The sequence below is a fragment of the Vipera berus genome (genome assembly GCF_964194415.1).
Source record: "Vipera berus genome assembly, chromosome: 6".
Classification (NCBI taxonomy): domain Eukaryota; kingdom Metazoa; phylum Chordata; class Lepidosauria; order Squamata; family Viperidae; genus Vipera; species Vipera berus.
Window position 1 is genome coordinate 62,484,423 of NC_138208.1, and position 130,026 is coordinate 62,614,448.

The 130,026-nt window shown below is 40.3% G+C and overlaps 3 protein-coding genes and 1 long non-coding RNA gene across 7 annotated transcripts in view; all 4 read right to left on the reverse strand.

Moving 5' to 3' along the window:
* Positions 1-2,250, reverse strand: part of MIEF1 (mitochondrial elongation factor 1) — a gene marked incomplete at its 5' end in the record, with an annotated part of 3,146 nt that extends 896 nt beyond the window's left edge. For 2 of the 3 annotated variants that reach the window (XM_081330486.1, XM_081330485.1), the window contains 4 exons: positions 1-387; positions 974-1,236; positions 1,528-1,708; positions 2,107-2,250. The exon at positions 1-387 is cut by the window's left edge. In XM_081330486.1, the coding sequence (XP_081186612.1) occupies positions 1-387; positions 974-1,236; positions 1,528-1,708; positions 2,107-2,250 (975 nt within the window). The remainder of the gene's footprint in view (positions 388-973; positions 1,237-1,527; positions 1,709-2,106) is intronic. The other variant, XM_081330487.1, reaches the window with a different exon arrangement.
* On the reverse strand, positions 2,152-4,860 carry MIURF (mitochondrial elongation factor 1 upstream open reading frame). Of its 2 annotated transcripts, XR_014026820.1 has the most exons (4): positions 4,724-4,859; positions 3,679-3,913; positions 3,218-3,294; positions 2,152-2,255 (listed from the first exon to the last, which is right to left on the reverse strand). XR_014026820.1 is itself a non-coding variant. In XM_081330488.1 (3 exons), the coding sequence occupies exon 2, from the start codon at positions 3,889-3,891 to the stop codon at positions 3,679-3,681; it is 213 nt and encodes a 70-aa protein (XP_081186614.1). In that variant the 5' UTR covers positions 3,892-3,913; positions 4,724-4,860; the 3' UTR covers positions 2,345-3,294. The 2 variants fall into 2 exon arrangements, 1 of the variants encoding a protein (XP_081186614.1); XM_081330488.1 differs by lacking the exon at positions 2,152-2,255 and having other exon boundaries at positions 2,345-3,294; positions 4,724-4,860.
* A 10,512-nt stretch (positions 4,861-15,372) lies between these two features.
* On the reverse strand, positions 15,373-72,428 carry MGAT3 (beta-1,4-mannosyl-glycoprotein 4-beta-N-acetylglucosaminyltransferase). Its single transcript, XM_081331715.1, has 2 exons — positions 72,133-72,428; positions 15,373-22,197 (listed from the first exon to the last, which is right to left on the reverse strand). Exon 2 carries the CDS (start codon positions 22,194-22,196, stop codon positions 20,691-20,693), a length of 1,506 nt encoding a protein of 501 aa, XP_081187841.1. The 5' UTR covers position 22,197; positions 72,133-72,428; the 3' UTR covers positions 15,373-20,690.
* A 1,632-nt stretch (positions 72,429-74,060) lies between these two features.
* LOC308670378 lies at positions 74,061-75,420 on the reverse strand. The gene is made up of 2 exons (XR_014027009.1): positions 75,365-75,420; positions 74,061-74,214 (listed from the first exon to the last, which is right to left on the reverse strand). It is a non-coding gene; the product is annotated as an uncharacterized lncRNA (long non-coding RNA).
* Positions 75,421-130,026: the final 54,606 nt, after the last annotated feature.

Genomic DNA, 130,026 nt, shown 5'->3' on the forward strand with positions numbered 1-130,026 from the left:
TACCAATACAGAATCACCTAGTGTCACAGATGGTAAAAAGTCTATTAGAAGATGCCGATCCCGTTCATACTGGACCTCCAAAGTTAGAGATTCTAAGGGTGCGACTGGATGGATCACATAATCTAGGAGGGATCCAATTGCTGGCCAGTTGATGGAGCCAGCCACTACTTTCTCAAAGGTACAACATACAGTCTTGGGTGAGAGGTAACCCCCCACTACACAGCGGTCCCAATAACTGCTACCACGAGGAAAATATTCTGGGTTTTCCCGACGTACTAGGCAGAAGCCAGGGATGTTCATAATGGTTTCTTCACCTGGAATGCATGACCATAAATTCTGTTCTAGCACAAGAGGAACAATAAGTTGGATGTGATCAGCTGTCACAACCTAGCAACAAAGAGAAATAAAGAGAGCATTAAACATCTGAGGACTGGTCCTATCAATTATCAGCTAGCTTACTTGCCACCCTCCAAATGTTTGGATTTGAATTCTCATAATTAAAGGATATAATCCAACTAATGTGGCCACTAAATTGGGAAAAGCTAGGCCAGAAGGAAGGCTGGGAATACTAAGAACACTTCAGTTGCATTATCAGTGATGCTCAATACAGTATCCTCTTTAGTTATACTGAAGCCATAGAGGCAGCTACAACAAACTTACAAGATAAATAGGAATTATTTTGAAATACAATAGAAAACTAGCACGTATGGACACCAAATGCTAGGCTAAAAATGCTATGCTATACTGAGTAAACAATTTGGAAATATATTTATTTCACTGAACAGATGTAGAAAAGACACAGAATACAGAAATGTGGATATTGGCCCCAAAAGGGGATCTTTTTCTTGTACAAGATCAGATTAGACACAAAAAAATCTAAACATAACCCTAAGAATATGATAGTGGGATAAACCTCTCTACCAATATTATTCTTGCTAAACAACATTTAAAGCTTTTCACCCATTCAGTTTACCTGTAAATCATCACAGAGGCTACCACTCAGATACATCTCACGGAGAGGCATATCTGGCAATTTGGTACGGAGGAAAGTGCGTAATTCAGCACAGATATCCACAGCAGCTTGCTTGGCTTTGGTCTGTTCTTCTACAGAGATAGCCACCTTTCTCCGATAATAAGCAAACAGTTTTTCTTGCAAGGACATCCGAAGGCGGGATTTCTTCAATTCCACCTGGCTTCTCTTAGCAGGTGATTTATACTTCATAAGTTTGACTGAATCTGTTCAAGTAATACAGCAGAAAAACTCAAAAAGACCCAGATATTTCACTGCAAATTGCTTGTATAAATTGCCTAAACTGAAATCGTTCTGTTCTGAACATGTATTTTTTAACAAACAAAATAGCCTTTGGATAAGGTTTAAAGGGGAAAGAAAATTCATGGGACAATCAAGAAGCAGACATCCTTTGTTGTTAAAATCAAAGGAAACAAACTACAAAGCCATTCTGAATACATGAAATATAGCATATAGTCAATACAACGTATGTATACTTTCTTTAGACTAGTACTCACCTATTTCAAAATCTGAAGCTTCTGTGGGCAGAGTCTGCAAAGAACGGCTAAGATTTGTCTTCATGTCTTGGTTCAGTAATCGTGATGATGACCCAAGCCAGCTTGGTTCCTCCCAGCTTCTCTTTCCTGACTGGCTTAAATGGGTGGGGCTGGCTGGAGCACTAATTGCTCTGTCATACATCTGCAGAGAGTAAAAGCAGAACATTGATTATATAACCTAATAAGACTACCCTACTGCATTTTCCCCCAACCTCAATAAATCTTGATATTTCTTTACCAACTACATTATTTCTTTCTTTTAATCTTGTATTTTAAATGTTATGTCATATAGCAGGGGTTCCCAACCAGGGGTGCTCGCACCCCCTGGGGGTGCAAGATATTCCAAGGGGTGCGAAAACTTGAGTTTTCAAAATTATAGTGTATATGCATAATTCATTGCCATTATTTTGAACTTTTCTAAGGGGTGTGAGAATATATCAGAAGCATTTTAGGGGTGCGGGATATAAAAAAGGTTGGGAGCCGCTGTCATATAGTATGCCTTATTTTAATTGTAATGCTTCTGACACAAATATTTCTTACCCGTTTGACAGCCAAGGTAGCAATCCCCAGCATAGCAGCCCCTCCCACTCCCAGTACAAGTCGAGCATTGGACAATACAAAATCAATAGCCGTGCCAATTCCATTGTCATCTTTCTTTCCTTTGCGCTCTCCAGAGCCTGCCATTATTCCTACATGGGGAAAAAACAAACAGCGTAATTGCCATTCAGTGCTTATTTGGTTTTAATGCCATGAACTTTTACTAAGATTAATTATTTGAAGCTAAGTTTATTTTAAATATACAACCTTAAAACATGTTTTAATTGTAAAAACAATTCTAATTGTAAAAACCATAATCCCAATGCTAGTTAACACAGTATAAATCAATAACTAAAGCCAAACTGTAATCAATACTAAAAATTTCACTTTCCACAAAATTAAAATGCAGACTCTATGTAGAAAAATGTAGAAAAGGCCCAATTGGGAGTGTGGTACAAATCTATATACAAGGTTATAGCCTAAGAATGGTCTCTAATTATAACTGAATTCTATATCAGGTTTACTTTTTAAATATGAAATTATTCTAGACATTGAAGCACATTTCCTCAATTTAGTTAGCCGTTCCTCCAAAGAAGGAATCAATGAAGTACACATATCCCATCCTTGCAGTCATGAATATATTCCAAGCTCATTCAATATAAACAACCATATTTTTAATCTGGGACCTTCCCATAATGTTCAGTCAAAACAAACCACCTTTTGAAAACACCAGGCTGTGTAAGGTTAACATGAAGTGAGATTTATTCAAGACCAAGCAGCAAAATTGATATTAAGTGAATATCTGACATGCAAATAAGACCCTCTTTTACATTAATAAACTTAGAGCTATTAGAATTCCCCAGTAGCAGAAACTAATTTTAAAAAAGAATTTTATGTTGAAAAGGAGTTTCTGAAAAAAGACTAGCTAAAACATAATTGCAAACAACGTCAAGGATGGACAAATTATACTTGCACAAAAAGGTTTGTGAAGATCTGAGAAAAAATACATTTAGGAATTAAAGAGATGAAACACCGAAAAACATATGCAGGTAGCCTAGAACTGTAACTTTATGAACCAATATTTCAATGGATGCATCTTAGGCAAACTTATTACCAGAATTCAAGGAGAGTCAAAATAAGAGTTGCCAGTACAGGAACAAAACCTGGATATAAATTTCTCCATCCTCTGCACTGTAAACATTAATTTTGTAATATTATTAGCATACATAATCTTCATAATGCCAATTTCAAACATGGTAGAATTATTTTATTACTATAAAAATTAATTTATAATTAGTCAGATTAGTAATTAGTAACTCTAGTTACTAAGATCAGCTTTTTATCTGTACAAATAATAATTTAAATAGCAAAATATATCTCTATATATATTTTACCTGAGGCTTAATGCATCTGCAAAAAAGGAAGGAAAAATGCTCCCAGGGGTATATGTAGGATAGTTTGGGGAATTGATTTTTTACAGATTTGCAGCAGACTTCTGATAGTGACTATCCAGTTCAAATTACTAAATAAATTAAGGAAAATAAAAGAAAAAATAACAAGAAAAAAAACAAACACCTAAATAAGCCCTCCAAGTTTGTTGTGCAAAAAAGTCTGCCCCTTTTTAAGATGTCGCTCTTTATCTTCTGGGGACGTAAGGTGCTGGTTCTTGCGAAATTCTTTCCGGATAGAGCTGAGATAGAAATCACGATCAGTGTAGCGCAAGCCACGTCCCTGACGCAACAGTGCACGATAAAGGTTTAGCACAGCTTCACGGCTCCACGTTGCCATGGAGGACGAGTTGAACAGTGAACTAAAGACACACAAAACAGAGAAAATGAAGTAATTTGAGAATTTATATATACTTCAGTCATTTCATTTTTAAAAAAGAATGAGTAAAATAAATCTAATCATAAAAATAAATCCAGTAATTCATCATACTAGAATTACTAGCACAGTAATAACTAATAAGGAAAACGTGTGGTCATTACAAAATATTATCTTCCTGTAGCTAATAGGGCCATTAAGTTTCTACATGATTAACAGTACAATCTGCAATGCTTTTATTTCAAACCCACAAGGGTCTTTTGTTCACCAGTTTAGCTTTTATCTGTTTAATAGTATACCACTTCATCAAGTGAAATGTTTCAAGTCTTTATATGTGTCCCAATTCCTTCCTCATATATCACAACTTCTCAGCTTGTGGTATTTTATTTTATTGCTCAACATTCTGGAATCTGGGCAAAATCCTATTTTGTTTAACTGACCTGCTCCCCAGAGGTTTTCAGGATAGTAATTTAGCAATCATAGAAGAAAGGCTACCTAGGTGTATCTAGGGCTCGATTAAACTTCCCATAACGGTGAGGAAATAGATGCCTCTTTGTAAAATGGACAAAGCTGGTTATGAAGTCCTCAAGCGAGACCCAAACGTGAGTAATATGACTAAGCAGCCTGGGGTAGATGTCTCCTTCCGTAAGAAAAGGAGGGATAGGGGCTTAATAAAGAAGCTGAAAGGCCATCACAGCAATCTAGCAAGAGAGAAAACGGTCTCACGCATGGGGAAACCTACGGAGTACCGCCGCGGACGGGTAAGCGGAAGTCTTTTGTAGGCGCTGGGACTCACCCTTGAGAGGGCGGGAAATCCTGCGACAATAGAAGAAACGGACTCCGCTTTGGATGCCTTAGAGCAGAGCCGCCGCGCTCCAGAGCTCTCAATCCCGCCTCTTCCCGTAACCGGCAGAGTTCCCAGGGTCATGCAACAATATGGCCACTTTTTGCTTCCGGGTCATGGGTCTTTTACCATAGAAAGGGAACGGTTCCGCAAAAAAGTCTCCGTTCCTAGTAGTCCATCAATGTGCGAGAAGTGGGAGGCGGGGTGTGGGTGGTGCGGAATGGTGGGGTGGGGTGAGAGAACTGCTTCAGACTTCCGGAGAAATGTCAGCTCAGGAAGGCAAGAGTTGCGTTTTTCTGACTTTGCTGCCATCTAGCGGTCGTCCGGATAGTTGGAATTTCACTCAACTTCACCCACGCTGATGCCTTCGAAATGCGTAAAAAGGACAACCGCCTGCATTCCCAGCTGCCCGATCAGGGGTCGCCCTCACAACGTTGTCTTTCCATCGCCTTCTTAAAAGTATCATCTCTGAACGCTACAAAACAGGATATTCCTGTTTGCTGCCATGGCTTGGGTCGGCAAGAGTTTTCCAAGTCAAATGACTTTCTGTTGATCCATCCGGTTTAATGTTTGTTGTTACAGGACAAATATAGATCTGATGGGGATCTATATTTGGGAGATATAAACAAGTTGAACATTACGAGGAATTTCTTAGGAACAATTCTGTTGATTTATAATTGAAGCCAGTTATGTGCTTTACTAGGTTCAGGATATAAAAAATACTTAGGTCTGGATTTATTGTATCAAGTAAAGTGGATTCAATGACCTACATTAGCAGTTCTCTAATATTTTGGTCTTGGGTTAACTTTACATTCTTAACAACATATGAGGACCCCAGACAGTTTTGGCTTCTGTAGGATATATCTGTTGATATTTTATGTAATGATTTAAAACTGAGACATTTTGTCTTCGCTGACCCCCTTGAAAAGGTCTCAGGGACCCCCAAGGGTCCCCAGTCTACACTTTGAGAACCACTGGCCTATGGGATTTTTTTTTTCTAATTTTGAGGCTTGGTTTGGATGAAACTCTTGCCAATTGCATTTTAGCAGTGTAAGTTCAGCCTCTGCCATTTTTATGGATTAGAATGTCCTGTGGATCCAAATAGGATTTAAAATTCAACCAGGGCTGATGGGGTATCTTTTTCTATTTAGAACTTTTTGCTACTGTTTCAGAAATGTGATGTTGACTGTAAGTTAAACAGAGAAACATTAAAAGGTAAAGGTAAAGGTTCCCCCGCACACCAAAAGTTTCTTTTTCTTCACAATTTAAACAGTATTCAATATATTGTGACTCCAATTTGTCTGGGAGTAACTCCTCTGAATTCACTGCCTGTAGGACTGAATTGTCAGCCACTTACATAATACCTGCAATCTGACATAACTATAGCCACACTATGAAGTGTAAATACTAACAGGAAATTCGTTAGGGTGTTCAGTATTATTCAAGCTTTGAGAAAAGTAGTTAGCACAAAAAGCCAACAAGGAAGTCTTATTTCTTTTTATAATAATCAATAATAAGTTGCATGTTGAAAGAGTACATGCATAGGAACTAGAAGAAAGAATGTTTCTAGATCAAAAATTGTTGTGTTGGAATTGTTGGAAGAAAAGTCTTCATCATGGTTCATCCAAGCGGGGAATAAACATGGCAACTGCTTTGGGAAGAAGGTTGTAGTTTATTGCAGAGGAAAGCAAGACAGAAAGATGGATCCAACAGAAAACGGACTGACCACATTTGGGTGGTGGGTTTTTATAACCCCTGTGCTCTATTGTTCGGAGTTATTTCCAGTTCCTGTTTTGAGGCTATTTCCTGTGTCACAGTCTGTCCTGGGCCCCTCTAGGATTCTTGATGTATGTAACAGCCCCTGCTTCCCTGTGGCTGGAGTATGTAGATCTTAAGCTTTTGTCTTCCTAAGCCACTGGCTTCAACCTTTTTGATGGTTTATATTTGCATGTCTATAAACTGGTTTTCTGCTTGGGAAGAAGGTGACTTGAGACTATTAAGAAAACTGGGCATGCTTTCCTGGTTCTTCAATTTCTTTTTAGGAAATATATTTTTCTGCCCTTTTAATATTTCTTTTTCTGGGGAGCTGACTTCCCACAGAATGAAACTCAGGTTGCTTTGAGCAACCAATTTTGAGATCATAGAGACAAAACATTATAGAAAACCAGCAGGAGGGTTTCTGAAATATACATGAAGCACTTCTTTTTTTGCTGTTGGTTGATTAGGAAGCATGCTTGAATCAAATCAACAGCGCCCCCTTTTGGCTGATCTACGGACAATGAACATTCATTTTCAGAACAGAAATTAAGAGAACATAAACATGCAGTGGAAGGAGGCATGTATTCCACTTGCTTTTTGGTGCAGGAACAGACTAAACAAGGATATTTTACAACCTTTGGGAAGATAGGATTTTATAGAACTAGACCTTCCTCCAATGCCTGCTGTACAGCGTCTTGTCTTGGTTTATATTTTAACAAGAAAAAAGGACAATAATAATAATGATTAAGTGATAATTCCATAATTAATATATTAATTAATGATATATTTCTTTGATAAAGACTTTAATTGAGCATGATTTAATTCTATTTTCATTAGGACTAAAATGCAGCAAAAGTGGGATATATAATTTTTCCTAAGTTAAGAATGTGAACTTGCTTCTTAAACAGGTTCATCATGTGAATTTTATTTAAATAGGGCACAACACATTTCTTCCCATGATGTCTCTACATCAGGGGTACTGGACATTAACTTTAATATCACTTATCAAAGTAATATCAAACAGAGCCAGAAGGCACCAGAGTGAGAAATGATGCTAGGACCTAGAGATTTGCTTATTTTTTCTTGCTTACACCCTATGGAAAATTTTGAATAGCTTCCAAATCTATGAATATGAAAACCTCCCTTGGGGCAGAACTTTTGTAAAGACGAACCAAAATACCAGAAAAGAGAGTATAAGCCTCTTAGATCACCAGAACTCTTTTTGGGTAATCCTCAAAAGGGGAGGGAAAATAGGAAACAAAGTCCAACATTTAATCAGAGATTGCTGCCAGGAGATCTACAGTTCAAAGACGGTTTCAGAACTTTAAAATGAATTCATTAGTAAAAGAGACAAAGAATAGGACAGTGTCTTGGAAATGTCTGGTGGATGAAGAGTCCTCAAAAATATGGAAGATGAATAGTCTTGTGTTGTTTTAGCTGGTCTTACAGCAGGAATAGGCACTTTCCCATTGAGTTGTATGCCAGAAGTCTTACTGAAGGAAATAGGTGTGACTAGAACAAAATTGCATTTTATTTAATTTGTGTAAGTTTATCTAAAAGTATTAAAAACAATTAATATTAACCTTTTTGCATTTGATAATTTACAAGCATCACTTTGTAAATTATTTTGTTGCAATTTTTGGAGGGTCTGTAGCTTCTGTCAATATTTTTGGAGACTTCATAAAGTTATGGAGAGCCATGTAGTAAAAATATTGCATCACTATGGATACTGCTAAGTTTGTAAAGCCGCCATGAGTCTTTGGAGAAGGGCGGGATATAAATGGAATTAAAATAAATAAAAATAAAAATAAATAATAAATTGAATGCCAAATTCTTTCTCAACTGTTTCAACAAGATTTTTTTCAGCTTACCTAAATACTTTGTGCCTATTGGTATTTCAGACTCATAATTATCTTCTGCTTTGGTGAAAGCTTGACTTTTAGGAAAGTTACTGTAAGAGATTTCCATACTGTATGTGTAATGATATATGTAATGGCTAGGTTAGCACGAAGCCCTGAACTTCATAAATTAGGTTTATATAAGACACTGAAACACAAAGTAGCCAATCACATTGTAGCCTATTATGTTGGGTGAAGTCAAATTTTCTTGGAATTTTATAGGCTAACACAGTATTATGGCACAGATAAGTTAAATGTTTCAAAGCACTATAGTTAAACAAAGGTGATTCTGGCTTCCCCCCCCCCCCCTATGCATGCATAAAACCAGTTATTTCAGTTCTAAATTGTATATTTAGCCACAAAATGCTTTTGCCATGTCACAAGTTCCTATGAGTCATTTTACAATTTGATATGGTAGTTTTTATATCATTCATAGATTGGGATTGGTCTATCTGTTCTAGGGCCTGCAGTTAGGCTTTGAAAGTCTGGGCATAAAAAGATAACAGATGGATTATATTTGCATTTGGATTTACAAGATGATCCAATGGACTACAGCCAACAAAGTTTTGATTGAACCTGGTCTTTAATATTTCACGATAAAATAAACATACGTTACTTTGGTTTGGGTGTACCAAAATCTTTTCTGTACTGGTATGATGAAGGGACAAAATTGTTATTTTCTTTCCTCTTTCTTTTTCATGAAATATCCAAACTTATGGCTTCTGTGGGAGACTTTTTTCCCCTGCATACTTCATCTATTGTCTAAGAAATGAATCTGCAGTCGGTAAAATGTCATGCTTACTACCTCCTGCTGATTTCAATACATAAAACACAGATAGATTGCAAAGAGGAAGTGTTGTTGGCATTGGAGTTACATAGAGCAGAGTTCAGGCTTGTTCAGAAAAAAAGGAAAGGAAGCTTGCATAGCTGGTTGCTAAACCAATTTAGTTCCCTACATGTTATGTAATCTGGAAGTAGTGCAAAGAGGATGGCCAGTTATAGAGCATCTCCCACATGTCCCAAGGTTTCAGAAGGGCCTTTAAAAAGACAGTGATAATGATTCAGTATTGACGGGCAAACAAGGGTAATTTATTAGAATTGTGGAAAACTTCAGATTTTATTTCAAAATGGTCTTTTAGAAAAAATGGGAAAATAAATGTAGCATTTCTGTCAATGTTTAAAGCAGACGTGTCAAACGCAAGGCCCGGGGGCCGGATCCGGCCTGCGAAGTGGCTTCATGTGCCCCGCGAAGCCATCCTGAAAACAGTGAGGGAACGGCCCCCACTGTCTTGGCCCTGGCCCAGAGACCCTCCTTCTGCCAGAGACCCTCAGATCTGTCCCACTCCTGCCCAGGCCCCCATAGGCACCCTTGATGCGAACGATGTAGAGCTGGCCACGCCCACCCAGTAGGCCACACCCACCCAGGCCATACCCGGCCCCCTAAGGGCAACCGCAATGCTGATGCGGCCCTCAATGAAATTGAGTTTGACACCCCTGGTTTAAAGTAACTGGACCTTTTCCTGAAATTTTGCAGCTATTTAAAAAAATGCATATACAATGCTATATTTGTGCACTTTGAAGATTCTTTTTGGAATCACATTTGAACCACTGTCCAGTCTTACAGGGCACCATCTGATTGAATTGTTATTGAGTTGAAGCATCAAAGGATGTGTCCAGCATCAAGATATACTGGAATCTAGTTTTGCATGCATCAGTTTTCTGCAGTTATAAACTTAATGATTACTAGGAGTAAATGATAGTAGAAGATGGTTTTGCATTATTATATTATATATTTTTATTTGTTTGTTCAATTTACTCTCACCGCAACCAGAAGACTCTTAGTGGATTACAATCTCATCAATTTACTTCAAACCATTCATAGAACAATACATTAAATGTTTGTATGTTAAAAAGATTTTTGTGCAACTATATTTCAGACTTTCTTCCAGCAGAAGGTTCCTAGGGTCACTGGGATTGATGTCCATTCCACTTACTTATAAGAAATTCAGTCTAATAAAAGAACATGTTTAAATCTTGATTTACCTCTATAAACACACATTCTTTGTGCTAAAGTAGGATCTGCACCAGCTACTATGTTACTTACTGATCTGAATGCTGTTTTCCTCTAATGCTACTTTTGTTTAGAGAGGGCAAATCTTCAAGATCCAGGCAGCAGTCAAATGTTAAGAATCTTCTATAAACTTCTCAAACATAAGAAGCAATTTAGTCTCAGTTGTTTTTTCCATAGTAATGGGACAGCAGTCTTAAACCACCCCAATCTTTGGGCTATGATCAAGTGCACCTTTGTTGCTAGCTGTCATTCTGTTGTTCATTCTTTCCATCCTGTGACAACTTCCCTCAAGTCTAGTCCCTGACTAAGACATTCTGGACTAAAGCTCTTGAAGGAGCTAAAATGCAAAACCCTTGGTCAAACCCACACTATAGAAATTACATTCAGAAGTATTGTTGTTGTTGTTGTTGTTTTGTTGTTGTTATTTCCTTAGCTTGCTTAATTTATTCTGGCTCTGGCAGAGCTTGCTGCATGCTACCATATCAGGTCCTTCAGATCTACGTAAATTCATAAACTGTTGCTATGAGGGCAAGTCTGTTTCCATTCCATTCAGTTGAGATATTCAGAGAATATTTTGGCTCATCTGCATTGCAAGGGAAAAGTTATATTTTATATATTGGTTCTGCTTGATTCCTTCATTGTGTTGTGTTTGTGTTTTGATGAATGGACCAGGAATGCAATGTACCTTCAGCAAATATATGTTGAAGTTTTTCTGTAACTAGTGAGGTTTTCTATAACTAAGAGCAAGAATAAATAAACAGTAAGCCACCATTATCTAAATATTTTTCAATCTGACAGGTGCAAGGTCATCAGGAGAGCAAAATCAGATCAGGTAGGGATACAACCACAATTTGGCCCTGAATTAATGAATCATAATTTCAGATATTTTCTCCTTCTTCCCACTACAGTAGACTATGCTTCTGCCAGTAATAGTAGTTTCTTCATAAAGTCCTGCAAGCCTGATTTTTCTCTTCAGATTCTTGCATCACCTTCTGGTAAGTAAAAAACAATTCACTGGCTGGTCAAAAGTATCATCAATTTCCTCACACAGCTAGCATAGGATAGGACAGAGATGAGATATTTAAAGTTGTGATTATATACAGTATATGCCCGTTGAAATTGCAGCACACACATTCCAGTCTTATACCAGTTTATTCAGAAGGCCAGGTTGCATAGGATTGCAGCTGTGTTTGAATTTCTATTCACCTTCTTGAAGCCATCCTGGAATTGTGTAAGGATCAGTTGTGACTGACACATTCTGGTTTCATTTTCAAAAGCAACATGGGTAAGGAAAAATACTCTAATTAGTAAAAGTAGCAACCAGAAAATCAGTTCTGTCAAGAGATATACATAGCTGGAGCTATACAGTTGGATTCCAAACGTATAAATAGTTTTCAGTTCTTGAAAGAAAGTTGACAGGACAGGCAAAATTTCAAAATACAATTTCTCTACCCAGAATTGAACTGGATGGAGAGACATGGAAACTCCATAAACTCCACTGGCACAACCCTTTTTAGATTTCTATATTTAGTTCTACAAAGCATCGTATTCCGGACAGTATTTCACTTCTATTCCGCAAAGCATTTGGGTAAGAAAGAGCTTGAATAATCCTGTTGCTGGGTTTCAAATCCTTAAGCATTACCAATGTGCAAGACCATTTTCAATTTGACTACTCAGATAAGTCCTAAGACAGCTTTGAACATCCTGTAGAATTCTTGATTTATAACATTCACCTATTTATTTTAATTTGTCTGGATTGTTTTCAGTAAATCTTCATATATAAGCTAAATTTCCTTTTAATTATTTGGAACTAAAAATGAGGGAGTATGTTTCTGTCTCATCAGTTTTCTTTTTGTACATAATGTTGGAAACTTGTGACCGTAATAATGATATTTCCAAATCTAAGGCCTTATATGAAAAATTGAGGCATTTCTTGTAAATATGAGCTGATGTTCTTCCTGTACAATGCACAATATTCCTCACAGGAAGCTTATTTATTCATTTTAAGCCTAACTCTAACAATATGGCTAAATAAACATTAACAAAAAAGAAATAACCATACATCATTAAAAAATAAAGTTCAGGATCACCAGGGAGCGATCTGTCTACCACAAAATCACATCACCATTACCCCAAAATAAAAACTGAGTATAACCTATGACCTGCCCTGGGGACTGGCCCTGCAATAAGCTGAATCAAATCCCAGGTGGTCACGAACTCCTGCACTGCCTCTAAATCTGTCCCCAAGCATGGCAGATTAAAGTCCCCCCCCCAATTGATAGGTCTGGGGGACTTCATTACAAATCCACCGAGCAGAGCAGGCAGGGAGCCTGCCAAGTAGCAGGGAGGTGAGTAAAGTAGCAGAACTCTCTATTGATTCTTGACCCAATCTCACAATTATGACTCAGGCACAGTTATTTGCAGGTCAGCTCCTACAGATCATAAGAAAATGATAGGAATCTCCCACTCTGGCTTAGAGTTGCAGTTTGGTACCCCCTCTTCATGTTTCAGCCACTGCCACCCTTTGCCCAGCTAGGTCTTGACAATATATGCCAGGTCAGCCATCTTATCCAGGGTCAGATAAGCAATAGCACTCTCTCAGCAATTTATAAATGTCAGCATATTGCCCCAACAGTCTAGCTACTTATTTTACCAACCTCAGAAGGATGGAAGGCTGAGTCAACATTGAGCCAGTCAGGATTGAATTCCTGGCTATGGGCAGAGTTAGCTGTAATACTGTGTTCTAACCACTGTGCCACCGGGGCTCCTGATCCCCTGATCCCAGATCTCATGAGGAGCATTATTAGAGGCCAACCTGGCATTCAAAACACCTTGCTTGCGAAAGGTTCAGTAACCAGTAGCTGAAGATGGAGGCAGAAGGTTGAAATGTGAAATTGATACAAGACATTGCTCCCATGCTCCCTGTGTGTATCCCATCCCGGCTTCTGCCATATCTTCCATTGCCTGTCAGCATCACAGTATTCTCCCCTGAATATAACCCCTGACCAATATCTCACCATCACCTCCTACTCCCTTTCCCCAGCCATTAAAGGTCCCATTCACACTTCAGTCTTAAACCCCCTTCCTCTAAGTTGGTAGGATAGCATCAGATGAGACACGTAGCACCTGTGAACCAATCCCTCTCTAAAAAAATCCAACCCATTCTCACCAGAGGTGGAGGGCAAAAAAGCACACAATCTTACCAAACTAATGCAGGCCTCTATTCCCCACTCTGTCTCCTACCTGAGGTATGTTGAGGGAGGGGGGATAGAGGGCTCAAGCCCCAGTCATTCCTCAACCATGCTATCTCATAACTTGCCTCCAGCCACTCACCATCCTTCTTCCAGCTTCTAGGCAGCTGCACTGGATCAACCAGGCAAAAGATGAGCTTTCACAAAGACCACCAGCCAACTCCTTCTCCTGATGTTGCCTGCTACTGCCACCAGGCTTTATCCTCAGTCTTTCATAAAATCAGAGGCCAGCTGAGACCATATATCTTGCTCAACCACCAGACAAAATTGGGAGCAGATCACACTAAGCTGGGCACTGAGACAAGAATACAGCCTCAGGTAGGGGCTCTCATCTGTGTCCGGGTTTCACAGATATCATTTGGCTAGTTGTTTGTTTTAAGGGGAAAACTGAAATGAGAAAGCATTAAGCAGTTCAGATAATGAGTTGGAAGGATATGACATTCTTTTTTCCTGTGACAAGTCCTGAGCATATTATAATGTGGAATGTGGGCCAAAACGTTACTTACTTAATTTATTCTCCATTAATTCAAGACTGCTTAAACTGGTTAATTTTGAAGGTGTTTTTATACATTTTATTTAATTAGTGAGGTGCTAATTATTGTTATTAAATCAATTATTGCTATTTTAAATAATCGAATAATCTTTCCAAAATTTGGAAAACTTGGTACAGTGAGAGTCCAAATGAGTGAATGATAAAGTTGATCTTCATTGAAAAATTGAATTTTCTCTGTAGTCTGAGATCATTGTATGTATCAGAAGGACTCATTATGGTGTGTTTGTTCATCTTCACTTTATAAAATAGAAAACCAAACTCTATGTTAACTGCTGTAATGATTGAAGGGATGGAGATATGTTTTTAAATAATAATATCAACTGTCACTGGTTAATCTCTGTTCCAATCTCAAATTGCAAACAAAATATATGAAGTGGATCCGTGATTTATAATGCTTAAACTTCTAATGAATAACTGACCCCAGGTTAAATTATGTGGAATTCCCTTTTAATGCATTGGATATATATTACACAATGGATATATAAAAAGATCTCAGGCTTGAAACAGATATTATGAGCATGTTGAAGTTGCAAGGTAATCATATTCAAACAGCTTTTGTCCTTATCTTTAAATAAAATGCACTGGTTTGTTGTAAACTTGAATCAAACAGCCATTTTGAACAGTATTGTTTCAAGTATTCCAAGAGTCTCTTCGTTTTTACAAGGACACTGTCAAAATGATTCTATCTCTATTGCTTGGACAAAACTAGGTAAGGCAATGGAGCAAGGGAAAAATAGCATTTACATAAACACATGCTCAAAGTAGATGCTGCCGTTAGGACCCAGCCACCAATTTGTTTGTATGTTAGACAAATCTCAAGCCAATAAACATATATATATAACACCTCAACTTTTGATCTGTGTAGAACATGGAACACAGAGAGATGATCCAGGTTTTAGTCCAATGGAAAACAATTGACATTGAATGTTCCAGTGGAAAACTCTAGGTAAAGTAGCAGTGTTTCTTCCCACCTTTGAAACAGAAAATTTAGTGTAAAATGACCTCCCAATGACTTTTTCCACTCTGTCCATAACTTTATTTGTAATGGGGAAAAACACTTTATCTTTACATATGCCATCAATATCCAGCTCATATCCTTTCTAAATTATCTTGATAATTATTAATAGCAATATTAAGCAATTTGTTATAATATATAATATTTAATATAATATTTCTGCATTCTTCTGTGTCTGGATTATAAACTCTAATGCTAACGGGAGCCTTTTTCAGAATCTAGTGGGGACGAAGTTAATTCATATTCTTACATTGTCATGCAGTTTGTTTAAACAACTAGGATAGATGGCTGAATCAAGCTGTCAAAACTGTGAGAAAAAATGGTTACATAATCTACACGCCATTAAAAAGAACACAAACATTTTAATGCTGCATACTTTTCCATATATGTATGTGTGTTTATTCAGAGCTGAAAGAAACAGGTTCTCTTACCCTCTTCCTTGAGCGTCTTCCTGTTCTAGTTTGAAATAAAAACAAGCACACATCCCAGGTTCCCTTTCATTGTGTAATTTGTTTTATTTCTTCCTTTAAACATCCCTTTAAGGGTGAAATGAAATCCAACCATTTACAGAGAAAATGATTTCAGTATGTACACACTGATTTACCCTTAGAAAATTATTAATATAGGTATTATAAATTAGACTTTAGAGGACTTCTACTTATTTGGCGAGTCCCACATAAACCTTAGCCAACATGGGCCACAAAAGCTATTTCAGTTTGCTAGTATAAGATATCCCACATCCTTTCCTTGAGAAACAGAAGTCCTTTTTTCAGGACTTCTTTCTGTGGTAATTATACAGGACAGTGGTGCATCCTTGTTGCCAAAATTTTCTTTTTAAGCCAATGTACCAAGCCTAGTAACTTCAATGATGGTGTAACACAATTACCTCTATGTCCTAAAACTGTAGTGTTATTAAGGCCTCTGTCTCCACTGGATTTACAAGCAACATATTTTCCCTTTTAAAGTTTCTCCAAAGGTGGAATAGCACCTTGGAAGTAAACATAAATGAAGGCAACAGCAGCCCCTTCCTTTATTAAAGTATTTAGCTTTTTAATGGATTTACCAGACATAATATTTGTACCTTACAATCTATGCCAGAACGTGAGTGTAAGTCAGACATCCATCACTTGAAACCAGGAGTAAACAAGAGAAAAATATAAGTGATTGGCCAGAAACAAGCAACGAACCGATATAAATATCAGTTCAGGTTCAAAGTCTGTTTCAGCTGCAATTTTTTAAAAATAGAACACTTTTAAATGATTCAGAATCTCTTTGAACAGTATGCCTGCTAAAGAAAATAAAATGAACTTCCTGTTTTTGTAATACAGATATTGGGAAGATAATATGGAGCTATATAGTAGGAGAAATAGGGAAAGTAAGGAAAGAACCTCACAGAGAATCAAGTGATGAACATATGCAATCCTCTAGTTAATGCCAGATATCTTATTTAACTAGAAAAACTTTTCTTAACTTAGTATTTTCCTAGATATTGAGACAGCAATTGCATTAATATTCAGCCACCACAGATTTTGCTTAAGTGGGCTTGATTGCCATTCTAAAAGCAGGTTGTGGGAAGCTAAAATAAGATGTGTCAGAATTGTAGTGAACATAGATAATGAGAATTAGAAGAAATGGACAAAGGTAGTAGGTAAGTTGCGGTCTGTATTGTATAAGAGATTAAAAGATAAGAAGATAAGAATAAAATAAAGCCATGATTAGCCTAGTTCATATAAGAAGTAAATAATAGTACTGGTCCTGGCCTCTGCTATGGTAAGCTGCAGAAAATGGACTAGAGGACGGAGCACATCCCAATTGCAGTCACAAAATTAGCACATCATACAAGCTGGTAATATAAATATCTTCTCTCTCTTTGTGTACTTCTCTGTATTGAGAGAAATTTATGCTTTATAAAGAAGGTCACTGAATTCCTTCACTTGCAATTCAAGAGAGGCATAGCCTAGGACCAGCATCACAGCCTGGTTTGAAACAGGAGCAGAATGTTGTTTGTAGGAGGAGTAAGGCGTTCTCTGAACACTACACAAATGAGAAGCCAAAGTCCAAATGCAGTCTGCAAAATAGGCACCACTTGTCAACTACTCAGTATGGCTGCCATTGACTGTGGCAATTATGCTTAAACTTTTCGGAATATTTGTTTGGAAGTGTAGAGTAGAATGGGGTGAGGTAAAGGCTGTAAAGGAAATATATATATTTGATCAACAACCATTAAGAGGCATTGTCCTATTGGCATTATCCTATCAGCTCCAGCTGGGAAGGAAAAAAAGAAAGAAAAGAGCCGTTTCCCAAAACTAATAGTCTCCCATACCCAACCCCACAACAGATGCCCAAAGGATTATTAGTGCAAAGTTCCTTACAGTCTGCTCTATGAAACTGAATGCTAGTAGCTATATAATAAATAAATAGATGGTTCATATACTAGAAGTGTTTCAAGCTGCCCTGTGCAAAAGTTTGTTGTTACTATTATTAAAGCAAAGGTTTTACTGTAAATTCTCCCTTTCTCTCCCAATAGAGGTCAGTTTCAAGTTTCACTTTGGTGCAGTTAGAGGAGGAGACCAGAACAAAGAGTCCTTTCAGTGTCCCAGAGGAATTCAGTGCTAACTTATCCATTTAGAATGAGATCTGTTCCTTAAACACAATAGTGGAAGGGGGGAAAAAATAAAGGGAGAAAAAGAGATGCGGGAAAGAAAAGGGGGGGGGTGTGTAAAAAAAACTTGTAGAAAGATAAAAGAAGAGCTCAGAAACATTTTGTCTGCATTTTGATGACAGATGGAACAAAAAAAAACTGTGCTAATGAGTGAATTACGTATGTATGGGCATTCACTGTAAAAATCAGGCACAGTAATACATACAAAAGATGGTAGATTATGTGTGTGTCAAAATCAGCGTTGACTGAGCTGAAGGAAAGGGTGCATTCTTCTAGGAAACTCCATAATAATGATATAGAAAAACATTCCATTTGTCTTTATAAGTAAAGCTGATTGACTTGAACCCAATACCCAGATATGCTTCAACCTCCCAGTTTACGTCCGAGTATAAAAATGCAGGTTTTCCCCTGTTACAGTAGTTTGGAAGCACCTCCTCCATTTCCTTGGTCCCTATCAATACTGAAGAAACATCTCCTAATTACTGTTTTTTAATGGAAGTTTGGAAATGTAAGCACTGAAAACCATAGCCTCTTGAGTAACCTTCCTTAGCTTTCCAAATATGAAGTCCAACCTAACAAGAGAACACTGAGTTGGCCCTATGCCAAAGTGGACAACTTGCAATCCTTCTGATGTTGGATATCAACTCCTGTCACTTCTTACGGCTGAGTGTGTGGATAGACCTCCTGGTGGTTGAAGTTTAATTAAAACCAGAGAGCAATGGAGTTGTGGCCTAGATTCTCATTTCCTCACAAGGGTGAAGGCAAAAAACTTCCTGCATCTGCAATGAAGAAATGCTAAGGAAACTGGTGTTTCACTACCTTTAGTTCCTCACTAGTGGTTCTTTTGCTATTGCTACACATTTGCTTTAGCATAGCCACATGAACCCCTGAAATAGTCTTTTCTGTTGTGCCCAACAGTTCTCCTTTGACATGACAAATCTTTCTCACAATATAAAGCATATGTATCTTCTCTGGCTCAGTTTAATTTTATGATAGAGCAGGTAACTTCCATAGAGGGAAAGTTTAACATAATTTAACATTGGCTTCATACTTATGCTGATCACAAGATAAAAAATAGTACAGATCTCTTCTTGGTAACAAGACAGATTTTAAGCAAGCTCAGGGCTCTTATCATAAAATAATTTCTTTTTAAACTATTGATGAATTCATTCAAGTAACAGAATATTACTTTGCTGGTGAAGGAGCTGTCCTTGAAGCGCATACCAAAAAATCCTATTCATCTTCTCCCAGCTCAAATCTTCTTTCCTGAAATTTTGCTATTGGAAAAGAGTCTGTATTTAGACATTCACCACATAAAAAAGTTAGAAGATGAACTGGCAGAGTATGTTGCAGACAAAAAGTGCAAAAGACAAATCACAAACAACATGGCTTGCATTCTCTAGAAGGGTAGGAATTCAAATATTGTAAAGACAGAAAAAAGTGTAAAATGCTGGGTGGATCAAACAGGGAAAGAGGTGCAGACCAGAATAACACATTATGACAAAGAAACTCTTTTTGAGCTCCTCCTCATTGCTTCATTTATTTTCCTAGCAGCTAACAGAATGTAAACCTTGATCTGTTTTTTGTCCTGACGTAGGGCCATAGATGCATAAGTGATGGGGGGCACTGATATATTTCATTGAAAAGAAAAGCTGCAAAAATAAATGGAACATAGAAATGCTTGGCATCCAAATTATAACTGTTGGCTTCTCATTTCATTTCCATCAGATAGACACCCTCCTTCCCCGTCTCTGCCTTTGCAAACCAAATGATTGGTATTAGTACAGCAACAATAATATCTTGTTCTCAAAACAATGGCATCATAGAGCCAAGTACCTTTGCACTTCTCCTGTTTCAGAAGTAGAAAGACGGGCACTGGAGCTGACCTCTCCTTTCCTCTGAAGCGTTAGACACACCCTGTTTAAGTTGCAAATGTAAACATCACATTGTGTTGCTGAAGAAGAGGGAAGTGTATCTGTGATAGCTATACTCTTTTCAAATCTGTGGGCTACAGGTTGTGCTGTCATCTTATTCTTATATTAAAGGCTAGCTATCCAAAATATATCCAAAATCAGACAGCTTTTCAACCTTCATACCCTGCCAGTTTGTAAAGTTTCCCTGAATGTCCATAATCATGAGATGGAAAGCAGAATTCTTTGGTGCTACTATGCTTCCAGTTTGTGTGTGCTCCCATCTTTATATCCTCATATAACAGACACACATGGCAAAATATAAAGATCCTAGATGAGCTCAATGTCCATTTTCACTGACAAAATCTCTCTTAGTGGCCATATATTAGGAAAGCAGAACAGCCATTGATGCCAAAGTTCTTAGAAGAAACCAGGTTTTAAAAATGGAATTGAAGGCTATCCTTAGCTATACTACAAAGGCTGTAGAGGTTTTGGCACATTCATACCCTCACATCCACTGCATGCTCCCCAAATCCCATGTCTTACGCATGCTTCCTGCATCAGATTTTTCTTCAATCCTACAAAAAGCTAGTTCCTGGGGACAGGAATGTTCCCAGTTATTCACATAACAAGGAGTCCCTTTCCACACACACATACCCTAAATCTCTTGTCTGCAGTGGGTCTGATAGGTTAGAGAGAATGTACATATCCCAGCAGAATGGGGCAGGGGGGAAAAACAAAAGACAGTCTCACTTTCCCTTTTCCCCTTTTTCCATGTTTTCTCATGCAAGCCCACTCCCCTCACCCTGTTCCCTTTGCCTTCTGATAGGGATTTTCCAACAAGTAAGAAAACCGTTGATAATTCTTCAAAAGGTATTTGGGGGCATACATTTGTTCTTTGGGGTCTGCAGGTGGATACTCCTGGGTGGTACCATCAAACCACCCACCAGTCCGAATTAACTCCCGAATATAATTAAGGTCTCGCTTGTCCTCATAGTCACCCCAACGGGGAAAGTCCCCATTCTGAGCTGAAACCAGTTTAAAATAAATTCCTTCAGGTGTAAAACACCAAGAGCAATGCCAGCCAGCAAAGTGGAGTGGACTGCCCAGTGACCACTGTACTAGGATATGACCTGTGCTGTTTTCATACTGTCGAAAGCCTGGCATGGTATAATATTCTCTCCGGCGTAGGCGAATTCCATCGGTGGCATAAACAACCTGGAGCATTCCAACTGTACAACCAGAAACCACTTCTAGAGTACCAGGCTGCTTCCAGAAAAATCCATAGAGAGATTTGCGCATGTGGAAGGCAAAAGGCTCTGTCCAACCATCATAGAGTTTGAGGAAAAGCACACCATCACGTGATGGGATTTCATCTGCATCATCAATTATGAAAACATCATCAGGACGCAAATTGCGGAGGCGAGAGATGCCATCTCGAGTTAGGAAAGTACGCAGGTAATCATCAGCAATCCAGCCGTCCTGGCGCCCACCAGGGGGGAAGTGGTCCAGGAAGACATAGAGCACCTTGTGGCGGATGTAATCAAAGGAGCCATTAAGTAGCATCTCACGGAACTTGAGAGGGCGTGGTTCACCATATGCTGTGAAGTTTGATTCACAAACCACAAAAGCATCCACCACATCACCTAGCTCATGAAAACGCACATCCAAGAGATCAAATTCATGATTCACATTGATGGCATTAATGACTCTCCTGGGCACCTCCCGTGGTGTCAGACGGTCTTTTGTGGGGAGATTTGAATACTGAACCACAGTGGGAACACCACAGCTGGGTCCATGCCAGCCTGTCAGGCACACACACTCCACCCATTTACGTCGTTTTGTCCCAGTGGAACTCAGAGGTTTACGGCCTGTGCGCCCTGATATAACTCCCTCTATCTTCTCCTCTGGATGTCCTGCTAGTGGCTTTTCCAATATCTTAGTCCCTGGCTTGAAGCAGACACCACCAGCTTTGGTGTGTACAAAGTATTCTGTGGTGTCTTCAGGCAGCACAAACTCAGCTTTGTGCAGCTCCTCAACAGCTCTACTTGGGGAAAGAGGCTGAAGCAGTGGCGAGTGGGAATATAGTGGGGTACGGAGAATTTCTGGACCCCCAGAGTCAGGACTAGCCTGAGGCGTGACTGGTACATTGTTCCAAAATAAGTTAGACACCAAGTTAGGGCTAAGCGATGCCAGCTCTCTGGGGAACGTGACATAGGAGAGGGCCTTCAAGAAATGAAGGAAGGAGATGAGGCAGAGACCAGCCATGCACAGAGTCAAAAAGAGCTTGTGACGTCTCATCTTCATCCTGCAATGGAGAGAAAGGGAAGAGAGGGAGCGTTTGGTCATTGTTTTTTTTCACTAGCTTGCCAGAATACTTAAGCACTTTCCAATGTCTCTTTTCCCACTACAATCATTCATTAACATAGGACACTAAGCAACCCTGCTTTAGAAAGATTACATAAATAATAGAGGAAAATAAAGCCAGCTATATAAAAATGACTTTACCAGATATAGGATAGATAAGCTGTTTGGAGAAGACCAATATTAATATAGGAAATATATGTAAATGCACACAATCGACACAATAGGATAAAACCAATGCAAAAATAATTCTGCCATGCTATTAAGCCTACTGTGACTTCAGTCACTGACCCTTGGTGTCCTAGGGTCTTCTCAAGTCCTACTGTTCTTATATGGAACTTTGTATTAATTCTGACATTCATGTAATTTCTTTTCTAAATGTCAGTTACATTAGGAGTTTTGTTCTGAATGATGGCCTGTAAAAGCACTAAAGAAAATGAAATAAGCAGTTAAATTATACATAGAGGTAGCTTTGATACCATTTTGAATAACTATATAAACACATATTAAGTCATGCAAAAATGGCAACATTCATTGAAGTAATTAATGTTAGTTGAAATCCTAAAATTTTACATCTTGGCTTTCCTTCAGCCTAAAAGGGTCTCCAGTTATTCTCCACAATGGCAACCCTAAGATGAAGGATGGAGAGAATGATTGGCTCACCACGTTTTCTGCACAGTTTTCTTATTCCCAAAAGGAAGGCAATTTTAGAGATCGCAAGGAAGTCATTGTCTTTTATGGACAGTATGAATCACATGATCTTGACAAGTGATCTCAATCCAACCCCAGGGCTGCTTAATAGGTTAGATTTTTGATTTAGTTGTTAATATTGCTATTAAAACAGGGTTAAGAAACCACTGGCCCACAAGGTGTTTTCATATGTAAAGCTCTGGATTCTTCACTTTTGTCTCTGCTATAGTTTGGCAATATTAGGAGGGCCATGGATTCCCTCATATTGAACAAATGTAATTTAATTAGAATGCTGTTTGGGATTCTTTTTCCCCTTCTGTCTATGAGCAACTTAATCTCTTTAAAGAAAGCAAAATGAAAATTTAATTTATGGGGGAATGTATTGCTTTAGGTAGTGGGAGAAAAATGCAGAAGTAATGCAGATACAAATACAAACATAGTCTTGTGGTTGTTAACTTAAGACTCTTTTTGTCTGTCTTCAAGATGATAAGAAAAAATTATAGAAAAGCAGAACAGTTTTAGACGTTGCCAGAAATGGCTATTTACAGGATTCTAAGCCAGGTGCAAATTGAAAAGACAATTCATATTAAGGACCAACACTAATATATTTCACTTAGAATAAAAAAAAATAATTTCCATGTTTTATTATGCAGCTAATGTGAGGTGATCTCACGATGAATCGTTAAAGGTGCTTCCAAGTAAAGGCATCACGCAGAGATGCAATCATATTAGCTTTATTCAATGATAGATCAAAGAGAAAGAAATACTTTGCATGAAAGCATTCATGCCTGCATGTGAGAGAGAAATAAAATAAGAGCAAGCTAGCATTACATAACTAAAACAGAAGAAGGACTAGGGGCTAGGAGTAGAGTTAGAACTAGAATAAGAAGACAAGAGAACAAAGAGCAGCCCCTCGTGCAGAGGTATTTATGGGGGGTCTTGGTCCCTCCCTGACCATAAAACTCTCTCGCCAATGGGGCTGTCGGGTCTGAGACCCTTGGCTCATCAGTGGAAGCAAAGAAGCCTCTTTGCCTCCATCTGATGACCCTTTTGGGGAACTGCCAATGGCTGGCACTAATCATCTAACAGCTAAGACAGGCTGAATCCTCAAAAATGGTTTAAATAACTTTAGAAAATCCCCAAATTCAAACTAGATGAATTAATGATAAAAATATTGAAATTTTAACATTTTTCTCAGCTATTACAGTTCTAACTAGAAATTCCATTCCAGAGCTAATGTCATCTAGCATCAGCAAGAAAGCACAATATATGTTTTCATGAATTTCCCTGTGAAATAATATAGAAAATATCATACTTGGAGTATTGTTTAATATGCATGTCTGCTTGATACAGTAGTTTTTAATGCAGTCTAATCTAATACATATATACTTACATGCACATGTGTATACATATACACACACACACAAACATACATATACACATACATATATAGATGCATACATACAGGGGCAGAGAGGGATTTAGGTATTTCATCAGAACCGTGGGCAGGATTCACCCACTAAAATGCAGGACACTTCAGTTAAAATTGCTTCCCAGCATCTTTTGTTGACTAAGTGAAGGATGGGTTCATGCTTTCAAGGATGCTTGTGAATTTTTTAGTATCTTTCAGCTGTAACTTCCATGTGAGATGCATCGAGAAATCCTGTTTATTTTTATATTGCCCTTCTGAAAATACTAAATACACTTACAGAGACAGAAATAGAGGAAATTAATGTACCGTGGAGGAAATCATCTTCTAATGGTTCATGCATCTAAGACAACAATTTAAATTTGTCTTTTCTTTGGATCTTATAATGCAGGGCTTTTCAACCAGTGGTACAGGGTACCACCTGTGGTACATTGGCACCTGGCAGGTGGTATGCGACCATCCTAGAAAAGTGGTAGCGTGGGAGGGGAATGAGCTGAACCAGTGGCACCACCGCACAAGCCTGAGCGAGAGACGGCTGGAGCTGCAGGGCTGTCAGGGCTCAGTGGAAGCACCAGGATCAGTGCCAGGCTCCAGCTGGAGCTCAGCACTGATCCTGGCGTTTCTGAGCCCAGAAGAAGCACCGATCAGCTGGAATGTTGCATCGTCTCCAGGGTCTTGTGATTTACATTCAGATGCTTGGCAACTGATTCATATTTATGACGGTCACAGTGTCCCAGGGTCATGTGAAGTGACCAAAACCTGCTGCAACCACCCAGCAGGAGGGGGAGGAAATAAAAACCAAACACCCCCTACCCCATGCCCGCTGCTAATCCTCAACAGAAATGCTCACAACAATGAAAATCTCGGACAGGAGGAAGAGCGCTGCTGGGCAGGCAGGCAGGTATCTTGCTCGGCTGTGGCTTGGGGGGCACTTTTTTCAATGCCATTGTAACTTCGAACAGTCACTGAGCGAACAGTTGTAAGTCGAGGACTACATGTACTTCATCACTTTTTTCTCTTTTTTTGGTCATCAAGTTTTTGACACCTTGCTAGGTGACTGGTGGTACTCGGATGCTGCCATGTCCTAAAAGTGGTACAATGGGTGAAAAGGTTGAAAAGCCCTGTTATAATGCATTAAGGCTAGTATTTCGCCACTTGGGAAACAAATATTGCATTTCTTTGATGCAGAAGACTTTAAGCTGCTATCGTTTTATTTCTCCCTCTTTTAATACATTTTTATAGCAATTTTAAGAACTGACATCACCACTACTGTATGTACTTTTCCAGATTCTCACATCTGATTATTATCCAGCAGAAAAATAAAAAACAAAGTAAACTCACAGCAAAGTAATACGTTGTGATAAAATTCATGCTGTCAAAAGGGGGAGGGAATCGAGAAAAGGGGGTGTCAACCTTTGTATTTTCTGATGTGTAATTTTGCCTTAAGAGATGATTGAATCAGCCCATTATTGTGCTCTAAAAGATGGAAGTGCAACATTTTAAAATTAATTATTGCTGAAATTAACTAATTAATTACTAACGGACTGTGTGACAAAGAAAGAGACCTTGAATTTCATCTTACTCTCTACTGCATCTTCTAGCTTTACTATTCCCCGCAAATGCAATGAAGATACAGGTAGTCCTCAACTTAGAACAGCTCATTTAGTGACCGTTCAAAGTTACAATGGCCCTGAAAAAAGTGACTTGATTGTTTTTCACACTTACGACCATTGCAGCATCCCCACGGTCACGTGATCAAAATTCAGATGCTTGACAACTGATTCACATTTATGGCGGTTGCAGGGTCCCGGGGTCATGTGATCCCCTTTTGCAACCTTCTGATAGTATATACTTCTGAAAGTATATTTAATTCAATTTGAACTTTAAATAAATTAAATCAAATTTTGTTTGCCCTTCTCTTTGCTGTTTAGAATCCAGCTTTCTTTCTTTCTTTCTTTCTTTCTTTCTTTCTTTCTTTCTTTCTTTCTTTCTTTCTTTCTTTCTTTCTTTCTTTCTTTCTTTCTTTCTTTCTTTCTTTCTTTCTTTCTGTGGTTGATTGATTGATATTCCATACCTCCCACCTCACTGATACAATGACTCTGGACAGCATACAATATAATAAAAAAGGACTAGAAACTATTAAAGCTTTTCATTGTTAAAAATCAAAGCAATTAAAACAATTGGATTGGGTTGGATACTTTATTTGGCTAGGTGTGATTAGACACACAAGGGATTTGTATCCAGTACAGAAATACTCGGTGTACTTACAAAGCAACAGAGAGAATAACAGTAAAAATAATAATACCAATAAAAGGGGAAAGTAAAGAAGATAATAAAAAGGATAAATATAATACTTCAACCTCACTGTATGGGTTAATATAGATATACATTAGCCAGAACTGTGAGAATTCAGCAGTGATGGCACAAGGGAAAAAAACTATCCCTGTGTCTAGTTGTCTTGGCACACAATGCCCTATAGCAGGGCTTTTCAACTGGTGGTATGTGTACCACCGTACATTGGCATGTGGCAGGTGGTATGCGGCCCTGCCCAGTCCAGCCATGGGTAGCTGGGGAGGGAACAAGCCAAAGCTATGCAGTGCAGGACATCCAGAGTCCTCAGGAGCTGCAGAGCTGCTGGGGCGAGGCAAAGGCCCCAGGATCAGCATTTCCGGCACACACAGAAGAGAAAGGAGGAGGACAGGTGCAGAGACAGGAAGGGATATAAAAGGAGGTAGTTTGGGTGGGAGAGGGAGAGAGAAAAAAAGATGGAGCCTTGGGAGGAGGAGGAAGAGTCAGCTAGAGCTGCACCAAAGAGAAAAGGAGAAGGAGGGGCAAAAAAAGAGAGGATAAAAAACAGGCTGGGTGCGCACACAGGTGGCAGTGACAAACAGGTGAGAAACGCAGCTGGGGAAGGTTGTGGCATGAGAGTCCACATTACTTGCACTACACCGCCCAGACCCCAGCAGCAGCATGTTCTCACTGCGCAGAGAGGCTGGACCAGGCAAGGCAAACTGGCAAAAAGGTCAAACCTACCTGGGTGCATGCAGAGGTGGCAGTGAGCGCATGGTGTCTGGCAGGCTGACTGCATTCTGAGCGCTTCCCTTTCACCCGGGATACCAGGCGCCAGGCACTCACCGCCGCTTCTGCGCACGCCCAGGCAGGTACAGCTTGTTACTGGTTTGCCTCACCCAGCCCAGCCTCTCTGCGCGGTGTACATCAGGGGCCAAGAGGTCTATGGTAAGAGGTATGGTAGTTTTCGTCTTCAGGAGGAAATAAAAGGCTGAAGGTTTTTGGAAGGGGAGGAGAAGGAAGTAGGGATTGGAGGGCTGTGCTATAATCAGATCAAAGTTTTTTGGGTGTCCATTTTCAGAAAGCACCTGCAGAAGAAAGTAAATGACCCTGGATAGAATTAAGGGTGGGAAGTTCCCGATGCAACCCCATCCAGCTACTTTGTAATCTCTTTGCCGTGGTGACTTTGCCGTTGTTCCTCTCCTCCAACCTCGGCCCTCCTATGATTTATGAAACTAGAGGTGTCCTGGCATCCTAGGTGACTGTTTTGCCCCTCTGGCTGACCGCATTCTGAGCACCTCCCTTTCACCTGGGACTCCAGGTGCCAGGTGCTCACCGCTGCCTCTGTGCGTGCCCAGGGAAGTTCGTCAGTTCACCTGACCCAGCCCAGCCTCTCCGTGTGCTAAGGAGACCATGCCGTTACCTGCTGAAACCAGGCAGGCTTGGGTCTGGGCGGTGTAGAGGAGGCAAGTGACTCTCATTCCACTTGCAGCGAAAACCTGCCCCCCCTCCCGGGAGTCCATGGGTGTGTGAAGTGGGTGAGAGCCATTTGCTGATCTCCTTCAGGGGATGCTGCCTTTCTTCATTCCTATCAGAGGGCGACCCTTCCCCATCTGCATTTCTTGCCTGTTTTTCTCCCTCCCTCATTATAAATATCTTCCCACCACTGTGCTGACATGGCTGTGCAGCTCTTGTCCAGGAATTTACAGTGGTCTTTCAAGCCATGGCCACTGGTAGCATGGTGGCCATGCTGGAAGCCTCTCCCCCTCCCCTTGTCCCTTCCTGGGCATGGAGGGAGGGAGGGAGGGAGGAAAGGAAGGAAGGAATGAAGGGACCGAGGGAAGGAAGGGACAATGGGAGGGAGGGAGGGAAGGAAGGAAGGAATGGAAGGAGGAAGGAAGGGAGGAAGGAAGGAAGAGACAATGGGAGGGAAGGAAGGAAGGATGGGAAATGAGGCAGGGAGGGAGGAAGGAAGGAAAGAAGGAAGGAAAGAGATCGGAATGAGAAGCAGGGAGGTAGGGAAAGAGGGAGGGTAGGGATGGAGGGAAGGAGCAAGGAAGAAGGGAGATTGGAATGAGAGGGAGGGAGGGTCTGAGGGATGTCCTGACTTAGTACTTGGCCACCAGCAGCTCTGCTGTCCTTTTGCCATCCCCTTCCCCCATCCTCCTGGCCTATCCTCATGATCTCCCTATCTCTCCTATTGCTAAGAATGCTTTGGTTACAAAGCTGGGTCTCCTCACATGGAGAGGGAGTGGGTCTGACCCAAGCACTTTGCCCTCCTGCATCCATCATGAGCAACCTGGCCAAGGAGAGCGGGCACATCAGCAGCAGCAGCTTTGACGAGGAGGTAAGCATAGCCAGGCTTGTCCAAAAGTTGCAAAAGGTGATTGTATGACCCTGAGACACTGTGACCATCGTAAGTATGAATCTGTGACCGTCATAACTATGCCAAGCGTTCGAATGTAAATCACATGACCCTGGAGATGCTGCAACAGTCATAAGTGTGAAAAATGGTCATAAGTCACTTTTTTCAATGACATAACTTCAAACAGTCACTAAGCAAACTGTTGTAAGTCGAGAACTACCTGTACTTTATCAATTTTTTTCCTTTTTTGAGGGGGGTCAAGTTTTTGACACCTTGCTAGGCGACGTGGTACCATATCCTAAAAGTGGTACAATCTGTGAAAAGTTTGAAAAGCCCTGCCCTAATGGATTTCTCAGGAATCAGGATGATGGTAGAGCATTTAAAGCAAGAAGGGACATAACACATCTCCAGTGTTTTACTAAAAATTGTGTGAAGATGGGGGCCAGTTGTTAAAAGAATTGTTAAAACTGAAGTTTTCAACATAAATGCAGTCCTCAGACCTAGAACAGCCATATATCCCTTAACTACAGAATCTACAAAATACGATTGTCCAGCTTCTGTTTAAATATCTCAGAGCATCTATTACTTCCCGAAAACAGCCTGTGACTCTGTCATAACATAAACATTTCCCTGACATTTTAAATTCTTTGTCTTAATCTCTTTTTGAATAATAGAGGAGTTTGATCCATTTTCTGCATGACAGCTCTTCAGTAACTGAGAACTAAGATTTTGGTTCTTCTACATTAGTGTTTCTCAACCTTGGTAACTTTAAAATGCATGGACTTCAATCCCCAGAATCCCCCAATCACGTTGACTGGAAAATTCTTGAAGTCCATGCATCTTAAACTTGCCAAGGTTGAGAAAAACTGTTCTACCTGAAATGTCTCCATCAGTTTCAACTTTCCCTCAAAAGACAAGTGTTATCTACTGTCTCTCCAAAGTTTATTTAGAGAGCTGCAAGTTGTTGCAATATTTGCAGTTAATTTGTACTGCTTGCTTGGGATGCTGTTGTAAGTTCCTTTGCTTTACACTTCCTTGTCACCAGTATCCACAGACAAAAGAAAATAGTTACAATATTAAACCAACTGACCAGCACTAAGGAAATCTTTCTCCAATCTTTCTGAACCATGGAAGAATAAATTCAATCTGATGAGTTCAAGGAGCAGAATAAAATCTGATAAAGTCAAGCATGTTTTTTTTTATTTCCCCTTCTACTTAGTCTATTTAAATAATGGTCAGTCTTTCTATTCATGAACAGATACCAAAGGCAAAACAGGAAGTCCCAAATTGGAGGTAGTCCATGCAAAACATATCTACTAAATCCTCTTTTTACTATACCTCTCCATACCTTTCTGTCCTTGCAAATCAAGTGAGTTCTGCGATGTCCAAATTTAACTTCAGTCCATGCCTTTTGTTTTCAAATTTCTCATCTCTCAACCCTGATTTTCTCAGCCAATCCACCCACTCCTTCATATATTTGTTCTACAATTCAATATCCATTCAGCATTGCTAGACAAAACCACCTCAAGGTACTTCTTTCATATTAGCCACTCACTTTTGTATTCAATCCATATTTATATGTGTACCTCTTTGTTAGATTTTGTTTCATTTAGTTTTCTTACTATATCTTTAAAAAGAAAATATCTTTTCCATTGTTTTACTTATGGCCCTCTTTAAGTTTTAGAAAAGGGCAATTCTCCCTCCTTTTTTCTTTTTCCCCCCTCTAACCTTGAATTCTCCTCCATGCCTTTTCATTGTTATTCTAATATCCATCCTCAGCACCCATGAATCTTCCCCCCCCCTAAGTGAAGAGATTAAATGTCTTTAGAGATTAGAGACTTAAATATCTTTAAGTCTCTTTACCTGATCATAAACATACTTTGCTTTACATTCTTCCATTTTACCCTCCTTGTTGAGGGTCTACAACTGTTAAATATTGTGAATCATATCTAGTGCCATTTTTGAATACTGTTAATAACTGAACCTCCTGCTCACTAAAATTCACCAAGATATTCCCTCTGTCTTTATTTCTATGATGTCCTCTCCTTTTGTTTGTATTGTTCTTGTGGCTTTAAATTTACTTATGAACAAGCTTTGGGACTGTGTTCTGAATTACTCAGGTGGCTAGCAAGTACTATTTCAAAGTACAAATGGGAAAAATGAACTTCACTTTAGTGCAGTACCCACCTTCCAGCAATCAACTACTGTATTTCTAACCCATCAACACTCCCTTTGCTAATACCACTCTGGCTGCCAAGTTAGTGTTTAAATGAAGGGACACATTGTGTATTACAGCATGACCTTCCATTTTGCATCCTAGTTCATTGCATTCAATCACTGGAAAATAAAACAGTTGGAATTGTTTCTGTTCTTGAATGCTCCTTGCTTTTATACAATTCAGAGCCAATTAAGATCTATAAACATTCCTAAGGGACAGATATAAATCTAATTGCTGGGGACAGCTGATTTTGCCCTGCAATCCCAATTTTTGGTGCTTTCAAGTTCCCCAAGATTGTATTATGAATTACATCATTATGACTTTGTCAGTTTTCAACAGGCAAGCAAGCCTCTTATTTGTTTCAATGCACCTATTAATCTTAGAACAGTCACTTTAAAAAAGGATTTTAAAAGATTGCAAAAATGCAGCCCTGTCCCCATTACTAATACACGTCACTTGCCTTATGTGATTAATGGTATCAGCCCTTCAAGGTAGACCAGGAAACAGACTAACACAAGGAGTACTAGAACTTCATTTTTGTACAGTATTATAGAATGTTGTAAATCTGTTTCCCTCTACCCGCTTTTATACTAAGCCAAATCAAGAGGAAGTTATCTGAGATTCTTTTTATTCTTTCTTCCTTCTCAGAGATAATGATTCTTGCATTCTTTCTTCAGGTTTATCTCCAGAATCCTTGACAACATCTTTCTTGTCAGACTCAGTCTCCCCTCTCATCAACAAAGATGATACTGACAAGTTACTATGGGAACCAACTACAGACTCACTCCCCTCACCCTTAGTGTCAGTTCCTCAGAGATATAAATGGCATGTACCCTACAAATAAGCAGTCACAGATCATGAAAGGCATTACTAGTAGGATGTGCGGGATTGTGGAGAAGAACGCTGTTCATGAATGAAGGCAAATATATCTGTCCCAAGATAATGTTGCAGGATCCAATCTGGTCAGTTACCGGGACCAGAAGTTTAGTCTTCCGAGCTTTCAGAGTCATGCTGGAGTACATCCTCGGGGAACTTTTCCCTAACCAGAATGTCTGGTGAGAGAAAAATTCCCTGAGGTTGGGCTCCAGCATAAGTCCAAAAGCTTGGAAGACTAAACCTCTGGTGCTGGTGATCAACCCAGATTGGATCCTGCAAGAACACAGTTCCACAAAAGGCCACTGAAATCTAAAGATGGCTCTATGACAAGGCAAGCATGGACAACCTTACAAGTTTAACTCAGTTGGTTGAGACACATATGAGAAAGGTCCAAATGCTGATATATAGTAGGCAGAACTGAAAGAAAAGTTCAGAGTTTTTTTGGAAACACTAGGATGGGAACATAGAACATCTGCAGTATGAATTAAGGAAATCTGGATATCATTAAAGTGGAAAGGACATGGACTAGGACAGGTATTCTAGGAGTAAGTGAACTAGATGTCAACACTGCTAACATCGAATGTTATTGCTTGACAAGAGATTTAGTTTAAGGTTGGGAGGGGGGATGAGTAGGATTGCACCTTTCAAGGCCATCTCTAACTAGAGAAGATAAGACCTTGGCGGGTTTTCTAATGGAAGGGAAACTGATTCCTTAAATTAATTGGAGAATATGATTAATGACAAAATTAGAAACATGGAGAATTGTGTTTTAATATATTGTGCAAGGGGCGGAGATTTCAGATTCCAGCTTCCTTTGAGCAAGCATTTGCCGGTGTATTAGGCTAATAAAGGACTTTTAAGGTAAACAATGCCCCAGAGTCACTTGAAAAGCCCATATGTGGGGAACATGACATCAAGCTGGAATCCACACTACTTTTTAAACTAATTAGGAAGTCCCGACCTCCCGTCTTCGCTGTCTCCAAGTTTGGGAGGCAGTCTGGCAAAGAGTTGGGGAAGATCCCATAATGGAGGGAGTAAAATTGCCTGAAGCCAGCTCCCCAGCACCAGCAGCCACCCCACACAGCGGGGGAAGGGCCAGCGAAGAAGCCGGCAGGGAAAGAGTTTCAGCAATCCTCCCAGCTGGGAGCTAGACCCAAACAACCAGGAGAATTGGACTGGTCATCAGAGTGGATTAAGCCCAGTGGAGACTCCAGGCGCCTCAGAGCAGCCAGGCCAGCTCAGATTGAATACTCGGATAAGTGGAAGACAGCCTTCAACTGCCCCTTGGGGAGCTACCAATTCAAAGTCATGCCATTTGGACTGCAGGGGGGGCCAGCTATATTTATGCAGTTGATTAATGAGGTCCTACATGAACACCTATACAAAGGGGTCCTAGTATACCTTGATGACATCCTGATATACAGCACGAATATGACTAACCATATAAAACTGGTCAGAGAAGTGTTAAAGAAACTATTGAATGCCAAACTTTACGTCAAATTGTCAAAATGTGAATTTCACCAAACCCAATTAGATTATCTTGGCTATAGAATCTCCAATGAGGGTATCAAAATGGACCCAGCCAAAGTAGAAACCATAACTGAATGGCAACCCCCCCCCCCCAAACCCGCAAACAGCTCCAGAGCTTCCTAGGGTTTGCCAACTTCTACGTCAATTTATTCCCTCTTTTGCCGAGATTGCTCTACCTCTTACAGAACTACTCAAAACGGACAAGGGATGGGGGAAACCACAACCTGGCCAACTGCTAGCATGGACTATGAGTTGTCAGAAAGCTTTTGAGAATTTAAAAAGACTATTTGCAGCTGAACCAGTCCTAAAGCACCCCTGCCCAGGAGAGCCCTTCGTAATTCAGGCAGACGCCAACAATGTGGCAGTCGGAGCAGTGTTATTGCAAAAGAATAAAAGTGGGGTCCTGCAACCTTGTGCTTACATCTCTAAGAAATTTACTGACAGCGAGAGGAGATGGACAGTCTGGGATAAGGAGGCCTTCACTATTAGGTGGGGGCTATTAAACTGGTGGCACTACTTAGAAGGGAGCAAGGTGCCTTTTGAAGTATGGACAGATCACAAAAATTTAGAGGCACTAAAAACTCCCCGCAAATTGTCCCCAAAACAAGTACGATGGGCACAATACTTCAACTGTTTTAACTTTACTCTAAAGTACATACCAGGAAGAAAAACTTCCTAGCTGATGCACTCTCCCGATTGCCACAGTACAAAAGCGAACGCGAAGTTCACGAGGCAATTATCCCCAGTCCACAAACTGCGGCCCAACTCACACCTCGCAGGATCCCTAATCCTGATGACCCCGGGGTAAAGAAAATAAAGTGAGAACTCCTCACTGATCAATGGTTTAAAGACAATCAGACATCCCTAACATGCAGGGATGGTCTGGCTTACAAGGGGGGGGAGGGGAAATTGTACTTGCCTGAAGCTCTTCATCTTAATGCCCTCAAACACAGCCATGATGTCAAACAGGCTGTGTTTGGATATCTAAAAACTCTACATCTCACTCGCTGGCAATTTTGGCGGCTGGCACTAAAACGAGACATAGAAAACTATGTCAAGAGCTGTACTGTATGTGCCACCATGAAAAGAATTCCAGGAAAGACCCCTGGGTTACTGCAACCAGTGGCCGAACCTTCTCAACCACGGGAAGAAATAGCTATGGACTTGATAGTAGACCTCCCCGACAGTAGAGGAAATACTGTCATTTGGACTGTGATAGACCTATTTTCAAAACAGGCTCACTTTATCGCCTGCAAAGGACTTCTATCGGCTCAACGCCTGACTAAGTTGTTCCTAAAACATATTTATCGACTACATGGCACCCCCTAAGCAAATAATTTCGGACCGAGGTGTGCAGTTCACAGCGAAATTTTGGAGAAACTTTCTTAAATTAATTGGATCATCTCAAGGCCTATCAACTGCTTTTCACCCAGCTGCTAACAGAGCCACAGAATCCGCCAACAAAATGATGGAACAATACCTTAGATCCGCGGTGGCGAACCTATGGCACGGGTGCCACAGGTGGCACTCAGAGCCCTCTCTGTGGGCACATGTGCCATTGCCCCAGTCCTAGGCCTTCAGCTGGGTTTTATAAAACCTTTTCGCTTTAGGCCTCTGCCGCCATGTGCAAAAAAAAAAGGTTCAATCAATTTTAACTCGCGGGGGGAAAAAAGTTCTCTCAAAGTTGGACTTGATTGCTTGAACTTTTTAGTCCCACCCAGTCTGCCATTACCACTGCAGCCAAGCCCACCCAATGGGCCATCCCACAAAATTGGCCACACCCACCCAAAGGACCACGCCCACCCAGCACCTGATGATACATAAGTGGGTTTGGGGTTGCAGTTTGGGCACTTGGTCTCTAAAAGGTTCGCCCTCACTGCCTTAGATGCTACGTCTCTTACCAACAGACAAACTGGACCGACCTCCTCCCTTTTGCAGAGGTGGCTTACAATAATTCAGTACATAGCAGCACCGGCTACACTCCTTTCCATGTAGCCACAGGGAAAGAATTCAACCCCATACCAGAATACCCTCAGTTACCCTCCACTTCCCAGACTCTTGATCATTGGGTGAGAGGTTGGGAAGAAGTTTGGAAAAATACAAAGGTGGCCTTAAAAAAGACTTTTGAGACCTACAAAAAGCAAGCTGAGAAAAAGAGAGCTCCCCAAAGAACTTTCCAAGTTGGGGAAAAGTTCTATTTGTCGACCAAATACTTACGCCTTAAACTACCCAATAAAAAATTGGGACCGAAATTCTTGGGGCCTTTCCCCATTGTGAAAATCATCAACCAGGTCACAGTAAAATTGAAACTACCCAGACTTTTGGGGAAAATTCACCCGGTGTTCCATTGTAGCTTGCTGAAACATTTTCGAACCTCCACTTTAAGACCTCCCCCTAAGAAAGCACCTGGACCCCTCATGGTAGCAGGTCAGACCCATTATGAAGTGAAACATATTCTTGATTCTAGAATCTTTAAGGGAAAATTGCAATACCTAGTACAATAGAAGAGATACCCATTGTCTGAAGCCATTTGGGTGAAATCTACTAATGTGAAAGCTGACAGACTTATCAAAAGGTTTTATGAGAAACACCCCAACAAACCAAAAGCCAGTTCCTGTGTTTTGTTTACATTACAGGATCTGTCCTTTTTGTAAGGGGGGCCGGATGTCAACGCTGCTAACATTGAATGTTATTGCTTGACAAGAGATTTAGTTTAAGGTTGGGATGGGGACCAGTAGGATTGCACCTTTCAAGGCCATCTCTAACTAGAGAAGATAAGACCTTGGTGGGTTTTCTAATGGAAGGGAAACTGATTCTTTAAATTAATTGGAGAATATGATTAATGACAAAATTAGAAAGGTGGAGAATTGTGTTTTAATATATTGCAAGGGGTGGAGATTTCAGATTCCAGCTTCCTTCGAGCAAGCATTTGCCAGTGTATTAGGCTAATAAAGGACTTTTAAGGTAAACAATGCCTCAGAGTCACTTGAAAAGCCCATACGTCAGAAACATGACACTAAAATGTTTAAAGATGGGACATTTCCAACCAGATGAATTCAAAATTTTCTATTCTAGAAATGAAACTCAGAGTAAAGAATGGAGTAGGAATCTTTGTTCTAAAATATATTGCAGCATATGTATGGAAAACTACTCAGTTCAGAAAATAATTTCCATCAGGATTCAAGGTAGGGTAGGGTAGCGTAGCATAGGGTAGAGTAAGGTAGGGTAGGGTAGGGTAGGGTAGGATAGGATAGGACAGGATAGGATAGGATAGGATAATATGAAAAAGATTAACTTCTTTGAGCTATCAATTCAAGGTTGTTTTATATTTCATGGACAGTCAAGAGAATCCAAAGTTCAACACTAGAGGACATCAAGCCAGAATTCCAACTGGAAACAAGGATCATGAAGCAAAAACTGGTGAGTGCATCCATTGTTTCACAGCTGATTCCTGGTGAAATAATGACAATTGTATGTCAGACTGCAATCTGATGTCAAGAAATTTTCTATGTAAAGCATTTGTAATAAAGATGACCAAATACTTTGAATTGACATATTCAAATATAATTAAATAATCAAAAATAAAATCATACATCTTTAACTAAATTTAAAAATTTTATGAATTCACCAAATAGACTTAATGTGGACTATTAGGACAAATCACTTTATTAAACCAGCACCTATAGTGTAAACAAATTTTATTTTAGGGATTATAAAATGTATTATTAGATTTTTCTTCTCTCTTATGTTAAGATTTAAATAAACATTTGGTTATTTATTTAATTTTGACCACTTTTTTAGAAACATAAATCCAACAATCTGTTAGTTTTCAGGATGTAAAATATTGCTGTGGTTTAGAAGCAATGTTGGATAAAAATAATTAAGGAATTTATTATCAAATTGAGATGTACTTATTCAGAAAAAGATCACACACGAAACATATAGCATGCATTGACACAGTCATCTGCAGGGGCTACATAAAATACTTGCACTGCAGTCCACGTCAACTTAATAAAACAGAACAAATTGAATATAAACTTGAACTTGTCCTCACAAAGCCAAGGAACTGGTTATATCCCATAAAAATTTGGACAATCAAGCTTAAAAAAATATCTTACAATGATTGCTGAGCCACTGATTAACTAACTAGATGCACTGAATTCTATAGGGACATCCATTGTTACAGCATGATAAATTAGGAACAGATTAAATTCAGGAAAAGGAAACTTCTCCTTACAGTTAATAGATCAGGAAATGTCTGCTATGTTGCCCAGAGAGTTATGTTTTTATTGTACAGATACTCTGATTTTTATCAGCAAAATTTTGTGTAGTCATCAATACAATCTAATGTTTATTCAATTCAGTAAGATTATTACTTATTAAGTGTGATGCAATTTTAAAGAACTACAGCATATGAAGTTTACAGATCAAGAAACACCTTTCAGGTATTAGGATTTTGACCTAGTAAAGGGATGCTACTCTTAAACTCTCCCATTTAGGACCTGAAGCGGACAGCAATTGAACTAAAAACTGGGCACTTACCCATATACACCAGATTGTATACATGTACCTGTATATAGGTCTATTTCTCTAAATAAAACAAATGTCTGCCCAAATAACAATTTCTTTTGCCACACCTCCTATTGACCAGATAGCTTCAGCATTACAGCGTATCATTTCTGTTGAATCACTGAATCCTTAATATACCTTTTGATTTCTTGCCAGAACTGATTCATTATGTTCATGTATTAATATAACCTAATCAAGGCACTAAGAGACATCCTTCTGAAAACAGACATCACAGTTTTTATTCAACACATCAGTGCATCTATTTAAGATCAGAGAAAGAATATTCTTTTTTAAGAAGTACTACACATAAGCAAAACATTTGTTAAGGCAATTTTGCCCCATTTTCTTGCCACTTTTGTTAAGTGAATCACTGTATGTGTTAAATTAGTACCACGGTTGTTAAGGGAATCTGGCTTTCCCATTGACTTTGCTTGGAAGAAGGTCGCAAAAGCTGAACACATGACCCCCAGGACTCTGCAACTGTCATAAATATGAGTCAGTTGCCAAGCATCCAAATTTTGATCACATGACCATGGAGATACTGCAACACTCGTAAGTGTGAAAAATGGTCATAAGTCACTTTTTCAATGCCATTGTAACTTTGAACGGTCACTAAACGAACTGTTGTAAGTCAAGGACTACCTGTAGTCTGCTACATAACAAAACAACAGGTTCATAGGACAACTAAAAACAGGCTCCATATACAGTATAAAGCTATGTAATTGAAAGCTTATGGGAAGGGGAAATTGCCCCCCAAAACACTCTTCTCAAATCATTTCATATTGTCTGCAATTGGAGAAGCACTTTTTAGCAATTTACTAGAAATATCAGTTGGTATGGATTTGCATGACAAGCAGTATAATAATACCTGCTAAGTTGGTGTAGTAATTAAGGTGCTGCCTAGAAACCAGGAAACTGTGAGTTCTAGTCCTGCTTTAGTTATGAAAGCCTTCTATGGGACTTTAGGCCAGTCTCTCTCAGCCTATCCCACCTCACAGGGTTGCTGTTGTGGGGAAAATAGAAGGAGCAAGAAGTATTAGGTATGTTTGGCACTTTGAGTTATTTATAAAAAATTAATAAAGTGTCCTTTCATGCCTGATGTTATGACCCAGGTGGTCAAGGCAAGACAGGCCTCTAGAGAGACCTTTATTGCTCTCAATAAAAGTTCCAGCAAACGGCCTTCCAACGGCTGGTAAGGCTCCACCCCCCTGCTACCCTGAAGACAGCCACCCTCAGTCCCCCAAACCACAACCCCTATAGGACAAATAAAGCTTACAGAGTAGAAGCACACTCACAAGGCAAGGTCCAGGGTTCCAAGTCCAGTCTACCCGGCTAAGCGAGTCCACAAGGCAGAGTCTAGGCCCAAGACAAATGGCAGTCCTCAGGGCAAAGATAAGGTACAAGCAAGAGGCAGCTCTAAAGGCAAAGCGAAGCAAAGGGCCAAAAGCAGTCCATAAGACAAGGGCAAGGTCCAATATAAAAGGCGAAAAGCAGTCTTTCAAATCAAGGCAAGGCAAACGGCATAAGTCATGAGTTAAAGTGTAAGCCAAAACAATTGTTCCTGGCAAAGACTAACTCCTCATGGTTTCTCCTTCAGTCACTCCACTCCAGGTGTTCCTTGTGAGGACAGGTGGGGTGACCTCCTCCTGAGTAGGCTTGCAGCCTTTCTCTGAGCTTGCCTACACTCCAGTCTCCATGCCCTTGGAAAGAGTGGAGGAGACAGCTGTTCCTCATCAGAGGATATCTACTGCCTATCAGCATTACTGCCTTTCAGCAGCTGATCCTCCCCCAGGTCTATGAAGGCAGTAAGCTCTCTGTCTGGTCAACCACCTCCCCCAATGCCAGAGGGGCCCTGGACAGCATTGTCCTCAGCCCTGGATCTCTCCAAACATGCCAAGGGAGACATGCCATCTTTGTTGGAAGGTCCCAGTTCCAACTCCTCCTCCTCCTCCTCCTCCTCCTCCTCCGAACAGGGCTCCAATGGAGCCATGACACCTGACCATTTATGTACCAGTTCAGCTCCTCCTCTATTATAACTTCGGTTGACTTCAGCATTTAAGAATGAACCGAACTAATTCAGAAATTTCTAAAGCTACTTCAAATTCCATTTCAAAAAAGTGCTTTGGACTACTTAAAAATATAACACCTTTCTAGGCTGTTTAACCAGCCTCATCTTTTCTGTAAATAGGTTGACTGTTTTGAAGACCTGCCGACAGGTGTTACATTTCCATCCCTGCACATTTTAAATTACCTCTTTGGAAACAAATTCAAAATGCTGCAGTCCCGATGCTTTTTCATTATCAAATGGGCATCTTCCAATATGATGCTTGGAATATTTATTATTAATAGCATGGCCTATCTTACAGTCCAGTATACTGCCTGTTAATGGATAACAAAGGTTTTTTTTCAGTTTTGATCAGTTATTTTACTATTAAAGCAATCTCTACATAGCAAGATTGGAGAATAAGCAAATGTACCGTAAGTTTTTTTTAAAAAAAATTATGCATATTATGTATATATTAAAACCATGGGTCACTATTTAAGAAGACAGCCATTGGCTTGGTGGGAATGTGAAGATTTCTTCACATTATTTAAGTAAAGCAGTCCAGAGCTGACACTGACTGTTGGAATAGTATAGTTATAAGCTATAGTATTAGTGTTTGTACCCAGGAAGGATGTATTCTCTGAGTTGTTTTCACAAATAGGTGTCAGTAATATACCTGAGTTGGCCAATTACAGGAGTTTTCAACCATTGCTACAGTGGATGCCTATTAAAGAAAAAGGGCCACTGTGCCAATTCATTAATTATCCTTTGACTTTACAATTACAATTGAAGAAGTTAATGAAAGATCTGGAATAGTTCTTGGTACGTTACTTAACTAAGTACCGTATATACTTGAGTATATAAGCCGAGACCCCTAATTTTACCCCAAAAAACTGGAAAAAGTTATTGACTCGAGTATAAGCCGAGGCTGGGAAATGCAGCAGCTCACGGTAAATTTCAAAAATAAAAATACAGGTAGATAACAATAAAATTGCTTTAATTGAGGCATGTGGAAAAGAGGGTCAACAAAAACAATATATTATCAGTATATTCAACAAAAACAATATATTATCAGTATATTCAACAAAAACAATATATAACATTAAAGTATTAACAATAACTTTAAATGTACAAAAACCTTAACTCAATAAGCAACCAAGCTAAAACACAAGCATCAAAATCCTTCAAAACTGGATTCCTCCTCCTCATCTGTATCTGCAAACAGAGCTTCAGCTGTAGCTGGTGTGAGGTTATCATCATATACATTGTCACAGAGTTCGCTGTCATCACTATCACAGTTGTCGTCCTCATACAAAGCAGTGTCTTCACTGCCATCCATAGCATTACTTATGCCACATTTCCTGAAGGCGTGCTTCACCATGTCCTCTGGAATCTCTTCCCATGCATCACGAACCCACTTTGCTATCAGTTCTATGTCAGGCTTCATCATATTTCCACCTTTTGTTAGTCGGGCTTGACCAGATGACATCCATTCGCACCACATCTTTCGCACACGGTCTTTGAAAGGTTTATTTAAACACACATCTAAGGGCTGTAATACAGATGTAAGCCCACCTGGAATAACGGCTAAAGTAACTTGAGAAGACTTTGCCAATGTTTTTATGTCATCAGATGTGTGGGCTCTGAACATATCCCAAACTAGCAATGATGGTTTTTTCTTTAAGGCTGCTCCTGGTCGTCCATTCCAAACTTCTTCCAGCCACTTTTTTGTTCCATCTTCTTCCATCCAGCCTTTAACATGTGGGCGCACTGTAATTCGTGGTGGGAATTTGACCTTTTTAGGCAAGGTCTTTCTTTTAAAAATAATGACAGGCCGCAGCTTAGTTCCATTAGCCAAACATGACAGAACAACTGTAAAATGGTTTTTCTCATTACCTGTGGTTCTGAGTAAAACAGTTTTGTCTCCCAAACTTGCCACGGTTCTGTTGCTTGGAAGATCAAAGGTCATAGGTGTTTCATCCATATTCCCAATATCTCCCAGGTCATAGTTATGGATCTTTCTTTGTTTTATGATGAATGAATGGAATGACATCACTTTTTCATCAAGGTCTTTTGGCAACTTCTGTGAAATCTTTGTTCTTTGCCGCAAACATAGGCCATACCTATTCATGAAGCCAGTACACCATCCTGCTGACGCAACAAAATTTTCAATGCCTGGTACTTTTAATTTGTCATCTTTAGCCATTTGAAGGGCACGTAAGCGAATTCCCATGCGTGTTACGCAGTAACCATTTTGACGACACTCCATAACCCATTTATGCAATTCAGTCTCTAGAGCCACATATGGAGTTGTTAAACCACGTTGAGCTTTTTTTGCCTTTGGAATCTTTTCCAACTCAGCTTTCATTTTCCGCCACTCCCTCACTTGTTTTTCATCAACACCAAATTCCCTACTTGCAATACTGTTATTGCTTTTTTCTGCTCTTGACACAACCTTTAGTTTGAAAGCAGCTTCGTATGACCTGCGTCTTTGTTTTGGTGCAGGATTAGAAGTACTGGGCTCCATTTCTAACAGGAATGGGGAGGTCTGCTAGGGAGGCGGCAGTCAAGCGTTGTTTCCCTCCTCGTGGGTGTGTGTATGGGGGAGGGGGCAGTCAAGCGTTGTTTCCCTCCTCAGTCAAGCTTGTTTCCCTCCTCGTGCGTGTGTGTGGGGGGGGGGAGGGGGCAGTCAAGCGTTGTTTCCCTCCTCAGTCAAGCTTGTTTCCCTCCTCGTGCATGCGTGTGTGTGTGTGGGGGGGGCTTGTTTCCCTCCTCAGTCAAGCTTGTTTCCCTCCTCGTGCGTGTGTGTTTGTGTGTGTGTGTGTCTGTGTGGCAGTCAAGCGTTGTTTCCCTCCTCAGTCAAGCTTGTTTCCCTCCTCGTGTGTGTGTGTGTGTGTGTGTGTGTGTGGCAGTAAAGCGTTGTTTCCACGTGGCTGGCTGGGCTGCTGCGCCACCGCTGGTCCCGGGCGAGGCAGCGGGCGAGCGAGCGATGGGGGGGAAAGCGGCGGGCGGTGTGTTCGGGGCGCAGCGGGCGAGCGAGCGATGGGGGGGAAAGCGGCGGGCGGTGAGTTGGGGCGCAGCGGGCGAGCGAGCGATGGGGAAAGCGGCGGGCGGTGAGTTGGGGCGCAGCGGGCGAGCGAGCGATGGGGGGGAAAGCGGCGGGCGGTGAGTTGGGGCGCAGCGGGCGAGCGAGCGATGGGGGGAAAGCGGCAGGCGGTGTGTTCGGGGCGCAGCGGGCGAGCGAGAGATGGGGGGGAAGCGGCGGCGGCGGTGAGTTGGGGTGCAGCGGGCGAGCGAGCGATGGGGGGAAAGCGGCGGGCGGTGAGTTGGGGCGCAGCGGGCGAGCGAGCGATGGGGGGAAAGCGGCGGGCGGTGTGTTCGGGGCGCAGCGGGCGAGCGAGCGATGGGGGGGAAGCGGCGGCGGTGTGTTCGGGGCGCAGCGGGCGAGCGAGCGATGGGGGGGAAAGCAGCGGGCGGTGAGTTGGGGCACAGCGGGCGAGCGAGCGATGGGGGGGAAAGCGGCGGGCGGTGTGTTCGGGGCGCAGCGGGCGAGCGAGCGATGGGGGGGAAGCGGCGGCGGCGGTGTGTTCGGGATGCAGCGGGCGAGCGAGCGATGAGGGGGAAAGCGGCGGGCGGTGTGTTCGGGGCGCAGCGGGCGAGCGAGCGATGGGGGGGAAAGCGGCAGGCGGTGTGTTCGGGGCGCAGCGGGCGAGCGAGCGATGGGGGGGAAAGCGGCGGGCGGTGAGTTGGGGCGCAGCGGGCGAGCGAGCGATGGGGGGGAAAGCGGCGGGCGGTGTGTTCGGGGCGCAGCGGGCGAGCGAGCGATGGGGGGGAAAGCGGCGGGCGGTGTGTTTGGGGCGCAGCGGGCGAGCGAGCAATGGGGGGGAAGCGGCGGCGGCGGTGTGTTCAGGGCGCAGCGGGCGAGCGAGCGATGGGGGGGGAAGTGGCGGGCGGTGAGTTGGGGCGCAGCGGGCGAGCGAGCAATGGGGGGAAAGCGGCGGGCGGTGTATTCGGGGCGCAGCGGGCGAGCGAGCGATGGGGGGAAGCGGCGGCGGTGTGTTCGGGGCGCAGCGGGCGAGCGAGCGATGGGGGGGAAAGCGGCGGGCGGTGAGTTGGGGCGCAGCGGACGAGCGAGCGATGGGGGGAAAGCGGCGGGCGGTGAGTTGGGGCGCAGCGGGCGAGCGAGCGATGGGGGGGAAAGCGGCGGGCGGTGAGTTGGGGCGCAGCGGGCGAGCGAGCGATGGGGGGGAAAGCGGCGGGCGGTGAGTTGGGGCGCAGCGGGCGAGCGAGCGATGGGGGGAAAGCGGCGGGCGGTGAGTTGGGGCGCAGCGGGCGAGCGAGCGATGGGGGGGAAAGCGGCGGGCGGTGAGTTGGGGCGCAGCGGGCGAGCGAGCGATGGGGGGGAAAGCGGCGGGCGGTGAGTTGGGGCGCAGCGGGCGAGCGAGCGATGGGGGGGAAAGCGGCGGGCGGTGTGTTCGGGGCGCAGCGGGCAAGCGAGCGGGCGAGCGAGCGATGGGGGGGAAGCGGCGGCGGCGCGGCGCTGCGGGCCGGGAGGGGAGGGGGGCGCGGCGGGGGCTGCCCCTCCTGCCGAGGAGCCGAGCCCGGCGGCGTGTGTGTGTGTGTGTGTGTGTGTGTGTGTGTGTGTGTGTCAGACCCGCAGGAATGACTAGTTGCGTTTCTCTGTGTGTCAAGCCCCGTGGGCTCGACACACAGGAAGCGGGGGAATGCCGGAATGCCGCTTCCCTACCAGCCATTCCCGTGAGTCTGACACACACACGCACGCACGAGGGGGAGAAACAACGCTGGACTGCCGCCAGCTCTGCAAGGCTCTGCCGCTCCCTTCTCTCAGCAGCCTGTTCCGAACGAAGGGACAGTTCTTTTTTTTTGTTCACTGGAGTATAAGCCGAAGTGGAGTTTTTCAGACCAAAAAGTGGGCTGAAAAATTCGGCTTATACTCAAGTATATACGGTACTTGCTCAAAAGAAATTGAGATTGCTTATGGCCATGAGTTGATTTTACTTCCCATCCCAGTGATATCTCTGATTGCATAGTTTGGTTTGGGTCTTTTCCTATGTAAGCAAATGTTTCTATTGATTCCTACACATTATTCTTGGAAGTAAGGCAAAGCCTGTCCTCCACCACTTTTAAATATTAAATCCTATAAAGAAGAATCTTGCTTTCTAGCCATTTTAATAATACAGTAAGTACTTTCCTAGTTCTTCTTCTCTAAGAATATTTTACAAAAAAGGATTTTCCAATGATCCCCTGACTTAATTTGCTTTTAACATTAAAGTTGTGATTTACTCCTCAAAGGAGCAAGATGATTGAAATCTCCCTTATTTGTGCTAAATTATCAGAGCTCTGTATTTATAGTTATTTATAGTTATTTTGTTCAGCAGAAAGGAAAGGATTGTAACGATTGACTTTGCCCCCTCCATCGGCTCTATTGTATCTTATAGAATTATCAAATTATTTATATCACCGTTCATTAATATATATAAAGGATCTAAGGTGAAAAAGTTGGGAGTTACTTACTGGCACTGTAGTACCTTGAAATCAAATAATCAGAGAACCATCAAATAGAAACAACTGTATAGTATATTTTTAGTGAATAATTCCCTTAATAGCTCTCTTACTCATTTATTTATTTATTTATTTATTTATTTATTTATTTATTTATTTATTTATTTATTTATTTATTTATTTATTATGGGATTTATATGCTGCCCTATCTCCCAAAGGACTCAGGGCGGCTAACAACGATAAAAACACAAAATACAAACATGAAAAGGTATTGGTGGAGCAGTGGGCTAATGCCTCCTTAAGTAACACCAGCTGCCTGCAATTAGTGCAGGTTCGCATCCCACCAGGCTCAAGGTTGACTCAGCCTTCCATCCTTCCGAGGTAGGTAAAATGAGGACCCAGATTGTTGGGGGCAATAAGCTGACTTTGTAATAATGCCACTTGGGGTGTGTATGAAAGCCCTAATAAGCAGGCATATACATAGAATGAAGGCTACTGCTAAGCTTGTAAGCCGCCCTGAGTCTTTGGAGAAGGGCGGGATATAAATGGAATTAAAATAAAAAATAAAAAATTAAATCAAATTAACATAAAACCCCCATAACTTCCTCTTTGTGTCATGCCACCGCTCGGGGTCCCAAGACCTGTCATTAAGAAAAAGGCGACACAGGTTGGAAGGCCATTCCTGAGAGAGGGGGGACTCCCTCAGGGCTAGCAATTCAGCTGCAGAATAAACCAATGTAAAGGCCATCAGTAACAATCAGACAGCCAGGAGGGACGAAATTGGCAAAAACAGATGGAAACGTAAATGATGGAAATAAGCCAAAGAACTGGACAGTGTAATCCCGAGCATGGTCGCTCTCTCACAGTGACCATGTGCTGTTCTGGAAGTCTCCAAAAGTTTCCAGCTGAGTAAGGTTGTCGTTCTCTCACCACGGCAAACCAGATGACAAAACTCAGCGACACCTGAAGAGACACCAGCAACAGCTCAAGATCTTCCACTCCGAGGGATAACAAACTGTCCAGATTCCGGGCAAGGTCACAGAATGGAGAGGTTCAATGACTAGGGTGATGGTAACACAAAAACACACCCGGTTCAGGGGACATACACCACCGCTGATCGAATAGCAGCAGCCAAAGCCCCAATCCGCAACCCCAACGTTCACCAAGGCAGATAGCACAGCCCGGAACACTCAATTCTTCCGTGAAGGCTCCCACAGCTCCAGCGACGGACAGATGCAAACCAGTCCTGGGCTTCAGGCTCCAGGCCCAGCCAACAATCAGCCAGGCCCCCCTTCTGCCCCACGTCGCCAAGCCCCACCGCCAACACATCAGAAGCCACCAACGATGCCAAACGGTGACAGCAAAGTCTGAGCCAGCCGTCCACCTCGGCCTCTCCGATACGGGCTGCAACCAGGAAGAGGCCGCCATAGGCCTCAGAGCTCCTGCCGGAGAGAAAGATTATCCCGGTTCACCTCCACCTCTCCGACACAAGCCGCGACCCAGAAGGGGCCAGCCGAGACCACGCAAAAACGGCAGCCCCTTCAATACCCCAAAGGCCGTAAATCGTCCTCTCACATCAAAGCTCAGTTGCAGGCTGCAGCCATCTTAGAGGGGGGAAAAAGGATTGCTATATGCAACAAAAAGAACCACAATAGTTTCAAGCACCATATGAAGTAAATATACAGCAATAATTTAACCAAGACTATTTAGCATTTTGAGGAAGAATATACAGGAAGAATATTATCTCCTTTGATCTGTAATTTTTTTAAAAAAATAATAATAAAAAAGTATTTTTCAACTCCTTTTACATGGCTCTGATAAAGACCACAAAGTTTATGTCTCCTGGGGAAAGCATTCCACGAATATGGAAATGCTATTGAAAAGTCTTATCACAAACCAGTTTATATCAGATGCTATATCACACTGTATGATATATAGATTTCCAAGAGTACTTTGCACGAATAGTTGTGGCAATTTAAAAAAAAATGAACACGTGAATAAAAAAACATGAAGGCTGCAATTCTGTGCATCATTTTCTGAACACAAGTCCTATTGAACAACTCAGCTGAATCTAAAATAGTCATGCATACAACAGAACCATTGAAACCAGTGAGACAATTGGTTCCACTGACTTCAGATGTACTTTGTGTCTTAAAGATGAATCCAGTACAGTAAGGGCTACTTTCTAATAAGCATCCATAGCGTAATGATGTTAATGTTTATTTTTAAAGTCATAATATGAGTGTCATTTCCAGCAAGGTAATAGATAGTAGCCAACAATGTACATTTAACTTTTTTAAATGGAATATAATAGAATACTTTATTGGCCAAGTGTGATGAGACACACAAGGAATTTGTCTCCGGTGCATAAGGTCTCAATGTACATGCAAAACAACATATGGTAAATAAGAGTAATGAAATATAAGAAAGATACCCTTTATTGTCATTTTTCTGCATACACAATGGCACACATTAAAATGAAATTCTGATGCCCATTCTTGAAAGAAAAGAAAAAGGGGAAAAAATACCACCGACCAAACATTTTCAACATCCCAAGTATAACAATAATATAAAAACAGCAGCAGCATCATTTCACAGTGCTTTAGAGCCCTCTCTAAGTGGTTTATGGTCAGCATATTGCCCCCAACAATCTGGGTTCTCATTTTACCAAGCTTGGAAGGATAGAAGGCTGAGTCAGCCTTGACTGGGTCAGGATCAAACTGCTGGCAGTCGGCAGAGTTAGCCTGCAATACTGTATTCTAAACACTGCACCATCATGGCTCATACACATACATACACAAACACACATACACACATAAATATAAATATTAACATTAATCACAGCCCATCTTGAATACATAGTGGGGAAAAAAGAGTCTTGAGAGTTAATAATGTTGATACAAAGCTATTGCAGAATCCAGTTGTTCTGCTTCGGATGCCACAAAGCTTCCTTCCAGAAGGCAACAATAAAAACCGGTTGTGGAGAGGATCTGTAAAGTCCCTGACACTATTGCAGACTCTTATAAGTCATGTCCTGAATAGAAGGAAGTAAACTTCCAATAATCTTTTCCGCCATCCTCACCACTCTGCATAGCCTTCCAATCCAAAGCAGTAATATTTCCAAATCAAACAGTAATACTATACAACAGAATACTCTCAATTATTCTGGAGAAAGCAAGAAGGATAGGGGAAGGAAGATGCACTTTTCTCATATGATGCTATGCCCGCTTCACTGGTATCTCAGAGTTGAACAACCAAACTAACCTATCCCCAGAAACTTATTATTAACCACCTCCATAGTTGAATCATTAATATACAGAGGTGTATGGCTATGCCTGCCTTTGGCGATGCTCTCTTTAGGTTTTCCTACATTTAGAACCAAGTTGTTCTTATTACACCAATCCACCAAATCTTCTACCTCCTCCCTGTAAGCACCATCATTGTCATCCCCCCAAAGGCCCACCACTGTTGTACTATCCATGTACTTCACAATATGGTTGATAACAAACCTTGCACAACAGTCATGGGTCAACAGGGTGAACATCGGGACATAGCCTTGAAGAGAACCTGTGCTCAAAAAAATGGTGTTAGAAATATTAATCTCGACTCGCACGTACTGGGGCCTATTGGAGAGAAAGTCAAGAATCCAGTTGCACAAAGGAATTTTAAAACCTAAAAGGCCCAGTTTGTCTACTAAATCTAAGAAATGATTGTATTAAATGCCGGACTAAAGTCAACAAATAGCTTTTGCACATGAGTATTTCTTTCCTCTAAGTGCACCAAGCTCACATGAGGACAAAGGAAATAGCTTCCTCTGTCATGCAATTTGCCTGGTAAGCAAACTGAAGTGAGTCAAATGCAGAAGGGAGGCTGCATACAATAAAATCCTTTATCAGTTTTTCAAGACATTTCATCGTGATGGACTTAAGTGCAACCAGACGATAATCATTAAAACTTGTGATTGAAGACTTTAAGGTGCTGGCAAAATAATAGCAATCTTTAAACATAATAGGGACCACTGCCTGCAGCCATGAAAGATTGAAAATAACTTTAGGAACACAGGCCAACTCATCTGCACACTCCCTGAGAACTCGCTCAGGAATATTATCTGGGCCTGTTGCTTTCCGAATGTTAACTTTCTGCAGTGTCCTCCAGACAGCGGTAACATCAATACTAAGCACTTGCTCAACAGGATGAGGCACAGCTTTCCTTGCAGGGGTGCTACTTGATGCCTGGAATCTTAAAAAATATGGAAGATCTCATTTAAGAAGTCTGTGTCAGTCTAACACCAAAACAGAGCCATCTTCTACTCTGTAACGGCCTGGATGCCTTGCCACATATACATGGTGTTCCTAGGGTCCTGAAAAAAGTTCTGAACTTTTTGACAATGGGCTTGCTTTGCTGTTTTTATGAAGTGCTTAAAATTGGCTCTAGCTGTTCTAAGAGCCAGCATATCACCAGATTTAAGCACATTCTGTGCTTTCAGCATTTTGTGTACCTAATGTGTCATCCAAGGCTTTTCATTAGCCCGCACATCAATGTTTTTAAGGACACAGACATGCTCAATGCACTTTTAATGAAATGTAATGAAATTATCTTCTGGTCTTATCACTCTCACATCTACACATACAAGCATAGTAACTGCTTGGTGAGATTTCCTTACAATGGAAGCACTATTTTTGAAAGTACCACCTCTGTTCTCTTAATCTGCTACAAGCAGTTAAATACTTCTTGAGAATTACTCTTAATATGCAAAGATTCTTAGAAGCTCAAAAGTAAACAGTTAATTTATTCTTCACTACAAATACAACCATCAGGGTTCACTTGTGATATTACATATTAGCAGAGATTTATTTGCTTGGACTGAAGTCCAGACTTTCCCTTAGATTACACGCCAGATGATCAGTCAAGAGAATCTGCTGTTGTAGACAAACTTAAATGGTAACCAAAAAGGGATTCCATCCATTTTGCTTTCTTGTATAGCTACAGCTATACAAGAGCTACAGCTGAATGTGAGAAGACCAAAAAGACAAGAGTGGAGGCTAATTCTATAACAGGGAGTTTCTTGTTCTTCTGCTATTCTACAATATTCATGAATTTTAACAAAAGAACAGATGGAATTCCTTCTAACATTTTTACTTTTATAAAAATTTTCCACTTTAAGGCTACATGATATAAAACACCTTTGGAGTTTCTGATGGTGCAATAATTCATTAAGCACAATAACAAAACTGTAACAGCCTTTCTCAGGTCCAACCTGGTGATCATAAAATCATATAATAATTCTTAATATATATTGCTAATCGCCCTGCTGGCTGGAAACATTGAGAATTGTAAATCAAAATATCTGGCAGATGCTGGATTGGGGGAGGCTGAACTAGGCCATTGTGTCACATCATGGGCAAACTCAATCCTCTTCTCTTCCTCCCCATGCTACTTTATCCTACTGACATCACCAGCATAAAAACCAGGTAAAGAGCTTTTAAAATATTGTGCGTTTTAGTGAAAGACTGTGATGTCAAACTGCCATTCTGGCTCAGCTGTAAAAGATCTAAGTCTATAATTTTGAGGGGGTGGGGGTGGGGGTGGATGACTGCTAATATCTTCAAGGCCTATTATTAACCACATTTTAAAAACTACAATGAATGAGCTATATGAGGCAGAGTAAGGGAAAAAACGGAAGAAATGTTTCTTTACTGCTACAGGGATACAATAGAATATCAAACCTGACTGCTAGGCCTATATATGAAGGAAACTAAAACCTCTTGCAACTCCAGTGATTCTGTAAGTGCATTCACATATTATACTAATGGTTTGTTTTCTATCACAATTGGCTTTGTGCACATACGATGCCAAAAACCCTGAAAAACGTAATATGCTAACTGAACCAAATAGGCCACCCCTGCCTGTCCAAGTGCTTGGTGTGCATGTCTGTGTGGGTTTGTGTAAATGCAAATGTGTGTGTGCAGTTTTCTCTTCGACAGATAGCATACAGTAATGCTTGCAACGTTTTACAGCAGCCATGTTTTCCTTGGGATCGCATGTAATGCCAGGACAAAGCAGCTTCTTTAAGATGTTGCAAAAGATTTGCATTCCCACTCTGAAGCACCTTTTAGAAATTGAATCTAAAATGCTGCTCAGCCTTAGCTAACATGAACGTATTTGTACATGCAGCTCCTAATACTAGGCCTTTAGTACTATTTATGGTCTTTGAAACAAGAAAGTGTTTGTCATGTGAGACAAAAGAAATAATTTCCAAGATTAACTGCCACTCTAAACATGTTCTGGCTAATTTGTCAGCTCTTCTATATATCATCAACATCACTCCCCTAGACTCTATGTACCAGTTTCGCCATGCTGTATTCATGCAGCTTCCAAACATTCCAGATTTAGAAAAATCCGTTACAAATGTACAGCCATTTAAAATGTCCACAGTAAACATAATTAAAATCAAAACTGTAAACAATAAAAAGGAGGAAGAAGACATGCAACCAAATATAAGACAAAATGGAAGTCAGCAGTTAAATTGAAATTAGAAAATAATAACTAACTGCCAAATGCTTCATAGAAGAATTCCATATTAAGAAGCTTCCAGAATATTAAGAGGGATTGTGCAAGGATTATCTGTGGTTTAACCGGTTAGGAAGGGCATGTTTGCCTTTTTGCTTCCCTCAGCTCACAATAAGGAGGAAAGCAAAAATGAGCATCCCTCATATGCCCCATTCCTATCTTTGCTCCACTGTTTAGAACTGGGATGGGTGGGAGTAAACTATTTTACATTTGTGACGGGGGAAATCATGACAGCTCCAAGCTAGCCCTCAGCTTCATTAAAGAAACCCAAAAGAAAAACTCAGTGAAGGAAAAAGAAGATGGTTAAGAAAATGACAATTAGGTGCGATGGAAGTTCCTGCCCATGGAAATATGGCCATGTCAAACCTTTCCAGGGCTTCACATTTCAATAATGAACATTTGCAATTCTGGAACTGCAGCCAAGATGGAAATAATTTGGTTCAGCTGCTCAATGGTAATGATGGAATGGGATCAAAAAGATAAAGTTACGATATGGAACAAACACCAAAGCTACATGTAGACATCTAAAGAAATTTAGATATCAACTTGGGGAAAATAGGAAAGAACCATTAAGTGGGGACATTAGAGGAGATTACACAGTCCAGAGATAGAAGCAAGGATGATAAAGAAACTCAAAATAACCTTGCCTTGAATACGACAGAAAGAAACTTGGTCACACTTTCAAGATTCTGTTACACTACCATACAACAATGAAGAGGTATGCATGGAATCCTTATAGAGGCTCTTGCTTGACCAGGCCTGATTTGAAAGGCTGACAAGAAGTACCTTAAATGTGAAGCTTTTATCTGCCTTTCTAGTCTCTCTCTCTCTCTCTCTCTCTCTCTCTCTCTCTCTCTCTCTCTCTCTCTCTCTCTCTCTCTCTCTCTCTCCTCCCTCCCTCCCTCCCTCCCTCCCTCCCTCCCTCTCCCTCCCTCCCTCCCTCCCTCCCTCTCTCTCTCTCTCTCTCTCTCTCTGTCCTCCGGTGCTGTGGAGAGTAAATCAGTGCACTACTCCCTGTGACAGCCCTTCAAGTATTGGAAGACTGCTATTATGTCTCCCCTAATCTTTTCTCTTAGCCATTTCTCTTAGCCATTTTTCATACAATTTACCTTCCAGACCCCTTATTATCTTAGTTGCTTTTCTCTACACTCTTTCAAGAGTCTCAGCATCTTTTTTGCATCATGGAGACCAGAACCAGACACAGTATTCCAGATGTGGCCTCTAGTGCAATATAAGGTGGTTCTATCACTTCCCCTCATCTTTATGTTATTCCTTTGTTGGTGCAGTCTAGGACTGCATTGGCTTTTTTGACAGCTATAGCACGCTGCTGGCTCATACTTAAAAAGGTGTCCACCAGGATACCTAGATCCCTTTCACAGGCACTGCTCTTGAGCCGCGTACCACTTATTCTGTATCTATGAATTTGGTTTTTCCTGCCTAAATGCAGGATCTTACTTTTCTTACAACTGAACAGCATCTTGTTGGATAGGTTTATTTTTTTCATTTTATGCAGAAAGTCCATGAAATTATTCCAGTCATCAATAGAGGTAGATAAATTCTATAATTTAAGAAGTTAATTTATCTATTTCAGCAAAATCTGTCAACTTCACCAATCATACCTTCATAGTTGGTAGTATCGTATCCTTCCATCTCTGTACATGTAATAATCTTGATGCTGTGATCATATATTGAAATGATCTTCTATGGCTTTTTTCTGACTAATTCTTGTCCGCCAAACATGATAAAATATCCCCTCACGTTGTTCACATTTCCAACATAAATTTGAAGTATCTTTATACATTCTAGGTAATATCTATGGCTTCATTTACAAATGATACATCATTTTATAAAGATTTTCTCTTTCAAATCATAACAAATAACCTCAATGTAAAATTCAACTCTTGTAATTACATATTTCCCCTTGATCCATCTGTATATTTGCCAAGTGCCCTGTTATGTATATAGGGGATGTTTCCGCAGTAGTGAGCCACTGACACCACCAGGTGGCAGGGTACCCTGTCCGGATTGGCAGGGTAGCCCTTGGCGGGAAATCCAGATAAGGGGATTGGTCCCAGGTATACCTGGCTAGGTATATAAGAGGGGCTAATAGCTCTTTGTCTCCAGTCATGTGTTAACCTCAGTAAAGGTCTATTATGCTGAGCCCTGTTGTCCGGAGTCATCCATGCGGTCCAGAACCCACCACATAATACGCCCACATTTTGATCATGTGACCATGGGGACACAGATCAATGTAAGCGCAAGGACCATTGTGACTCATTTTTTTCAGTGCCACTATAACATTGATCAATCAATAAATGAATGGTTGTAAGTCAAGGACTACTTGTATTCCTTATTCTCAATATGGCCTGTCTAATAAAATGATTTTAAAATACAATTTAATCCTTACCATACCATGAATTACCCATACAATCCAAAATTCAGGTTGTGACTTTTTCTCTGTAAAAATCTCTTATTTCTCAGCAACATCCATTCTTTCACCGAGACCAAACCCCAGTCAGCAAAATACAAATTTAAATCTAGTAAACCCAGATTTCTGGTAAACTCCTCTTTCCTTTATATGTTATTACGCTTTATATTTAACTCTTAGGGTTTTTTTTCCTTTGCCATAAAAATTTAGATGTATCTTTTAAATGGTGCATCCATTGTCAAAACATTGTATTGTCTGAAACAAAAACATCATTCTTGGCAAAACATTCATTTTTAATCACAGAAATTCTCCCCAGCAGTGACAATTTTCTTTCTCCTAGACAAGCCTTTGTGAATGCCAGACTACACTTTGCAAATATATAAGCTCATGTATACATTTATCTTAGTAGTTACTGATTATATGAAAAAAATATTTTGGGAAAGGGTATGAAATCTAGAAGGAAAACATACTTTTATCCCATCCCCAGCATTGTGTTCCTGTTGCAATGCTCCCTAAGTCTGATTACATTCACTTTGTTCTTTGTGCAGGTTGTCCATTCTTAGTATCATTTTGACTGGTTTTTGTTTGTTAATGTACTTGGAGATTGCATTCTTTCTATTCATTTCTGTCTATATTCCACATATTGGAATGAAAACTATTTCGCCCATAAAAATTTCTCCTTCATCACTGTCACATTAGTTGAAGAATTTGTCTCTGGTTGGATCATGTAGTTCTGACAGTTTATTTCCAGCTGAAAGTAGCTCCTTATTTTTACTATTTCTTTTTGAGAACTGGGAAAGATTTTCACTTTATGAGTAAATCTGTGAGTTTAGGAACGCCATATAGTTTTATGTTAGTATAGAATATTCAGATGTATTTCTAAAATTATTCTTAATTTTTGAAAAGCATTTCTCAGCATAAAGCTACTTGTTTAAACTAGACTTCTAAATGAATGTCCAGAAATATAATTAGTATAGGTATGTGTTTTTTTTAACAACCAGCTTTACCTTTAATGGTTTTGTGCTGTGCGCAGCCTTTTCAGTACCAAGTTGTTTCCAAAGTACAAAAGATTTTGAATGGAAAAAAAATAAAACTATTTTAATCCATTTTAGTACAGAATTGAAAAATAAATATCTCTGCTGAAAGATAGATTTCCTAGGGCACAATAGGTCCTCCACCATATGACACTGAATTCTTATTCCTTTCAGTGGCCTTGCTAGAATGTCCAATGGAACAGGATTATGGGAGTTGCAGGTCAACAGTATCTGGAAGCTCACACACTTCTTATCTCTGATCTAAAGGTGTTCCCCATGGACTAGAGCCATGCAATGCGAAATAGTTCTCATAATTCTGTCATTGTTACAAACTTTAGGACAGAAAAATGGTGGACATTTTAAGCTTCAGAAAGCAACCTATTTTTCCTGTTTCCTGGAAAAAGGGCTTAGAAAAGGAAAAGTGGTGGCACAGCAAAACTCTGGCAGGACTACTGTTGAGAAATAGGGTAAGAACTTAAGGAGGAGGAACTAAACCCTGTTCTCAGACACACACGTGGTCACCCCTTCATTTGAGGTTTGGCAGCGTGCTTTCTTTCCCACAGTAGCAGCTCTGTTGCTGTTTTGGAACAGAGTAGTGCCTCTCACCCTCCCTTATTTTCCCTCCATTTCTGTCTGCAGGGGTCCCTCCTTGGCAGCCCTTTCCTTCCGTAAACATTTGGTGACAAGCCAACCCCATGCAAAAGGCACTCGCTCCCTGGCTTCCCCCATTCATGACATAGCAAGAAGGAAACTCGACTCCACACATTCATGGTGGGTGGAGTGGGGGTCTGCTTCCCCCTCCTCTTTTCCTCCAATCATAACCCAGCTGCAGTAGGAAACAGAGCTCACTCCAGAAAGCGGGACTTTTGCTCAAGGGACTTTTACTTGTTCCAAATAGTGACTTTATTTTTTTTCAGACTTTTGTTCTCTATTTCCTGATCTTAAATTCTGGGAAAAACTGACCATTACTTCAGCCTTAACATTATATATACTATAGCTTGCTACATACGTAATCCATAAACTCTAGCTGAACAACTGTAGCAGTGTTTCCATTTGGCAGAAATTTGCTTCCTGCAAATGTCCATTTCCTCCCCAACCTCCCCCCCCAAAATCTGGTGTTTTCCAGAGGTGTTAGTCTGTGGTTTCCATAATCCACATGCAGCTCCAGTAGCTCCAGTTTAAAAAAATGTTGCCTTGGCCAATAGAATTAGAGTTTTTTACAAAATGATTCCACTGTTCACAACAAACCTCAAAATGTTTATAATTGTTAAACATAAGGAAAAGATGTTGTGCTATATTAAAAAGAAAGTTTAGGAGTAGGAAAGAAAAAACATCCATTGCTTTTTTTAATAAAAGTACAGGTTATTACTATAATTTATTTTAGATAAAGGGCATTGATCACATTCTCTTTTATTTTTATTAATGCCATTATATGTATACAATTTCTGTAATGTAGCCTTTCCTATGATTTATTTATTTTTATTTTATTTTTTATTAGATTTATATACCGCCCTTTCCGGAAGGATCATATACCTAGCACAAAAAACTTTTTCCTTCATTATCCAAAACTGCTTATCAGAAAGTCTTTTTAATCAGAGATAAGTAAAACACTTTAAGTCAATGTAAATGTTCCTCTTGTAATGGAGCTTATGGGTCATTACCCAAAGAAAAATTACTTTTGTCCGATTTGGGGTAATTTACCCAGGTTTGGGAAAGGGTACTCTAGGAGTATTGGATGACACTTGTAAATTCCCAACTAGAAGCTGTAATGGATGGGAATAATAGGAGTTGAAATCCAATACACATGAAAGGCATCAGGTAGAGACAAACTACCCAGCTTGATTCCTCATTTTCTCCAAGACTGAAAATATTTTCAAAGGATTACAGTGAAAACCTTCTACAATAACTGGATTTTCCCCATTTGCATCACAGGACAAGGAAACAAAAACATGTGCAACTACATTGGAAATCCACCATGTTTAATCATTTACAATAAGTTAGAAGATGCTGTTATAACATAAGAATGATGAATTTATTATGCAAGAATGCTTTAGTTATGCAAAAGCAACCCTATAGTTCTCTGGGCCGGGCCAGATTGCGTAACATCATTGAGCAACTGCAGGAATTTGTAAAAAGGAGGATTGGTTTTGATCTGAGATTGCATACACCATTATTTGCAATCAGAAAGTAGAAAAGAAGTTTGATGAGAAAGTACACCCAGTTTTATCCTCCCAACTATTGGAACTTTCTGCTTCAAAATAATATTGCTAGCTGCAGGTGTGGGATACAAAACATGCCTGAAATCATAGCTGTTCTGCCATTGAAAGGTTTACTAATTTATCTTCTTCAAAGTTTCTTGGATTTCTTTGATTTCATATAATATACATATATTGGGAGGTTCTGTTCATTTTATGATTGTATATATTGTTCTGTTGGTTGTAAGCTCTCCAGAGTCAGTTTTAAGATGGCCAACTCTGCAAATGCTTAAATAAACAATATATTATTTATATACCTTTACTATAATAGTAATATTACTGTTACAGCATCTAACTACTTGATATTAGTCTCCTTCATGGTGAGCAAAGGATCAAAGAGATGCTGTATTCCTCCCAACAGCCATGTTTCTGCTAAATTCAGAAAATGTTCAATATAGTGAAAAAAGTAAGGTTTTACATTTAGGCAAGAAAAACCAAATGCACAGGTACAGTATAGGTGGTACCTTGCTCAGTAGCAGTAACTGTGAGAGGGATCCTTTAGTCCTAGTGGACAATCACTTAAATATGAGGCAGCAGTGTGCTGCAGCTGCCAAAAAAACCCACACAGCTGCAATAACAGAGGGATAGAATCAAGATCACGTGAATTGTTAATACCACTTTACAATGCCTTGGTAAGGCCACACTTAGAATTCTGCATCCAGTTTTGGTCACCACGATGTAAAATAGATGTTGAGACTCTAGAAAGAATACAGAGAAGAGCAGCAAAGATGATTAGGGGACTGGAGGCTAAAACGTATAAGGAACGGTTGCTGGAATTGGGTATGTCTAGTTTAAGGAAGAGAAGGATGAGGGGTGACATGATAGCAGTGTTCCAATATCTCAGGGGTTGCCACAAAGACAAGAGTCAAGCTATTCTCCGAAGCACTTGAAGGCAGGACAAGAAGCAATGGATAGAAACTAATCAAAGAGAGAATCAACCTAGAAATAAGAAGAGATTTCCTGACAATTAGAACAAGTAATCAGTGGAACAACCTGCCTCCAGAAGTTGTGAATACTCCAACACTGGACGTTTTTAAGAAGAGACTGGACAGCCATTTGTCTGAAATGGTATAGGGTTTCCTGCCTGAGCAGGGGATTGAATGAGATGACCTCCAAGGTCCCTTCCAACTCTATTATTATTATTATTATTATTATTATTATTATTATTATTATTATTATTATTATTATTATTATTATTATTCCTCGATTAGGAATATTATATTATTATTATTATTATTATTATTATTATTATTATTATTATTATTATTATTATTATTATTATTCCTCGATTAGGAATATTATATTATTATTAAGGTAAAGGTAAAGGTTCCCCCGCACATGCGTGCTAGTCGTTTCCGACTCTAGGGGCCGGTGCTCATCTCCGTTTCAAAGCCGAAGAGCCAGCGCTTGTCCGAGGACATCTCTGTGGTCATGTGGCCGGCATGACTAGACGCCAAAGGCGCACGGAACGCTGTTACCTTCCCACCGGAGTGGTCCCTATTTTTCTACTTGCATTTTTACGTGCTTTCGAACTGCTAGGTTGGCAGAAGCTGGGGCGAGTAACAGGCGCTCACTCTGTTACGCGGCACTCGGGATTCGACCCGCCAAACTGCCGACCTTCCGATCGACAAGCTCAGCGTCCTAACCCACTGAGCCACCGCGTCCCCTTATATATTATTATTATTATTATTATTATTATTATTATTATTATTATTATTATTATTATTATTATTATTATTCCTCTATTAGGATTATTATTATTATTATTATTATTATTATTATTATTATTATTATTATTCCTCGATTAGTTTTAATTTTCAAGAACAACCTCCCCCTATGCCTGAAGAGAAAAGTTTTTGATCAGTGTGTGCTACCTGTTCTAACATATGCCAGCGAAACATGGATACTAACCCCACAAACAATATAAAAGCTATGAGTGGTGCAAAGAGCCATGGAAAGATACATGCTCAGCATCACAAGACAAGATAGAAAGACCTGTACATGGATTAGAGAACACAAATGTACGATGCCATCAAAAGAGTAAAAGAATTGAAATGGAAATGGGTTGGTCACATAGCAAGAAAAAACAATGGCAGGGGGACTAAGGCAGTCATAGAATGAATTACACTTGATAGAAAGCATCCACAAAAGAGACCTAAACAAGATGGAGTGATAACATCAGCAAGTATTATGGGCCCAACTGGCAAAGGAATGCTCAAGACCATATTGGTCTATTTGCTTTGTTCAAATGTTCAGGCACCAAACCTTTTTACCCTGCCCTATAATAACTACGGTACAATCTTCTTTTTCTAAGCTTCAAGAACCAGAGACCTGATTTTCTAATTCATCTCTGAATAACAGAGTGGAGAAAGAAAAATCACATGATAATTAGTATGGCTTATTCATGTTAATGTAAAATATCATCTATATCAGTGGTTCTCAAAACTGTGGTCCACAGACCCCTGGGGAGAGCACGGTGTTGTCACAGGGGGTCTGCAAAGACTTGAAGAAATGTTATGATTCAAATCTTGAGTCTTGGTGGTCCGTGGCCATGGTCCATGGTCACAAAAGGTATTTAAAGGGGATCTATAGTGAAGAAAAGGTTGATCCTGAATGTGTATTAATTTATTACAGCATCTGAATGAACAAAATTAATCTTACCATCTGGGTGGTTTTACATGTCCCTAAAATATATTACAAATTAGAGATAGTTGGGCTAATGCCAATACTATGGAAACCTTAAAAGTCACTAACTTTTCCTAACTCTTACTAACGCCTTGGCATACACTTTTTAGGTGTCTTGGGGAAAAATATAAAAATGTACACCTAAAAGGGGTCTGACTTAACACTCATAAGGGGGGAAAAATCCCAATTCCCCTAGCAGCATAGTGTCAATAACAAAGATAACTGAGGAATTCAACTGGTTTTTCAAGGCACCAACAATTTACAAGACATATATTCCTACTTGTAGTTTGGTTCTAATTATTCTTAATTCTATAATAAGTATTCTACTGCAACTAAACCAACATAGCAATTTCATAAAAAAGATTGCAGACTAGCAAGAAATTTTATGCAGCATGGACATTTTAGAGGAGGTGTCTCAATTACTAAAGTGGAACGTAATGGTAATTAACAACAGGTGCATTTGAAGTGAACTTCAGTGCCAAACGTATTTATGGGCTAGATACAGTAGTCTCACTAATTTAAACAGTTCATGCATCTATCTGTCTGGTCAATGCAGAATTAGGTGGTTATATTTAGATTAATAAATTTGTGTGCATCAAACTCTGCATAGGAGCAAACTATACAAGCATGTTTAATTTCTTTTGAGTTGTTGTTTGAACTTCCATGAAACACAACAGAACTTGCTACTGCATAAATTAGCAGAGATGGAGGAATGTTTCAAGGTGGCTGGGAAGATATTTTCACACATGAGCTTCTTAAAACTGAACAATATATATTTCTAACTTTTTCCTAGTGGAACTCCCGTTTTTCTTTAAAAAGTTTTGAGAAGCATATTCCACACTTCAAATCTACTAGTTTCCCTTCCCTTTAACTATAGTATACTGGTGTGTGAAGGTCTGGGTCTCACTAGTCTAACATTTTTGTGAATGTGCAGATTATGCCTCACTGCACTCAAAATAATGAACGAACCTTTATTATCAAAGTACAACATGTATACAGTGAGATTGGCTGAGCCTATTAATTGATGCAAATAGCACATATTAGTTTCATTCTCTTAAATGGCACTGTTGAATTTATTACTTCTCAATAATCTCAAAAGGGAAATGATTCAAATAATAAAATTACAGTTATTACTTACATACTGATTTTCTCCAATAATCCATGTTTCATAATTCGTGTTTTTTAAGAAAAGCAAAAATGTATCGATCATAGGAACAAAACTTGGAGAAAGGATTCAAAATGAACACTTTTCTAGGGATCAAAAGAAATTATCACCAAAGAAGTCTGTTACACTGCAACAAGTTAAGATTTTTATTCTTACCCACTGAACAGCCATTCTTTCTATTTCTCTAATGAAGCCTTTACTCACAGCAAAATCCTGTATTTTGTACCTTGATATTCTTCAAGATAGCAATATCATTTCACAGAATTATAGAAATGCAACTTCTTTTCCTCATGAGACTGATTCACCTAAACTGGACAAAAATGTAAGGCATCTTTATTAATTATGTTTCTTTAGTGAATTGCTTAGCATTTATTAGACAAAAAGTATATACTTCCATATATGACAGGGAATAACCACTTTCTTCTATTCTCATTTTCCTTCTCTGTATAAATCAATTATCTAATGAGTCTAAACCAGTCTGGGATCTTGTGGATATATTGAGAACACAATCCAGAATTCCATTCATTGTATACACTTAGAAAGAATGGTCAGTTTAGAATTATTGTGAATATAGCAATATGTGCTTTATTGCTTGGACCAACTGTCTTATTTATATACTATTTATTTATTTATTTACCGTATATACTATACTATATACTATTTATTTAGAATATTAAGTATCCTATGAGTGAGTTTGTTAAATGAGTCTGGGATGGTGTTTGTTAAAATTTTGATTAGGTACAAATGGAAAAGTTTATTATGCATTGGTTTGGAGAAAGTGTATGATAGTGAATAGGCATGAATTATAGAATGCTTTCTTTGACTGTGGAGTTGAAACAATAGCTCCTTATGATAAAAGCATGGATGAGAATAAATGGAATGCTTCCTGAAATTATTACTGAGGATCAAAAATTGATGGAAAAATTATAGGATATGGCAATATGCATGGAAGTATAGTAGTATGTAGTCTGTTTCAAGGAATGAATGTCTCAGAGGAGCAAAAATGGTAGATAAAAACATGTTCCTGCCAATTTTATAATATGGAAGTCAATGTTAGGCATGACAGGAAAATGTAAAGTTGGATGCAATGGGATCAGTCAAATCAACTCAAATAATCAATAGGGTGACAGATTGCTCTCACATCCAGATGCAGTGGGAATGGGTTACTTAATAAGTATGGGTGATGAAACAAGAAAAGAGGGGGTCAAGAATCCATGGGTGCTGAATGGGTTGAATACAAAGGCGAATGAGCAGAACAAAATGCATTGATTGAGATGGCTTGATCATTTAGATAACGAAAAAATATGAAATTACAAAAGATATGCTGGAAGAATGAATGGCTGAGAAGGGAAAGACTAAAAACTCATGGTGAGAAGGAACTTATGATCTCATCAAAAAGAGACATTTAAAGAACCAAAAGTAGTGTATGAAGTTATATATAGAAATGGTGCAAGTAATGATTGTAAGGATAGAAATATATGGAGAAGCATAATGAATAGTGCTGGTGTAAACCTGAATTAGATTTTCTGTTTTAAAAAATTCTTATCTTCATTTTGTTTATTTCTTTTCTCTGTGTTTGTGCTTAGCAAATGTTATTTACTTTGAAAGGGAATTATGTGTTGGGTATGCATGTATGTTCTCTGAATGTAGTTGAAATCACAACAATTGCCCATAAAAATATTACAAGATCTATACTAAAAATACACTTCGGATATCAGATTTATACTGCAGGCTGCTTAGTAAAATCTATTTAGTATAAATATTTCTATTGTACATCACCCAGAGTCATGTTTTGTGAGATGGGTGGCTATATAAATATGATCAATAAATTTATTTATTTATTTATTTATTTTAATTCCATTTATATCCCGCCCTTCTCCGAAGACTCAGGGCGGCTTACAAGCTTAGCAGTAGCCTTCATTCTATGTATATGCCTGCTTATTAGGGCTTTCACACACACCCCAAGCGGCATTATTACAAAGTCAGCTTAATTGCCCCCAACAATCTGGGTCCTCATTTTACCTACCTCGGAAGGATGGAAGGCTGAGTCAACCTTGAGCCTGGTGGGATGCGAACCTGCACTAATTGCAGGCAGCTGGTGTTACTTAAGGAGGCATTAGCCCACTGCTCCACCAAGGCTCTATTGAATCAATAGTAACCATGGCTTTCAATGAGCGTAAAAAATTGGGAATCCAAATGTCTTTGATATCAGTGCTAAAGTGGCATATTAAAAAAAGGCCATAAAGATAGAAAGAGTTGCTCAGGTAGAGAAATAATTCAAATTATGGCTGTGTTTCTCACAAATAATTGAAGTCTAATATTTCTTAACTACATGACCATGGACTACAGTAAGGAATTCATGATCAAATTCTTCTACATTTAAAAATCCACACACACGTGTATCCATACAGGAAATGAACATTCCAGGCAAAAGGCTAGGCTCTTTGTGTAGTTATTTTGCTATATATGAAGACTTCCTGGGATGAAAACACTTTCCATTCTGTTACTTGAACTACAATCTAAGGTAGATATGGTTAACCTCAGATTTACTACTTCATCTTTTGTTTTTAAGAATGAAGTTGAAGGGCCTAACTGAGCAAACTAAAAAACAAAAATATTATTCTGTTGTGTTCCAATTCATTTTAAAAAAATACCTTTATTTCATAACTATTGGCCTGAATGTATTCACAGAAAAAGATAAGATGAAAACAATTATTTTAATAAGAAGCCAGTGTTTCCTAGACTTCTCATAATTTTTCTGAATCACCATTGGAGATCATTTTCATAATTTTTACATCACTCTTGAGATTTAAAGAGACAATTACTTTTGTCCTACTAATTATATTTCCAAATGAGTCACTATTCTCAGTATCATTTCTGACCAGAAAATATCAAGGTCAGGCCATTAATTCAGAAAGAGACATAAGACATAAGATCTTGAAGTAAATCAAGCAGAAAGGCAGAGCCATTTTTGAATGTCTAACTATGGCTCACTAGAGGCTTTGATTAATGAAAGAAGCATTCCCATTCTTACTAAAAAGAGTAGTCCCCCTAGTCCAGGGGCATCAAACTGCTGGCCCACAGGCTGATTGAATTATACAGAGACAGTGCCCACCCCACCTCCGGCAATGTAAAAAATGTCATGATAGGTCACATGACATGATGGGTTTGACACCTATCCCCTAGTCCTTCAAGTAGTCCTTCTGTGACACAAGTAGATGCTTAAGAATGAATAAAGTAAAAATGAATCTAGGGCTTTCTATGTTAAGCCACAATAGAAAGTTTTCATTAAATGCTCTATGTTTTATTTATTTGCTTCATGTATCATTAAGGCAATGTTTCACCTGCTCTGAATTTTCATGCTAGAGAGCTATTAAAAATACAGGAGGAACCCATGAAGAGATGGCATTGATATGTTCAATAAAACTTCATGGGTTTTTAAAATAAATGTGCTATTGTTGTAAGCCATGCTAAACTCATGAAGGGGCAGATTAAAAATTAATGCCAGCCAATGAATTCCTAGTAGCAGAACTGGAAGTAGTACTAAAGTGCTTCCAGAGGAGGTTCCTAGCAGTACCAAAGATATTGTGTAATTATTGTACAATAATTCTCCCTTTTCTGTGATAAATGTTATCTGCATCTACTTAAAATTTCATTAAGGAAGTGAGTTAATTTTATAATAAATGTCTTAAGTATCTGCACCATCACCCAAGAAAAATGAGGCACTAGAGGTACATCAACCTAACAAACCTCTTCTATGAAGTCACACTTTTGGCCTACCTCACAAATTCCTACTTGCTCTGCTTAGCAGCAGCTGTTCCTCCCATAATGCCGATAACTTTTTTTAAAAAGATCAATAACTTCTAATTTCCCAATTATATTTAATATCACATTTTATGTCTGCCTTGTCCTAATGAATTATGGAAAATAAACATCAACTTTTCCTAATTTAATTCTCAAAACTATCCTGTATTAAAGCAAAATGCAGATAGTGAGCAATTCATAACAAATACCTGGTTCAAACAATACAGTCAACTACAAACTAGCTTACCTTATTACAGCATAATATGCAAACACAGCCAGTATAGTAAGGTTATGCCTCTGTGTCAGGAGAACTTAGACAATGAAACTGAATAAACCGTAGTTTCATTGAGCATGTTCATAGCTAATGATAGTAAGAACACAGCCAATGCTTAAAATCAAGAGATCTACCATTCAAAATACAAGCCTTCCATTTATTACATCACATTATTTCTTCACTGCTTCACTATTATCTGAAATTCATCAATACAAATATTTCCTAGTACAGACATAAGAGTAGGAGACAATGACTTACTCTGACCATTGACTTATAGCATATTATGTGCATATTAATGAATTTAGCCTGCAATTCTATATATACTTATCTGAGAGTAAATTCTACTCAATTCAGTATGTATTGGGGCCACACATCATGCTAAATCATACAGTAGTACTTTTGGTAATGATATGTCTTGTGTGAACCCACCCCATGTGCAGACATATAGCAAAATCATAAGCTTGCATCAATTAAAGTAGATTTCCCCCCCCCACACACAAAAGTAGGTTGTTTCTGAAGGAACAAGATATTTTTATTGCCTTGCTTCATAGGTCCTCCAGAAACCACTCCTATTTCTAAAACTTGCCTTTAATATTGAAGACCAAAAAATAAAGGCTTTAAATGCTAACAAGAGTTCCATAGCGTAGTTTTGGACTATAATACAAAACTGACAGTCACTAAAGAGTTACAGATATTCCAAGTTATAAATAGTCAAATGCCTGGGGAAATAAAAATCTTTACTTCACAGAGAAAGGATTGTAAAATGGAGATCAAGTGAGTCTGCTTAGTGAGGATTTCACCAAGTGAGGCATGGCTATTAATTGTTATGAGCCTGTGGAGTTACTATAGCTTATAGTAGGGACACCTGATTAAGAAAAGAAAAAAACCTTTCATGACATACACAGCTTTAAAAGTAAGGCTAAAAACAAGGGGCTTCAAACCAATTGGGATATGATCCCACATCCAGATCCCTGCTAACATAATTATACCCCACACACACACCTGAAGGTACTTTTGTGCTTACCTTTGGTTGAAGACATAAGAAATAGAACTGGAAGAGAATCATGCAGTCCCTACTATCAAATGTACAAATGCAGCATATATATTGCAAAAGAAACCTGATTCTTTAGTACATTTGATTTAACTGAGAGATAACTCTCACCCTTAGCTTTCTCAACAATCCCCCACTGTGGTTTTACTGCAGCTATGTTATGTTTTTATAGGCTCTACCTCTTCCTCAAACAGTCTTTCCATTCTAGTTGGGTCACAATTGGAACAATGCTTTAGAGTAAACAATCTAACCTCAAGTCTTGTCAAATTGAGTAAGCATTCATTATTAGCAACTGCTAATTTGATTTCAATGGAGTTTAGGCAGAAACTATTTGAAGTGCTTGGAGCTTACTGGTGTTTAGTTGGTCTCATCCTGGTCAACCCTACTCATACCCCTCCCTTCAGCCTTGGATATATATATTGTCCGAAATAAGATTGGGAAAGAAGCTGAAGAAATACTTCAAATGTAATGCATACTATTCTCCAGAAAGTGTAAAACAAAAAGTCTATTGAACACTGATTGTTTCGTGTCCTTGTTTACTACTTAATGTTCAGTCATATAGAACTGAAGGACATTGCCATCGGATTGTATGCATGCTGATTATTTGCTTAAAAGTATATTTTGAAGATATAAAAATACAACCCTTGGATAACAAACAATGAGAGGTAATTTTAGGATCAAAAATATGTTGATGTTCCATAGATGAGAATGGTATGTCCATCAGCCAAATGCCAACTTGTCCAACTGAATGCCTTCCATATATTTTTGGTCTTCAACTTCCAATTACCGGTAGCTATCATAATGGTCAGGACATAAGTCCAATACTTACTTAAGAGTCTTAAGTTGGGTATGTCCCATACTCTGCAGCAGAATAGCCAGACAAGAAAATGAGCCAAAGCAAATTGTTTATTCCTACAAAGATCAAATACCTACAAGGATCAGAAAAGGAGTAGAGAAAGACTTGCAATGTTTTAATCTTCCTTTCTCAAAACTATCTTCTGAAGTCAAAGATGAGCAGTTTTGTTTCCACTTCTTTTACGATTGCTAAAGTTTGAAAATGTTTTTGGGGGATAACCTCAATGTTGATCCCAATCCTGTCCTAATCCCAATCCTGATCCTACCTCACCCTAAACCCTAATCCCTAACCTGATCCTATTTTGTCCCCAACCTATAAATTTCAATAAAATCTTTTTTTTAAAAAAAGATTGCTATTTTTTTCCACACTGAGCCTTCTACATTTGGTACTAGGGCAGAATTTTAGCTACATGACAAAATTAAGCAGCTGAAGCTTTGCTCAACATGGAGGTACAGAGTTGAGAAAACATTAAATGAACAAGATTGTTTGCCCCATAGTTGTAGAAAGGATATCCACTCAGAAGAAGCTGCTCACATCATTCAGTATGCCTTCTGCAATCACCAGCCATTTTAATCAGCACCTCTCTCTTGGTACTTTGTGTATATAGCACAGCATGGGAATATATTGCAATTTATTAGACAAGGATATCTTTAGAAAGTCCTGTATATACATACAACTGTGTAATTACATACAATATAAATATGTTTGGAAACATTCTTAGGCAGGAACAAGTTGACAATTTGCTGATCTTCTAAACAGAAAAATTATGCAGCTACTTGGGACCCCAATTCTTGACAAATTTGATGTGATTTTTGGACTTATACTTGACAAAGTAATCATTTTTATGCATATGCACATCTAATTTATCTGATCTCAAATCATCCTCATCTTCATCCTAGGATATAGCAAGCAGTTTTTTAAAAAATATTTTTTAACATTTTCTTTGAGGAAGGCTGTAAAGCAATGAAGAGAGCTCAGAGGAGACCACAACATTTAAAGTAGGCTAGGTTCCTGTCCACTCAGTGAAACATGACTGATGTCCAAGCAGCTGCTTCTAATACAATCTGAGAAAAATCTGACTTGCCCACAAGCAGAGATGGCACGGGCAGAACAACTGGCCTCTGTCAGGTTTCCTTTATATTTAAAGAATCCACATTAGGAGATGTACAGTATAAGAGTATCCCAGCTGCAAAGAATACTTCGCAAGCAAATCACCTTGAATAAAGAAATGCAGATAGTAATTTGGTAGACTGACCTGTGACAGTCTTAGGCATCATTCCAAATCTACTGTTCATCAGCTTTCACTGCAGAAACTCAAGGATTCTCAAAGGGCATCAAGAAGGGAAAAGGCATGGACTTTCTTCTGCTTGACTGTCTCACCAAAAGTAACTGTCTTACTCACTTGGCAATAAGATCCCATTATAGTCTTCTTCCCCTGCTCTAGTTGTTCAAATATTTGTAGATGATACTAATAAACCTATGACTTTGTTATATTCTAATTCATTACGAACTGGAACATGTTTTGCAAGTTTTTGAAGCAATGCAAGACCTGCTTGACCCAAGATTACTAGAATAAAAAAGAGAATGTGTTTATTCAGGCAATGATATTCTTGCTTTCTCATTTCCGTATCTGCCAAGTTAAGGAGGAGGGGTGTGCGCAATATACTATTTATTTGCAAATCTGGTCCTAGATTTTTAGCTGATATAAATTTTCCCATACAATGTCATATTAGGCAGAATTGTATGATAGCTAAAATGTTGTTCTTCTCAAATAGGAAAAGGGGTAACAATAGAAATACTTTCATGAGGAAGTTGCAGGTAACATGAGATCATGTTTCAAAATAAATGCTAAGGGTGTGGCATGGACATTTCATGGAATGAGGGTGTGACTAGAAAGCTGTTTGGTGCCAGGTCCCCGTGATCCCGAGTTCACTGCTAGGAAAGTGATTAATATTGGTGGCTGAGTAAGTGTTGTTCCTATGTACAAATATAGTAACGGCATGGTGGGCTTTCCAAATAACTATGTTCCCGCCACTGTTAACTGGAATTGAAATTACATAAAATAAACTAAATGGCAACACTTAATTCACCTTGCCTGATCTCAAAAATGCTATGCAAGTTTAGATAATACTTGGGTGGGAAAACACCAGCAATCCCAAATCTGTAGGCTAGATTAAGAAGTAAAAAAAAAGAAAGGGATTTTTCCTAGAAGGTAAAGGTAGCTGTAGACATTGTTAAGAAAATGTAATGAATATGGCCATGAGATTACAAGGAATCACAGCTGACTTGAGGGAGTTTTGATTAAGTTCTGCTTCATTTACATGTTCATCATGTGATGATTGAACTATCAAGTGATAACTAGCATATATTCCAATCTAACATCAGAAATACATTTATTTCATTTGCTATTATCTCTCCCACTCATGCTTTTTAAATGTTTGGATAGTTATGTCCTAGTCATTAGTAACTGGTTTCTGTGAGATATATCAGCTTGGAAAAACTCAGAAATTGACCTTCTTCAGCATAAAGCTTTCCAAATGTGTAGGTTATTCTGTAAATTGCTAGCCTAGTGTGTCTGAAAAGTGACTAATTGGCAAAAACTGTCAGAAATTTGTCAAGCAGAATCCTGGTTCAAAACTGTCATGAACTCATTAGCTCCCTCAGGCTTGTCACCACCAACCTCAACTCTCATCTGTTATATGGAAATAATAGTAGTAATCTACTTCCTGGAGCTGCTTTTAAGACTGCTGAAAGAACTATTTGAAGTACTAGGAATATATAGTATAAATTATCTGGACAACTCTGCTAATCACTTGAGGTTTATTTTTTGAGCTATTCACTTCTTAAAAGTTTTGCTAGCCCTTCGTGAGATGATAAAAGTCTGTTTTCAATGTGACTCAAGTTATTTCCACAGAAAGTCCCAGAATAAAAGAAGTAGTTCATTTTTTCTGTCTTCCATCCCTCCTTCTTGTTTGGTCTCTTTCTCCATCCTGCCTAAATAAGTCTACAGCTGCAGCACACACTCAGCTTCCTGACTGCAACACCTTTGCTGTGCTAGTGCAGACAATCACATATCCCAGGCAGAACCTGCACAATATGACAGGTACTTTGGCAGAATCAAAACATAGAAAGACTGATCAAGCAAGCCAACTCTAAAGCATTACCAATGTCCCTATAGACCAGGAAAGACACATAGCATGGCTATTAAATATTGTTCCTTGTTTTTTAAAAAAATTAGCTAAAAAAAGGGTAAGTGGCTCTTCTGTACCATTTCTGGGATTGAACTGACTCTGAACACTCATTTGCTGCCCACCAAATACTGCAGGCTGGACACAAGTGGCATCCTGGCACAGGGAAGCTAGGAGCAAACAGGCCCTTTCTGCAGCACTGGTGGCAACCTTCCTTGGAGTTTGTGTCTTTCTAGAGGGGGAAGGCAAAGCAGAGAAGGTTTGTAATCAACCTTGGCTTTCCATTTCATGAAGTTCCCAAATTCAGCCTGCCTTGACTAGCCAGGCAGCTGCAGGGAAATCAGGGATCATCTGGAGATTTAGAGGTGTTATCACAGGCACATGCATACACAATCGTTTTGGATGTTAAATACCCGATAAGAAAGGGAAAACATGGGATTCTTCAGTAGACGCTGATCTCTAGGAGAGCTTCCTCCACTTGGCATGTTTCAAATGGATTGGGGTGCAAACCCCATTATTCTTGGCCAGCAAGGCCACAAAGGCTGTCGTCCATTATGGAAAGTCCCAAGTAGAAGAAAGCCAGGCTAGGAACACTCATTTCTAAGCTTCAACGAATTGGCCAGTTTGGAGCGATCCCCTTCCACCTTCCCTGCCCCAACATCTCCCGGACTCTTCTCCCAGGAAGCCTTCGGTTCTCCCAAACACAAAGAAGGTGGGAAAGAAGAGCTGGGATTGCATCGCTAGGAAGGGACGCCTGAGGAAGAGGGCAAGGGAAGGGAGCCAGCAAGCGGGGGGGGGAAGGGGGGGGCGAGGGAAGGCCCGAGGGGGGCACTGCATGAGATGGAAATAGAAGACAAAAGGGAAAATGCTTGGAAGGAGGGCGACGGAGGTGACAGGAGGGGAGACAAGGGGCAGGAGGCGTCAGAAAAGGGCTCAGGAAATAAGGGGTAAGGCTGGGATTAGCCCGCGGGGAGGGAAGTGAGGTGGCGGAGGGTCCCTTTCCCGGGGGGGGGGTGCCGATCCTTCTCGCACTCACCCATCGCCCGTTGTCTTTCAGCAGCAGCAGCGGCGGCGGCGGCGGCGACTCCTCTGCCTCCTGGGCCCCCGGTGGAGAGATGTGGGGATCCTCAGCGACGTCTCGCCCCATTCCTGATTCTGGCAACCACGGCCGCCCCGCGGCATGGCTCAGTCCGGGTGAGAGCCCGCCACCTCCCGCCCTCCGCCCCAGCAGCAGCAGCAGCAGCAGCAGCAGCAGCGCAGCCTCTGCAGGGGTGGGAGGGGGCGAGCCAGCAAGAAACGGGGGTGCGGAGGGCGGCGGCAGAGCAGGCGAGCGCCCAGGCTGCGGGTGATCGCAGCCGCGGGGGAAATCACTTCCCGCAGAAAAAGAAATCGAATGCTAACTAACGATGATGATGATGATGATAACGATGATAACAATGTGCTCAAAGCTCCTCCCCCGTCTCCTCCTCGGAAGCCTTGCACCATCCAAAGAGGGAGCCCGACGTTAACGGGATAGAGAAGTCGGCGGTCGGGAGAGCTTCGGTTTCCCCCCCTTGGCTGTGGCGCGCCTGGCAGGTCAGCCCGCTGCCTAAACTGCGGCAGTCATTCAAAGGAGTGCGTGCAAGCGGAGCCCTCCCTCTCTCTTCCGCCCCCCCCCCCTCCGCTGCCCATCTCTCGCTCGGCCCCCGAGGCGCCTTCCCAGTCCCCGGCTAGTTTTCCCATCACCTCCCGCCCTTCTCCGGTTTAAAAATATCCCGATTGTCCCCCTCCAGACGCAAAGCAGGGCGTGAGGGGGCGGGGGAACGGGCTTCTCGAACAGCCGGGGAAGGAGGGAGCGGAGGGGGGGGGGAGATTAAGTCATCCGAGCATCATTCTGACCATCAGAGAGACAGGCAGGTTAGCGCGAGCGCGTGTTTCCCCCCCCCCCCGCCGCCGCCGCCTTTAATCTTGAAAGCGCCCCTTCCCAGTTCCCAGACGGATCTTGGAGCTCGAGGAGAAAACTCAAGGCTTTGCTGCTGGAGACCAGCCCTCTTTCTCTCCTCTCCGCGCTCCTGTTTTACCTCCGCAGTGTAAAGGAATACAAAGGAACGCCTTGTGGTCAGACGCCGGCGGGGGCGGGGGGGGTTAGTATTAGAAGGAGGAGACTGATTGGTGGGCTCTGACAGTGTCTGAAGTGGTCGACCACTTTGGAAGAATTTTTAAAAAAAAATAGCAGCCCCCACCAAGGAAGCAAAGGAAGGAGGTCAAGATTCTTCCTTCCCCAAACACCTGAAAGGTGCAATGCAGGAGCCTGTTCCTGGCACCCAATTCAGAAATGCATAGAACTGAATTCCTGCTGATCTCAATACATATGTGTACTGTAAAATGGGCAGAATAGGGACTCATCTGAATGTCAAATCAGGGCAGTTTGGATTCCTGGCACTTCTGGAACAACAAACTGAACATATTTGTGGGATTTTTCCCAATAGGCCATTCCTATTTCTCAGGGTGATAAACCTGCATCTTTTTCCTTTCCAAGCTGAAAATCTAAATGTTTTCCCTACAAAATAGATTTTAAAATATAGAAATATATTGTAAACACTGCACCCTCCCACACACACACTGTTCTCAAACTACATACCGTAACTTTACATCACTATGAAAATAACCCTCTGACCCAGTTATCTGGTGGGTGATCCCACAACCACATAAGAATGCTGTGTGAAAAGGCAATGGGAAATTCTTAGGGTGGAATCTCTGGGGCAATGCTTTCCCACAGGGCTGTTCCACATGTGCTTCCATTGTTGATACAGATTTCATTTTAGAAGCTTCTCTGCTCTATCTTCAGCTGTCTTTTGAAATTGATGGACAGAGAGTACCTGAACTACAGGTGGATCCTTCCTGAGATGCCACTTCCTCCCATTCCTAGGAATCAGGAAATGACAGTGTTCAGCCAGCAGAAGTTAAGAAGTACCAATAACAGGATGACTCCAGATGATGTTTATTTGTCACCCGCTAGTTCTTTTAAAATCAATGACAATGACAAATGAGCTCTGTCCTCAACAACTGCTGCAAGTGAGTGGCTGTGCTGGCAATGAATCCAGTTTGATCCTCATGGTTGGCAGCACCCAGAAGCAGGCTATAGACATAATAAAAACAATGACAACTATTGTCACATATAGCCATGTGTCAGAAAAAGCAATGAAAAACTTTTGATGCGCATAACGGTGACAGTACCAACAACACACAGCTGGCAGAATGCAATTCTCTTTCCAAGTTTAAATCAACCAACTGTGAAGCATAGACTTGTTTTTTAAACATAGGTCTAGTGGTCTTCCAAAAGTATCAAGCCTCAGAGATGTAGTGCTTTTTCAAAAAAAAATGGCTAAACCTCTGTTGGTAAGGAACGTAAATAAGATATACAGATAAGTGCCTCTACAGAAATCAAGTGGCCAATCTTTTCAGCAGCCCATGCCAAAATGGTCATAGAGGGCAAATCTTAGCAAAGAGAAGGGAGAGATATACCCTCAATTGCGTGAAGTGGCCAGTGGGAGCTGGCCGGATTGTATCCTCAACCATGTCAAGCAAATAGGCCATCTATGAAGGATTCTAGCTTGTACCCATGGCAAAAAAGTGGGAAACTCTGGGAATTGAAGTCCACATATCTTAAAGTTGCCAAGGTTCAGAATTATTGATTTAGAGGTATTTGCTACAAGGTTAGGTAGCAAGGCAGAATGTTTTTTCAACATGGCTGAATGGTGCCCATGTGAAGGAATAGCTCAATCTGCGGCTTTCTTTTGTATTCAGAAAATACCAATATAAATGAACATGGGGTAGGGTGGTGAGGGAAACCAATTCTGTGCCCTGATAAGTCTGCCAAAACATGGAAAGCATTATGCAAATGGACACAGAAGCTAATAAAAGCATGATTTCAAAATCTGTCTACAGATTCTGCTTCCTCTCCAATGTATTGTTGATCAGGAATCTAATGATAGCCTTGAAGGAACATAATGTGCAGTTACCTCAGCAGATCTTTATGGTCGTGAAAAGTCCTCCAGGAAACACCCAGTCCCCCTGAGGGGGACTGGTTGACTATTTCTGTACTCCTTTTTTTAAAAATTCCATTTATATCCCGCCCTTCTCCGAAGACTCAGGACGGCTTACAAGCTTAGCAGTAGCCTTCATTCTATGTATATGCCTGCTTATTAGGGCTTTCCCCCCCCCCCAAGCGGCATTATTACAAAGTCAGCTTAATTGCCCCCAACAATCTGGGTCCTCATTTTACCTACCTCGGAAGGATGGAAAGCTGAGTCAACCTTGAGCCTGGTGGGATGCGAACCTGCACTAATTGCAGACAGCTGGTGTTACTTAAGGAGGCATTAGCCCACTTTATCTTAAGGAGGCATTAGCCCACTTTATCTTATCTACCGAGTGCCAGCTTTTCTGTGTAACAAAGTGCTAGCAAAGAAAACATATAAAGATGTGTCTCATCTTCTGTTCAGGGTTCCCTCTTGCTTGGTGGGGGGGCTGTCTTTATTCAGCTGAATAAACACGTAAAGCTTATCAAGGCAAGCACTGAGGTTCTGTCTATTATACCGAGCCACACCTGAAAACTGGCAGAACATTTTCCCTTGCAATAAATGCCAATAAGGGAGACAATTTGTAGCTCAGGATTGAAATGAGGGATCCTTGGTGCTCTCTGAGCTTGGCTGTTTTCTTGCAGATGTTTCATTACTCAGCTAGGTAATACCATCAGTGCTAGTGTTAATAAATGTTTACATTGCTTAGGGCAGAAATAAGATTAAATATTTACATACATACATACATACATACATACATACATACATACATACATACATGGTCAGATATACTCCTGGGCTAGAAAGTGTATGCTACAATGCACCTAGATCTCACAAAGAAATGAGAGTCTTAAAGAAAAATTCCTCCCCAATTCCATAAAGAAAGAATATTTCATATTCAGTTCTTCTGTTTCACCAGTAAATGCAGAATTAAAAGAAATGATCCAGTGACTCCCAGTTCAACCATAAAATATTTGCAATCTTTATTGTATTGTCTTTGTGAAAAACAACCCCACAATCCACAATCCAATGAAGAAGAGGAATATCTTTGCTGATATATATGCAAACAGGAACCTGCTTTATTGAGGCAAACAGGAAGAGAACTGAAACAGAGGCTGCTGCGCAGCTACTTATGCAGTTGGCCACTAGGCAGCGACCAATAGGTTAAAAGGAACCCATTCCCGCCCCAAATCATCCAATGATCTTCTTGGAGACAACAAGTCTGGCTTAGTCAGTGACCGTTACACAGACAGACCATTGAGCAACCTTAAGCAGCATTCAAACAGACACGTGAATCAATTCAAGTAAAAATCCCAATACATTACAGAGTGCTTGTCTTTCTAAAATTGCATTGCTGTGTATTATAAGAGCCTTGGTGGAGCAGTGGGCTAAAGCCTCCTTAAGTAACACCAGCTGCCTGCAATTAGTGCAGGTTCGCATCCCACCAGGCTCAAGGTTGACTCAGCCTTCCATCCTTCCGAGGTAGGTAAAATGAGGACCCAGATTGTTGGGGGCAATTAAGCTGACTTTGTAATAATGCCGCTTGGGTGTGTGTGTGTGCAGTGGCGTAGCGTGGGTTGTCAGCACCCGGGGCAAGGCAAGTAATTTGCGCCCCCTAACCCGTGGATTTTAGCACTCGAGTCTGCCGCAGGGAGCCCCGCATCCTGGGCGTCCGCCGCACCCCCCACCCACGCCTCCCCCGGGAAAAGGGGGAAGGTCCGGCATCCCCTCCCTCACGTGCGGCAGAAGCGCCGGGACCCGAGGCCGTGCCAGGAGGCGGGCGGCGCAGCGGAGCCTCCGCTTCGGAGCCGGCGGGGGGGGGCGGCTGGGGGCGCCGCCGTCCCTTTCTTACCTCTGATGCCTGGAAGAGAGCGGGACCCGCCAGCGCAGCTGCCCGTCTCGCTCAGGCATGCACCGCGGCTGGCCGGGGCTTCCGCCGGGGGCGCATCCGGGCACAGGGAGCGAGGGAGGGGGCCGGCACGACGCCCCGTGAGCTTGGCAGCCCTTGGCCGGAGCTGCGGCTGAGCCTGGAGCCGCACCAGCCCGCACCTGCTGCCCCGGGAGAGCTCGGCTCGCTCCTCTGACCCCCCTCCCGCCACCGCTGCCCCCTCAGCCACGTGCACCGGGCCGCCACCGCGGGGGCCGCTCTAGCGCGGAGAGGGGGAGGCCGGTCCCCTTTCGGCCCGCCAGCCCCGGGAGAGCCCCGCGCGAGCGCCTCGCCAGCCGCTGAACTCTGGCTTTTGAGCAGGAGCGACCTTGCCCTGCTTGCCCTTGCCCGGCGCCGGGAGCAGCCGCCGCCGACCGCCCCGCTTTTCGCAAGCCCCGCTACGCCGCCGCCACCTGCCGCGGGGTGAGGGAGTCGGGGCCGCACCGGCGGGCGCTTCTCTGGCAGTGGGGCATGCTGGTGCCCTGCACTGCGCTCCGTCTGCGGGGGCCGCCCTGGGAAAGGTGGAAGTGCAGCTGTGGTCTGGGATGGCTCCGAGCCCTGTCTGGCCGGCTTTGTGCCTCCGTCCCCCAAGAGTAGCTGGTTGTGAGTTGCTGCTTCCCCGAGTGCGCCTCAGCCCCGGATCCCCCCCGCGGGACTCCAGCCGCGCGAAGGGCGCTTCGGCGCGTCTTCCATCCCTCCCGAGTGCGAGCGCGCCCCCCCCAGATGTTGCGCCCGGTGCGGCCGGCCCCCCCTGCACCCCCCACGCTACGCCACTGTGTGTGTGAAAGCCCTAATAAGCAGGCATATACATAGAATGAAGGCTACTGCTAAGCTTGTAAGCTGCCCTGAGTCTTCGGAGAAGGGCGGGATATAAATGGAATAAAAATAAAAATAAATAAATAAATAAATTATTTAAATTAGATGATAAAAAACAATAATCGTGCAAGAACTGTGCAGAAGTATTAAATGTCCTGATTTTAAATTTTAAATTATGAAGACCACAATGGTTCATGCTCATGGTGAGTTTCAGGAACTTTTTGGAATTCACATTTCACAGGAACTTCTAGAAACATTGTGCTAAGCTTGCCAACAAACCAAAATTATGGGACTGAGGTACAACAAAAGGATACCATCATCTAGCCACTACTGTTGGGCTTGGTGTTCAAAAAGCAGAATGATCTGAAAACTTGCACTTTAATTTGTTAAAGTAGAAAAAGCAATGATTTATTCAAACAAAATAACCCCAGGTCACAAAGAATGATTGAACACACTCCAACCCCACTCCAAATGCTCTTAGGGGTGATTAATGGTGTACTTAGTACTTCAAAGGTAGGAAGTTGACAATTCAATGTTGTTTTCTTTGTATTGGAGGAGTACTTATATTTATGACTCAAAGAGAAAAGCAATGACATGTAATCATAATCAATGAATAGGACAAGGTGGCACCATGTCTTTTATAGCAAAAATAAAACAGAAAGAATAGAAGCAGATGGTAGCTGAGGAATAGCGTCTTTTGGGGAAAGCACAAAAAGATACATATTTATATACTTATCATTCTAAATAAATCATTTTTGTTGTTGTCTAACTGAAAGACCATTTTATATAAATTTGAGGACTGCACCCAGGATTTCCAGCAGCTACACACAGCCCTGAGGCTTACAACTGTGATCTATTCAACTCTTTGTTCAATGCAAAATCTGCCATACCAAACTGAATATACAATCCCCTCAACAAGAAATATTATCTTCTGGGTTTTTTTTTACTGTAATCAAAGAGAGCTAATCATTTCCCACCGCATTCTATTCTACTGTACTCATAGTTTGCCAAAATCTGCATTGTTTGACATTTCCTCCCAATGTTTTTAACAACAATGATTTGAATGGATATCATTTTATTTTGGCTTAGGGGGATTGGTTCTTTTGGTTAACATTTTGTGGCATTTTTCAAATGAAGACAATATTGCTTGTTTGTTGATATTACGGCTTTGGTGTGGTGCTGAATTAAGGGTGCTTTAGTTATCAAATAACTGAACCTGAAGACACCTCATGATTAAAGATTATTAGAATGATATTAAAAGAGTTTTATTTGCTTGATTCTTGCACAGTTAATTTTTAGCTATCTATATATTACTGTTACCTTCTTGCTATCTATTCAGCTATTGCTTCCTGAGCGTAATTTAGACTTTGTTTCCTTGTACCAAATTCTAATAACGTTGCCAGGGTTCAATTACCCTTATAATTCAAGTTTGGACTTCACCCATAATGACCAACTGTCAGAGAAGTGTGCATACATGCATAGAATCTACCAAACAATAAAATTACAATCACAAATCTCCTGGATCTGCAAACTAACAAATTTTGTAAGAAGCTATGGCCTTCCTGTCTCTTGCGTAACAGGAAAACAACTCAAAAAAAGAGCTGCCCAAAGAATTAAGGATATAGAAGCACAAAATGATATAGCTATCCTTAGTAAGGTGGGTAACTTGAAATGGCAGAGTAAATACAAACGTACTTTTCAAGTAGACAGCTATTTGAAGTTACAACTGCCAAAACATCTTAGGGAGATATTTACGTGAGCGAGATTCGAACAGCTTGACACAATAGTCAGATATGGGAGATTTCATTCTATACCCTACAATGAGCGTCTCTGCATTTGCGGAGCGGCAGAGGTAGAAGACCTGGCTCACATCCTATTTGATTGTTGCCTGTATAAGAGGGTGAGAGACAGGTATCTTGGTCTATATACCAAACGAATGACCCATTGGGATCCCCATATCAAAGCAACTTACCTTATGTCCGGCCAGAACCTGAAAATAACATTTAATGCACACAGTACTTAAACAAAATGATTCGGTTGAGATCTGCATATGTGGGACTGATTGGGGTAGATTGCAAGGGTGACTCCAAAATATAATTTTATCTTAATTTATCTATATCTTAAATTATTGTACTCTATTACAATTTCATTTTATATTGTATTTTATTCCAATTTCATTTTAAATCGTATTTTATCCCAGTTCCATTTTAAATTGTATTTTATCAAATTCCATTTTAAATTACTTTTATCAAATTTTAGTGATAATATGCTGCTGGAACTTTGTACTTTGATATGGCTCAAGGGCTAATCAATAAAGACTTAATAATAATAACACCAAACAATACAATATTCTTTTTATTATCATTTGCTCTCTAACAGTTCACATATGGGAAGAGTGATGTTTTTGTTCATATTAAGGATTTTGTCATAAGGTCTCCGTTTTTTGCTTTTACTGGCAGTACCACTTCAGCAACAATATCAATTTATTGTGCTAAATAGCCTTGGAAGTAGAAGTCAAGAAGATTCTTTAATCAAAGTTTGATACATGTAATGTATGCTAGTGGAGCATAATGTGTCCTACCAGAGCTGATCAACACTTCAAACATTCCTCAGCAGCAACAATTGATGAAATAGCAAAGTCTTTTAGAATTTGTAGGATTTTTGTCAGAACAATATGACATTTACCTCAATTACATTAGAGGAAAGGTAAAATAAATCTTTATATTGTTAGCGAAGATATGTTACCAAAATGGCAGCTCCTCTACAGAAAAATGAAGTTTATCAAAAAAGCTAAAGAGGAAGTATGTTATGCAGAACTATAAAAACCCTTTGCTGAACAATTTAAATGCAAGGACATCATTTTCAATATGGATTACATATCTAAGTAGCTGCAAAGTGCTGACAAAGTATTTGAAAAACAAGGTGGAATAGAGTTTCTGATAAAAGATAAATTCCAAGGCCAAAGTAAGGTACTGGGAGCACAATAAACATCAGATTAACGTTGCAGATAAATTCCTTTCAAATGAGAGAATACAATTATTCAAAATGGAAGAGCCGCAGAACTTGAACTGAAAAATATAACTCTAGCTAGGAGAAATATATAGGATATAAAATATAAATACTTCCTTTATTTAAAAAAATGTCAGTTCATTTTATTTAGAGAGAGGAGAAACTTTCTTTGACAGAGAAACTGCTTTTATTTGTGAAATGATACTTCCTTTTCTACCCACCCTGTAGAGGTTATCAAAGTCCCTGTTAGGTAATAATACCTGTGGGCTGAGAGTGCATGTCGTAGCTAGTGCATGCCCTCCCAGAGATAAAATGCCTTTCTCAGAAATCAATGGAGGTGGCGCTTCTTTTGCCTTTGCTCATGGGCTCTATGCTTGAGCTTTTAAAAAATATACTCAAAGCTTTGTGCTCTGTTGCTTCACATTTTGTTGTTCTTTCCTCTTTTACCTTTTCTGAGTGAGCATCCAATAAATGTTTCCTGCCCATATTCCTGCACAGTTCTACAAAAGGGATGTAGCAATTGTTTCCATTTCAACTGTGCAAAGAAAAGAGATCAACAAAATATCAATGCCATACCACAGAACCTTCCTACTTGTGTATTCTCTGTTTCCCTGTTCTTTTAAACCACAACCATTAAACTTATTCAAAAGCCTTTGAGGAGGAGCTTTGTTAAAAGCTTTTGAAAGTCCAAAGATACCAATATTTGTCAATCTGGGTTGCCTCTTTAAACACCTGCTCCACCCTTCAAATAACACACTTTCCCATTTCTCTCTCTCCCTCCTCAGGCATATCAGGTATTAAATGGGATGAGAGGAGAAGAACATCTCATCTGCACTGCTGCACTCATGAGAGTGCCATTCCCCATTCCCAGGCAAGCAGGGGGAGGCAGCTGGGTTGGGGCAGAGTAGCATGTGTCTCTGTCCATTCTGCCAGTTCCCCTTCAATCCTGGCACTGGGAAGAGGTGCCTGGCCTGGGCAGTGGGGTGATTATCACAGGGTGGGCAGGCTTAACTATGGACATCCAGTCCATCCAAGCAAGAAGACACCATGCCTCCTCATTATTTATTTATGCCTTAGTGATGGCTGCCAGATTAGGTTGCTTGTCTGTGGCTGGTTTCAGTCCACAGCAACCTTGACAAAAGGTCACAACATCCTGCCTGACTACTCTTCTGATGCCTACCTCATGCCTTTAGACTGTGTAGGAACAGAGATAAAAGTGTGCATAATTACTGGTGGAACTTGGAATCAAGCAAGGACAAAGGATCAACAACAGCAACAGGGAGAGGGAGGGATCCGTTTTTGCACGTCCAATTCAGCGATGAATGCTTTGAGCCTTACCACGAACTTCCACTTTGGTACAGATTGGAAACTGTGAAGAAGCAAAAAATTCAGTCTTTAAACAGGAATCATTGACCGCTCTCGTGAAACTGCTGGTTAAAGGAGACCAATTTGGGTTTAAATGTCTTAGCAGTTGTCATTAGGCAAACACAAGTTCTGTTAGGCAATGAGCAAAGTCTACTAGTTGATTTCACACAGGCCAGTGAACAGCCATCAGATGGCAGGTTCCGTGTCATGCCCAGGTAGTTCTGACCAATTTATTATTAACAGAGATTCTGAGTCTTTTAAGAAGTGTAAAATGTGCATGACAAATTCATAATTTAGTTTCTCCTAGGATAAAGAAGTGGAGACGATAAAAAACTAAGTTTTTTTAAAAAAAATTATGCATATTATGTATATATTAAAACCATGGGTCACTATTTAAGAAGACAGCCATTGGCTTGGTGGGAATGTGAAGATTTCTTCACATTATTTAAGTAAAGCAGTCCAGAGCTGACACTGACTGTTGGAATAGTATAGTTATAAGCTATAGTATTAGTGTTTGTACCCAGGAAGGATGTATTCTCTGAGTTGTTTTCACAAATAGGTGTCAGTAATATACCTGAGTTGGCCAATTACAGGAGTTTTCAACCATTGCTACAGTGGATGCCTATTAAAGAAAAAGGGCCACTGTGCCAATTCATTAATTATCCTTTGACTTTACAATTACAATTGAAGAAGTTAATGAAAGATCTGGAAGAGTTCTTGGTACGTTACTTAACTAAGTATATGCCCAGGACTGGCTTTACCATTATTATTCTTCATCATCAGCATCATTATTTTAGCCATTGTCTATCCACTGCAGGATGAAGGCCTTTTCCACATGTTTCCAACCAATGCAGTCCTGAGCTTTTTTTGGTCAACTGAGCCTGCAATACTTGCTGATGTCATTGATCCATCTTGTTTTAGGTCTCTTTCGTGGACGCTTTTTATCGAGTGGGATCCATTCTATGACTGCCTTGGTCTACCTGCCATCAGTTTTTCTTGTTACGTGACCAGCCCATTTCCATTTCAATTCTTTTACTTTCTTGATCATATTGTATACTTTCATTTTTTTCTGATCCAGGTGCAGGTCTTTCTATTTTGTCTTGCAATGCTGAACATGTATATTCCCATGGCTCTTTGCGTCACTCAAAGACCTTTACCATTATGCACACTGAAAAGATTTTTTTTCCCCACCAGGAAAGAATTGAGGTGTCATAAAAATTCAGAAAATGGCCCAATTTGCAATTTTATATTGTATTTTTAGCTCTGGGGAAGAAGAAAAGTACTTGTGAAATATTCTGACTCAGGTAGCTGTGATATTATGCAATCTGGCCCGGACAGGACATTAAAGGGTATATGATCACTTACAAGATGGACTAAGCTGCCCCATTCATCTATTCATGAAAGTCCCCAAGAGCTTTGTCTTCCAATGGTTGAGACCTTGGGTCTACCCTGGCTCTAGTTCCAACATGTCCCATCCTTTGCAAAAAAGATGAACAAATTTCATTTGAAAGAGACCCGCACCAGCCTTTGAAATTCAGGTCAAGGATTCCACTATAAAAGGGACAAGGCTATAAGAGAAACTTTTAAAAATTGTTGTGGGTTTTTTTTAAAAAAAATTCTGGCATACAAATATTATTTTAACAACTATTTTGCTTATCTTTACATTTTAACATTACATCCAGTCACACAACCCCCCAGAAGTTAAATTTAATCCCAGATACACTTTTGTGTTGCATCAAATCTATCTAGTCATTTTTGTTAATTATGACTACTACATAAGGGCTAAAAAAATCAAGATGCTCAATAGTAAACTGCAAATGTACAGAAACCTGGAGCTCTTTTCTGCCATTTATGCAGCCCAGATGTAGTACCTCTACAGTTAGTTGACCCATTTTACTATCCATACTCTAAAAAGGTGATCAAACCAGTCAGTCCTAGAGGAGATCAACCTTGACTGCTCTTTAGAAGGCCAGATCCTGAAGCTAAAACTCAAATACTTTGGCCACCTAATGAGAAGGAAGGACTCACTGGAGAAGAGCCTAATGCTGGGAAAGATTGAGGGCAAGAGAAGAATGGCCCGACAGAGAATGAGGTGGCTGGATGGAGTCACTGAAGCAGTAGGCGTGAGCTTAAATGGACTCCAGAAGATGGTAGAGAACAGGAAGGCTTGGAGGAACGTTGTCCATTGGGTTACGATGGGTCGGACACGACTTCGCAGCTAACAACAACAACAACAACTCTAAAAAAAAAACCTGGAGAAAAAATAGCTGAAAAAGCAAACCTATCCATTACAAAACTTATTGCTTGGAGTAACTTATGCCTTACTGTAGTTAGCTCTCAATAAAATTACTATATAGATGGCTTCTATACAGATTGTCCTTAAAAAGCAATCAGAGGTTGAAACTCCAGAAGCCAGCAGTATAGGGAGTTTTGGGTGCTCCATGATTCTTCCATGTGACGTTCTAGTGGGCTTGAGGGCAGTTCAAGGTGTAGGATCTATAAAGTCCTACATAGCATAGGGACAGGGTACTTCCAAGACAACCCTCACTCTCATTGTTTCTGCTTGCTCTACCAGAAGCAATAGGGTTAGCATACTCCAGGTCCACTAATTAGGAAATGTCTTCTTGTGAGACCTACAAATCATGCCTTTTGGACACATCCCCTTGGAGATCCAGATAGTCCCAATCCCCTTGGCCTATTATAGGACATTAAATGTGTCCTTTAATCATTTAGGCTTGGAGGTTAAATGGTCCTTTTGGTCAATTTGTCAGTTCTGTTCTTATCAGCTGAAATGGAATGGTTTTTGGACCCTGCATAGCAATAGTACTTAAACTTGTATACCACTTTATAGTGCTTTATAGTTTACAATGTCAGAATATTGATGCCAAAAATCTGGGACCTCATTTTACTGAGCTCGGAAGGATGGGAGCAGTGGTGGGATTCAGATATGTGAACAACCAGTTCTCTGTGTGGATGCCACTTCCGGAAGTCCATTCTGGGCCTGGGCAACAAAAAATTAGCTACCGGTTCTGCCGAACTGGTGCAAACTGGCTGAATCCCACCACTGGATGGAAGGGTGAATCAACCTCGAGCCCTGTCAAGATCAAACTCCAGGCTCTGGGCAGAGTTAGCATGCAATACTGCATTATAACCTCTGCAGCACCATTACACCCTGACTATATATTATTTAATCATTACTATTTTGGATTAATGGCTTGGATGCTTTTTGACTTTCATCTTCTGTGGGCTACTGTCTGCCGTGAGACAAGATGTATTTCTCCAGAGTAAGATGGCAAACTTATTTATTTGATACAACACCATTACACTTGCAAGATGGTGTCAATCCCACTAGGTAAAATTAATTTAAAAAATCTACTTTGCAGGAAGGCTAAGGCTGTTTTTATTGAAGTTGGTTCTAATAACAGAAAGTTGCAAGTTTGATTGTGCTGCACTTCCTCCTCCTTCTAATAGTTCAGTGAATTAGGCAGATGTTTGTCTGGACCACTTCTGACTATTATGTGTCTGTTGTGGACCCAAAATGTTTTACCTCTCTGTCACCCTAGTTATGAATCTTGCATATCTCCATCGAGGTCATCTCCTCTACATACATACATAGAACACAATTATTTCCTATATTAGTGCAAGTATGCATGCATGTTATTTTTGCCAACTTCTTTAAACTGATTTTTGCTGGGCTATGTGAAAGTTAGTTAAAACAAATAGTGGCAATCTAGCAACCAGTATGTTCCCAGGAAAAGATGTCAAACTTATTTGTTTGATAAAGCTTGCATCAAAACATAAATCTGATCTGCTCTAGCAATATTTATAAGGAAAGGAATGTCCCATTTTCAGTAAGACCTTTAAAATTAATGTAGTCACATCACTGAAGAGATTTTATGAGAGTTCTTATTTGGATTTTAAAATATCAAGGCTATACAATTTACTTTGATGATAAAATAACAGTGTCCACACAGCCATGTATAGAAATGCAATTACTGGAATTTTGTTTATGTAAGATTTTATTGTGCCTCTTAGCTACATGGTTTTGGTAAAAAAATAATTGAATGAGCAATTGCATGGCTAAGATGTTAGAACATTTTTATTTATTCATATTTATTAGGCCACACTCTTTGAAAAATAAATATTAATATGGTTAATTTCTGTAGTGCTCCAATGTGTAACATGCCTTCAAGTCACAAAGAGTAGTGATACAGTAGATTAAATTGTAGTAATTAAAAATAATTCATAAGACCTGAATTTCTAATTAGCCTTCTGAAGTAAGAAGGAAAATATTTTTGGCATTTGTCAACTTGATTTTAACAACATCTGTATCCTAAAGTGGATGATAAGACTGCATTGTCTTTAAGTTTTGAACAGGAACATCAGACAAGACCCAGAAATTAAAGAATGGAGATAAAAGATGAAAGCTATAAATTACAAGTGTTTGCAGATAACTTGATATTTATCATAGAAGAACCATTGGAGACAACTCCTGAACTATTCAAAAAGGATTGAGGAATTCAGAGAAGTAGCAGGACTGAAGATAAACAGAGAAAAAACAAAAGTTATAGTTAAAAATCTTACATCTAAGCAAAAAGAACAATTGTCAGAAAAAATGGATTTTCAAATAGTTAAGAAAGTTAAATATTTGGGAATATATCTAACAGCAAGATGTGCAATGATAAAAGAAGATAACTACATAAAATTACTTAACCAAATAAAATTAGATCTGGAAAAAAGAAAAAACTTACAACTATCAGTGTTAGGAAGAATAGCTACTGTGAAAATGAATATATTACCAAAACTACTTTTCTTGTTCCAAACAGTACCTATAAAAATGGAGAAGATTTTTTTGATGATTTGAATATATTGATTTTGAAATTTATTTGGCAAAGAAAGAAGGCTAAAATTAAACTGAAAATGCTACAAGAATCCAAAGAAAATGGAGGATTTGGATTACCAGACCAGGTCTTACACTATCAAGGATGTGTCTTAACATGGCTAAAAGAATGGATAATTTTCAGATATAAAAGACTGTTATATTTAGAAGGACATGATCTGCAACTGGGATGACATGCATTTATATGGTATGTGAAGAATAAAACTCATAGATACTTTCAAAACTACTATGTAAGAAATTCACTACTTTTTGTGTGGGAAAAGATAAAAGCTAAAATCTACTTGAAAATCCCAGGATGGCTTTCAATGCCAGAAGCATTTGTTCACCTGAACTTGGTGCAATATGAAAATTTTTTGAAATATAAGGATATTTTGGATACTGAAGGGAAAATAAAATCTAAACAGGAGCTTTTAGACCAGGGGATTCAATTATCATGGTGGCCTTAATTGCAAATACAGTCAAGCTATGATAAAGATGCAAATATATATGGCTTTTACAAAGAACAGACCATGTTTGATCAGATATTGTTGACCTCTGATGAAAAACTGATTAAGAAACTATATAACTTTGTATTAAATTTGATAATGGAGGATGAACAAGTGAAAGATACTGATACAATGGGCAAAAAATATAGAATTAGAGAAATGGCAAAATCTTTGGGAAAGAAATTATAAATTGACAATGGCAACTTCTTATAAATAAAATTTATATAAGATGTTTTATAGATGGCACTTACCAACTGCTAGATTAGCAAAAATGTTTAAAAATATGTCTACTAAATGTTGAAAATGTAACCAAAATTTTGGAACATATTATTATTTGTAGTGGACCTCTGTTAAAGCAAAAATACACATTTGGTTAGAAAAGATGTTAGGAAAACATGTAGATTTTAAACCTGACCTTTTCTTACTATGTATAATACCAGAAAAATCTGATAAGCAAAGTGTATATTTAACATTGCATGTACTAACAGCAGCAAGGATTGTATTTGCTCAGCACTGGAAGAATGAAGAAACACCACTAGAAAAAGAGATAATCAAGAAGATATTGGACCATGCTGAAATGGACAGACTTACATTGAGGATCAAAGAGAAAGAAGATACAGAATATTTTCAAACATGGAATTTATTTGATCAGTGGTTGGAAAAAAAGGGGTAGAGACTAATAATGTAACTTGTATTATTAAGCAAACAAATTAACCCAGACAACATGATGTTTATTAAGCACTAATCAAATATAATAATAGAAAATTAATTAAAAGTGAAAAAAGACTGCAGTGTGTATAGTTCTCTTTTTAAAGAAAAAAATTACCTTGTTACATTAAGAATGAAAGTATTAATTTTCAAGAAAGAAGTTCATAGTGTTTATGATGATGAAAGAGATGAGGATAAATGTCAGCATCTGAATTTGTCCCCACTTAGAACCAATATATATATATGTGTGTGTGTACACTTGGGCAGAGATTTCTTTCTTCAATATGCCTCCCTAAGATGTGGTAAGGAGGCGGTTTTGTACTGATAATGGAAAAAACTCAGTGGTTGTTTATATGATTGTTGCTGAATCTTTATCAGTCGGTGAACTAACCATTACTCAGTTTCAGTAAAGGTTCAAGAAACATCACTGTTAAATCAAATTCAAGGCCCATTTAGAGAAAGCGTTTTTCTCTGAGAAGAGACAAGCAGGTGTGCTACAAGAAATGTCAGACTGCATCATGTATACTTCCTTTTTTAACGGGAGAAAAGGCGCTACTATTTCCAAAATGTGCCTTATTAAGTTTCTTCGGCACCTGAAAGAGGCTTCTACACTACATCAAGCAAAAAAAATATGTATTTCAAAAAAGGAGGAAAAGGAAGAAATATCAGCTGATGGTGGAAAAGAAAATAGCTCTGCAATTAGGAGCCAAAGAATCTCAGAGATATTTGATGCCTGAATGTGTGAATCAGAGCCATTGTCAGCTATTCATTTCAGTGGTCTCGGGAACGCTCTCAGGTCCCTTGCCAGCAGCTGCCAATCTGCCAAAAGCTTCTGAAGAGAACAAAATCCAGCATGGGACAAGGAGAATTTAGAGACGCCCCTCATACAGTAACAGTTCTGTGAAGAAAGGGATGAGCAAATGAAACCCCAAACGTTTTGCCTGAATCCACAAAAAAAGAGATACTGCAAGAATAATCAGCCAGAACTGAAAAAAGAAACATACTAAGCTATTCATGATGGGCTGGATGAACAGATAATGGAAAAAAACTTACAGTGGCTGTTTACTATACCTCTAGAAACCACTTCATTTATAATAACTTCAGTTTCTTATCCCTGATATTAGAGATCAGCTGATCAGACAAGAAACTCAGCAGTCAGAAATGCGCTGTTTCTGAATCCTGAGAGGCATTTTCCTCTCCTTGCATATTAAGGACTGTCTATCTCACTGCTGTGGAGAGCAGAGGTTATCATTCCCCCCCCCTCTCTCTCTGCAGAAAGAAAACTCCTCCAACTAAAGGATCTCAGATAGAAACATTTGGTTCTTGACTGCAAAATATATTTTCTCCATTCAACTTACTGGAGATAATGGCAATGTTTAGAAATGGATCCAGAGACTTCAATTTTCACTTCTGAGAATTCCCTATAACCATGTTTTTCAATCTTGGCCATTTCAAGATGTGTGGACTTCAACTCCCAGAATTCCCCAGCCAACAAAGAATTCTGGAAGTTGAAGTCCACACATCTTCAAGCTTCCAAGGTTGAAAAACACTGCACTATAACATTGTAAATATCATGTTTGTGCAGCACATCATATGAGATATCTGGAGAGCTGTAGATACAAACTTGCTTATTCTAACCTGGAAACTAACAACTCCATCTCCATTGGAAGGATTGCTCTGGCCCAAGAAAGAAAAATCCCAGCAAGCTTTTCCCCCTCAATTACGAAAAGTTCAGAACAGATAACCCATAGGGATTCAGGCATGTAGTGAAAGAAGATTGTAAGCTACATATTAGCCTCCATCAACTTGTTTCCCACCAGATCACAATTCTCATCATTTTCAGCCAGCAATGGCATCTTGGTTAGCAATAATAACAGTAGTGGTTTAAAAGAAGTCACCAGCTGTTTTAATTTGTTATACTTTTATCTTATCAAGGAGAGTCAGAAGGAAGAAGCAATTTCTTAGAGTTCCATCATTTTCTCTCTTATCCTGAACATCGAACTGCCCTATTTATTTTAAATTTTATTTTAAAAACTTATCTCAGTGTGTGCAAACATGGACATCCGGAGACTGAGAATTCTCCTTGTGTAGCAATAGATCTGTGGATTTATGTGATTCTGCTATTTCTACAGAATATATTCAGTGCTTCTCCCAATTTTGGGATATCACTTTGATACACTCAACATTCCCAAAGTGTTCACTAGCCCCCACCCCACTCCATACATTTTCAGCTTTTGTGGCATTATGTTTGACAGTTTAGAAGTGCTAATTTTTTTTACTAGATATTCATCCTACTTCTTTATGTAATCACATTTATGTGACACTACCAATGTTCCAGAAGCTTTAGGCAAGAAGCCATTTTAGAGTCCCTCATATACTCTTTTGGCTTTCTATCTTTTTTCTCCCTCACAAATACTCTCTCTCTCTCTTTTTTACCTTTACTCAGTGCACTTACTTTCCCCACTTTTTTGGTCTCCACCCTAACCCCTTAATGCATAGCAGTACTGAATCTTTGTTATTTTCTCTTTATTTTTATATAGAATTATATACAATTTATATACAATCATTGCAGCATCTTCATAACCATGTGGTCAAAACTGACTCATATTGTATTTATGACGTTTGCAGTGTCCCAGGGTCACATGATCACCTCTTGTAACCTTCTGACAAGCAAAGTCAATGAGGAAGCCAGATTCACTTAACAACTGTTAAGTGGTTGTGGTTGTAAGTCAAGGACTACTTGTACTACAAAGCAAATCTACAATTATGCTCAGCAACTTTTTTTCTCTGGAGAACATCTGGGAAAGGAGAATGAGAAAGGCATAGAATATGATTTCTGTTATTACTGTTTTTAAAAGTGTACTTCAGAATTTGATGACATTCCAGGTGTGCTGTCTAGGATATTTGTTCATGGACCAGCTGTATTGGAACATCACTGTATACTAACTTTAGTATTAGGACTTTCCTGTCATCGCCATAATTCCAACCTCAAGCTTCAAGAGAGATTGTATCTGAAGTTCCTCTTTCATAGCGATTGAAATAAATAAATTGTCCTTTTGTATTCAGATTCTTCAGGAAAGTATGACTTGGAGAAGGATGGATGGAGGAAGAACCTTGTAGGGTCTGATCCAGCTGTAGACAGAGCAAGTTGTTCATTTGGAGTTGTCTATGGTGCTGTCTGTTAAGGATGGATCAGAACACTTTGTTCCACTTTAATGTAACTATGAATGGGTTTTTTGTTTGATGTATAATTGGAGGGAGTGTGGGGCATAAAGAGAGAGGAGAGCGGGAGAAACAGAAGTACTTTCCAGTGCAACATTGGGGAAAAAGCATTCAGCTATTTGAGCTTGGCAGAACAAAACAAGCTCCTTGGAAATTGAGACAGCCCACAGAGACTCTTGAATAGTAGCTTTACTGGCATGCTTGGAATTATTGTTGAAACTTCACAGAAAAAGCATGAATGTTATGCTAGTAAAGCTGTGCATTTAAAGGTTATGTTTGTGACATTATAGAAAAGGACATTCATATGATAAAACAGTATTGCTGGAAGTCCAAACCCCAACATATTCAAGCTTATTAACATTTCCTAAAAATACACTTCCATTAGTTTACAGTAGACAAGTGGCATTATTCCATGCATATTGATATTAAAATCAACCTAACTTCTTGTTTTGTAGGTTGCTTTTATCCAGAATGATTATTGCTGAAAATGTACAGTTCTTGAACATCCTGTAGCTGATTATAGTTTTCATTATCTGGGTGTGTATGACTTGAATTTCCAGTACAAGGAATCCAGTATAATTTTGAGAGACCTAAGCATTTATATTTTCCAAGAACATGAATCTTTAACTCCCCATGCCCCTTGACCCCTGGCCCAAACAAAGTCTTCCAGGTAAGCTGGCGACCTTCAAGTCCTGCCTGAACGCTGTGGAAGTTGTGTGGTTCCTAACTCCGCCTTAATCTGGGTCAGTGTCAGCCCCTGAGTTTCCTTGTCCATATGGGCTTCAGCTGGGTCAAGAGTCTCTGCAGGTTCTTCGGGTTGACTTGTTGGCCTTCCCTGCACAGTTCCCAGCTGGCAAGAATTCCTTGCTGAAGCTGTTGATGGTGTAAGGTGGTCAGGCCATCTGGGTGGGGTTAGCTCCCTGTGTTCCTTAAGCTGAGTCTCCAGGGCCCATTTCCTTAGTCGATCAATGTGCCTTCTAAAGTGGCAACCCCCCTCCCCTTTAATGATGTACAATAAGGGCCATGTCCAGTCGACCACTACCCCCTGACTCCACTTGTCCCCTGGCCCATAGTTCCTAGCCCATACAAGGTCCCTGATGAGGAACTCTCGAGAGGGGTAGGGTCGTTCCGGTTCAGCAGCTGCCTGATCAGGATGAAGCCTGTCCAGCTTTGTGATGAGCTGGCAGCCCCAACATAGCTCAGCTGGACTTTTCCCGGTGGCAGTACAGGGGGTGGAGTGCTGAGCCAAAAGGAATTGGGCTAATCGGTGGTGCCAGTCTCCCCGGATGATGCGACGTAGGGCGTCTTTGGTTGACCTCACCATAACTTCAGCAAGGCCGTTAGTGGACGGGTGGAATGGAGCAGATGTGATGTGCCTAATCAAATTGTTCTGGGTGAAAACTTGGAAAATTGTCCATTGTCTGAGATTAATATGTCAGGTAGACCGTGAGTGGCAAAGAGCCCCCTGAGTACCTGTACTGTGCTGGCTGAAGTCGTGCTGCTAACTGGGATTACCTCTAACCACCTGGAATAGCTATCCATGACAATTAGGAACATTTGCCCTTGGAATGGCCCAGCAAAATCCAGATGGACCCTTGACCAAGGATTGTGCATTACTTCCCATTTGTGTACTGGGGAGTGTGGTAGCTCTGGCCTGGACTTTTGACACGAGTAGCATCCAGCTACGTGACATTCTATATCTTTGTCCAGGCCTGGCCACTACAAATAACTGCGAGCTAATGCTTTCATCTTCACAATTCCTGGGTGGTCCTCATGAAGTGCCTGTAGGACCTTAGTTTTATATTTATTGGGAATTATGACCCTGTTTCCCCACAAGAGACAGCCAAGGTGTGAAGAAAATTCATGCCTCCTAATGAAGAAGGCCTGGAATTCGGTCCCTGGGCTTTTTGCTTGCCATCCCGAGGCTACCCAAGTCAGTACTCTACTAAGGGTTTTATCAGTTTTGGTAGCAGAAGCAATGTCCTTCGCTTGTAGAGGGCATTCAGGTAGTTCCTGAATGGCCAGAATTTGGCCAGCAGGTGCTGGGTCCTGGTCCTCCTCTGGCAAGGGCAATCTACTTAATCCATCTGCGTTGCACATTTCCCTGCCAGGTTTGTAAAGCAATTTAAATGTGTACACAGAGAGGAAGGTAGACCAACACAAGATCCTGGGAGACAGGATCTGAGGTGTTTGTTTATCTGAAATGAATAACCCTAACAAGGGCTTGTGGTCAGTGAAGATTGTAAATTCCCTACTATAAAGGTAGTCGTGAAATTTTTTCACCCCGGCAACTATTGCCAAGGCTTCCTTGTCAATTTGTGCATAATTTCTTTCTGACTTAGAAAGTGTTCTAGAGTAGTATGCAATCGGTTTTTGTATCCATCACTACCCAAATGGCTTAATACAGCCCCCACCCCATAAGGGGAGGTGTCACACACTAAGCAAATAGCTTTGCCCTCAATAAAATGGGTGACAGTTGAGTTGTTGGAAAGCAGTTTTTTCAGGTCCTTGAAACATTTTTCACGAATGCTGGGCCAAGTCCAAGGGGCTTTTTTCTCTAGCAACCTGTGTAGGGGCTCAGTGATGGATGCTTTCTGAGGCAGAAAAGCATGGTAGAAATTTAGTAGTCCTAAAAAAGGCTTGTAGTTTTGTTTTGTTTTTGGGGGTTGGAGCCAATTTACGTAATTGCCCTTACCTTTGAGTCTGTGGGGTGAATTCCTTGAGCATCTATCCTGTAACCTAAGAATTCAGTGGAAGTTACCCCTATGCTACATTTTTCTTTTTTCAATTTGAGCCCAGCTGTATGAAATCTGCAAAGTACATCTTGCAATCGTTCAGCCAGGACCTCTTCTGATTCTCCTGCAATCAGAATGTCGTCGAAGTATGGGCACACCCCCGGGATGCCTTTCAAAGTTTTTTCCATTACTTCCTGGAAAATGCCAGGAGCTACTGAAATTCTGAACTGCAGACGGTTCACTTTGAAAGCCCCGTTGTGTGTAACAATAGTCTGCATGTCTGCGGTCTCCTTGGTAACAGGTAGTTGTAAGTACAAGCTTGGCAAATATGGCACTGGACTGTATTGTAGAGAGGACGTGTTTCACTGACGGGACAGGGTAAGCGTGTGGGTTTAAAGCTCGATTGAGGGTGGCCTTATAATCGGCACAAATCCTAACTTCGCCATTAGATTTAATTGGGGTGACGATGGGGGTTTCCCAATTACCCCCATCCATGGGTTCTAAAACTCCCAATTTAACGAGTCGATCCAGTTCGTCCTCAATCTTTTGCTTGAGGGCGAATGGAACTCTCCTCACCTTAATCCTAACTGGTAGGATATTGGGTTTAAATTTTAAGCTTACGGGAGGGCCTGTGTATTTCCCCAGGGAGCCATCGAAAACGTCTGCAAATTCCTTGCAGACGGATTCGAGGCTTTTGGTCTGGGTGGAATTAACTCCCCCCAGCCAAATTCCAAGGGCCTCAAACCAGTCTAGTCCCACTAGACTGGCTCTTTTTCCTAGAGTTACATGTCCAAGGGACCCCAGAACCTCTTAAACCTAACTGACAGGGTGGTCTTCCCCTTTAGTTTTATCGGGGCCTGCTGGAAATCCGCTAACTTGACTTTGGTTGGTTTTAAGGGAACTCGCCGCCCGCTTAGGTTGAAAATTGTTTGAAAGGTCTCAGAAGATATTATGGAGACTGGAGATCCAGAGTCGACCTCCATCTCACAGGGAATTCCTTGTAATTGGACCTTGATTTTAATTTTTGGCCTAAGCAGGCAGTGGTTTACAGAATGACACCCTAACAACTCTCCCCTGTCAATAATTTGTGCAGAAGACCCAGGGTGCTCAAAGCCAGGGATTGGGGGGGTGTTATACCTGGCAACAGCGAGTTGAGTTCATTCAGGTTGTCGCGGTTGCGGCTGCAACAGATGGCCCGAATGTGCCCGGTCTTGCTGCAGGAGTGGCACTTGGCATTGCGGAATTGGCAGTTTCCCCGAGCGTGAGTGCCCCCGCAGCTGGCACATCTTGCCTCTGGATCTATGATGCTTGGGTAGCCCACGCTTTTATTGTTGTTGGCCCGCGGTTTTTGTTGAATTCTGCCGAGGTCGCGTCGGGTTTGGAATTTTTCAAACTTTCGTTGTGTGGCGTTGACTTCTGAGTCGTCATTGTCCTCCTCGTTGTCACCGTCCGTGGCGCTGCCTAGATGCACCGACCCATTAGGGCCGTTGCCCGGTTGGGATACATTCTTTCCACGCCCAGTCTCGTGAGCCATGACTTCGCTAACAACTTCGGTCAGGCTCATCGTAGGTTTTGTCACCAACTTCCTCTGAAGCCGCTCGTCACGTAGCCTGAAGATTCGATCTCGAATTCGATCTTCAAGATCCGGAAACCGGCACATACGGGCAGCTTGACGTATCGCCGTGATGTAATTGGTCACAGACTCACCGGGCATCTGGCTCCTCTGAACGAATTGAAACCGCCAAAAAAGTTCTGACCTCCTTGGCATGAAGTGCCTGCTGAGTTTGTCAGTGAGGTTGGCATAGGAGACAGTCGTGACAGGCTCAGGACTGCACAACCTGACGGCCACATCGTAGACATCCGGACCGCTGAGGCACAGCAAGGCAGCAGCCTTCAGTCAGTCCTCCGTGATGTGATTTACTAGTAGGTAGCCTTCGACCTGCCCCCAGTGTGACTCCCAGTGCTCCGGATAGCGGATGTCAAATTCTCGGATGTGTCTGAGCTTTGCCATGCTGTTCTGGTCCGGATACTGCTTCAGGGGAAAGTTGCAGGATGAGTTTCCTCTATCCGCTTCCCAGTTACTTCAGCTTAGTGACTTCGCTCTATGAAGCAGCATCCCATCCTCATCGCCAACTGTAATGTCGGGTGCTCGGACTGAAGGAACAGCTGATGCGGATATCCAAGAACAGGCTTTATTCAGCTGGGACAGGGCAAAGACAGTGAGTGCCAGAGCTCCTTATATACTCTGGCTGCTGGCCCAACGCCCAATCCTAACAGAGGAATTTTCCTGCCGTACGCAGCCGACCAATCACGCGCTCCCCTGCTGTCAAACTCAGCTGTTATGGAGCTGTCAATGAATTACCTCAGCTTATGTACATAACAGTTTCCATATCACGAATTTGGGACGTATTGTCCTTGTTTACCTGTCTTCTGTGTTACCAACTTGTTCTAACTTTTAATGATGAATGGCTTTTTAAAGACCTCTTTCTTTAGCCTGTGTCCATGATAAGGGACAGTAGAATAAAAAGGACAGTCATCTTCATACATCCAAAGGTCTCACAATCCAAAAATGCACCATGTCTTATAGTGGGCACCATGAAGTGCTTGCATTTTACACAGTTCAGTGGACTCATGCAAGCATTGTTTATATTGCTATAAGTCACCATTTCCTGTATCATCCCAGATACAGCTAAGCTCTACTTCCAGAATCTCGTATCATTGACCAAGATGGGTGAGACTGCTGAAAGTGGTAATTGAACAACATCTGAATGTTACAGATTGCTCATATCATGTGACTCACCTCCTTTAAGCTTTACTTGATATATAAACCTACTTAGGATCACTTAGCACTATAAATGAACAATTCTATTGGGATATAAAATTATAGCCTAACATTATTTGTGAATCTATGCTTCTTTTCACCTACTGCTGCATGTTGTCAAATAGATTATTTCTTCTTTTATGTCACTTCTTTTCTGTATGCATCTATACAGTATTGACAGCTTATCCAACCCCTTATGGAGTATTTTTTCTCTCTCTATTGTTGCTGATTATTCTTGCAGTATCTTTTTTGTGGATTCAGGCAAAACGTTTGGGGTTTCATTTGCTCATCCCTTTCTTCACAGAACTGTTACTGTATGAGGGGCGTCTCTAAATTCTCCTTGTCCCATGCTGGATTTTGTTCTCCTCAGAAGCTTTTGGCAGATTGGCAGCTGCTGGCAAGGGACCTGAGAGCGTTCCCGAGACCACTGAAATGAATAGCTGACAATGGCTCTGATTCACACATTCAGGCATCAAATATCTCTGAGATTCTTTGGCTCCTAATTGCTGAGCTATTTTCTTTTCCACCATCAGCTGATATTTCTTCCTTTTCCTCCTTTTTTTGAAATACATTTTTTTGCTTGATGTAGTGTAGAAGCCTCTTTTAGGTGCCGAAGAAACTTAATAAGGCACATTTTGGAAGTAGTAGCGCCTTTTCTCCCGTTAAAAAAAGAAGTATACATGATGCAGTCTGACATTTCTTGTAGCACACCTGCTTGTCTCTTCTCAGAGAAAAACACTTCTCTAAATGGGCCTTGAATTTGATTTAATGGTGATCTTTCTTGAACCTTTACTGAAACTGAGTAATGGTTAGTTCACCGACTGATAAAGATTCAGCAACAATCATATAAACAGCCACTGAGTTTTTTCCATTATCAGTACAAAACCGCCTCCTCACCACATCTTAGGGAGGCATATTGAAGAAAGAAATCTCTGCCCAAGTGTACACACACACACACACACTCACAAATATATATATATATATATGTTTTCTGAGGTTTTCGCGGGTTTTTGTATGTAGATCTTTGGTCATTCAGGTTTTTCCCCACGTAGAATTGGAGGTATCAGGGTGACGTTTCGACAAAATCTCATCTGTCATCCTCAGGCTGGTGGCTTCAGCTTCGTTCTTCTGGGAGAAGTGTATACCCACTTCTATATATAATATATATATAAAAATTCAGATGCTGACATTTATCCTCATCTCTTTCATCATCATAAACACTATGAACTTCTTTCTTGAAAATTAATACTTTTGGTTAATGATAGTGTTAAATAGCGGGTTCTTTGGCACAGCAATGAAGACGCGTAACTGAGTACAGGGTAACTCATAGTTTATTTCGTGCAGAAACTGTACTGGGGAAATGGCTGAAACTAGCCGCAATATATAGTCTACCCCCTTGGCGGCAGCCAATATGTTTGAATCAACCATTGCCGCCTGGAGATAGCCAACTGCAGCACAGGAGACTTGTAGTCTGGGTTGCTGGAGAGCTGTTAGCTGCTCCAGCAACCCACGTGATAATCCTCAAGAGCCCAGTACATAACACCCCTCTCCTCTTAGAACAGACCATAATAACACCAATTAGTCCCAACAATTATCAAGACTCATTATCCAAACACACTAAAGTAAAAGTGATAATAATAAATAAAAATAAAAAATGTAGCTTACAATATTATTAAACAACGTCTGAATGAATAGGCTTCAAAAATGGCACTATTAGCCAGTTACATCATAGCACTAGTTTCTGTAGTATAGTGGCAAACAGGAATTACAACAATATATAGCTCTTTATTTTACATATCTGTAAGATATGAAGGAGGCTTGCGTGCCCTAGAGGAATGTCTCGGAGTTCCCATCACTTTGTGATCTACAAGCTTAACCAGTGGGCTGGGTAGACTTGTGTCCCTTTGTGCTCCTGAGTCAAGGGGATTCGATGCACTCTGGCTGGCCTCTCCAGGTTGGCCCACCCCAGAGTCAGACTGTTTGGCAGAGTAGGCACAGCCAGTGCTTTTTTTGTAAAAGAAAAAGGTGCCGGAACTCACACATGTCATACAACCCGCCTTGCCTACCCTACAAGGTTCCTTCCAAAAAAGGTGCCGGAACTCCATTCTGAACGTTCTATGAGAAAAAAAGCCCTGGATACAGCGGTTGCTGAAGTTCAGTTGGATTGCTCCTTCAGGGAATCCATGTTGCACTCCAGGGCTCCCCAGTTCTCCCTCTGGTTCTACCTCAGTTAAGAAGGAAAAGTCCTGATAGACCATGTGAGGACTGGCTTGGCTGCATGTTTGAAGACCTTGGGAGGGACATATGATGCAGTCCTCGCTTAGTGGCCATTCTGTAAACCCTTTCCTGAGCTGAACAATGTGTTGTCTGACAACTCGCCCTCCCTCCAACCCCACTTCATAAGATAGGGGTCTGGATGCCTTGGTAATTTGACCAGGAACCCACAGATTCCCATGACCATAGTTCCTGGCCCAAACCCAATCACCCATGTGCAGCCCCCTCGGGGGTTTTGGTCGAGAGGCTTTTGCTGCCACTCTATCTGGATGCAACCTATCCAGTTTAGTAATCAAACACCTCCCGCAACGTAGTTCTGCAGGACTTTTGCCTGTAGCAGTGCAGGGTGTAGAATGCTGGCAGAGTAAAAAATCTGCCAATCTGTGATGCCAGTCACCTGTGACAATGCGCTTGAGTGATTCCTTCGTTGTCCTCACCATGCGTTCAGCTTGACCATTAGAAGATGGATGAAAAGGCGCAGACGTTGCATGTCTGATGAGATTAGCTCTAAGAAAGGCCTGAAATTCAGCAGCAGTGAATTGGGCCCCATTGTCTGAAACTAAGACATCTGGCAACCCATGTGTGGCAAAGAGTTTCAGCACCTGGATGGTCCTAGCAGTAGTCATGTTAGGAACTGGAATTACTTCCAGCCATTTTGAGTGGCTATCCACTACTATAAGGAAGATCTGTCCCTGAAAGGGCCCAGCGTAGTCTATGTGAATCCTAGACCAGGGAGTGTGCATTTCCTCCCACCTGTGAACTGGAGCCTGTGGCATTTCAGGCCTAGATTGCTGGCATGTATAACAACCATGGACTTGAGCCTCAATGTCCTTATCAAGGCCAGGCCACCAGAGGTAGCTTCTAGCTAAAGCTTTCATTCTGACAATGCCTGGATGGCTTTCATGTAATGATTGTAAAACCCTGTCTCTTAGGGAAGTGGGAATTATGACTCTGTTTCCCCATAAAATGCACCCTTTATGGGCAGATAACTCATGCCTCCTGACAAAATAGCTCTGAAATTCTGAGCCTGGACTTTTATCCAACCAGCCCGTGTATACCCATGACAACACTCTACTAAGTATTTTATTTGTGGCAGTTTCAGCAGCAATGTCCCCTGCATGGAGGGGAAATTCAGGTATGTCCTGTATGAACAATATTCTAGCAGCTGGAGCCGGATCTGGATCCATTAGTGGCAGTGGTAGTCTGCTGAGGCCATCAGCATGGCCCATTTCCTTGCCCGGTTTGTGAATTAATTTAAAATTGTATGCAGATAGGAAAACAGACCATCTCAGCATTCTTGGAGATAGTATCTGGGGGGGTGGTGGTTTGTTTGTCTGTTGTGAAAAGTCCCAACAGAGGTTTGTGGTCAGTATAGACTGTGAAATCCCTGCCATATAAAGAGTCATGGAATTTTTTTATTCCAGCAACGATGGCTAGGGCCTCTTTGTCAATCTGAGCATAGTTGCGCTCAGCAGAGGACAATGTCCTTGAGTAAAATGCTATAGGAACCTGTTTCCCATTTTTCTCTATGTGACTTAAAACTGCCCCACCCCATAGGGAGATGCATCAATTTGGAAACCCAGGAATTCTGTTGAAGAAACCCCAATACTACACTTGTTCTTTTTTAATTTGAGGCCTGCTTTGCCAAGCCTCTGCAAGACAGCCCTGAGCCTACTGGCCAACACTTCTGGGGATTCCCCTGCAATAAGAACATCATCAAAATAAGGGCAGATGCCCTGAATACCCTTAAGTGTATGCTCCATGATTCCCTGAAAAATATCCGGTGTAACACTGACTCCAAACTGTAAGCGTTTAACTTTGAAAGCCCCCCTGTGAGTCACGATCGTTTGAGCCGTGCCTGTGGCCTCATCAACCGGCAATTGCTGATAGGCCTGTGCTAAATCAAGTTTAGCAAAAATAGTACCCCCTTGCAAGGAGGCTAAAATATGGTTGACCACTGGGACCGGGTAAGCGTGTTGCTTGAGCGCTTTATTTAGAGTGCATTTATAGTCAGCACAAATGCAAATTTCCCCGTTGGTTTTAAGTGGAGTGACTATAGGAGTTTCCCACTCCCCACCATCAACAGGCTATAACACGCCTTGTTCTACAAGCTTATCGATTTTGGAATCAATTTTATGTTTTAAGGCAAAGAGGACCTTATGAGGCTTAACCCTGATTGGAACTACGTTGGGATCTAGCTTAAATGAGATAGGCGGGCCTGTGTGTGTTCCTAGGGTTGAATCAAAAACATCCGCATAGTCCTCGCATACTGACGCGAGGTCTGTAGTTTGTGTCCGGTTTATGCCAGTAATCTGAATACCTAAGGCATCAAACCAATTGAGTCCAATGAGACTCGTTCTCTGGCCCCCTACTACTATTACATCCAGGTGCCCCAAGAACTCTTTAAACTTTACCAACAAAGTGGCTTCTCCCTTAACTTTAATGTGAGCATTTTGAAAGTCCGTTAGGATTATATCTGAGGGTCTTAGTTTGGCCCAATTGTTACTGTACCTACACACGAAGTTAAAAGTGTCTTGAGAAATAATTGAGACTGCAGAGCCAGAGTCCAATTCCATCTTACATGGAACTCCTTGTAGCTCTACCATGAGCTTAAGTTTGGGTTTGAGGGAGCGTTGAGCCCCGGTGCGGCATACACTTCTACGGCTTCTGAAAAACCCCATACTAACTGGACCCTGGGCCCCAGTACCTCTCCTAGTCGGTTCTTCTGACTGGTGTTTTGGTGGCCGGTCTCTCTGGCGGGCTCTACAAACCACTGCAATGTGGCCTGTCCTTCTGCAAGCTCTGCACGTGGCTGATTGAAATCTGCAATTGGCGTGAAAATGGTTGCTGCCGCACCCCTTACAGTACATCTCGGTAAGAGAAATGCCCTGTAACTGTCCTCTCGCTGCTGGTGGTTGTGGTGTTGTGCATTGGGTTGCTTTTGGAGTCGGTTGATTTCAGGTTCTTCTTCCTCAGAAGATTCATTGGTGTGTTTGGCATCCTCAAGGTGGACCGTTTCTTCAACCTTTGTCGATTTGGCGGGCTGTACTGTTTGAACTGCGCCCCCAGCGGCTTCGTCGGCCATCACTTCGTCTTGTGCTTCAGAAAACATTAAGTTTGGCCTAGCAAACAGTCTTTGCTGAACCATTCTGTCCTGTAGGCTGCAGATGAGCTGGTCTTGTAGTCGCTCTTCTAAATTTGAAAATTTGCATAGGCATGTGGCCTGCCTTAGGCCTGCTATGAATTCTGAAGCTGATTCACAGGGTAGCTGCACTCTTTGGTCGAACATGAACCGCCAAGCCATTTCAAACATCTTGGGCTGGAAATGCCCGGTTAGCTTCTTTTTGAGATCTGCATAGGAGACCGCTTCAATCGGTGTCGGCGTGAAAAGGTTCTTGGCCAAATCAAAGGTTCCTGGGCCGCACACGCAGAGTAGCGTTACAGCCTTCAGTCCTTCTTCTGCTATATGATTGGCCCTAAGGTAGTTTTCTACTTGTGATAAATATGGCCATTCCTCCGGGTGTTTCACGTCGAATTCTCACAGTTTTCTGGCCTTCGGCATTCTTTCTTGCTGGTTCCTGCGTTCTTCCAAATACTGCTTCCAGGTTCAGGGAATGAGTCCACTGAGCATGAGGTCGCTAGCGTAGCTTGCTAGCCGACCTTGAGAGGGGGGGGGAAATGCCTTTTCCCTCCGGCATGCACTGCCTTTCCCTCGTAGACTTCAACTCTTTATTCAGTGAAGCAGGATCCCACCCTCGTCACCACTGTTAAATAGCGGGTTCTTTGGTGCAGGAATGAAGACACATAACTGAGTACAGGGTAACTCATAGTTTATTTCGTGCAGAAACTGTACTGGGAAAATGGCTGCAACTAGCCGCAATATATAGTCTAGCCCCTAGGCGGCAGCCAATAGGTTTGAATCAACCATTGCCGCCTGGAGATAGCCAATTGCAGCACAGGAGACTTGTAGTCTGGTTTGCTGGAGAGCCGTTAGCTGCTCCAGCAACCCACGTAGTAATCCTCAAGAGCCCAGTACATAACAGATAGGGTGCCAAGGAACCTGCTCGAATAGTTACAAAACTACATTTCTGAATATAAGATGCTGCAAATGAAATATTCTTGAATTTTATCATGCACAGGGGATGAGTATCTTTCAGGGAAATTGGAACTGCTTACTTATAATTAATGCACTATACATTAAATGTATTAAAACATTCATAGGAACAGAAAATTTATTAAAACATTTAAAGGAGCAGAAAAAACAGCTACATAAAAGAAATAAGTAAGATTGAAAGTGACATGGTGGATAAGAATAAAATAGAATCATCTCACAGATAAGTGGCATATAAATTTAACAAATAAAATAGCACTAAGGAAACAATTACAATAAAATTTAGAATTCATTATTTCATTAATTAAATATAGAATTGTTTATTATGTTATCTTAAGAAATATCTAGAAATCTCTATAAATTTAATTATTAATATTGATATATCATTGTTTGTCACTGTTCCAAAAGTAAATGCATGTAAAAGGGGGAAAAAGAAAATGGGAAATAATTTTTAAAAATTATTAAAAAGAAAAGAAAAATAATATTAAAAGCTTTTAGGAAACTACAGAGTAAACTCCCCCCTAATGTATCAGACTGAGAATTACACCAATTTATTTTAAAACTCTAAAATTACTTCTAATTACATTCTTTATGTCAATTATTTTCCTCTTAAAAACCTTATTGTAAGGGTCTGCATTCATGGAAGATCTGTTCTTAATTTCATCAAAGTTCTGTTCTAAATATACAGGGAGTGCAGAATTATTAGGCAAGTTGTATTTTTGAGGATTAATTTTATTATTGAACAACAACCATGTTCTCAATGAACCCAAAAAACCCATTAATATCAAAGCTGAATATTTTTGGAAGTAGTTTTTAGTTTGTTTTTAGTTATAGCTATTTTAGGGGGATATCTGTGTGTGCAGGTGACTATTACTGTGCATAATTATTAGGCAACTTAACAAAAAACAAATATATACCCATTTCAATTATTTATTTTTACCAGTGAAACCAATATAACATCTCAACATTCACAAATATACATTTCTGACATTCAAAAACATAACAAAAACAAATCAGTGACCAATATAGCCACCTTTCTTTGCAAGGACACTCAAAAGCCTGCCATCCATGGATTCTGTCAGTGTTGTGATCTGTTCACCATCAACATTGCGTGCAGCAGCAACCACAGCCTCCCAGACACTGTTCAGAGAGGTGTACTGTTTTCCCTCCTTGTAAATCTCACATTTGATGATGGACCACAGGTTCTCAATGGGGTTCAGATCAGGTGAACAAGGAGGCCATGTCATTAGATTTCCTTCTTTTATACCCTTTCTTGCCAGCCACGCTGTGGAGTACTTGGACGCGTGTGATGGAGCATTGTCCTGCATGAAAATCATGTTTTTCTTGAAGGATGCAGACTTCTTCCTGTACCACTGCTTGAAGAAGGTGTCTTCCAGAAACTGGCAGTAGGACTGGGAGTTGAGCTTGACTCCATCCTCAACCCGAAAAGGCCCCACAAGCTCATCTTTGATGATACCAGCCCAAACCAGTACTCCACCTCCACCTTGCTGGCGTCTGAGTCGGACTGGAGCTCTCTGCCCTTTACCAATCCAGCCACGGGCCCATCCATCTGGCCCATCAAGACTCACTCTCATTTCATCAGTCCATAAAACCTTAGAAAAATCAGTCTTGAGATATTTCTTGGCCCAGTCTTGACGTTTCAGCTTGTGTGTCTTGTTCAGTGGTGGTCGTCTTTCAGCCTTTCTTACCTTGGCCATGTCTCTGAGTATTGCACACCTTGTGCTTTTGGGCACTCCAGTGATGTTGCAGCTCTGAAATATGGCCAAACTGGTGGCAAGTGGCATCTTGGCAGCTGCACGCTTGACTTTTCTCAGTTCATGGGCAGTTATTTTGCGCCTTGGTTTCTCCACACGCTTCTTGCGACCCTGTTGACTATTTTGAATGAAACGCTTGATTGTTCGATGATCACGCTTCAGAAGCTTTGCAATTTTAAGAGTGCTGCATCCCTCTGCAAGATATCTCACTATTTTTGACTTTTCTGAGCCTGTCAAGTCCTTCTTTTGACCCATTTTGCCAAAGGAAAGGAAGTTGCCTAATAATTATGCACACCTGATACAGGGTGTTGATGTCATTAGACCACACCCCTTCTCATTACAGAGATGCACATCACCTAATATGCTTAATTGGTAGTAGGCTTTCGAGCCTATACAGCTTGGAGTAAGACAACATGCATAAAGAGGATGATGTGGTCAAAATACTCATTTGCCTAATAATTCTGCACTCCCTGTATACTGTGAATTTTGTTATTGAACCATATTTCAAGAGTTTGTTTTCCCAATTTGATCTTGGCAAAGTGACTGTTGTTCATTGTCAAGCTAAATTTATCCGCACAATCATCAGCATTAATTGGAATAAATTATAATATTTTTATTTACTTATTCTGAAGAAATTCCTGGTAGAAAAAAATGAAGTTTTTTCAGTTTTGTTTATTTTTATTTTTTGAATGATATGCATTTCTCTTGAATAAACTTGAGGTTTTTCTGTCCATCATTTATGATATTCCTTCTGTATCACATTTCCAGCATATGATTTTTCTGTTTTTGCAGAAAATATTTTGCAATTATTTTTAAAGTTATAGACCATTTACAAACATTTTGTATCAATTTTCTCTTAATTTATAAGAAAAATAATGGGATAAATTTTATTCAGTTTTTTCCCCATAAGTCCTCCCACTCTTGTACTGTAATTGCATCGGAGAAGAGCAGGTAGAACTGGGGGCCAGTTAAGCGTACCATCAGTTTGGAGTCATTTTATTCTGGAAAAACCCAATAGGTGAACAGGGTTGGGGAGAGGGAAAAGGAAGTGTAGGGAGGATCGGGTGGGAAAATTAGACCCTAATTTGGCTTAGTTCCTTGCAGTTCCCAGGCATTTCCAATCTATGGATGCATTTTGGCACATTTATTTATTTATTTATTTATTGATGGGATTTATATCCCGCCCTATCTCCCGAAGGACTCAGGGCGGCTAACAACAAAACATATAATAAGTACAGAAAATAAGATAAAAATAAAATTAAAATCATCTGAGCAATAAATTAAAATTAAAAACTGAAAATAAATTAAAAATTTTAAATATAATTAATTAAAATGCCTGTCAGTCTAGGTCAGCCTGGTGGAAAAGGAGTGTTTTGAGGCCGCGGCGAAAGGATTGGAGATTTTGGGCCATCCGAAGCTCAGGGGGGAGCTGATTCCATAGAACATTGCAGTTCTGGTGCTGCTTACCACCTGACAAGGCAGCCAAAAGGGCAGAGATGGGAGGGGAAATAGGGGGAGGGGGAGTTGGAGTTAAAGCCCTATCTTACTGAGCCAAAAGGCTAGGAGAGACCAAGCCCAATATGACTTGGATTCGTGTAAGTATTGGTTAATGACAGCTAGGATTGCCATCACTAAAGAATACAGTCACATGACATCTCACTTTATCACTGCATTGCTTGTGGCCGTAAGTTGAGGGCTGCCTATAAGAAATTTAGTAACCACTGTTGCTGTAAAGTAAATGTAGTTAGGTTTGCATTTTCTCTTTTTTCCTAATTTTCTTTGCTTACTACTCCTTATTCCTTTTCTATGCTTTATATAATTTGGTTTACCCTGAAAAGTAATAGCATGATGACCATTATGTTCACACACACAGCCTATTGGTTTCCATTTGCCCCCCCCAAGCCCTCATACCTGGGTTCTATATAAAATGTTGGTCTCAAATCATCACAGAGGGGGGACCCAGATGTGAGCAATCATTCAATTTCAGTGCCAATTGTTCAGTGCTGTGCCAATTATTTATTGATTGGAAGAACAAGAGGAAGAAGCCTTAAGTTTAAACCTTTGAACATGAAAGACTTTTACAGCAGTAAGCAATGATTTACTGTACTTTGTATGTCTTTGTCCTTTATTGTTCTCTGTTCTTTATTGCAATAACGGGTCTACTCTAACCATACCAAATTTGAAAATTTTAAGCCAAGGCAACCCACAAAGTTGTGTTATTCTATGAAATGTCAGAGGCTCTACGATTTACTGCCAGGTCCAGGTAGGAAGCCTGACTCCTATTATGTGTATCTCTACAATTTATTTATTTATTTATTTATTTATTTATTTCAATTTATATACCGCCCTTTTCCCGAAGGACTCGGCAGTTTACAGGGCAAAATTAAAACAATACAATATAAAAATTAAAATAAAATTAAATCAATAGTTGCCAGCGTGAAAAAATTTCACGACTACCTGTATGGATGGCAATTTACAATCTTCACAGACCACAAACCACTGTTAAATTTTAAATTAGAATTTAAAAACCTTAAAACCCCTCAGTCCAGGTCAGCTAACTCAAAAAGCCAGGTTTTTAGGTCCCGGCGAAACGAACGAAGGTCGGGGGCGATCCGGAGTTCCACCGGCAATTGATTCCATAGGGCAGGCGCGCCCACAGAGAACGCCCTCTCCCTAGGGATCGCCCGCCGGCATTCCCTGACCGGCGGGACCCTGATGGGAAGTTGATGACAATTTGAACATTGTCCACTGATTTCTAATTTCCTTTTATGTTTTTTAGCTAGTTACCAGTGCATGAGAGCATGTTAAAAGCTTTTATGTTATACTTTTATGTTATAACTGCTGAAATCATGAACATTGATTTGAAAATGAAAAATGAACAGAAAACTCTGCCTCCTTCTGACTGAAGGAGCAAAGACTCCTGATCTATCTCTTTTGATCACATAAACACTGGGATCGGTGAGGCATTGAAGAGACGAGAAAGTAACAGTTCGTTTATTCAGTCAACACAGAAGCAGCTCTAATAGCCGCTTGATATCTATTTATATGGACTGCCGCTAGGCAGCAACCAATGAGTTTAAAGCGAACATTCCCGCCTAAAACACAAGCTTGCAAAGTCATAGACAGACAGGCAGTTAAGGGTTTGAACTACACAGATAACCATTTATAACTGCCCTTATGAATTTATTTTAATACACAACAATTTTTATCATAGCTTTGTGCAGATCATAGTTCTCTACAAGTAAACTTTCAATAGCCAGTGAGTACAGAATGAAACACCCCACAATCCCTTGTTTGTGTGCAGGAGAGTTGTACTTCATTATAAATCAGATCTGAACCTTAGTTATATAGGCAAATCTTTAATATTTTTGAACTTTGGTTGAAGATATATGTGTATTACATGTTTTGTTCTATTTTTAAATTTATATCATCTTTCTGGTTTCTACATCAAGGGTGGCAGGTGTTATTTCCATATAACCCTATGGCAAAATTCCTGTGGTTTCCAGTAGAAGCAAAAACAAGTCTTTTTTCTCAAAAAGAAAAAAACAACCCTCCATCAAATCAACAAAAAGAGCTGCTAGAATTAGCAGCTAAACAGTTGAAAGGCAAATATGAAAAAACTTTAGACTTGTGGAAAATATGCCCTCCGCCCACTCTTAAAAGAATTATTCACATGCTTGTGAATAGTTCAAACATCAAGAGAATGGAAAGAAAAAAGTAAACAGAAGATGGAGCCTCTGGTAAAAAGCTTATGCTAGCTTCATTCCTTTGCCCTGGGGAAATTATAATTCTTCTAGGAGTGGAATGTAGAAATGCAGAATGGTGTGTAGCTCTCCCAACTCCCTGCCAAACGTAAGATCTTCAGTTTCTTTGCAGCAGACTGTGGCATTTAAACAGATATAAATAATAGAATTTATAGCATGAATATGTCAATGGAAATTCTATGTATGTATGCTCAGTAGGCATAACATATTACTATAATATTCTGACTATTGTATGTCAGCTTTTGTAGATCAATCATCTGCGTATGGTGGGGGCTACTAGAATTCCCAGACAGCCTCAACCCATCTGGAAGGCACCAAATACAGATGACTATTTAGATCGAACAAGGCTTAGGCAGAAGAGATGCACACTCTTCTTTGATATTGACTTTGTAGAGCGATTTCACCAATAGGAACAGGTATGGCCTTTTCTTTTGTTCCTCAAAAGATCTTATGTCACTTTCAAATTGAAATGCCCGTCCTTCTTTATCCGAGAAATAGTCCTTTTTCTTTTTCTTTTCAAAAACTTTTAGTGCATCATGCAGCCTTGTAAAGCAGAAAGAATTTATCCCCTCAGAGTGATGGCTTCTATTTCAAGAACATCCAACAATAGCTTATAATTTGTAAGCTATTAATCAGTGTTTTTTTTTGTAAAAGAAAAAGGTGCCGGAACTCACACATGTCATACAACCCGCCTTGCACCATCCAAAAAAGGTGCCGGAACTCCTTTCTGAGGATTCTATGACAAAAAAGCCCTGCTATTAATTGATTGTAATTGTTTATGATCAGAAGGAGATAAGATAGCGATCATGTAGAAATGTGACAATTGTAGAATATTACAAATATATAAATATTTTTTCTAAGAAGTATTGAAGGGCATGCCATATTGAGAGAGAAAGATGAGAGATTATGATCCTTTCAAGTCCATATATCTGAACTTACCATAAGCAACACTGCTTAAATAATCTTTACCATGTTATTTCTATCTATGTTATTTCATCTTGTGTTCTTTCTGCTACACAACTGATGAAAATAGCCCTGTGTTAATTTGTAAAGAATGATTCCAGGTGAAATTATTTCTCCTTCTTTCTCATCTAGTGACCTTCATTTTGTAATTCTAGTTCCAGCTACAATTAGATTATGGTTTATTTAAAAGTAATGAAACATTTTGCAAGGTATGTTTCCATCCCTGACATTACAATAAAATTTTAAGAATTTAAATTGCTGAAGGTCAAAGCAAAAGCAACATCCAGTTTATAATGAAACAGGAGAACATTTAATTGCACCTTTTGAGCTGACAGCACGAGAACTTTGGATTTTGACAGAGAGATATGATGAGGCATTTTTCCAGATAGAGTAAAAAGACACCCGTAGGAACTTTTTAAAAGTTCAACCTGTCATCTATAGAAATATGAAATGAGAATATTAGTCATTCTTTTCAACAACAGATAAGTTTTTTCTTTACTAGCCTCTAACAATAGCACAAAACAGCCCTGGCCATTTTTTTCTCCATCTTGTCCCCATGGGGTTGTTCTTAGTAGTTCGTCTCCAAATAAATAGCTTAAGAGAAAATGTGAAGGCAAAGGTATGTTTACCTTGGAGAATAAAGCTGATCTAATGTCAAGAAGATTGTAACTGAAATCTAATATTATATAATACACAAGATTATATTTTCATTAGATGTTTCTTGACATTAAGAACACTTGTAGTTATCTGCATCAGAGATAGACCATCTGAAATTGGTCCCCAGATAGAGTCCTTGTACCCACATGAATATTTGGACTGGGGGGAGGGGTTGAAGGTTTAAAAAAAGCAAAATGGGTGCTTTAAGACCCTATTTCAATCTTCAAACTGCCAATGTCCAAAACAATTGAGGGTTCGGGGGGAAGGAACAAGTCTCAAAATGTTGGCTATACCCAATCCAGTGATATCATAACATCACTTTACTATGTGGCCCCCCTAAACCAAAAAAATTGACCACTGCTGTATTACACAAATGAGCCTGCATTCTTCCATCAGAAAGGACATCAGGGAGAGGATTGACACTCATTTGACGATTTGTTGTTGTTGTTAGCTGCGAAGTCGTGTCCGACCCATCGCGACCCTATGGACAACGTTCCTCCAGGCCTTCCTGTCCTCTACCATCTTCTGGAGTCCATTTAAGCTCACGCCTACTGCTTCAGTGACTCCATCCAGCCACCTCATTCTCTGTCGTCCCCTTCTTCTATTGCCCTCGATCTTTCCCAGCATTAGGCTCTTCTCCAGTGAGTCCTTCCTTCTCATTAGGTGGCCAAAGTATTTGAGTTTTAGCTTCAGGATCTGGCCTTCTAAAGAGCAGTCAGGATTGATCTCCTCTAGGACTGACCGGTTTGATCGCCTTGCAGTCCAAGGGACTCGCAGGAGTCTTCTCCAGCACCATAGTTCAAAGGCCTCAATTCTTTGGCGCTCAGCCTTTCTTATGGTCCAACTTTCACTGCCATACATTGCAACTGGGAAGACCATAGCCTTGACTATACGCACTTTTGTTGACAGGGTGATGTCTCTGCTTTTTAGTGTGCTGTCTAGATTTGCCATGGCTTTCCTCCCCAGGAGCAAGCGTCTTTTAATTTCTTGGCTACAGTCCCCATCTGCAGTGATCTTGGAGCCCAGGAAAATAAAATCTGTCACTACTTCCATTTCTTCCCCATCTATTTGCCAGGAATTGAGAGGGCCAGATGCCATGATCTTGGTTTTCTTAATGTTAAGTTTCAACCCAAGTTTTGCACTCTCCTTCTTCACCCGCAACAAGAGGCTCTTTAGTTCTTCTTCACTTTCTGCCATTAGAGTGGTATCATCTGCGTATCTTAGGTTGTTGATATTTCTTCCGGCAATCTTAATTCCAACTTTTGATTCATCTAGCCCTGCCTTTCTCATGATGTGCTCTGCATATAAGTTAAATAGGCAGGGCGACAGTATACAGCCTTGCCGGACTCCTTTCCCAATTTGAACCAATCAGTGGTTCCGTGTCCAGTTCTCACTGTTGCTTCTTGACCCGCATATAGGTTTCTCAAGAGACAAATAAGATGGTCTGGTACTCCCATCTCTTTAAGAACTTGCCACAGTTTGTTATGATCCACACAATCAAAGGCTTTAGCATAGTCAATGAAGCAGAAGTAGATGTTTTTCTGGAACTCTCTAGCTTTCTCCATGATCCAGTGTATGTTAGCAATTTGATCTCTAGTTCCTCTGCCTCTTCGAAATCCTGCCTGTACTTCTGGTAGTTCTCGATCCACATACTGCTGAAGTCTAGCTTGTAGGATTTTAAGCATGACTTTACTAGCATGAGAAATGAGTGCAATGGTGCGATAGTTTGAACATTCTTTGGCACTGCCTTTCTTTGGAATTGGAATGTAAACTGATCTTTTCCAATCCTGTGGCCACTGTTGAGTTTTCCAAATTTGTTGGCAAATTGAGTGTAGCACTTTTACTGCACTGTCTTTTAAGATTTTGAATAGCTCAGCTGGAATACTGTCACCTCCACTAGCTTTGTTGTTGCTCAGCTTTTCTAAGGCCCACTTCACTTCACATTCTAGGATGTCTGGCTCGAGGTCAGTGACCACCTCATTGTGATTATCAGGGACGTTAAGCTCATTCTTGTATAGTTCTTCTGTGTAATTTTGCCACCTCTTCTTAGTCTCTTCTGCCTCTGTTAGGTCCCTGCCATTTTGGTCCTTTATCATGCCCATTTTTGCATTAAACGTTCCCTTCATCTCTCCAATTTTCTTGAAAAGATCTCTGGTCCTCCCTATTCTATTGTTTTCTTCTATTTCTTTGCACTGTTCATTTAAGAAGGCATTCTTATCTCTTCTAGCTATTCTCTGGAATTCTGCATTCAATTGGGCATATCTATGTTTTTTTCCCTTGCCTTTCGCTTCCCTCCTTTCCTCAGCTATTTGCAAAGCTTCCTCAGACAGCCATTTTGCTTTCTTGCATTTCTTTTTCTTTGGGATGGTTTTGGTTGCTACCTGTTGTACAATGTCACGAACCTCTGTCCATAGTTCTTCAGGCACTCTGTCTATCAGATCTAATTCCTTAAATCTATTTGTCACCTCTACTGTATATTCAACAGGGATATGATTTAATTCATACCTGAGTGGCCTAGTGCTTTTCCCTACTTTCTTCAGTTTAAGCCTAAACTTTGCAAGGAGAAGCTCATGGTCTGAGCCACAGTCAGCTCCTGGTCTTGTTTTTACTGACTGTATAGAGCTTCTCCATCTTTGGCTGCAGAGCATATAGTCAATCTGATTTCTGTGTTGACCGTCTGGTGATGTCCATGTGTAGAGCCGTCTCTTGGGTTGTTGGAAAAGAGTGTTTGCTATGACCATCGTATTCTCTTGACAAAATTCTATCAGCCTGTGCCCTGCTTCATTTTGTACTCCAAGGCCAAACTTGCCTGTTATTCCAGTTATCTTTTGGCTTCCTACTTTAGCATTCCAATCCCCCATGATGATAAGGACATCATTTTTTGGTGTTAGTTCTATAAGGTGCTGTAGGGCTTCGTAGAACCGGTCAATTTCATCCTCTTCAGCACTGGTGGTTGGGGCATAGACTTGGACTACTGTGATATTGAATGGTTTGCCTTGGATTCGAACTGAGATCATTCTGTCATTTTGAGGATTGTATCCCAGTATTGCTTTTCCTACTCTTTTATTGACTATGAAGGCTACTCCATTTCTTCTGAGGGATTCTTGCCCGCAGTAGTATACCTGATGGTCATCTGAATTAAATTCACCCATTCCTGTCCATTTTAGTTCGCTGATACCTAAGATATCGATGGTCAGTCTTGTCATCTCTTGTTTGACCACGTCCAGCTTTCCTTGATTCATGGATCTTACATTCCAGGTTCCTATGGAGAAAAAATCTTTACAGCATCGGACTTTCCTTTCACCACCAGACACATCCACAGCTGAGCGTCCTTTCGGCTTTGGCCCAGTCGCTTCATTCTTTCTGGCACTACTAGTACTAGCCCTCTGCTCTTCCCCAGTAGCATATTGGACGCCTTCCGACCTGAGGGGCTCATCTTCCAGCGTCATATCGTTTTGCCTTTTGGTACTGTCCATAGGGTTTTCATGGCAAAGATACTGGAGTGGGTTGCCATTTCCTTCTCCAGTGGATCACGTTTTGTCAGAACTCTCGGCTATGACCTGTCCGTCTTGGGTGGCCCTGCACGGCATAGCTCATAGCTTCATTGAATTACGCAAGCCCCTTCGCCACGACAAGGCAGTAATCCATGAAGGGGCATTTGACGATACTATTTCAGAATTCAGGTAACAAAAAAAGGATTGAGTTAGACAACCCTATCTTGGAATAAACCTGTGTGATGACATTTCTACTTGTTAGGTCTATCATTATAAAGGCAAGCACATACCTGGGAAAGGGAGAAAGGTGAAAACTCTCATTTTAACTCCTACTCCAAAGCCACTTGTTATCCACTCCATAATCCCTGTAATGGGTCAAGTAGCATAATCCAAAAAACAAACTAAGAGCAGCTGAACTCACAGGCTGAACTCTTGAAAAGAATGTTTGCAGGTTCTTTTTCTTTCTCCATTGTACAAATGGATGGATTTACTGTTGGTAGCTGTGAGTTATGAGGGCTACATATGGAGCTTCTATGTTTGAGGGCACTATAACTCTGCAATTTACTGGGAGACAATGGTAAAGGACACTTGAATTGATAGCATGTTGTCCAGTTGCAGCAATTTCCTTCTATATTATTCAGTATATTGAACAAACTCTTATGACTTTGCCTCTTCTTGAATATTCATATAAATTCATGTACTTGCAGACCTTAGAAGCAAACCATCCAAAGGGAAGCATTTCAATTTGTTGATTTCAGTAGAAGAGCATTCAATGTGTTTATTATTTACAAACTGATGTAAATGAAGCTTGAATGTTCTTCACTCTGATTCAGCCTTCTCCAGCAAATATTCTTCATATATAAAGGAATATTAAGTTCCAAGCTGACATGTTTCAAAAGCCATCACTTTGGCCATACTGGTTGGTATTCTGGCAGGCATCCCATACATAGTGGACACTCATGATAAGGTTAAAGAGAGTGTTTGGTTGGTGACAGATTCTCTGGATGGGTTATGCCCATGTCGTTTATGGAATAATATTTACGATTTCATGCCCCCAAAATAGGGCAGCTAATAAGTTCACAAAGTTTTCAGTGGCGCTGCAATTTTGGTCAGTTAAAGCATTTAGCAGTGTTTTTCTTTCTTGTTACCTTCTCAAACTTGTATTTACTCTGGTTACTCATTCCAGTAATCTGCTTTGCAGCAAATATTTTGGCAAGACGTCAAACCACAAAAATGTATTCTTAACAGGATGAAGTGTACTGTCAGGATAGGTCAAATCCATAGTAACTTTCTCTCTTGAATGGATAAATACAAAGTCAGACTGGGCAAGGAGGTATTGAAAAGAAATTATGCAAAATATTGTTTTATCAAAATAACTATGAAGCTATTAATATTATTTGTTTATAGCCTACCTTTTTAAAAAAAAGGCAGATGGCAACTTATATTTGGAAAGCAATGTAATGCATAAAAATGAGAAAACAAAAAATCCAGTACAAAATGAAAAAAAAAATTAAAACTGCAGTTGACAGGAACATTAATTAAATAATGAGTCCAATCAATTTTCTCATTCTAAGAACATAGAGAGCCCACATCTTGCAGTGATTTCCAGATATGGCTTAAGACGAGACATACCTTGGAATACTGAAGATACAGCATTGGTTGCCTCCCTGTTCTTTGGAGGTTGTGTGTAGATGTGAACACTCCCATCTTTGCCAACAGAGCAACAGGGATATCATATTAAGGTCATCTATAAGGGGAGGGAATTCACTTTTCTTGACACAACACCTTCATTTCAGCACATGAAAATCTCAGCATTGTCTAGAAATTATGAAATTCAGGATGTTTGTGTTAGCATATTATTACATGGTATCTGACTGATCTTTGAAGATAAGCAAGGCTGGCCTAGACAGTCAGAAAAACCTCCCAGGAGAAAGCAGTGACAAATCAATTTCAATAATATTGCCAACCTGCCTCCAAACAAAAAACCTTTGAATCACCTAGAGTTGAGGGTATCTTCAACTGTTAGGTAAGTCCCATTGGTCTACAGATGTGATAATAAAAATAATAACAGTTTGGCCTGAATTGATGGCATTAGGTCCCCCATTTTATTGACAACACTAAAAGAAATTATACTTCAATAGCTGGAAAGACATATTGATGTAGATCAACCTGAAAGCCTCCTAATATACTTGGTGAAAAATCCTAGAATTACTAGCCAGCATGATTATGCTTGGAGAGAGCCCAGTCTGTGTAGGCTGTTCTAGATGTGGTCTTTGCCAATTTTCCATTGAGTAAAAAGTAAACTCTTTGGCCTAAAGATTGAAATGTATCTTTTTCTCTTCCTAGAAATGAAAGTGAATAAAGTAAACGACATAAACAGAAATCAGATTAAATGGTAGATTTGCATAATAGGTAAACTACTGAACTCAAAACTCTTCTGAAAAAGATAATTCCTTCTAAAAGGCAAGGGATATGTTTTCCCCTCTATTGTTTATTTCTGAATTTATTCTGGACATAAGAGTGCTGAGTGTGAGCACTCAGATGAAACATGTCTTCTCCCATGTTGGACTCCAATACAGAGTCCGAGCCCTTGCTTCTTTTATGGGTCTTTGTCTCTCACACACTTTTGGGGGGTCTAATTGATCTCCTATGGCTATGAGACTTTACTAAATTAAGCCATTGGAATTCCAGGAGTATCAGATTCAGGAAGTTTGTACTAAACTATGCATCATTTCCCCTTCATGGATTACTGCCTTGTTGTGGCGAAGGGGCTTGTGTAACTCAATGAAGCTATGAGCTATGCCGTGCAGGGTCACCCAAGATGGACAGGTCATAGCAAAGAGTTCTGACAAAATGTGATCCACTGGAGAAGGAAATGGCAACCCACTCCAGTATCTTTGCCATGAAAACCCCATGGACAGTACCAAAATGCAAAAAGATATGACACTGGAAGATGAGCCCCTCAGGTCGGAAGGCATCCAATATGCTACTGGGGAAGAGCAGAGGGCTAGTACTAGTAGCGCCAGAAAGAATGAAGCGACTGGGCCAAAGCCGAAAGGACGCTCAGCTGTGGATATGTCTGGTGGTGAAAGGAAAGTCCGATGCTGTAAAGATTTTTTTCTCCTTAGGAACCTGGAATGTAAGATCCATAAATCAAGGAAAGCTGGACTTGGTCAAACAAGAGATGACAAGACTGAACATTGACATCTTAGGAATCAACAAACTAAAATGGACAAGAATGGGTGAATTTAATTCAGATGACCATCAGGTATATTACTGCGGGCAAGAATCCCTCAGAAGAAATGGAGTAGCCTTCATAGTCAATAAAAGAGTAGGAAAACCAATACTGGGATACAATCCCCAAAATGACAGAATGATCTCAGTTCGAATCCAAGGCAAACCATTCAATATCACAGTAGTCCAAGTCTATGCCCCAACCACCAGTGCTGAAGAGGATGAAATTGACCAGTTCTATGAAGCCCTACAGCACCTTATAGAACTAATAGCAAAAATGATGTCCTTATCATCATGGGGGATTGGAATGCTAAAGTAGAAAGCCAAAAGATAACTGGAATAACAGGCAAGTTTGGCCTTGGAGTACAAAATGAAGCAGGGCACAGGCTGACAGAATTTTGTCAAGAGAATACAATGATCATAGCAAACACTCTTTTCCAACAACCCAAGAGACGGCTCTACACATGGACATCACCACACGGTCAACATAGAAATCAGACTGACTATGTGCTCTGCAGCCAAAGATGGAGAAGCTCTATACAGTCAGTAAAAACAAGACCAGGAGCTGACTCTAGTTCATACCATGAGCTTCTCGTTGCAAAATTTAGGCTTAAACTGAAGAAAGTAGGGAAAAGCACTAGGCCACTCATGTATGAATTAAATCATATCCCTGATGAATATACAGTAAAGGTGATAAATAGATTTAAGGAATTAGATCTGATAGACAGAGTGCCTGAAGAACTATGGATGGAGGTTTGCAACATTGTAGAAGAGGTAGCAACTAAAACTATCCCAAAGAAAAAGAAATGCAAGAAAACAAAATGGCTGTCTGAGGAAGCTTTGCAAATAGCTGAGGAAAGAAGGGAAGCGAAAGGCAAAGAGAAAGATACACCCAATTGAATGAAGAATTCCAGAAAATAGTAAAGTTATGCTTAAAATCCTACAAGCTAGACTCCAAAAGTATATGGATCAAGAACTACCAGAAATACAGGCAGGATTTTGAAGAGGCAGAGGAACTAGAGATCAAATTGCCAACATACGCTGGATCATGGAGAAAGCTAGGGAGTTCCAGAAAAACATTTACTTCTGCTTCATTGACTATGCTAAAGCCTTTGATTGTGTGGATCATCTTATTTGTCTCTTGAGAAATCTATATGTGGGTCAAGAATCAACAGTGAGAACTGGACACGGAACCACTGATTAGTTCAAAATTGGGAAAGGAGTCCGGCAAGGCTGTATACTGTTGCCCTGCCTATTTAACTTATATGCAGAGCACATCATGAGAAAGGCAGGGCTAGATGAATCTAAAGTTGGAATTAAGATTGCTGGGAGAAATATCAGCAACCTAAGGTATGCAGATGATACCACTCTAATGGCAGAAATCCTGCTAGTCCCTTGGACTGCAAGGTAATCAAACCGGTCAGTCCTAGAGGAGATCAACCCTGACTGCCAGATCCTGAAGTTGAAACTCAAATACTTTGGCCACTAATGAGAAGGGAGGACTCACTGGAGAAGAGCCTAATGCTGGGGAAGATTGAGGGCAAGAGAAGAATGGGACAACAGAGAATGAGGTGGCTGGATGGAGTCACTGAAGCAGTAGGTGTGAGCTTAAATGGACTCCAGAAAATGGTAGAGGACAGTTAGGCTTGGAGGAACGTTGTCTATGGGGTCGTGATGGGTTGGACATGACTTCACAACTAACAACAACAGTGCATCATTTACAAATCTAGAACAGGCTAGAAAAGTTGTGAAATATCATAAAATCAAATTGATAGAACTGGCAAATACTGCAAGTCTCTAGTCTTTGCTTTGCATGGAAAGTAAGATATAAAAATACTGAGGGAAGCTGCACAACTCTCATTTAGCAATAAGTTTGCTTTCTTAATGGCCAACCACAGCAAATCCATATTATGAAACATATGCTTCAAGCCTTCACTTGATCTAAATGTAGGCAGGTGCTCTAGAGATGAAGTCCCTGCAGCAAGAGACATGCTGTCACAGACACTATCTGCAGCATCGTTTCTCCCAGAAACTAATCATGGCTGCTGGCCTCATAAATCATTTATCTTCATATCTTTTATTCCCATAATTGTTTTTCCCCCCTTTGGGCTCATTACCTTTTGGCCTCCTGTTCCAAAGTGGGGCCCAGAAACAATGGTTTTTCTTGATTTATTCCACTATTCTCTCAAGATGCTCAGAAATTGCATTTAGTGCTGTGCTGATGCTCTTCTCTCAGCATCTGGTTTAAATTACAGACATTTAGGTCCTCCATCTCTAAACTTTATATCCAGTTGTAATTTCCTCTTGTGGCCTTATTCTGCTGAGCAGGATTATACTTGCCTTTCTCCCACCTCCTCTCTTCTCTCTCATCTTCATCATTCTGATAGGCCTCCCTTTGCTTTGTCTGAAACACTTTATTGGTTTGTCTTAACTTGGTTGCATTGTGTGCCTCCCATACTCTTGAAAGCAACTTTTTCCTGACTGACCAGTTTGAATTGGACTCACCAGTTCCAGCCAGCAAGGGAATGATGGGTGTTGAGTCCAAAACATATTGAGATCACCTGATTAGAGAAGAGTATCTTTAAGTTCAAGGTGTCCTCATCCTTGAAGCTGTGCTTTGTTTCTTTTACTCCTATAGGAGGAGTGGCAGAAACTGGAGGGGGGAAGGGGGGGAGTTAAAAGAGAGATCAGCCTGGAATCCCTACATAGCTACAAATGAACTAAATTGAATTCTGTTGACCCTTATTTAACCCCAAGCATGAGTTAACCATTAGTTGAGAAGCTTCTTGGGCATAGGCATGATTAGCAATAAATCAGTTTAATTGGATTTTCATGTGTGGATCTGATCATTCACACCTAACAACTCTATTTCCCTTTCATGAACATTAGTAAGCAATCAGAAGACATGATAAAAACTCCTTAATTTTAACAACATATTGTCTTAACAAGCCAAAAAGGTAACAAAAGGACCAAAATACCTCCATACCAGCAATTAACACCCAAATGAACATAGATTAATACTAAGATTAACATCAGACCAACAATCAAGAATATCCCAATCAAAGAACTACCAAACAAGCTAACAGTAAACAGCCCAACCAAAGTATCTCCAAGAGCACTCCCACCAACACTGATAAGGCAAACCATTAGATATAAATTAAGAGCAAATCCCAGTACTTACTAGCACTGATGATGTTATCTACTTTGGGTAATGAAACATCTGCAAGAAAACAACCAAGCTCAGAGAGGACCAAGGACCCCTCAACTTTCTATAGTATGCCATCTTTTAGTGGGATTTAATTTCATGTTGGGCCTATGCATGTTGGGCATATGGACTACGTGGCTCTCCAAAGAATCATATTGTTAAGATCCACCTTGTCATGTGTGTGATGCTTATCAGAATCCTACTTGGAAATGTGATAACCTCTTTAATAAAAACTATTACATCATACATCTCGTCTGAAATTCCATTTACTGCAGTTCTTTCATCCCCCTTCTTTGGTACCATTATTTAGATTTCTGTACAGCTTTTAAGTGCTATTTTTCATCATTTGTATCGTGAAAATGAAGAAATTTTAAAGCCCTTCTGTGGTTATTGTAGCCATGTTAATCTCTATATTTACCAAATAGGTAATTAGGCCAAAAAAGTAAATACAGCTCCACCTATATTTATTCTGTGCCTTCGCAGTTCTTATACCTGTCTTTACAACTATTATTGTGCTATTAACCTTATTTCTTGATTAACCAGGTAGAGTAAAATGAAAACATGTTTTTTAAAAAGCTCTTAGCAACACATCTAAAGGACAGCTAATGTGGGATTGAACTCTACTTTCTATGAAAAGTGTATGCATTTTCTCTGTCTGAGCATCCCTCACATCCTGGATGAATCTGTTTAGTTTTCTACCTTGATGCAACAGTAATAGTTTTTTTAAAAAAAATCAAATCTGTGCTTGAAACAAATTATGCTAAGCTTTTGGTCTGAATAAAGTGGCTGCAAAATTTGTGGTTCTCAAAGAATATTTGGCAAATTTAACACAGGTCAGGTAAAGATAAAGGAATGCTGACAAATTATTATTATTATTTGCCTAAAAACAGATTTTCAGAATAGGAAGGGAAAACTTGACGTTTTCTGCATGCCTTCCCACAGATGCTGCCTGGTCTCTGATCTGTTGTTCTTTCTATCTTTGACAACATGCAGCTATTTTTGTACATTCATACTCCCTGCGTCAAATGCAACCATAGGTTTTATGTTGTAGCCTCTGGGAATTTCATTCTTGCTTTTGTATATATGAGAACTATTACCTGAGAATGCATGTAGTCAACAAAACTCATTTAGTCCTGTGATTTATCATTGTGAATTAAGGATACTGTACATCTGTGAAAACATCTGGAGCCTATATAACACCAATTTTAAGAAGTTTGACAGTGAAAAATAACCTTCCAGAATTCAGTAAAAGCCACATGGATATCATCTTCCTCCTGGTGAAAAGCTATCTTTTGATAGTGGAGCAGACACAATTCAGCTAATCAGATTACAGTAACTTTGCACAAAAATCTGTGGCTCATTACCTAGGAAAGGGGAAATTACAATATTACAGCATTTGCCAAAGTGGTGCCTTCCAGAAGTGTCGGGACTACCAAAAAGAGAGTGCATAAACACATATAGGGGTTGGGGTTTTTTTAGAACAATTCATGCACTGATATTAGGCAGGTGTCGGGTTTTTTTAACAATCACTTTGGCTTCCCGTACTCTTAGATCAGGGGTGTCAAACTGCCGGCCCGCAGACCGGATGCATCATAGCGAAAACTCGCCCACCCCATTGTCAACAATGGCAAAAAAGTCACGGTACATCGTGACATGTCACGTGACGTTGTGAGTTTGACACCCCTGTGTTAGATTAATCAGTGACATTGTTATAACTAAAGACAAGAGTCTGATCTAAAAGAAATAATGCTAAATTGTTCTTAGTTTCCCCGATCATGAATGTTTGTATTCAGTGGTGGAACATGAAACTTTAAATTGTCGCCATTGAGAAATAACTTTGGAAGCCTAGGTGCCCTTCATTCAGCATGGTATATAGCATGTAATTGCTGAGGATTGCTAAGTTATCCGTCTACACAAGTATATGGTACCTGTGTATATGGTACCTGAAGGACATTGAGATTTGTCTTTCTCCACCACTTCATTTCTTCTCCTTTCATTATCTCATATTAAGAGCTCAGTGGTTTTATTAGAAAGCCACCGTACTGAGATGGGCATTTCCATGATTGCATGTATCTGGTGATTGATTCAAAGCCCAACGAATTCAACAATATCTGTCTATGAAGAGTACTCATGGCCTCAGAATTGTTGAGATCAGTTTAGCACTAGACTTTTAAGTGACATCGGCTAGCTAAAAAAGAATTTCATGATAGTACCTGCTTATCAAACTTACAGCATACATTCATTCAATAGATTACTTGTGTGCCAAAGTTCTTGGGTGATCTAATAGCCATACCTAATCTCTCAATCTAGCAACTGCAAAAGTGGCACTATAGAGATATATTTGGTTAACTCCTCAGTTAATCATAGGTTCAAGTACATAAGCTTTTAAACTATAGAACAGGGGTCATGCTGGCTGATGAATTCTGGCAGTTGAAGTCCACAAGTCATAAAAGGGCCAAGTTTGAAGAACCCTGCTATAGAACAACACCAATCAGGAAGCCCTGGGATTTCATTTAAGTTTCAGATGTCTTGAAGATGTTTTCAGTGCACTGGCCAGAGGAAGAAGAGAGTTCTTTAAGATGGCACAGCCTGATGACAGATTAATCAGCCCCCTTTTTTATTGTTCATATGTGCAAAGGTGTCCTTATATCACTGCACTTCTCATTGTCAATTTCCTTACCAGGATCCAAAGAATTAGTGAAGGCAGCCATGCTGGAGTCCCTATAGCTGCCCCAATTCATTCAGGAGAAGCCATGAGCGGAGTTGGTTAGCAATAACTGACTTAGCAAAGACAATCAGAGGCTACAACCACAAAGGACTTCCAGTTTGCCGACAGCCGTAAATGGATGCCTGGAGGATGGCTTCTGTCTTCCACGTCCAGATTCGCATTGCTGGGGGGTCCTAAAAGGACCGAAGAGTTGCCCTGGAGGGGTGTCCAGAACGAAGGGGCTTTTGCAGAAACGCGGGGGGGGGCAGCAACCCCCTCGTTAGTACCTGCATTCCCTTTGTACCGGCAGACGAAAGACTGACCATAGGAATATGGCCAGCTCCTAGGCTGCAGACAGCCGAAGTCAAAGCTATCATCAGGCAACATTAAAGCAGTGTGGAAGAGACGAGGGTAAGATTCCTCTCTTGTACCTTAATCATCTTCTTTTCACCTAATTAAGCTGCTAAGTACTTTCCCCCCTGTGGAGAGGGAAGGGGAATTTAACCCTCCCTTCGGAAGGTGGGAAAACAAACTCAGGGGTGTTTTTTGGAAACAAAGAACGTTTAAGAAAGAAAGAACAAAAGAAAAGAACTCTTAAAGTACTTGGGGGGCACCCAGTGGCTAAATTTGAAATTGCAATTCTGACTTTCTCTTTAAAAAAAAAACCAAGAAAATATTTAAGAAAATAAGATAAAGAGTAACCTTGAACATCAGATGTGAAAGCTTACAATGGAAGAATTTCAAAAACAAATTCATGCTCTGTGGGAAATATCTTACCAAACTTATCAGCTTCTTTCTACAGCTGGCAATGAAATAAGAGCTTTTGGAAAAGAATTAGAAAGTATCTCGATGAAACAAACTCAAATTCAAACTGTGACTACAACTAATATTTTACTGGGGCAGAACTTAATACAAGAAAGTGAACAATTAAATACACTGACAGAAGAATTAAATAGTCAACAAATACAGGTTTTTGAAGATGGTGATGGAGAAAATATGGAAGGAAGTTTATTTGGACCAGGTCAATTGTACCAAGAGGTGAAAATAATAAGATTTGGTGTTGTTGGCAGATTCTTTAATTCTTCAATGGTGGAGTCTGGGGGTCCACTTCAATATGATGTAGTAATACAAGAATGCTTTGATGACCCTGAGGCAAAGAAGCGTAAAATGGCATGGCAAAGGAAGAAAGCAAGAATACGATTAAAGAAATATGAACATTTTTAGGAGGCCAAATAGATAATATTAAAATGGACAGGATGGTACTGGGATTACGAGAATGTTTTGATGAGTAGATAAAAATATTGATTAACTAATAAAAAAATAAAAAATAAAAATAAAATACAAATGTATGAATATTAACATTGTAATATTGAGTTTTTATAAATGATAACGGTTAAGATGTATATATGCTAAAAATGATAGAATATAACTAATATATTTGGATGCAGAGACATGAAGGATGTATTGAATGTTAAAATGGGGAGAGGGGGAGGGGGAGGGCCTTCTCTGTGGGAGCGCCAGCCCTTTGGATTCAACTCCCCCTTGAGCTTCGGATGGCCCCGGACCTCCAGTCCTTTCGCCGCGACCTCAAGACGTACTTTTTCCATCAGGCTGACCTGGATTGATGATGGGTTTTTAAAAGTTTTAATTTTAACTGTGTAATTAATATTTGGGGGTGTTATTTAATTTTTTCTTAACTTTTGTACTGTTGGTTTTTTATTGTTGTTAGCCACCCTGAGTCCTCTGGGAGATAGGGTGGCATATAAGTCCCATAATAAATAAATAAATAAATAAATAAATAAATAAATAAATAAATAAATAAATAAATAAATAAATAAATAAATAAGTGGAAACTATAAATGAGAAATAAGAATATTTTATTGCCCTCCTCTTTTTTTCTTTTTCTTTCCTTTTTCCTTTTTTTCTTTTTTTTCCTTTTTTTTCTCCTTCTTGTGATTTGTATTTAAATGACTACTATTTTAAATGAATTAAGATTGCCGGAAGAAACATCAACAACCTAAGGTATGCAGATGATACCACTCTAATGGCAGAAAGTGAAGAGGAACTAAAGAGCCTCTTGTTGCGAGTGAAGGAGAGTTCAAAACTTGGGTTGAAACTAAACATTAAGAAAACCAAGATCATGGCATCTGGCCCTCTCAATTCCTGGCAAATAGATGGGGAAGAAATGGAGGTAGTGACAGATTTTATTTTCCTGGGCTCTAAGATCACTGCAGATGAGGACTGTAGCCAAGAAATTAAAAGACACTTGCTCCTTGGGAGGAAAGCCATGGCAAATCTAGACAGCACACTAAAAAGCAGAGACATCACTCTGTCAACAAAAGTGCGTATAGTCAAGGCTATGGTCTTCCCAGTTGCAATGTATGGCAGTGAAAGCTGGACCATAAGAAAGGCTGAGCGCCAAAGAATTGAAGCCTTTGAACTATGGTGCTCAAGAAGACTCCTGCGAGTCCCTTGGACTGCAAGGCGATCAAACCGGTCAGTGCTAGAGGAGATCAACCCTGACTGCTCTTTAGAAGGCCAGATCCTGAAGCTAAAACTCAAATACTTTGGCCACCTAATGAGAAGGAAGGAGTCACTGGAGAAGAGCCTAATGCTGGGAAAGATTGAGGGCAATAGAAGAAGGGGACGACAGAGAATAAGGTGGCTGGATGGAGTCACTGAAGCAGTAGGCATGAGCTTAAATGGAGTCCAGAAGATGGTAGAGGACAGGAAAGCCTGGAGGAACGTTGTCCATAGGGTCGCGATGGGTCGGACACGACTTCGCAGCTAACAACAACAACAACAATTTTAAATATTTTATAATTGTTATAGATATGGAAATGAGATAAATGAGAACTGGATTACATTACTAGATATTGTAGAGAATTGTATAAAGGAAAAAGAGATTTTTAGTGATATGAAATTGAGAAATCTTAAACGTTTTAATTTTAATATTAATGTAAAATTAAGCTAGAAAAAATAGATAAGGTGTTTGATGTTTTAAAGATGGAATGTTAAAATATGAAATATATTAAAAGATTGATATATATTAAAAAAATAAATAAATAAAACTATTAAATGATTGATGGATAGCAATAAGAAATATGTTAATTTAGATAAGAGATAGTATATATCGAAGAAAAAGAAAGAGGAAGTATTGTTTATAATAATGTGGAGATCTGTAATAATATGTATTTGTTTGAAATGGAAATATTGTAACTTGGATACCACGCTGCTTCTTAAAGATATTATTGTAAATGATGGAAAACTAATAAAATATTATAAAAAAAAGAGGCTACAACCACAACACTGAAGACAATCCAGGTGTAATTAACTATAACCAGGGCTTTTTTTCTCATAGAACGCTCAGAACAGAGTTCCGGCACCTTTTTTGCATGGAACCTTGTAGGGTAAGCAAGGCAGGTTGTATGACATGTGTGAGTTCTGGCACCTTTTTCTTTTACAAAAAAAGCACTGACTATAACCAATTGCATTTATGTTTGACACTCATAAGGACTATAATCTGCATAGCAGGGAGAACACAATGGAAATGCAGTGTTACTTGTTATGCTAAATCCAGCCTGTGGACACTCAAACACCTGTTATGTATCTCTGTATTTCTGATACCTACACAAGTACACCCCCTCGCAAGTGTTTTAGGCAAGTGTTCCTAAAGGAACATCTAACCTATTGCAATTAATATAAAAAAACAAACTCAACTAATTTTACTCATGCCATCTTCTAGCCCTTTAACTTGTTATTCAAAGCTTTCTAGAAGATTTCAATTAAAAAAATAAACAAGTGAAATAGCATTTAATAGTTCTTTATTTATAAGCACATGTATCTATTATTGTCCCTTAGTGCTACAGGAAAGAAACAAGTATTATTAAACTTTGTTTAATTCTTTCCTGGATTCTTTCTTGGTGGTACAATTTGTCTGCTGGTGCTTTACAAAGAATAATAGAATTAGAATTGGAAGGGTTTTTGGAGGTCATAGTTCCTCAGCATCTTTTCTGTATTGTGGCAGCCAGAACTGGAGACAATATTCTGGAGTGGTCTGCAGCAACAAGCAGCATTGCCACTTCCTATGACCTTGACACTATGCCTCTTTTAATGCAGCCCAAAACTGCATTGGCTCTTTTGGTGGCTGCTGCACATTGCTGGCTCATGATCAATCTCTGGTCCACCAAGACACTCAAATCCTTCTCAAAAGTACTACAGTATTGCTAAGCCAGGTTCTACCTATATGGTATCTATGAACCTGATTTTTCCTGCCTAAGTGCAAAACCTTGTATTTCTTAGCACCAAACAGCATTTTGTTGGATAGACCCCAATGTTCAAGTGCATCAAGATCGTTTTGAATCTTAATTCTGTCTTCTGAGGCGTTATCATGCCCTCCCACCTCTGTTACAAGAGACAAGCAGCAGTATTACAACAACATCTGTAAAGACTTTGAAGATGGAAATAGAATGAAAAAAAAGGAAGTCTTTCAAAAGATCTCTGGGCTCAGAAGAGGTTCCAACCTTGAATTGTTATGCTAAAGGATGCCAATAGACAGATAATAATTCAAAGATCAAATAAAGATGGAAGGATCTCTATATTTAAAAATACTGTATGGTACGATTCACCTATTGCCTTGTTCAATGACCAAAGTTACAACACTGCTGATTTTTTTTACTACCAATGACCATTATTTATGACCTTTGCAGTATCCCTTATCACATAATAACAAATATAACCAGTATGTTTTTCCCACCACCACCACCACCACTAGATTGGAGAGATTGGAGAGGAAGGGATTACAAGAGGAACTTCCAGTGACAATAGCCAACTGTTTTTTCCAGACCAAAGCTGTTTCAATTTTACAAAACAAGGAACTGAATTCCCTAAGTGTATATGAGTCTCCTGGGTTAGTGAGAGTCCTAGAATCACCCCACAAGTTCCTCCATACAGTGGTAGTCTTCAAGGAGACTCTGGAGCAGCACTCCAAAATAGCTAGGTCAGCAGTCTAGCTGGGGGCAGGGGTGCAATCACTTCATTTTTTAAAAAGCAACCATTCTGGAATTTATTTTTCAAATGGACAATAAGTCATGCCTTTCACTTCTTAAACATTTTATTTGATTATTATATGTATTTGATTATTTATTAAAGGGGACATTGTGGCTCAGCAGGTAAAGACACTGAGTTTGTCAGTGGAAGGTTGGTAGTGTGGGTTTGAGACCCAACTGCCATGCAAGAGGGTGACCCCCAGCGCCCACTTAGCCATTCAAAAGCATGCAAATTTGCGTAAATAGGTACCACTTCAGTGGGAAGGTAACAGCATTCAGAGCACCTTGGCATATAATCATGCTCACCATGACTATGGAAATGTCTTCAGACATCGCTGGCTCCCTTGACTAAGAAACAGAGATGAGCACCACCCACTAGAGTCAGACATTACTGGACAGGGGAAACCTTTACCTTTATTAAGTTAAAAGAGGCTTGTTATTCCTTTAAAGATTTGTGCCATTTTTAGGACATTGTTATTGCTGAAGACATGGAGGGGTGCTAGAGGTAAGCTAGAATAAGGAAGTGTGGAGTATTTTTTCTTTCTAACTTTGATGGAGAAAAACAAGGATTTAAAAGATTATTCTTTTGTCTTTTTCATGAATTCGCCACCTTTATTTGACATTGGGAGTTATAATTTGAAGTTTTGATTTATTTGTTGTGGGATGCTGAAATCTGATTTTAATGGATTCTGATTAGCCAGGAGACACCCGGTGATTTACAGAAACCATTTTTTTAAACAAGAATGATTATTCTTTGATCACAAGAGGGAGCTAAAGAAATATCGAAGGCATTTAAGCCAGACAGAAACTGAAATGTTCCAAAGATGTTATAAAAAAGGAGCAAGAGGAACAAACAACTCAAGTAATTGGAAGAAAGATGAGTAATCCAGAGTTACAATCAAGTGCAGACAGTTATCAAACCACTGAGGCTACTGCACCGGTATTTGACAATATGAAGCATATAATTGTAATTATGGGATATAAATTTGACACCAACAGTGCTTATTATGAAGATGATTTAATTACAAGTTCCCAGTGCAATTGAAAGAAGAGTTGTAGTAAATCTGCCGTCCTCAAGAGAACAACCTAAAGGTGCTTTTTCAAAAGGCAATTGGATTTTGTTTTTCTTTGAAGACTGAGAATCTCACTAGATACTCAAGAAAATACATTTGGAATCTCCACTTCAAAATCAGTGTGGAAATTGATAATGTTGACATATTTGTTTTAAAAGTCATATTGGAGAATCCCGTGAGAAAAAAAATATTTGCTTAATAGACATTTTGTTTTATTAAGACAAGCTGGAGAGAATGATTTAAATTTAGTAAATTCTTTGGCACTAGGATGGATTTTTTATTTGATATATGTAATTAAAAGTTCCTTCGCTCCTTCCGACGCGACCTAAAAACACATCTGTTTAAGCAATCAGAGTCTGGTCTGATGGGTTCTGTTGTAATTATTATTTTAAGGTAACTATCTTCTACATTTGGGCTAAATTAGGGTTTAATTTGTTTTCAATATCTGTATTTGTGCGTTCTATTATTTATGTCACTGTTCACCGCCCTGAGTCCTTAAGGGCGGTATACAAATCAAATCAAATCAAATAAATAAATAAATAAATAAATAAATAAATAAATATGGATTGTTTTCTCATA

Excerpts from the sequence above, each read along its gene's own strand:
- MIURF (XM_081330488.1), bottom strand. The coding sequence starts at position 3,891 with ATGGCAACGTGGAGCCGTGAAGCTGTGCTAAACCTTTATCGTGCACTG.
- MGAT3 (XM_081331715.1), bottom strand. The coding sequence starts at position 22,196 with ATGAAGATGAGACGTCACAAGCTCTTTTTGACTCTGTGCATGGCTGGT.